The sequence below is a fragment of the Dysidea avara genome, chromosome 9 (genome assembly GCF_963678975.1).
Source record: "Dysidea avara chromosome 9, odDysAvar1.4, whole genome shotgun sequence".
NCBI classification, from domain to species: domain Eukaryota; kingdom Metazoa; phylum Porifera; class Demospongiae; order Dictyoceratida; family Dysideidae; genus Dysidea; species Dysidea avara.
The window spans coordinates 22,727,787-22,871,965 of NC_089280.1; the positions used below are offsets into that span (position 1 = coordinate 22,727,787).

A 144,179-nucleotide genomic window follows, 5' to 3' on the forward strand; every position below is an offset into this window, starting at 1 on the left:
TATTAGTTTTCATGCCTACCAGGCAAACCGCTTAGAGCAATGAGCTGAAAATCGGTATGTAGCTGGAATAATTATCATAGAATGTCCTTGCAGTAGTACAGAAGAATTGGATTACATACCACTGAGTTATGATTCCGTGTAGCATATGCGAGATCGAGATACTCTAATAGTATTAGAGTATCTCGATCTCGCATATGCTACACGTAGTTGGCTTTGGAATCATAACTCAGTGGTATGTAATCCGATTCTTCTGTACTACTGCAAGGACATTCTATGATAAGAGTATCTCGATCTCGCATATGCTACACGTAGTTGGCTTTGGAATCATAACTCAGTGGTATGTAATCCGATTCTTCTGTACTACTGCAAGGACATTCTATGATAATTATTCCAGCTACATACCGATTTTCAGCTCATTGCTCTAAGCGGTTTGCCTGGTAGGCATGAAAACTAATAGTTTTTTTATTCATAAAAATCGATCGCGTAATAGAACAGTCACCCTAATAGAGCATTCAGCTACGTTTATAACTTAGTCCATTATAGAATTATATTACATTGCAAGTTATTCTGTAGGGAGTTCAGCTACGACAGTTAATCTTATAGACAATTCACTACAAGCAAGTCACCCTGTAGAGTCCAGGGCCGGATTGGCCGGACCACTTTTCAGCTACTGGAATTTGTGAAAAAAGATCGAGATACTCTAATAGAGCAGTCATCATAATATACTCTAATAGAACAGTCATCGCAATACTCTAATACAGCATTATTCGGTATAGATAATAGTCACTGTTCTACTTAGTCTAAGCCATTACACCTATGCTAATTGTCCTCAAATCACTCAAACGTTCTAGTGAGTCATCTGCATTGCACTGCATTGGGCTAATTGATCACGCATTAGCAATTACAAACCCAATGGATTCTGTATCGCAAAGAACTAAGTTTTCACTGAAATTTTGAGAACTATGAAATTGAATTAATTGGTACTGTAGTACAAAATTACCAGGATATCAAGACACACGGTAGTGTGTCGTGCGGCCCAAGAAGCTGGCGCGCAACACCCGTAGTATATTGACAGGAAGGCAATTTTCGCACCTCCGTAGCTCTGTGCTGCCTTGATGAAACAAGACGTTTTTGCTGTGGACACTCCCTCTACCTTCAGCACTCCACATTCCAAATTAGAGCGAAATCGCTTCACGCGTTCCCGAGATATGCGACTTCAAAAATTGGCTTAGTTTCTTCGTGTTTTTTTTTTCTTCTTATTTTTCTTCCTCTTTTCGCACACTTACAAAAACTGCTATAAAACGCGAACGCCATATCCGATTGCCTTGAAATTTGGCACACAGAAGGGGGGGAGGGGGGGTATAAAGGCGCATCTCTGTACCAACTTTGGCTAGGATACGATAAACAGGAAAAGAGTTATGATCGATTATTCACGAAAAATAACACCAATACGTTGTCACGCCTACAGGGTAAACCGCGTATGGGAAGACGCTGAAAATCGGTGGGTAATTAGGTTAACTATTGAACCTCAAACCTTTTGTGGTTTGAAAGAAATCGAGCTAAAATCCAGGAAGATACAACGAAAAAACCAACAGTGTGTAACAATTACGCAATCGAGATTAGCTAATAAAAAACGATTACTTGCCACGCCTACCAGATAAACCGCTAAGGGGAATGCTTTGAAAATCGCTGTATAGATGGAGTAATCATCTTAGAAAGGCTCTTCAATGGTGTAGAAGAATCAGACTTAAAGCCACGGAGTTATAACACGAAATCCAACTTGGTGCAGCAAGTGCGAGATCGAGATACTCTAATAGAGCAGTCATCCTAATAGAGCAGTCACCCTGAAGAGAATTCAAGAGATCAGCTAGAAACAAGCAACCTGTATAGAGATCAGCTAGAAACAAGTCACCCTGTAGAGAGATCAGCTACAAACAATTCACCCTGTAGAGAGATCAGCTAGAAAAAGTTACTTTATAGGGAGTTCATGCAACTATGGAAAGAGATAGTTCAGCTAGAAGAAATCACCTTGTAGAGTTCAACTACAAAGAAACTACCATGTAGAGAGTTCAACTACAAACACATCGCCCTGTAGAGAGATCAATAGAAGAAGTTACCTTGTAGAGAGTTCAGCTACAAAGAAACCATCATGTAGAGAGTTTAGCTGCAAACAAATCACCTGTAGAGAGTTCAGCTACAAACAAATCTCCCTGTAGAGAGATTAGCCAGAAGAAGTTTCCTTGTAGAGAGTTCAGCTACAACCAAATCACCCTGTAGAGAGATCAGCTAGAAGAAGTCACCTTGCAGAGAGTTCAGTTACAAAGAAACCATCATGTAGAAAGTTCAGCTACAAACTAGTGACCTTGTAGAGACATCAGCTAAAAGAAGTTACCTTATAGAGAGTTCAGCTACAGAGAACCTATCATGTAGAGAGTTCAGCTACAAGCAAATCTCCCTGTAGAGAGATCAGCTACAAACAAATCACCATGTAGAAAGATCAGCTAGAAGAAATTACCTTGTAGAGAGTTCAACTACAAAGAAACCATCATGTAGAGAGTTCAGCTGCAAACAAAACACCTGTAGAGAGTTCAGCTACAAGCAAATTTCCCTGTAGAGAGATTAGCTAGAAGAAGTTTCCTTGTAGAGAGTTCAGCTACAAACAAATCACCCTGTAGAAAGATCAGCTAGAAGAAGTCACCTTGTAGAGAGTTCAGTTACAAAGAAACCATCATGTAGAGAATTCAGTTACAAACTAGTGACCTTGTAGAGACATCAGCTAAAAGAAATTACCTTGTAGAGAGTTCAGCTACAAAGAAACCACCATGTAGAGAGTTCAGCTGGAAACAAATCACCTGTAGAGAGTTCAGCTACAAACAAATCTCCCTGTAGAGAGATCAGCTAGAAGAAGTTTCCTTGTAGAGAGTTCAGCTACAAACAAATCACCCTGTGGAAAGATCAGCTAGAAGAAGTTACCTTGTGGAGAGTTCAGCTACAAAGAAACCATGTTGTAGAGAGTTCAGCTGCAAACAAATCACCTATAGAGAGTTTAGCTACAAACAAATCTCCCTGTAGAGAGATCAGCTAGAAGAAGTTATCTTGTAGAGAGTTCAGCTACAAAGAAACCATCATGTAGAGAGTTCAGCTGCAAACAAATCACCTGTAGAGAGTTCAGCTACAAACAAATCTCCCTGTTGAGAGATTAGTTAGAAGAAGTTTCCTTGTAGAAAGTTCAGCTACAAACAAATCACCCTGTAGAAAGATCAGCTAGAAGAAGTCACCTTGTAGAGAGTTCAGTTACAAAGAAACCACCATATAGAGAGTTCAGCTACAAACTAGTGACCTTGTAGAGACATCAGCTAAAATAAATTACCTTGTACAGAGTTCAGCTACAAAGAAACCATCATGCAGAGCCTCGCTCCAGGTATGTTCACAAGCCATCTTTGGCAGGTTTTAGTAAACCTACTTTTTGAAACCTGCCAACAATGGTTCAGGAACATACCTCTGTAGACAGTTCAGCTGCAAACAAATCACCTGTAGAGAGTTCAGCTACAAACAAATCTCCCTGTAGAGAGATTAGTTAGAAGAAGTTTCCTTGTAGAGAGTTCAGCTACAAACAAATCACCCTGTAGAAAGATCAGCTAGAAGAAGTCACCTTGTAGAGAGTTCGGTTACAAAGAAACCACCATATAGAGAGTTCAGCTACAAACTAGTGACCTTGTAGAGACATCAGTTACCTTGTAGAGAGTTCTGCTACAAAGAAACCATCATGTAGACAGTTCAGCTGCAAACAAATCACCTGTAGAGAGTTCAGCTACAAACAAATCTCCCTGTAGAGAGATCAGCTAGAAGAAGTTTCTTTGTAGAGGGTTCAGCTACAAACAAATCACCCTGTAGAAAGATCAGCTATAAGGAGTCACCTTGTAGAGAGTTCAGCTACAAACTAGTGACCTTGTAGAGACATCAGCTAAAAGAAATTACCTTGTAGAGAGTTCAGCTACAAAGAAACCATCATGTAGAGAGTTCAGCTGCAAACAAATCACCTGTAGAGAGTTCAGCTACAAACAAATCTCCCTGTAGAGAGATCAGCTAGAAGAAGTTTCCTTGTAGAGAATTCAGCTACAAACAAATCACCCTGTAGAAAGATCAGCTAGAAGAAGTCACCTTGTAGAGAGTTCAGTTACAAAGAAACCATCATGTTGAGAGTTCAGCTGCAAACAAATCTCCCTGTAGAGAGATCAGCTAGAAGAAGTCACCTTGTAGAGAGTTCAGTTACAAAGAAACCATCATGTTGAGAGTTCAACTGCAAACAAATCTCCCTGTAGAAAGATCAGCTAGAAGAAGTCACCTTGTAGAGAGTTCAGCTACAAAGAACCATCATGTAGAGAGTTCAGCTGCAAACAAATCACCTGTAGAGAGTTCAGCTACAAACAAATCTCCCTGTAGAGAGATCAGCTAGAAGAAGTTTCTTTGTAGAGGGTTCAGCTACAAACAAATCACCCTGTAGAAAGATCAGCTATAAGGAGTCACCTTGTAGAGAGTTCAGTTACAAAGAAATCATAATGCAGAGAGTTCAGCTACAAACAAATCTCCCTGTAGAGAGATCAGCTAGAAGAAGTTTCTTTGTAGAGGGTTCAGCTACAAACAAATCACCCTGTAGAAAGATAAGCTAGAAGGAGTCACCTTGTAGAGAGTTCAGTTACAAAGAAATCATAATGTAGAGAGATCAGCTAGAAGAAGTTTCTTTGTAGAGGGTTCAGCTGCAAACAAATCTCCCTGTAGAAAGATCAGCTAGAAGAAGTCACCTTGTAGAGAGTTCAGCTACAAAGAACTATCATGTAGAGAGTTCAGCTGCAAACAAATCACCTGTAGAGAGTTCAGCTACAAACAAATCTCCCTGTAGAAAGATCAGCTAGAAGAAGTTACCTTGTAGAGAGTTCAGCTTCAAAGAAATCACCCTGTAGAAAATTCAGCCACAAACAAATTGCCCTGTAGAAAGATTAGTTAGAAGAAGTTACCTTGTAGAGAGTTCAGCTACAAAGAAACCATTCTGTAAAGAGCTCAGCTGCAAACAAATCACCTGCACAGAATTCAGCTACAAACAAACCACCCTGTAGAGAGATCAGCTAGAAGCAGTTACCTTGTAGATAGTTCATCTACAAACAAATCACCCTATAGAGAGATCAGCTAGAAGAAGTTACCTTGTAGATTATTCAGCTACTAACAATTCACCCTGTAGAGAGGGCATCAAGAAGAAGTCACCTTGTAGAGTGTTCAGTTACAAAGAAACCACCATGGAGAGTTCTGTAATAAATATATGTATTATATATATAATTTGTACATTTACTGATAAAATCAGAAATATTTAAAGTACATCTGCTTCATCTTTTCTTCTTCCTGTGGTAAAGAAAAAAAAGACAGGTTAAAAAAGTCCCAAAGCCGGCCGGTGGTATACAAATACAAAAAGAAATGAAATCTAATCCAAAACAGCCAAGCTGTAAAAAAAACAGTGCAGCCCTCAAAAAGGCTATGGTGAAAAAAGATGTGAAATCCAAGGTGGCGGCCAAGAAATGGCTGTGATGGTAGGTTAATGGTAAAAATTTTAATAACGGCAATTTAGGTGAATTTTTTGCTAAGACCAAGTCTTAGCAACCAAATTAACTCCAGTTGTAAGCATTTCTCACCGAGCTACAATCATTCCTTCATGGGTTAAGACCGCTTCATAGGCATTTCTTGCTAGGCCATTTGTGAATACAGCTATCGTAAGTGCTGCGAGTTATATATTTAATAGTTATACCACAGCTGTGAGGGATTTGCTGATATATACACCCAAAGCCCGAGGGCTAAAGGTGTATAATATCAGCAAATCCCAAGCAGCTATGGTATAAGTGATATATATCACTTGGGGCACACTCACCTATAGTATGTTCACGTTGAGCTGAATCCTCAAAAACATTTAATAACTCATGGATGCAATTACACACGATCTTGAAATTTGGTAGTACTGCTTGACCCACTAAAATTATTTCAAAATCTTGTTCCAATGTTTGCCATAATATTTACAGCCAATCAAAATTTTCACAATACATTTCCTATGGGGAAGCCATATAAGTACAGTGTCGATTACAGCCCTTTCCCAAACTTTTAATGGGGCAAAACCGTACGTGTCTGTTGTTAACACCTTTGCTGTTATCAATAATCATCTGGTTGGCTAAAATGTTAACTCTGTTGAGAAAAAATCCACTTTTAATTTTTAGCTGTTTTTCTTCTTTTTTTCAGGATTCAGCTCATCGTGAACATACTATAATAGGTGAAAGAACCACCGAGAACTCATTCCATTTGTTTTATACAGTAGCATCTGAAGATCGATCGTAGTTTTAACAGCATGGGCTAATTATTATTTTTTCAGTAGTCACATATTACTATTGATATGCATACAAATAATGACATAATAATTAGTCATGTAATGGGGAAAGCCCGGTCTCTGCTTATACCAACAAGGTGGGTTAATAGCCATCAAAACATTATCCATACATTAAAACGTCATTAATACGTTACTATGCTTCAACATGCAATGTTAGAAATCTTGCGATTGTGGGATGGAGTTCATATTGTTATCATTTTTTGTACCAAGTTGAGCCAACTAACTTCGTTATTGGAACAGTAAGTAAGTTATTAAGTTAAGTACTTAGGACTGTAAGTTACTAATCTATTTCAACGTAGTAGTGTTCCGTGGTCTGTTCAAAGGCTGATATGCGGTGGGTAGAAATACCTATCCACGATCTCCCAAACAATTATTTTGTGCTTTCGTTATCCTTTAGTAACAACTAACTATTCTATCTTAGCAAATATAATCAGCTTAGCAACCACTACAAAAATGAGTCCCACAATACAAAGCTCTATGTCGCTCATTATAACGAGTCAAAGCACATCGTTTCTTTGAACTGGCTGGGTATCAAATTCATGGGCAAACCGCTTTCCCATGATATTGCTCGGGCAATATCTTGATATTACCTGGCCAATATGCGAGTTAAACACTGAGCGGTGCCTTTGAATGCCCATGCTAAAGTGGTTATATATATTATGAACTCTTGGTAAAGTGTGTGTGTGTGTGTGGTGTGGTGTGGTGTGGTGTGGTGTGGTGTGGTGTGGTGTGGTGTGGTGTGTGGGTGGGTGGGTGGGTGGGTGGGTGGGTGCGTGTGTGTACCTGGAAACAATCACCAAACCAAGTTGGCACATGTCAGTTAACTCCATTAGATTTCCTTCTAATCAAATCAACTCCAGAATAAATTGTTTCTGACTTTCTACACCAGGTTTTCAAAAGAATGAAGTATGTACATGCATAATGGCCACAGAAAAAGTCAAAAGTCCCTCAATAACACCTCTTAACCCTTTAAATAACTTATAACATACCCAAACACTCGTGTGTTCTGGTATATTGAAATTAAATGAACACTTGTCAGATCAGTTTTACAATGGTGACTAACTTTCTGGAATCAGCTACATCATCATCATTCAGTAGCACTTGCAATTGTATTATTACATTTTAATATATCAAACTTCAAAAATACTTTCTGGAGTCTCTGTGGATATTTAAGTTACCTGCTTTTGTTAATGGTACAAGTCAAGCTTCTTTAGATTGGTACCTAGTAAATAGTTCAGTTTAATCCTACAAAGTTGTTATGTTACAAACCAGCACTGTTGTATTGATAATAGCCTGACACCTCTCAACTCTGTCATCCACCACAAATTTAGTTTTTAGGGTTGTATAGCTAAACACATTATAATTAGTTATGACCTCTATTGTAATCTAACAGGCAGCATTTTAATAATCACAGAATGTAAATTTTAAGCAATCAAAGCTTTCAAAGAATTATAAAATATTGACTATTTTGAAAATTTTAAAATAATTCATGTTAAGCAATGTGGTACTCTTACAATGAACTGTATAATGCTGAGATCACTATATATTTAGTGCCATCATGTTTTATAACTTGTACAATTGCTACAGTGCTTACTATAGTGCTATAGTGGAATAATTATTATTCTTAGGCTCTCAAGTCTCTCTTAATTAGCTTATCTTCTCCAATTAATGGTACAGATATTTACTGTGATGCTACATATGTGTTTATCTCCAGCTTTTCATTCTGAAATTATTTGTTGGAAAAAAATTCAACATTGATAACATGCTAACCAATGAGATTAAGTTCACAGTGTCTTCCACTAAGGTTTGGACATCTCCCATCAGCAACTGTACACCTATAATATATATATTGATGTGTTATTTCACCATTATTTACTAATTGTTTAGCTGCTCCCAGGATACACATAGCAGCTTCATACCTCATGTAATGGGTGGTGTTCAGGTGAGCCTACAACATCACCCATCGACATGGTACAGCCTCCTGCATACATGGTACCAGTCCTTCCCCTGGGAAAGATTTGAATCATAGTACCCCACAGGTAACTCATTCAGTGGCAAAGAGTGGTACACATGTAGTGATCGAGCGTGGTATGCAATGATACAGAGTGGTACACAATGACACAGAGTGGTACACAGTGATATGGAGTGGTACAGAATGGAATGGTACACAGTGATACAGTTACATTGTACACAGTGATATGTTAAAGTGGTATGTACACGGTAATACTTACAGTGTAGTATAGTGGTCAGTAACACACACACACACACACACACACACACACACACACACACACACACACACACACACACACACACACACACACACACACACACACACACACACACACACACACACAAGAAACACACACACAACATACACACACACACACACACACCAGTGATATACAGTGACACGTGGTACACAGTGACACACCAGTGACATAGAATGGTTAGTGAAATATACAAAGTGGTACACTGTGATGTGTACACACTCAAAGACCTTGTTTTTGTATTTGCACATTAAGAAAAAGCCATGTAGTCCTATACAACTATACAACATTAGTTTCTATGCAATCAATGGCAGTACAAACATTAGCTGGGGCACAGGCCCTTGCTACCCAGAAATTCTATACTTGATCAATGCACGTGTCTAAATTTTCCTTCTACTTGTAAATTGCATTTGAAGTTTACATGGTGCTCATACAACTAAAGTCCTGTGACAACACTACACTAGAGTATAATCCAGATTCTATACATATTGGGAGAGGTATTGCTATCCCCTAGTAAAAAATATACAAATTGTAAATCAATTCAGCTGCAGCTAGTTTCCACACTGTTAACTGTGGATTATATACATCTTACAACCAGACTGCTGTGCCCTCTGAATATAGCTTTAAAGTTGTATTACCACTGCTGGAGACTGATGATTTTGTGAAGTGTCCCACAATATATATCTATACATAGTCTTATTCAATAAAGTTCAGTTGAAATTGTTACAAAATTCAATCTCAGAAAATAAAGTTTCCTATTTAATTACTGTGTAAGACAGCCATATGGCTGATACAACACAGGGGGTACAGCTGCACAAATATACACAATACATTGGTGGAGGTATGGAGCATGTTACACAAGCTCAGCATGCTTCATTCACTCATCCAGTTCTTAGTTCCAGTAAGCACCTCCTCATATGAAATCCTGGATCTGCCCTGATTGTTCCTGTTAGAAAAACCCCCTTGGCCACACTCCACAGTGTAATCTACATAGACAATAGTAGGGCTGGGGCTATAGTATGGACAAGCTGCACGAGCCCTGAGAAAACAACTGAAAAGATAAACAAATCTTTTTTTCTCAAGAGAAATAACATTTCAGCCAACCACATATGATTAGTGGTGACAGTAAAGGTGTCAAGAGGTTATTCTGTTCTGTTTTGTGAATGCTATATGTGTCATTTGGCCCCATTACAAGTTCAGGAAAGGGACATAACAGACTGTGTATTGTCATGATTTCTCCATAGAAAATGTATGGTAAAATTTTGATTGGTCATAAATATTGTGTCAGACATTTGAATGAAATATTTTAGCTGGTCAAGCAGTACTTACAAATGAGCCAAATTTCAAAAACTTGTGCAGTTCCATCCTTGAGTTATATAAATGTTTTTGAGGGTTCAGCTCAGCATATATTGGAGAAAATGTGCCTTTTGTATAGCTTTTCCTGGTTTACTTTACTCAAAGATTTTCTCTTAGGTTCCTAGGCTAAGGGTAAACACGCTTATAAGGGCTGGTAAACATGCTTACAGGCTCTGCCTTCTACGTTCGCCTTCCAGTTCCTAACTGGTAAAGTTGATAATAAATACATTAACATTTCTTTAAGTGAATAATACTCACTTAAGGGAATTGTAGCTATCCAGGTCCTGTTATTCTTAGCACCAGTAGTGTTTTAAAGTACTTCAACAAAAATTTTATTCATACAATCTATTGTGTCTATAGTACAATAAGATGTATTGTTAACTCTCACAGTTTCTTATTGAAAGATTGAAAGTGAGTATGCATAGCTATCCATGTTTGTAATTGTAATATATTGTTTTGGTTTCATAGTGCATAAACAACTAACATTAGTGATGCATTCCAGATGATATCCAGTGCACAGTAGCCAAAATGACAGTAGCAACTAAAGGACCACCTACAAACAGGAGTATTCTCCTCAGTGTGCTGCTCTCCAGAGCAAATCCAATCAAAGTTGTTGTCAAGCAGTAGAGGATGCCCCCAACAAGAAATGCCTTGACCAAGTTGGACACTGCTAGCCAAATATCAGTCACATCATAGTCACCATGTTTGGGTCTCAGTAGTAGTTCTATCAACAGCAACAAGCCAATCAATGAGACAGTACAAAACACTATTAGTGCATTTGCTATGAGCACACCAGTTGAAAGAAGTGGCCAGTAGACAAAGGCAATGAGGAAGAAGATGGTATGAAAGACAAGCAACTGCACCAACACAAAAACATTCCACAAGGCAAATCTTTGTACAAGTTTAGGCGAATTTCCAAATAGACATCCACCAGTAGAAAACCACATGCACTTTGGAATTCTAATATCATCTTTCAATGGCACAAAGAACACTGTCACTAACTCAACAATTGGCATCACTATCAGGTAGAATGTGGTTGCAGTAAATCCTGTTACACATGCTGGCAACACGACTACCATAAAGTTTATCAGGATGATGACCACATTAAGAGCAATGCTGGTCAGTGCCAGGCCCCATAGCACAGCATAGTATAGTGGTGAGGCTTGTATGCTATCATAAATGCAAGGGTACAATTTTCTGGCTGTGATTACAATAAGTGGAATAAAGAATAGTGTCCCAATAGTGTTTATAACATATATTGAGTATCTGATGACAAAATAAACTGCCAACAGTGGTTCCCGGTGCAAAGTTGATGATTCCCTGTTGTATTTAATATACGTGAATAATTTTTTGGTAGCATATCCTTTAAGCTCTGGCTGAGTAAAACTGTCATTCTTACCAGTGGCTAAAGCTTTAAGCTACACAAAAAGAAAGAAATACAAACCCTAACAGTAGTCAAGTGCATATACACTAATGTGTATTACATACCCTTGCTGTTAGCTTTAACAAATGATTGTAAGTCACGTTGTGGCATATGTCATCAACTTCTAAAGTAACTGTACTTGTTAGGTTAGTTCTGACTTGTGGGAACAACATGTTAACAGTGTATGCAAGTATTTGTAAATCTCTTGGACTGTACAGTACAAAGATGGCACAGTCTGTCCACATCCAGTGACAAAATGATGTGACATCATTGGATGATGGCTGATAACAGTGTTCTTCAAATTCATGAGCAAAATAGTACAACCTGGATTCAGCTATCTTACTGTAGGAACATACAACTGGTGTTCCCTGTGAACTGTAATAAAAATAGTTGACAATTGCAAAATTTGTGCTTTTCCCATTGACAGGGAAGAAAACATCTTGCAACTTCTCAATGTTTTCTTCATTACTTAGAAACTTCTTTTCTATCTCTGTGTACTTTAATACACAGGCATCACCACACTGATAGTTCAAGCTTAGCAATACCACCACCAGCCCTAGTAGTAAAGTCATCACGCTACAGTTAATAATGTAAAATGTCTGTGATTGCAACTATGTATATATAATGTAAGAACAACTTGCAGTTGTGTATAGGTATTGAAGTTGAAAAGTAGAAACTAAATAGATTTGTTATAGTTCAATGTAACGGTGCATTCTATTATACTATGCATGATACTACAGTAGTGATTGCTTCTGGTATGGGGCACTGTATAGATTCATTATCTGCTTTAATGTTGGTATTTTGGACTTTTCAATTTCTTTCTTCTTTACCCTGAAATGCTTGTTTACATGTTGACAGTTGTGTGTTATATGTCTCAACATCTTACGATTCTTTGGATTCTTTTCTACTTCACTAGTTTCCACTGCCTGGTGTTTAACTGCCTGACTGGGAAAACCCTCTTCCTTCTGGTCTTGCAAGATTTCTTGAAGCACTTTTGGTTCTGCAGCCAACTCTATAGCATTTTTGCATATATCATGAGCAATACTAAGGATGACTAGATCACTGGCATCTATGGATAGACTGTTGGGAATCACAAAGTTACCTAGCGTATCTTTATTTTCATACAGCTGCAGTTTTCTTTGTAAAGGTAGACTAGCTAGCAGAGCTAAAAACGCTTGGCCATAGTGACTCTCTAGTGGAATGTAGGAGAGAGGAAGAGTAGCAATGTTGCTAGTTGTATCCATCCCATCTATGAGGATGAAATTACTAACAGAAGACAAAGGCATCACATAAGTAATGACACTACTTGTGGAATACTCAACTTCTCCAGTGACAGAGGCTGGGCTGGATGACCTGTCTGAAACACTTGTAATCACCAATGATTTACTCTTCCTCTTTGATTTCTTTTCATCTGTTGGCAGCTCTTCTAGATCAGTCAGTTCCAAGATCTTCTGCTTGATGGCATGTTTGGTTGAAGGCTCACAGGAAGGAGGTACCATTACAGCAATATTGATGTGAGTATTGGGGAGTGCATCGTCCTCATTTTTTCCTTGTAAGTATCTTACCAGTTCTTTGTTTGGTAGCTGGTCCACATCACTGCATGGATACAGGAGGAGTTTGCGTACTGACTGGTTCACTGTACTCATCTTTATCATATTAAAGAGATTATCTTCCTTTGGATTCCATGTGCACACTGACAAATTCAAGTTCTTGAAGAGATGCTGCCAGAAAGTGTACTCCAGATCTTTCATTGCTTTTGTCACCATAATGACATCTGCATTGGGGTAAAATATGTTGTTCAGAGGTGCTACACACACAGTGTTGAAATTGTACTCAATCAACTTCTTTCTAAAGTACAAAGATGCTTGCCATATGCATTGATCAAATACTTCTGCTTCCTTCTCCATTTTTATTGCCAAATGTATGGTCAATGTTTCTTTAGGTTTAATTTCCTTCACTTCTACTCTAAAGCTATCTTTCTGTGTGTGATTGAAATCAATAGAATATGGGACACCGTCTGTATCCCAGACTGGAGTGGCTGGCAAAAGGCGAGCATCAAGATGGAGACTTAGCTCAACAGTAACTTTACCATCACTGCCGTAGATGCGGTTGGAAACATTTTTAATTGTGATCTCAAAGACACCAAGTTCTCCTGGCAACAAAGTAGGTGGTGATTTAAGCTCCATCAGTTTTATTGGGTACTCCACCTGCATCTTCTGCTGCATTGTAAAAAGCTTCTTCTTGGCACTATTGGGTAGGAAGATCACTGGAGAAAAATCAGCTTCTGAGCTAAATGGACCTGGTTCATTTGGTGTGGGATGATCAAAAATACGTCCATATAGCCTATCAGGAACTTCGTAGGTACCTCCAGCTTCAAGAGCAGGCAAAGAAAGGGAGATATTTTCAAATCTCACCAGTGGATTGGAAGAAATAGATAAAGTTATTCCAGATGGCAATGGCTCTTCTCCAGCATTTTTTATGTTTATGTTAAAAACTTCTATGCATTCATTTGGTTTAAATACACCATCAACATCCCAACCCACTATTTTCATACTGGTCAACTTCAACTTGTAATCTTCAGGATTCCCACTACTATCAGTAGCAGTTAGGGCATCACCACTGGGTGATTCCTCTTGAGGAAAAGGTGACGGTGTCCTAATTTCTGTCATGCTGGTCTTAGCTACATGATCAATGTAGAAAACCTTTTGTGAAGCAGAGTCCCAGAGTGCTTGGTAACCGGACTTGTAACCAATTTCCAAGCCATAGCCGATGCTGATTGGAGTAAACACTGGAGGGCCATGTGGAGGTAGGTAGGTGTCATTCCATGGTCTCCTCACATCTTTGTCAAAGCTATTAAAATCCTCCGTGTCTAACACTTCACCACTTGCATACCTGATGATTGCTTCAGGGAGGGTCATTCCTTCAGGTAGGTAATATTCTGGTGGTAGCTTAGAAAGGAATTCATGATAGGTTGGTGGTTTTTCAAGAATCAATCTTTTTGCAACTATTTCTTCTTCTGGTTGCAAGGAAATTGTATCGAAAGACTTATACCTGGCAAGCAGTTGTTCTTTGGGATTGTAAGAGTTGTAATACAAGTTAGGCATTGATGGCGAATCTATGATGTCTCCCAGTGTTCGATCATCAGCCAGCAGGTCAGTTGATGATGAAGTAGCTCCTCCCAGAGCTGCCATAAACTTACGCATGTCAGCTATATTGTTAGCTCGGTATGTGGTTATCCTCTTCCTGTTTTTTGCATTCAAAATGTGAAATGCAAAAAAGTTGTTACTTTTGGGGTTCTTGCTAACTGGAACTACCAGGATATCAGCATTGTTCCTTGAAAATGTGTGCTTCACTGTGGTTTTGCCATCTGAGTTCACCTTCACGAATTCTATTCTTTCATTTCTGAGGACAATCTTGTAGTAGGTCAGTTTATGCCACAGGTGCAGTATGTTGGACGAACGCTGCAGGTAACCCTCACAAGACATCTTTAGTTTCTATACAAATGAATGCAAACATATAAATAAGCATGGTGGCATGTAAAAGTAACTGATTTACCTTACTGCAATATGGTTGGTTGTTAGATGGTGGTTCATAAATTGTGCAACCTATAAGGGATCAACAAAAAGTATCAGTAGCAGAGTGATCTAGCTAAATATGCCAAGATGTTTTTTAGGGATGCATAACAACATTATAGACTGTCAGCTAAACACTTACAAAGTAGAAGCTAAGGATCCAAGTTTGATTGATTGATTGATTGATTTATTATTATCCTATTGGTAATTGGCACGAGCCGTTCTTCCTTACCAGAGCTAAAACACATACATACAGCACAAATAGATGCAAAAACAAAACTATACACACATAGCACTAATTACTAACACACATCGTTACTTAAATACATAGATTTAACACATTCAACAAGTTCAGGATTAGTCATTCAGGTCGAGCATAATATACTGGATTTTTGAACACTGCTCAAAATTATAATAGGCTATTTTCAAAGCATAATTGGCTCAAGCCTAATTGCAGGAGGAAATGGTATCTTACAAGTAACATTATTCCACCAAGTGCTAGCACTAGATCATATACTTCATAGTGCTTGCTTGATAGATGATAATTAGATAGGTTGGCAAAGTGGTCACTACAATGTGTAGAGTATGAGTGCTGGCGGCCAAAGTTATGACATTGTTAAAAACTTTTGCCCTCATATGTGTAGAATTCAGTTTGTAAACACTTTATCATGTCATACATTTGTGTAACAGATTCCTCAAAATGCTAGCCAATATGCATGAGTAATGTTGTGCAAACTGCTAGGAATTTCAAGAAAACAAATATTCAAATAATAATACTTTGAACTAAGTGCTGCTTACTAAAACTTCTGGGTATCACATGTATGCAAACTTGAAAGTATGAAATGTATCAATCTGCATGTCTGAAGGTTTTGTTGTGGTGCATTTTAATCACAACATGGCTTCCTACAAAGTATTTTGATTGAGTCACATGATATCTTGTAAACAGTTTCAGTTTCAACACTGAATTCTATTAAGTATAATAGCAACAAATTCAGTAGCTATATAGAGTGGTTGGAACCTGTTAATCAGGACACTTGAAAAAGAAGATACCTGTACACGTGGTATAAAACTATGCTTCGATACATGAAGCGTGACCTTGACAATCAGGACACCTTGATGATCATGACATCTTGGATAATCAGGACACTTTTGGTTGGTCCCATAATACACATGTAGCTGCAGGTTCCAATATACGTAGTCATATACCAAGTAAAATGTGCCAGGCTATAGCTATATAGCAAGCAGATATATTCATCAAAGGGTAGTTACTCAGTATAGCTATATATCTGTTAAATTTGAAAGATGGCTCTGAAGTTCTATTCTAACAATGTGTGGCTTGGTAGTTACATTAATAACGCACTATACATTCTTGTAAATTTTACAATCATCAACCTACACTTATTACTTATGTCGTGCTATAATCTGTAGATGTTCCATGTTACCTTTTTCCTGTCCCGACAAAAAAGGAAAAAAGTGACCTGGGATCGAGACTAATAGCTACTAGATATTTATCAATGCACGTCAAACAGATCAGATTAGATTATCAATTTCTGTTAGTGGGAAAAGCTAAGGGTTACACAAAAGGCAACCATGCTTCCCCCTTACTGTGACATAGAATGGACATATAGTTAGTAAGTCACAAACAATCACCCATAGGCATAGCTAAATATCCATACAACATGCAGAAATATGACAACAACAAGTTAACTACAAGAAATTATATAACTGTAGCTAGTGATAATCTACGTAGCTACATCCGGCACAAAGCAAGGTACTCGGAAAAAACTGACCATGTCCAAGTCAGTCACAATAGCTAAACAGAAAACGGTGAAGTATACCAACCAAAAAGCTTAGCTACGTATTTGTAGGATTTCTAAAGATACACAGAGCTTCAAAGAAAGGAAGTATTTATGAAAATGAATATTGATCTGCAATGATCCAGATACACTCTATGCTGTCTAAAAGTGAGCTAGCTACGTACGTATTCACACCAATCAATGACGCGTTTCTATGCCCAGGCCAGTTGTTCTCGAAGTCCTTTTGCCCAGTTCTCAATTGTGTAGTGAATCAGATATACACGTCGTCTTTCTGCGGAGCATCTTCCACGCGTTCACGTTCACCACTGAGTCTCTTCATGAATGTGTGATCACGTGCCCAGCATATAGTTATATAGTCGTGCCTAGTCTCGTGCCCAGCATATAGCTAGATAGTCGGGCTCGCGCTAATGCGCAAAACACCCACATCAATGCGCGAGCCCGGCTGGGCACGAGCTAGATGCATAAGGCCATCATTATTAAATTTCTTGTTTCCTGTCACCGCCCGCATCAATTTCTAGGTAGCCACACCAAGTTTTAATTATTTGATTATATACGTAGATCACGTGAATGCACTATTTCATGATAAGTACTAATAAGAAAAGAAAAAGAAGGAGGGCACCGAGTAACTAAGCTTTATGATAAATGCATTAGCTGTGCATATAAACATAGTAGAAGGATAGAAGTCCCTTCACTTTTGTTCCACAGGCTGCATAGGTGTACAAACCTGGTAGCCTTCATGATCCAGATACTCTAATAGAGCAGTCAGAAACTGAAAGAACAAGAGTCAAGTGTAAAATTAATAATCGCATCAGTTTTTGTTCCATTGGGTGACGGGAAACAAGCAATATAATAATAATAGCCTAATGCATGCATTAAGCACAAAAATTGTGCTTGCATGCGAGATCCTCTAAATTCTATACTTTAATGGAGCCAAGATCTAGGATTTCCCAAGTGGGGTGCTAAGCTAGCTAGTGGCATCTATAGTGGGGGCAAAAAATGTGACAACTGGTTGATACAGCTAGTATAGTGCAGTGTGAGAAGTACACTCAGTGAGACACTCACTGACACCTTATTTATTTTAAATAAGTAAACTAGTAGGGGGTCAGGGGCATGCCCTTGATTTAGCTTTCTGAGATTGAATTCGGCAATAATATTGACTGAACCTTATTGAATAAGCACTGTGAGCCACTTTAACTAAGTGTCATTTCTACAGTGGTAACGTTATCTCTGCAGTGATAACTAGCTTTCATATAAAGGGACAGCGCAAATTCTGCAGTATGGTTCAAACTTGAAGTTCAATTGGTCTAGGAGTTTATGTTTCTTCTTTATAGTTTAAAGAATTTTAATGATGGGTGTTCTATTAGAGTTAGTTGACTGTTTTATTGGAGTATTTCAATGTTTAGTAGGTTTTTAGCAGTTTTACCCCTTTGATCCCCTCTTGTTAATCCCTAGAAGAGATTAGCTCACTTTTTCCATGTTTTCATTGTCCATATATGCTTTAGATGTATTGTTCATGGTCTATAAAAAGAAAACACTCTACAATATAAGTAGTGGATACTGTTAAAATAGTTGAATGTCACTGCTGACAGCTGCTAAAATGTACAATTATGTTCAGTATTTGCCACAGTATTCATTACTTATTTTTTACAGTGAACAGATTTTGTATGAGACATACTGTGCTACAGAAGATTCTAAGACACTGTGAGTAAAAGAAAAGATACTGTGCATGTAGAGTATAGAGAATTATGAATATGATTGTAGTGATTAATAGCCACGCACATCCATAATTAGCTAAGTCACCATCATACACAAGTTTTCATTTATTTAATTTCAAGCTCAAGTATTTACCTCATCTGCATGTAGCTAACTGCAAAATTAGACATGCTTATGTGCACTTCACTGCGTGCTTTGTGTGTGTGTGTGTGTGTGTGTGTGTGTGTGTGTGTGTGTGTGTGTGTGTGTGTGTGTGTGTGTGTGTGTGTGTGTGTGTGTGTGTGTGTGTGTGTGTGTGTGTGTGTGTGAGTGACTGGCTCTGGGAAAACTGGTCTTATTTCCCATGAAAGCAGATTTGATTTTCACCAAGAGCACAAAGCTACGTGAATAAACTATCAAACTAATTTCATTACCAAAATCACTAGACTTGAATGATCTGCTTTTACTGGCTGCCTTTCCCAAGCACAGCGGTGATGTGTACAAGCATTCTAGGGCTCTAATGGAGCCTAGGGATGGCTGTATGTGGCTGTACAGCCCTGTGGTGTTGTGCTGTAAAAAAAGTCCTTTCATTTTAGCCAGTTCTGATACCTGAATGGCCCATAACTTGGCTTAATTCATCTCTATGCCTTCCTCTTTAATTTTTTTAAACAGTCTCTTGCCCTCCTCCAGCTCCCGCTTTTAACCCCTTTTAGAACTCACCTGATAGCTTTAAAACTATCTGAAATGGTGGGAAAATTAGCTGTTGGCTACTTGTACAGGGGATTCTCTGGAAGGGAAAAACTGGTGTAAAGCGTGTGAATATTTGGTACACATAGCTTCAACCATTGGTGAGCTACAACACACTGGATACTATAAACTAGCAGTGATACTTTTAAATAGGCGATCACTGGTTTTCCCAGACTATGTCAGATATAAATATATATATTATATGCGAAGTTACTACATGGTATATGGGGTAGCAGTTACATGTTGCTGTATGTGTGAGAATGTGATAGCTATAGGTAAGAAATTTAATAATTTTACCAAAATGATAGCAAATCTGCAAGGTGTTCATGATTGACAATGTCATTATCAACATAGCCTGGTTGCATGCGCACTATTTTGTAACTTCCACAAGTAAACAGTTTTCTCTGAGACATTTTTACCTTAAGGGTAGCATCAAGAGTTTCATTCAACATCTTCAGGTGGTCTTGTGAATGATAAAGATAAATATGGAGTGTCAGTAGATTAGGAGAGTTCATTACAAGTACAGCAACACTTTCACTGGTCACTGATGCTACACACAACAGTACATGTACCAGTCCACCATGAACTGATATTGTATTCATAAAATTTCCTGAAAGTTCAGCATTGATAAACTGTATACACAGCTGTTGTAAATGACAACTACTTGCTGACAATAGATCTAAAGATTTCTCATTAACATGGAAAGTAGTAATAAAATATCTAAGTTTCTTGCAACTAGAAAATATGTTCTGCATAAAAGTCATGGAGTGATTGTGAGCATTAATTATCAAATGTTGAAGTGAAGGTAAATGAGACAACAGTAACATACTGTTGTCAACGTAACGTGATGAGCATTTGTGACAGCAAGCCATTGTTTCTAGTGCTTGTAGATTAACACATTTCTGAAACAAACTTATCAACTTTAACCTTTTCTTGTTGCTTTTTGTAGATGGTAACAAAATACAGAGATCTAATGCTAGATGGGTTAACTTAATATCACTCAATATTTCCCACAATTGCATCTGATCCTCCACATCTTTCAAACATATATTCATCAAGTTTAGTCCATGTAGGTAATGACAGGAATTAGCAATAACATGCAGACCATGTAGACTTTTAAGACTACCACTGTACTGCAAATTAAGTCGTTGAAGGTTTGGACATACAATAGAGAAATGCTCCAAATGGTCTGAATATAACTGACAGAATGTAAAATCAAGTTCAACTACAGAATTAAGGTTTGTAACATTGCAATTTAAGTATTTGTAATCAATATCATATGGAAATTTTATAGATGAAACACCTCGGTATTCTATTTTACTACCATGGAGACCATCAAGTAATAGTAATAAGTCCTCGTGATCATTATTTGCCATAATTGGCTGTGCTAAAGTACTAGCACTAACATAAGGAAGACAAGAAGTTTGACCAAATTCTAATTGAAATACTGGAAAAGTAGGAACAAGATTCATCGGCATTCTAAAATGGTTATAAATTTTGAGATACCCAGTGTGACCAGCAGGAGAATCAGAGTTGCACTTTTTCCATTCTCTGTAAAGTGAATTTTCTAAACTGTGGTCGCCCATTGTGTGTGATCCCATTTTCACAATGTTTATTCTTTGAGGAACAAACTGTTTCAACGCAGACCAGTAATGTAGCCACGAATATAGATTCCATGAGCCTATAACTGAGTTACCTGAAACAGAATTCTGTAATCTGATTGTCAGTTCCTTTAAGGTGACATGCACACCAATTTTTATGAGCAGTTGCATGATATCTAAACTACCCCATTTAAGATCCAATTTCTGCAAATGTTTCATGTTTTTCATTATGAATCCTACATGATTAGGTAATAACTTGGTTGTTGGCAAGCTAAGCTCTACCACATTACTACAATACGGTGCTAAATTTACTAGGTATGGCATCACGTGATGTGGAAAAGCTAGTCGCATGATATGTTCACCACACGCCTTCAACACATTAGTCACACAGCCTTCGTCAGAAGTGTGGTAGTAAGGCCACACAAACTCCCTCCACAGTGACGGTGTTTCGATGACACTTCGTAGTCTCCTTGAAACGCATCTCAACTTTGCTCTATCACGAGTTGTCGATATAAACGATATTATATGGACCAATAATTCTGTTGGAAGAGCTAAAAGAGTAATCGGTTGTTCTTCATCTTGTTCTTCACTCCGGTACTCGTCTACGATGGAGGTTGGGCTTCGCTTCGGGATATGCAGCAATCCAAGAAATTCATACAAGCGTGCACACACGTAATCCATAGAGTGAGTCTAAGTCTAGCTAGCAGATTTCGTGGCCCATACTCCCATCAAATCCTCCCTCGAGTTCTCTGCCGTAAGCGCTTGCGCCATAACTTGTGCTTCATAAGCGCCTGCATAATAATGGACAGCTCATTCCTATATTCCCCGAATATCATAAACATATTTGCGTGAAAAACCATAGCTACATTTTGGCACATTGAATAATACCCTTTCTACAATAAAGCACTGCTACCTTACTTTGTGTCAAAATTTTGTTCTGTGATATAGCTAGCCGGCTGCTATAGGGCTAGAGAAAGCAATTCAAAAGGGGTCAGGCTAAGGGGTAGGCAGTGAAATTCTGAGCATTTGTTGTGTGACTGCTAGGGGCATGCTCCCCCAAAAAAATTTCCAAATTGCATGAAATCTGAGACTATTTTCAGCTGTAAATTACTAACACTTGTGTTAGCATGTAGTTAGGCCTACATCATATACTCACTTAGTTTCTTACATTATACAGTTGTGACACATGTAAATACAGTATTGTTCCCTTTTGTTATAGCCATACACATGCAGCATGAGTCTAACATTTGAAACTGATAGCTATAGCCAGCTATATAACTTGCTTCGTTATATCATTAAAATTGAATTGTTATATAGCTAGCTATCAGGAGTCCCAGTGTTGGTTCACTGAGTAGGCATGACTGTGCTAGCATGGCAGCTGAAGGCTTTGCTTTTGTGCTCTGTGTGTGTGCGTGTGTTTGTGTGTGTGAAAAGGGTGACTTGTGATATAGCTCCTGTGGAACAAAGTGACTTGTCTGTAGCTTACTTGGTGAGCGGTAAAGTGGTAATGTAGCTGAATTCACTATTAGTAGCTAGATTTATACTGTAGCTGAACTCTTTACAGAGAGACTTGTAATGTACGTAGCTGAACTCTCTATAAATAACTTTTTTGTAGCTAAACTCCTCTAGAGGTTTCAGGACTTATTATGTCTACAACTTTCTACACTCTTTACCTCTTAGTGGTGTTGGTCATACTGTAACTTTGGATTCCTTGGCCTCACTTCATGAGACCTGTACAGCCCTCCTGTAGGTTACTAGCCACTCCCTAGGTTACTAGCCACTCCCTAGGTTACTAGCTACTCCCTAGGTTACTAGCCACTCCCTAGGAGGATTTGCCTGCACAAGACTCGAGTGGTTGAGTGGTGCACAGGCATCCCAGTGCTGGTTCATTGAAGGACGATAGCTATGTTTCACATGGAATTGCTTTTGTGTGTGTGTATGTATATAATATTATGTGTGTACGTGTATAGTAGCACAAGACAGAGCTACTGATAAGCCATCAGAACAGATTGTCATATCTAGATCCCAATATTATCCAAGGCTTTTTCACCCTGTTCCACCCAGCCTAAATTCATAACTTTTAACTGGTTACTCAGCATCCTTTAGCTAGATAGTTTGGCAGCTTCTATGGGAGTTGGGGTGATCTTTGGACAGGCAAGCCTATGATTCTACAGCATACACTGTATCATTTGTCTGTACCCATTATTAGGCTATATGAGCACTTTTGGTTCCATTTACCCACCACTGAATTGTGGGTAGGGATGGAAATAAACTGGGAGAGGGTCATGTAGTGGTAAAAATTTTTGGGGAGGGCTACATATGGGCAGTAAAATTAATGGGGGTGGGCCATTAATCTGACATGATGGGTTAATGATTGCAGGTAAACCCTAAGGAAGGTTATGTTACAGCCATCTTCCCCCGGAGCAATGGAGAAGAAAGCTACAGGATAAAGGTAGATGCTGCCAAGCAAAAAGCTATCTCAGACAAGTAAACATGATGTATTATGATGCAATGATCATGTGGTCCATATAAGACAGCAATGGAAAAGATGCAGAAGGAATAGGCTCAGAATCCATCACTGGGTAATTCCAAACAGATACAGCAGTCATTAGAATAGAATCATGCAAAGCTGGATGTCTTGAATACTGAGCTTCACAAGTTTAAGGTGTGTGTAGAGGGGGTTTAAATGAGGCATGTTGGTGATTATGATAGCAAATGGTGAAATCCTTAACTCCGTTTTGATTAGAGCATTTCTGGAATGGTAATAGTTATCTGGTGTCCAGGAAGGTGGTAAGGACCTCACCAGGCAAACATTTAAAAGTGAAATGACTTCAAAAAAGCTCTTGACATAAAAGCATTAGGGCTCAAACGAATAGCCGATTATTCGTATTAATATTCGTTGGCATAGTATTCGAATAATAAAATTAACCCCCGAATATTCGCACATGATTGTTATACAATGGCACGTGATTAGCTGTAAGCAATTAAGGAAGCGGAGACTATGCCATTGAATGGAAAGAATGGTGTTGAAGAAGCGAACAGTAGAAATAGCATTAGGCAGCCACTAATTGGTGAAGATGTACTAATGCTGTGGCAGATCGCCGTAAGCACAAGACTTCATATGGATTCATGGTTTACTCCAGATACTTCTACTTTGTTATAAACACTTTCCATCACAATATCGCTGCGGTAATCCTTTCAGAAAGGGCACTATGCTACCCTTTTCTTCTCAGTAGAGCAGCTCAGGTATTTCCGGCCACCATGTGTTATCGGACGCGATATTTCCTAGATGGGTGATGAAGATTAATTGTTTATAACAGCATTATGATGGTCTATCACTATAAACTCCATTCTGAAAATATAAGAGCATTTGGTTATATTGCATAGTTGTAGTGACCTTCGAAAGACAGTGTCCCAAAACATCAATACTCGGATGATCGCATGAGCGTTCGGACGGCCTGTCTCCACAGCTTTTCAAGCACTTCACAAACTAATGTGTGATGGTGGTTAGTAGAGCATACCTTCAGCTGTCCAACACTACAAGCATATTGCAATTACTCCTGTTAGAATTAGAGAAATAGCCTGACTTCCTGACTTGGTAACGTGATCAAACGTCGGACTCCCACGCGGAAGTTTGTTTTCGGACGCATGCGCAATTCACCTAACAATCGAAATTCAGGAAAGGTGTACCTATGTTGTTCGCCGACAGAGTGCACAGAGCGAAGAACAAGGCCGTATCATCAACAGAAGGAGTCGTTTCGACGGGTGGGGACACCAGAAAACGCCCTGTTTACAAACAGTGGACCGAAGCGCAGATGAGTCAAGCTTTACATGCAGTAATTACATCCGAGATGAGTATTAGGAGTGCTTCACTACAATTTTCAGTTCCCAAATCAACTCTGGGTGACAGAGTCAGTGGGATTGTACAGCCTGGAGCTGTGAGTGGTCCTCCAACGTAGCTATTTGTCGTTAGCCGAAGAACACGAGCTCGTGACATTCCTGCTACGTTCTTCATATGCCCGGTTCAGATTAGAGATTATTGCTTTGGTTCAGCGAATAGTAGACAGCAAAGGAATGGACCGCACCATTACCCACGGGTGGTGGGACTCGTTCAGGAAACGGCATCCACAAGTTGTGCTGCGTGCACCAGTGTCTGTATCCCATGTAAGGAGCAAAGCGACGGATCCTGAAGTTATCATGAGATACTTCGACTTGTTAGAGGTACTTTTATTATTTTGCTTACACAGATTTATCCTTGTTTTTTTGGTCTTAGGAGACCATAAAGGAAAACAAACTGTGTGGTAAGCCTGGAAAGATATTTAACATGGACGAGTCTGGGATGCCACTGGATCCTAAGCCCCCTAAGCTTGCTTGTGAAAAGGGTGGTCGTGCTTGTGCTATCAGTTCTGGAGATAAATCACAAATTACAGTTGTAGCCTGTGTGAGTGCAGCAGGCTTTTCTTTACCACCAATGGTAATATGGGATCGTAAATCGTTATCTCCTGACCTTGTAGTTGGAGAAGTTCCTGGTACTATCTATGGTCTGTCATCTAAAGGATGGATTGATCATGAATTATTTGATGTTTGGTTCAATAACCATTTTTTACGATACGCACCGTCTGTAAGACCACTTCTGCTGATGCTGGATGGCCACTCCTCTCATTATTGTCCAGAGACAATAAAACTAGCCGGGCAGCAAAGGAGAAAATTATCCTTTTTGCTTTGCCTCCCAATACAACCCACTTGTCACAGCCCTTAGATAAGGGATGTTTTAGTTCATTAAAAGAGTCGTGGAAAGTAGTCTGTCATGAGTTTATGATTGGTAATCCAGGAAGAGTCGTAACGCGATACCAGTTTTCTCAACTGTTCAGTAAGGCATGGATGCGAAGCATGACTATTTCTAATGTTGTATCAGGCTTTCGGATGACAGGGATATATCCTACAGATCGGCAGGCGTTGCTGAAATTAATTCCTGATTCGTCTGATACACTAGAGGAAAGTGGGCTGGCTTTTGTTCCTTTGATTTGTCCATCGCCAAGATGTCGTGCCTGCAAGTCATTGGAAAGTACAGAGAGTGTAAGACCGGAAAGCCAACAAATATTTGAAGAACAGGAAGAAAAGCTCTTTCAGAAATGGTATGAAGCCAACTCTAATGTTACAGAGAATGAAAGATATAATGCCTGACTTGAAAAATATCATCCTGAGTATGTGTGGATGAAACCACTTTGTTCTACTGGAGTTCAGCAATTTCTGTCTGTTCCTGAGGCACCTCATAAGATCCCTACAGTTAACCCTAAGAGTTGTGGAAGAGTGCTGACCAGCCAAGAGAATATGGACATGCTAACAAAAAAGGCCGAGGAAAAAAGAGACAGAAATCGAGAAGCAAAGAAGAAAACAAGAAAGAGAAGCCAAGTGATTAGAAAAGCAAGCCGAGAAGGAGGGTATGTACATTTATCAAAGTATCCACTGTAATCACACATATATAAAGCTTGCACAAGTTTGTTTAGTTGTATGCATGCCTCATTATATATACATTGCATGGAGCACATACTGTGCAAATCATCTTCGTGGATTATTTTTTGTAGCTAAAGAGTGTGGTAAAGTAACTAGTGGAGTTAAGACTAAGAAAACACCAGTTACACAATCAGGTACATACTGTGGTTCATGTTGTAAACTTTCTCTAAAGAGGAATTCTACTTATGTAGCCTCTCATAATGAATTAGAAAATTGTAAGTTTACTAGAACTGAGGTAGCCTTGTATAAAAGACGTCTTGAGGAAGGATACGATTTTAAAACTGATGACAAATACAATGCTTGGCTTAAGCTTCAAGGTATATACATTAAGAGTGTGTTTGTAGTTGTTTAAAAGGTGTAGTATACATGTAAGCATGCTTTATTGTACTTGTCATCAAACTAGGTCCTAATCTAGAAAATCAAGAACCTCAAAAGAAACGTGCAAAGGAAGCTGGGTGCAGGAGCACTAGTTCCTCCATACAGAGAAGCATGACAGTCCAGCAAAAGAGGTATGGGTCAATATTATACATTTATATATAGCATACAGTGAAAGCTTACTTAGCAGTCACTACTTAACAAGACCACTTGTTATAGTGGCCACCTCTAACACAATAAGGCCACTTCATTATTAAGGACAACAATTTTGTTCTCATACATAAGTGACTCTATATCACTGTGAGATTTTAGTGTAATTGTAAACTGAGAATGTAACATACTGAACTTGCATTTACTGATACTGTGTATATTGTCATGTAGCAAGACTGGATTGCCATTGCCTAAAAGTCCTGTTGGAGCCAAATATTGCCTTTGCAAAAAAGTGAGTTACATTGTTGTTGACAAAATACCACTGTTAGTCTAAATTCATGTAGTGCAGTACAGTGAATGGACACACCTGGTGAATGCATGGATATGCCCAGTATAATTGAATTTTATGCCTGTTTACAAACTTGAAAGGAATGTACCATATAGGTAGTACCAATGGTTGTGTATAGTCTAACCAGACTACAAGGCACCAGGTGTGGTTAACTAGGTATGTTAATAGCTTACTTGATTGTTACAGTAGGGCCACCTCTTTAATAAGACCAATGACCTCAGATCCTATGTATTAAATTTACTAACTGTATAGTTTTCTGTTGCTTAAGATTGCATATCAAGAAATTTGCGGACATTTGCTATACTTTTGTTCATGGCAAAAAATGTCAGTTGGAACAGGAATGTCCAATACATTTTGATTGAAAACCATGAAAAATTAAATTAATTATTGTGTACCGCCTACATTGAGTCTGTTTAGTAACTTTCCAAATTTGACAGGTGTAGAGCAACTCTCTGTGAGTACAATGATGCCAGAACAAGTCCAATTCTGGCTTGTCAAAATGGCCTAAACCATTTTAACAAGCCAGAAATTAGGTGTAGCAAATTTTCCCATACATTTTGTATTGGGAGTTTTGGGGGCATGTAATAAAAAGTGTAATAACCCACAACACGTGATAGATACTTCAGATTCCAAAGCAGATTTGGAAAGAGCAGTGAATAGCGATTAAGATGAGCTATAGCAGAAGGAAAGCAGTGGAAATTTAAGCTTGTCATTTTAAGGTTGAAAATCACTTATTGTATGGCGAATTGAATGGTGGATATTTGGAAAGGAATGCTCTGAGCTATTTCGATGTCTTGAGACAGCCATTAACCTTCACTACATATTGTAATAAGTGTTACAATGAAACAAATTTTAAAGCATTGTGAATTAGTTCTGCAGGTTAGTTTGTGAAAATTCCAATGTTCCTTGATTAAGCAAAATAATGTCTATGCTATGTAGCAAACTTCTTCATATGTTTACCTGTGCATTTTAAATAAGATAATTGCAAGCACTGGTACAGCAGGCTAGCACTATTATGTTGAATTATTTTGCTCCATTATTATGCACGCATTAATTTTGCCTTCATATATTTTATAGGAATCATTTGGCAGGATGATTGCTTGTGATAATCAACATGTAAGTATGCAGTGAACCTCATGCAGAGTCTATAATAAGGTCCCCCTCTCTAAATTGGTCAGGCTAAAGAGTGGTAGAGTAGTGCAGTACCGCTCTATTTCGCTTAAAATTACTTTGACATAGTAAAAGGAATGTGTAAATCAACAAACTGATTTTGATATGATATAAATTAACAGCGTTGTCGCTCACTCTATTTTGCTGGGGAGAAAACTGTTGGTTGCCATAAAATCTGGGATTTACACCATATGATATTTGTGACCTAATTTTAGAAAACCGTCGATATCAGCACATTTTTCAAAAATTGTTTTATTGGTGTCTTTGTTGTCTATAGTGACAGGAATGGATTGGCAAAGTTTCAGCTTCATAAGTTGAGTAGTGGGGGAAATATAGCTCTAGACAGTGAGATGAGCAAATAAATTGGTACATACAGAAGCCATCAAGAAAATAATCTACAGGCTTACATAAACCACCATAACTTACTGATACAACGGCATGCAGAGTTGATTCTTGGCTCATTGTGTTCACCATGTATTTGTGAATCCACCAGGGTATAGGTTTTGCCCAAGGTGTAGGCTTCTGCGTTTGAGAAGGAGGGTGCATTCACTCAAGAAAGATTGTCAGTAAATTCTTTCATCACAACAACGTAAACAAGCATCTGTAACTCAGAACCCCATCGGTGTATGGAGATGAAATAAGGATTTTCGAACCCCCTATTAACATGATGATGCCCAGGATTTATCCACTGGTGTGTTAATTCACTGACCAGTGAGGTAATAAAAACTTGCATTTTTTTCTGAAGCTTGCATTTTACCCATTGTTTTTAATGCATTTTGCTTCAAAAGTACTGTGCGTAGATCGATGGTTTTTCGAAATTCAGTCACATTTTTGTATGAAATTGTCATGAAGTATTAGCCCCAAAGTTGTCCAAAATAAACAGTTAGGCGTTTAACTATCATGGTTATGTGTAATGTCATTGCTTTGTGTCCTGTGTAGTGTTCCACTGAGTGGTACCATTTCAAGTGTGTGGGACTGACTGCAAAACCAAAAGGACAATGGTAACCAGCTCATAAATGTATGTGTGTCCATTTACTAATGAGTTGATTTAGGTATTGTCCTTCGTGTCGATTGCCTGGAAAGTAATAGCTACTGGAAACAGTCACCTTGTTATGATTTAGTATATGTGTTAAATTAACATGCTGTCTTTTGTGCATGTATAGCTATGTAATCAGTCATTCTCTAAGAAAATATTCAACCTGACTTTGTGTCAAGTATATATATAGCTAACTTAATTGTATTTACAAGTGCGGCAAGATGGCTTCTTTCGCGCGCATCCGAAAATACCTTTAAGCGTGGGAGTCCGACTTTTGATCACGTTACCGAGCGAGGAAATTATGTCATATTTCCGTTCTAGTGTGTACAATAACGATACACTTCTAGTGTGGGGTAGCTGAAGGTTAGCTCTGCTAGCCGCCATCACGCATTAGTTTGTGAAGTGCTTGGCAAGCTGTGGAGACAGGCCGTCCGAACGCTCATGCGATCATCCGAGTATTGATGTTTTTGGACACCGTCTTTCGAAGGTCACTGCAACCACGTAATATAACCAAATCCCCTCATATTTTCAGAATGGAGTTTATAGTGATAGGCCATCATAATGCTGTTATAAACAATTGATCCTCATCGCCCATCTAGGAAATATCGCGTCCGATAATACATGGTGGTCGGAAATACCTGAGCTGCTCTAAGTTATTCATACGAAGCCACAAACTTGTTTGTGGTTCTTTATAGGTTTCTTGGTAGTGGCCACCTTAATTACTGGATTGCATTCATAGCAATGAAACCTTACACCGAATATTCGAGTATTCGGACAATAGTTGAGTAAATATTCGAATACAGAAAGCTACTATTCGTTTGAGCCTTAAAAAGCATATATACTGTGATGGCCACACATTTAGTTAACACACATATACTTCCACACTTTACAGTACTAAATTTTGAGTTGTTTTGTGTAGAGAGATTCAGTTTTGTTTTAGTTTATAAACCAGAACTTCAGACTACAAAATTAATCATCATCAATTTTACTTTTTCTTAGGTTTAGAAAAATTAAAAGTACATCCGGAATGCTTCGTGAGTGCTTTTGATCTCTAACGTCACATGAAAATCCCTTGTTGTTCCAGATGTGTACATTAACATACAGTGGATCCTCAGTTATCCAAACACCTTCGGACCAGGAGTCTGAAAAGTCCATTTCTCTGAAATTGTGTATAAATAATCTTAAAATAGCATGAAGAACATTGAACATTGGTTATTATTCAACTACCCTAATAGAACAGTCACTAAGAAGTCATTTTTATAGTTGGTTAAGAGAGGTCCAGAAAACTGAAGTCCCACTGTATGTAAAGTATCAGCTGCCACATTTTTTAGGCTAGAGAAAGTGAAAGTCTAGTTGCTGAATGAATGGTGTAGTTGTTGGTGACATGTTTTTTGTACTCTTGGTTATAGGAAAGAACTTACCTTGTTAGCCATGTTTTAACAAAGGGTTAACTACTAGTTTACAATGATAACTAATGCAGTGAAGTCTCTACATTTAAATGGAAACTTTAAGACCATAAATTTATTGGCCATTATTGCTGGTTTTTTTCATTCATAGGTAAAATGCATCAAGCCAGACCATTTTTCTTTTTATGGGGGTTTCTTTGTCTCAATTTTGAAAGTTTAGTACTGCAATGCTAAACAGCACAAACAGAAAACACACCTCAATTTGTAGATGTCTATCCAGAAAACAAACTACATGTGCTAAATAAAATGTAATGACTTATCTAATGTATTTGTCTACTGAATTGATACTTAGTTTCATGCAATGGCAAGTCTGTCAAATGTAAATTTGTCCTATGTCCTCTTGTGTATATTGGGAGAAGAATATTTTGGGATGATGGAAACAGGCCCACATAATGCACATACGTAATATACCTTCCGGACTAGAGGAAGGAATATTGAGTTGAAGTTAATGGATCATCATGTAAATATACTGGTGGGCAATCATGAAATCAATCACTAGCAAAAATGGCATGATGTAGGATAAATATAAGAGAGTTTGCTCAGTATCTCTACCGAAGGCCGGAGTGGGTAGTTGAAGAGGGGTGATTTCAACTCAAAATCTCATCCAGATGGCCGCCAGGTGATGTATAGTTGTTATATTGTATAAAATTCAATCAATGAGTATAAGTTGTACAGCTTCCTGCTGTGGAAATACCAGCCAAGATGCCAGCCCTTTGCTCAGTAAAAAGAAGCCAAGAGTGACAAGCCAAGAAATGCTGGTGATTATTTCATGAAGACTGGATTGTTATTAAGGGTGCTGATTTAGAACCAAAGAAGGCACCTGCCATACGCATGATAATTCCCACAATGCAACTAACAGCATGCATGATGTAGATCCCACAATCATTACTTACTGTACAAAATGATGCAAATGCTATACTGTGCAGTGCTGTAAGATAATTGTCAGTACTGTACATGTAGTTTTGTGCTTTACTCTACTTTGAACCTATAGGTAACTCATTTTATGAACTCCTTATGAAAGTAATATAGTTTGAGCCGACCAGCCAGCTCCAGATTATTGGTCTGGCTCAGGCCTGACCAACTGAACTGTCTCCTCTGGCCCTGACCTTAGTTAGGCTGTCGGGTGTTTGTTTGCTGAAATCATAATAGGAACTTACAAACATGATATCCAGGTTTCCTACCTTATTTTTGGTGCAGTTGGTTGCCAAACAAGGTTGGTCATGTCACATCAAACATCTTATGACCTCAAAGAAATCAACCTTATTCAACCCTTACATCTCAGTATCAATACCAATGTATGAATTAGCTATTGATATCCTAGAACCTTTATACAATAACTTATTCAGCTATCCCAGACATGATATTGTAATTTGCTTTTTTTTCTGTTGTAAAATAATTTTCGTATGCAAAACTCTTATTCTTGCATGAAAATTTTTATAAAAGATCGAACTACTTTAATAGAACAGTCATTTACGAAAACCATACGAAAATATTTTTACAACGAAAATTTTTATCACGAAAATTTTTTGCACGAAAATAAAGCTAATTATGGTACATTACTTTCAAACCACACTTAAAGAGCAAACACTGCATTATACTTTAGTGAACATTGCAAAAGGATACACAAACATAATTACCAGGTGTCACGTTTGGTACACATGCTTTTACATCAAAGGAATGTAATGTGTCCCACCTCCCTCTTGGTGGTGTGATGTATCTTTCTGTCCACTACCTAGGAGAGGACTGTGACATCATTTCTTGTCATTGTCACATGTACACAATATGAGGTGGAACTTGCACAACACCTGCTGTTATTACTCAGTTGTCATGGTGATGTTTATATTTTTGTAGACCTGGTTGCATGAAGTAGAAGAGAAACCTCCTCCAAAGGCACCTACTCGCTACCTCCAAGTTCCTGGTATATGTAGCACCTCAGTAACCAGCATGGGCGCCACTAGCAACGCTCGCTTGAGGTGGAATGCTAAGAATTCTCCCATGCCTGTGAAGAAAGCACCTAATAAACCACAAGCCAGTGTTTTATATGATTTTTATAGTTTGTTGTTTGTGTTGGGTCTCTAAAGCCATAGTCAGGTCATGAACAACAGCTTGTGATATGAGATTGGGTTACTACAATGGAACCTCAGTTATCTGAACCCCCTGGGACCAGGGGTGGTCCATAAGTTAAAAGTCCATATCTCTGAAACTGTGCATAAATAACCTTAAACAACGTTGGTTATTATTCAACTACCCTAACAGAACAGTCACTACTTTAATAGAGCAGTTATTTCGTAGTAGGATAACTGTGGTTCTACTATAGTTGGAATTACAAATCTGTTTGATTTATTAGCCCAGCAAAGTTAGTTTATAATATTTTTTCAGCATTATTATTATACTGGCGTATTTTGTTAATTCAGCTCAGAATGCTGAAGAACTATTAGTGATCGCTGATGAGATTGTTGTGGTAATAGAGGACCTTGACGATTATGGGGTGCCGTTTGTACCAAAATTGTACAAAAATGCCTTATTTATAAACTATAAGCATACTTTATAAATCAATGCACTACTTTATAAATCATGAACATATACTTTATAAATCATATGCATGATTTATAAACCATATACCTGATTTATAAACCATATACCTGATTTATAAATCATTGACATACTTTATAAACTATAACATTGATTTATATAAATTATACATGTGATTTGTAAACTATAACACTTATTTGTAAAGTATAAACACTGATTTATAAATTATAATATTAATTTATATATCAATGTACTACTTTATAAATCATGTGTATAGTTTATAAATCATGTGTATAGTTTATAAATCATACACATGATTTATAAATCAATAACATACTTTATGAACCATACATGCATAATTTATAAATCATCATTATGATTTATAAATTGCACATGTCAGATTAATAAATCATAAGTATATTTTACAAACCATCATCACGAGTGACTTAGTTTGGTTATTGTTGTATTTTATAAATCATTGTCCTACTTTATAAATTTAACACATACTTTACAAATCACATGCACAATTTACTTTTGTAAACTAATACATGATATATAAATCAATAGTGTAATTTAGTAGCCATATGTTGTTGTTTAGTATCGATAGTTAGAATTCATATCTATATTGCTTAGATGTGCATCAAATGGAAAGCATTTGTGGCATGTGATCCAGCACAGGATTTAGCATACTTAGTAGCTACAAGCTTTGGAAGCTGTTGTGAGCACTTGCACTAATGAGAGCAACCCGGCAAAGTGGAGTATCACCATTACCAATGCCCCTGTCATCGTCGTGGGTAACTCCCCTGCCAGTAATTCCACTAATTATGCCACTCTTGCTGGCTACTCTTACATGGTGTAGGATTTGGGCTCAAGCTGGTCAGTGACAACAGTGGCATAATTGGTGACAACAGTGGCATAGTTGGTGGAACCACTGGCAGGGGCATTGGTAATGGTAATATACTCCACTTTGCTGGGTTACTCTCATTAGTGCAAGTGCTCACAACAGCTTCCAAAGCTTGTAGCTACTAAGTATGCTGAATCCTGTGCTGGATCACATGCCACAAATGCCTTACATTTGATACACATCTAAGCAATATTGATATGAATTCTAACTATCGATACTAAACAACAACATACACCTGTATGGCTACTAAATTACACTATTGATTTATATATCATAGTATTAGTTTACAATAGTAAATTGTACATGTGATTTGTAAAGTATGTGTTAAATTTATAAAGTAGGACAATGATTTATAAAATACAACAATAACCAAACTAAGTCACTCGTGATGATGGTTTGTAAAATATACTTATGATTTATTAATCTGACATATGCAATTTATAAATCATAATGATGATTTATAAATTATGCATGTATGGTTCATAAAGTATGTTATTGATTTATAAATCATGTGTATGATTTATAAACTATACACATGATTTATAAACTATACACATGATTTATAAAGTAGTACATTGATATATAAATTAATATTATAATTTATAAATCAGTGTTTATACTTTACAAATAAGTGTTATAGTTTACAAATCACATGTATAATTTATATAAATCAATGTTATAGTTTATAAAGTATGTCAATGATTTATAAATCAGGTATATGGTTTATAAATCAGGTATATGGTTTATAAATCAGGTATATGGTTTATAAATCATGCATATGATTTATAAAGTATATGTTCATGATTTATAAAGTAGTGCATTGATTTATAAAGTATGCTTATAGTTTATAAATAAGGCATTTTTGTACAATTTTGGTACAAACGGCACCCCATAGACGATGGATGGTTGAAAGTGAAGTGAGGGGATCAGGCTGGATACATACCATTTTCATATGTGCAACATTTATAATGGCACTAACATTCTATATATAGAACAACTGATTTGTACAACTTTAGAAACATGTTTTGTTCATTTTTTTGCTAGGGAAAAATGATTTTGTGATGTGTTGTCATAGTATGTAGTTACCATACGGTCTCCAGTATTTCTGCATCCCCAGCTAAGATTTCAATTCAAATATAATAGTCAGTGGCGTAGCCAGGAAAAATTTTTCCCGAGGCAAAGTTTATACGTTGACCAAATTGAGGGTCTGCTTCTGACTCAACTGATTCACAAATACTTTTCAAGTATGGGTGGTACAGAATTTGCAGGTTGACTATCTAGTTGGATGGAGGAAACTGTTTCAGAAGACTCTGAACATTTTTCTACATGTCATAAGTAATGCTCCAGCATAGTTAATGCTACAGTATACCATGCTTCAATTATGACTAGTTTAATTACGTACACGCAACACGATTTACTCCAGAGATATTTTGAGTAGTCAGGCCATCCATGGACTGCAATGGGGGTCATAGTCATGCATACTACTTTTTATTGATCTGATGTGATGCTTAAGTCAGAGATAATTATCTCTTTCATGTGATGTTCAACTGCATGTGCTAAGTATGTCAAGCTAGGGAGTCTGGGAGAATGCTCCCCCTCAGGGAAAATTTTACTTTGAAATGGAATGTGGAGTGAGCTATTTTTTGATTGTAACAGCTAATGCATGATCAATTAGCTCAATGTAATGCCATGCAGTTGACTCATTGGAACTTTTGAAAAATAATGTAAAGATAATTGACATAAATGTAAATGATCAAGCAGTGTAATGAGAACAGTGGCTATAATCTGTATTGAATGCTCTATTGGAGTATATTACGATGGCTGCTTTATTAGAGTATCTCGATCTTTTACAAATTCAAGCCACGCAAAAGAATCTATGGCTGTAGTACGTACTAAGCAGGCCGGCTGGAGCCTATGATAATTGATGGTGCTGGACCACTTTTCAGCTACTGGGATACAGCAATGCTGTCTAGCAACGTTTGAGTAGAAAATCCAGAGTGCCAAAACTAAGGGCAGGCCTGCTCAGCCTGTTGTTGAGCATTTTTACCGTAGCTACGCCACTGATAGTTACTGTCAGTGTATCTACATATGGAAATCAAATATTTGATTCTTTATTAGGCCACTCCAAATAAATTCTCTGTTTCCCGTCCACCGCCCGCATATGGTTACTGCCAGCTCTAAATATTCCATTATTCCGTATTCTCCCATTATTTTCTGGTTATTCTTGCATACTGATAGGCTCAGTTAAAGCTATCTTGAAACAGTGTTAGCAGTGCTATCAAGTCAGCACGAACTTTACGTTTGAGCCGTTATTTTTGCAACTTACAAAGGAAGGAACAAGCTTAAGCATGCTTTTATGCAGCCTTTTTGGCTGTGCCAGGCAAATAATGGCTTGAAAAGCTTATAATGAAATAATGGAAATGGACCGCCCGCCCGCATGAAAATATGCCTGAGTCCAGGGCGGGAAACAGAGAATTTATTTGGAGTGGCCTTATCTGATTTGTCAAAGATAGGGAAAAGGCTTGAGGGCCTGCATTGGGGTGCTTCCCAGATTACAGAGTCAAACCACTGAGACATGGGGAATAGATACAGCAATAAAGGATGCAGTTCTAAAGGAACACCAAAATCTACCAAAAGGTGCATGGCTTTTAGTAGGTAAATATTACATAAAATAGAGATTCTGGTCATTTACATTGACCATACACTTGCCAAAGACAGTTTAAAGTTTGTTCAATTATATTGCATGGTCAACTGAGAATTTAGGCCTTGTCTAAGCAGGCATACTAACCCACAGTATCGAGAGCTTTCTGTACAGCCAGCAACATTCAAAGTAGCTACAAGCAGCTTTCTGAAGTTCACTCTTTCGTACTGCTTGAAAGCCCCTCCCCTATTTTTTTTAAGGGAAGACTGACAATAGACAGGTTGCCTATTTAGGGCGTGTCCCTTGTGTAACGCGAGAAAATGCGACTTTCCGTTTTACGCATGATTAGAAGTCAACAAAAACCCATTTTTTAAAATAGTTTGACAAACGTTTTTGGCTCTTCAAATGTACAAGATGAGTTAAAATCATCCAGTCTATCATTCTAAGTAGTAGCAAAGTCTTACAAAGAATGTTTTCAGCGAGTTTTATCGCTTTCCAAAAACCCGAGATTGAGAGAAAATCATCTTCTCGTTCAGCCTTCACCTTACACGCTGGATATGTTATAGCTCAAACCTTTCTCTATAACATACTTTCTGTTCTGAAGGCTGGCTAACTCTTGCTTGCTAAAGTTAACCGAAACGTTCATTTTCTCCAATAGCTGTAATACATTTTTTACTTAGCGAACTCGGAAAGTATGTGGAAAATTTACGGTAAAACGACCACGCCTTAAAAAGGCAACCCGTCTATACCACATTAAAAATGAAATATTGCTTTTCAGCAGTGCCATCAGTTTAGTAGCTTTTATATTCACTCACAAAATAACCCTGCCAACCGTAGACCTAGCTACATTATAGTTTTATTTTATTTATTTATTAGGCCACTCCAAATAAATTCTCTGTTTCCCGTCCTGGACTCAAGCATATTTGCATGCGGGCGGGCGGTCCATTTCCATTATTTCATTATAAGATTGGCTAGCTTTTCAAGCCATTATTTGTCTGGCACAGCCAAAAAAGCTGCATAAAAGCATGCTTAAGCTTGTTCCTTCCTTTGTAAGTTGCAAAAATAACACAAACGTGAAGTTTGTGGTGACTTGATAGCACTGCTGACACGTGAGCTGACGCTGTTTCAAGATAGCTTTTACTGAGCATATCAGTATGCAAGAATAACCGGGAAATAATGGAAGAATACGGAATAATGGAGCTAGCAGTAACCAGATGCGGGCGGTGGACGGGAAACAGAGAATTTATTTGGAGTGGCCTTAAGGCTTTACAGCACAAGTGCATGCTGAAGGTCTGTAGGACACCTGGTCCTACAGCCTGCAGTGCTCAAAGACTTTAGCTACTTAAGATGTGTTTGAAAAGTTGGAGAAAGGAGAAAAAATCCATGACTGGACCTATAGGTGGCCTCGAACCTGCAGCCATCCGATTTACGCTCGAACGCTTACAGGAGTCTACCAGATGGTCAGGATGTTTTCTCCTTTGTAATTATATCCATAGGAATTCTAGAGAGTAACTCATCATCTTTAAGTATCCCAAGTAGAACCAAATGGACATTAGTTTATTTATCAATGCTTTACAGCACAAGTGCTGAAGGTCTGTAGGACACCTGGTCCTACAGCCTGCTCAAAGACTTTAGCTACTTAAGATAGACCTGCGTCAAATAGCTATGCCAGCATAATAAAAAACATAGTAGACTGGCCATGGAGTGCTATGCCAGCATAATGCTAGCATATTATCAAATATTATGAACCATATATGAAAATAGATCGAAAGTCCAGTAACTTTGTAGTGAATGACTCTAATAGAACACTCACATGTTTCAAGATAATTGTAAGAAATGTTGCTAACCTAGAAGCATAATGGGAACACTGAAGAACATAATAGGTGAAAAGTTTGGGAAATTTCTAGGCTAAATTTTGACTCAGGCCTAATTATATGCTATAGCCCTGCAATTTCAGCGAAGTATCTGATTCTCCATCCATCGCTAGTTGCTACAGTGTGTAGTTGTAGTATACACGGCAACTAGCTACTGGCTGCAGCTGATAGCTATGATTAATATAAATTACAGGACAGTTAACAACTACCCACTTGGTTTGTGTAACCTCTTTATAGATTTGTTTTGTTACTCATGGGTTTTACCAAACTTGTCACTGCCGTGTCTTAATATAAGAGTATTTTCAGTTTTAGCTACATGAGTCCCTTGTGCAGCTAATAAAACATTAATAGCTGCTTTAAAGTGGCAAGGCTACAGTGCCTAGTTAGGGGCACAGACCCTTTGCTACCAGAAACTTGATCAATACAAGCATGTATCTAAATTTTCCTTCTACTTGTATATTCCTTTTGAAGTTTATAATATGGTGTTCATACAACTAAAGTACTGTGACAACAGCGCATGCTCTAGAGTATAATTGATTTAGACCAGAATTCTCTACATAAAATAAAAATTAATGATTCTATTAGGGCCGTTCCCCTAGTAAAATATATAATTATACAATTTGTAATTATTTAAATTCAGAGCAGTTAGTTTCTACACTAGTACTGCTGACCGTGGTTGCATTCTTTAATCAACAAATACAATTATGAGCATCTTACAGCCATATTGCTGCACCCTCTGAATATACGATGGGGTGGGGACAGTGACTGATAAAGTGATAATTTTGTGAAGTGATCCACAATATATATCTAAACATATTATATTAATACACTTATTCAATAAAGTTCAGTTGGCATTGTCATGAAATTTCAGAAGACAAAAATTTCAGGCAAAGCAAGTTTATGATCAGCATGCCGCATGCATACAGTGTAGTTGTACTAAACACTTCTTAGTTCCTCCTCATGTAAAATCCTGGATCTGTCCCTGCTAGAAAAATCCCTTTGACCACGCCCCTCAGTGTATTCTACATCAACAAAAGCAGGATTGCATGTGGCTATAGTATGTACAAATTGAGCTGCATGAGTTCTGAGAAAACATCTAAAATAGAAAAACGAATTTTTTCTCTCTCAAGAGAATACATTTCAGCCAAATATATATGAACAATATGATTAGTGGTGAAAGTAAAGGTGTCAAGGGGATGTTCTGTTCTGTGAATGTTATGTGTTATTTGGCCCCATTATAGTTCAGAAAAGGGACATAACAGACTATCTCACTCAGTGTACTTTTGATAACTACTTACATAATATTGTATAATTGCATACATTATTAACAATAGCGTACGTGGCTTTACTATTAGTGTTGCTGGTGGAATTACTTATAAGTGTGAACAACTTGCAATTGAGTATTGAAGCTGAAAAATAAAACTATTATTTTTATATGTAATTGAATGTTACAGAGCATTCACATAGCTACACATATTCATATACTACACATGATACTAGAGAAGTGTTTTCTTATGGTATGGGGCACTGTATAGATTCATTATCTGCTTTAATGTTGGTACTTTGAACCTTTCAATCTCCTTCTTCTTTCCCCTGAAATGCTTGCTTGCATGTTGACAGCTGTGTGATATATGTTCCAATATCTTACGATTCTTTGGATTCTTTTCTACTTCACTACTTTCCACTGCCTGGTGTTTAACTGCCTTGCTAAACCGGTACAACTTGGCAGAGCCCTCTTCCTTCTTGTCTTGCAAGATTTCTTGAAGCACTTTTGGTTCTGCAGCCAACTCTACAGCAATTTTACAAATATCATGAGCAATACTAAGGATGACTAGATCACTGGCATCTATAGATAGACTGTTAGGCATCCCAAAGCTGCCTTGTGTATTGTTGTTTTCATACGATTGTAATTTCCTTTGTAAAGGTAGACTAGCTAGCAGAGCTAAAAACGCTTGGCCATATTGGCTCTCTAGTGGAATGTCAGAGAGTGGAAGAGTAGAAATATTGCTGGTTGCGTCCATCCCATCTATGAGGATGAATTTACTAACAGAAGACAAAGGCATCACATAAGTAATGACACTACTTGTGGAATACTGAATTTCTCCAGTGACAGAGGCTGGGCTGGGTGACCTGTCTGGAACACTTGTAATCACCAATGATTTACTCTTCCTCTTTGATTTCTTGTCATCTGTTGGAAGTTCTTCTAGCTCAGTCAGTTCCAAGATCTTCTGTTTGATGGCATGTTTGGTGGAGGGCTCGCAGGAAGGAGGTACCATTACAGCAATATTAATGTGAGTGTTGGGGAGTGCATCGTCCTCATTTTTCCCTTGCAAGTATCCTACCAGTTCTTTGTTTGGTAGCTGGTCCACATCACTGCATGGATACAGGAGGAGTTTGCTTGCTGACTGGTTCACTGTACTCATCTTTATCGTATTAAAGAGATTCCCTTCCTTTGGATTCCATGTACAAACTGACAGATTCAAACTCTTGTTGAAGAGATGCTGCCAGAAAATGTACTCTAGATCCTTCATTGCTTTCGTTACCATAACAACATCTGCATTGGGGTCAAATGTGTTGTTCAGAGGTGCTACACGCACAGTATTGAAGTTGTACTCAATCAACTTCTTTCTAAAGTACAAGGATGCTTGCCATATGCATTGATCAAATACTTCTGCTTCCTTCTCCATTTTTATTGCCAAATGTATGGTCAATGTCTCTTTAGGTTTAATCTCCTTCACTTCTACTCTAAAGCTATCTTTCTGGTTATGATTGAAATCAACAGAATATGGGACACCATCAGTATCCCAGACTGGAGTGGCCGGCAAAAGGCGAGCATCAAGATGGAGACTTAGCTCAACAGTACCTTTACCATCACTGCCGTAGATGCGGTTGGAAACATTTTTAATTGTGACCTCAAAGACACCAAGTTCTCCTGGCAACAAAGTAGGTGGTGATTTAAGCTCCACCAGTTTTATTGGGTATTCTACCTGCATCTTCTGCTGCATTGTAAAAAGCTTCTTCTTTGCACCATTTGGTAGGAAGATCACTGGAGAAAAATCAGCTTCTGAGCTAAATGGACCTGATTCATTTGGTGTGGGATGATCAAAAATACGTCCATACAACTTTTCTGGGACTTCATAGGTACCTCCAGCTTCAAGAGCAGGCAAAGAAAGGGAGATATTTTCAAATCTCACCAGTGGATTGGAAGAAATGGATAAAGTTATTCCAGATGGCAATGGCTCTTCTCCAGCATTCTTTATGTTTATGTTAAAAACTTCTATGCATTCATTTGGTTTAAATACTCCATCAACATCCCAACCCACTATTTTCATACTGGTCAATTTCAACTTGTAATCTTCAGGGTTCCCACTACTATCAGTAGCAGTTAGGGAATCACCACTGGGTGATTCTTCTTGAGGAAATGGTGACCGTGTCCTGATTTCTGTCATGCTGGTCTTTGCTACATGATCAATGTAGAAAACCTTTTGTGAAGCAGGGTCCCAGAGAGCTTGATAACCTGACTTGTAACCAATTTCAAAGCCATAGCCGATGCTAACTGGAGTAAATACTGGAGGGCCATGTGGTGGAAGGTAGGTGTCATTCCATAGTCTCCTAACATCTTTGTCAAAGCTGTTGAAATCCTCTGTGTCTAGTACTTCACTGCTTGCATACCTGATGATTGGTTCTGGGAGGGTCATTCCTTCTGGGAGGTAATACTCTGGTGGTAGCTTAGAAAGAACTTCATGATAGGTTGGTGGTCTTTCAAGAATCAATCTGTTTGCAACTATTTCTTCTTCTGGTTGCAAGGAAATTGTTTCGAAAGACTTGTACCTGGCAAGCAGTTGTTCTTTGGGATTGTAAGAACTGTAATAAAGGTTAGGCATTGATGGTGAATCTATGATGTCTCCCAGTGTTCGATCATCAGCCAGCAGGTCAGTTGATGATGAAGTAGCTCCTCCCAGAGCTGCCATAAACTTACGCATGTCAGCTATATTGTTAGCTCGGTATGTGGCTATCCTCTTCCTGTTTTTTGCATTCAAAATGTGAAACGCAAGAAAATTATTGCTTTTGGGGTTCTTGCTAACCGGAACTACCAGGATATCAGCATTGTTCCTTGAAAATGTGTGCTTTACTGTGGTTTTGCCATCTGAGTTCACCTTCACAAATTCTGTTCTCTCATTTCCGAGGATGATTTTGTAGTAGGTCAGCTTGTGCCACTGGTGCAGTGTGTTGGATGACCGCTGCAGGTAACCCTCACAAGACATCTTCCTGTAGAAAATCAAAGCAGCAATAATTTTAAAAAGCAGAGCGTACAGCAATACTCCCTTATTGTGATTCTCAACACTGATGCTATTTAAAGAATCAATAGAGGAAGCCATTGTGTAGCTATTGTACCAACCTACTTTAGGAATGTGTACAAAAATGGATTCAGAAGTCAAATCACTGCTTTTTATAACATTCCATACCAACAAAATTCCAGCCCCACCATACTCCTTAGCTGAGAAGTATAAATTTGGCTAGATGGAATTTACTCACATATAGCCCGACTGTAAATATAACCTTCTAAACTTCTGCATCACTGAAAATTGGCTTACAATGCAAACACTCAAGGCTCCTTTCTACTGTATGATTATTGTGAACATATACCCACATCTCTGCATAATATCATCGATATCTCTACAGTAAACTAGAGCCTCTGGTAGCCATTTGCTAATTCATACTAAATACATATATTTCAACTGAAAGTAACTCACTTGTGATGTTGAAGAACGACTGCAAAAAGACAAACACCTAATGGTTAGCAACAGTTCAGGAGTACAACTAGTTATTGCCAGCCATGTGTACTTATATAGCTGAGCACATGTAGAAGACTGTAAAGCTACACATGCAGGCTTCTTGTGATTAATTAGAAACCCTTAACTTGTGTGTTTACTGCATAGTTTAAGTGTTGATTGATCACTATGTGTTTTGTACAATAAAATTACATAATAATTTATTAGTTTATTGGAGGGTCAAGTCTGTTCTCCCACGTGATAACAAGTCCTGGCCACTTTGTATGGAGGCAATTTAGTAGCGTTACGTCTGATGACATGCCAACGTCTTCTCCTTCCAATACTGCTGCATTTCCTTTAACAAATTTGACCTACAACGGAATGTTTAATTTACTGAGTGAAGGAACTTAAGTAACATGCAACACACCTTTCCAGAATTTGATGACTGCATGAGGCCATTGTAATGATAAATAATGAATGCCTTTGGTGGAAAATGTGGCTCGGACTGAGGAAAAAATTCATTCAGAAAGCTATTTAGTAAAATGATTCCTAAATCATCAGGATCTAATTTCTTCTTGATAAAGTTTATACTACAAAGACCAAAACTAAAACCTGTCGAGTGACATCTCAAACAGGTCTTACTAGTCTGGATCAGTTTCCATGTCTAGTGACTGCATTAATTCCAGTAAACTGTCAGTTGCTATGAAGTCATCACCTAGCAAGAAACAATGTCAACAATGATGAGATGAAAGGTCTTCTCTCCTTCTAGAGTTACACTTAACTACCTTCCTTGTCAAACTTCCTGAAGGCCCTCTTAGCAACTGCTTCAGCAGATTCCACAGCAGTCAGATTCCTTTCCTGGCAGTGCAATGTGTCAATACATGATGTTCACTATGGCACACACTAACTGTGGAGAACGTCACTGTCAAGTGAGTCTCACTGCCCACCACCCAGACTGGATACTGTGGTGTCTTTAAGAATGAGCCTACCTGAAATATGTAGATAAATTATGTATGTACCATTTCATCATAAAGTAAAAACAACAAAAGTTTGTACTTCCCTATCAAATAATATCAACCTGGCCACCTCACCTACGTATCTTTGTAATATAATCAAACATATACCACTTTAGCATGGGCGTTCAAAGGCACCACTTAGACATATTGCCCGGGCACTACATGGGAATGCAGTTTGTTCATGGCTGTGATGCCCAACCAGTTCAAAGATGCGATACACTTTGACTCATTATATTGAGTGATGCGGAATGTTAAATTGTGAGTTTGGGTTTATAGGTTAGGCTAGTAGTTGCTAAGTTTTGACTAGTTGACAGTTACTAAACAGTGAATCGGTAAAATGATCATTTAGCAATGCGTGGATATGTATTACAAAATTTTGAAAATCTACATTAGCAAAACCACTGATGTCTTTAAACAAATACAATAACTTTCGCTATGGGCTATTTGATGTCACTTGAGTGCCATCAACAACAGCAGCAATAATGTACTTACCCGTGTCCTCCTTTTTGTCCCATTCCAGCACAAGGTAAGCATAAGGTTTACAATATGTGAGGCTATTTTTGAATTATAACACCTGAAACCATTGACTCACTACCGAGAATTGAGGGTATGTGCTGCCCATTACACAACCCTACTGTAGGGTTGTGTAATGGGCAGTACATACCCAGCCCACTTTGCTTTATAGTAATTAGTATAGGGGAGTGCATTTTGTTATGACACTTGTACATCTGGTGCCTCTGATACAGTCACATTGCAGTGTCATAGAAGTTAATGGTGCCGTGTGCCCCAGCTATCAAATATCGTCTGAAAAGTGAAGTATCCATTACGCTTCTTGTAAACTATGTTCAACCCATTACATAGCAATACAAATCAAGAACTGTTTGCTGTTATCAAGTTATGCTTGTCTGAAGGCTAATATTAGTCAGTCAGTCACTCAGTCAGTATAAATTTCCGTTTAATAATTAAAAAAAAAATCCGTAGCAACTTGTTGAAAGCGTTTCGGGTCAATCTTAAAGCTTGTTTGGGCTTAGTTTTACCTAACCAATACTTCCTCCTCATCATCGTCACGGAAACTGATTTTTGGGTGATTTTTCTTGTGGGTCACACCTACACTTTTGTGGTCCCTACTATATAGTACTATGGTGAACACAAAACAAAGATTTTCTTATATAGTACTATGGTGAATACAAAACAAAGATTTTCTTACTCCCATGAACAGGCGAATCTGATGATGCATAGGTTTTAATGATTTGAGCTTTGTTTCAGTGTATACCAAAGCGATTTAACATGCATAATTTTTAAAGTACAGTAGCTCACAATTTTTCACTTTTAATGCACAATAGAATTTTGCAAAAGTGGTCAGTTTTTGCTCAGTGGGTCACATATATAAATAGGAATACATTGTTGCCTTCATCCATAATACCTTCCATTTACAGTAGAACCTCTCTTAAAGGATCCTCCATGCAAAGGACACTGTACATTTAACCTCCTTATAAAGGATAGTTTCTGAGGTCTCTGTAGACCATTACCGATACTCTTTAAAAAAGAACAACAGTCGGCCCCAAAGTGTCATTATAATAATTATAGAGGTTCCACTGTTTTCCATTAGTCTTATTGTGTTTTTAGCACTGCAAACTCACTTTGCAGTATCGTAATGCTTCCAAGATGGTGAGAAACCCAACCACGGGCTGCTGAGATATTCCTTTTAACTCTACACCAACAAAAAAACATTAAATTTCAATTTTTATTTCACTAGTGATACTTACTAAGACCTGTGACTTCTTGGTCCATGTCAAACACATTTATGACAGCTCTACCAGTTAACAGCAGATTCACCAAACTCTGACTATACAGCAAGATATACACATAAGATAAGTAACTAGAGTTGTTTGTTAACTACATGAATTGGTAACCTATAGCATGCTGTAAGTCATCTACCATGCCAAACTATGGTGAACTATGCATTTAAAGCATTGCCTTGCTCCATGCTTTTTGAAAATTAAAGCACTTGGCGCTTGGCCTCGATGCTAATAAAGCACTTGGCTTTGCATCGTACTTTACTAGCATCTCGGCAGTGCGCCTCGTGCTTTATTTTTCATATAGCACTCGTGGCAATGCTTTAACATATACATAAAGTTTTTTTTTAAACTTTTATCCTCCGGCCCTAATGGCACTCCCTTCCACCCACATGTCTCTATGGAAAACAAGCTAGAAGAAAAACATAAAAAGGGAAAAAGAAAGAATTTATCTACAGAAAAGACACCTAAAAGAAACTACAAAAGCCCAGGGAATGTTAGTGAACTGGTAGATGCCCCTCTGCAACGGCAAGATCTATTGCTAGGGGCACACCAACACGCTTAGAGTGTGATCGAGAACCACGGATACACATGATGGAGGAGTGAAGCAAGGAGAACCCCAAACTGCAACGGAGCCAGCCCATCACTACTGAATATGGGGAACTCCACTTCTCACTAAGTAATTGAGCCAAATGCTTATAAGTGGTAGTGACTGCTTTCCCCATTCCACCGGAGGAAGAAAAAACTAATGGGATAAAGCTGCCATGCTCTACTTCACGTATACGCTCCTCATAATTCTCAGTCTCATGCCTATGAAAAGTGGCAGCCAAGGTGGTGGACCGATTGGAAGCTGCAAAAGAATTAAAAACACGAACATCAAAAAAGGTGCGATGATGTAAGCACCTCCAAAAACCAGATGCTCTGATATCCACATATACATAAAGTACACCTTAAACCTGCTTGACATGAGGTGGTTTTCTTAATCAGGTCATGAAGCACACTTTAGGGACCTACTCGACATGGCTACTATAATGAGGTGGTCCTATTGCTGAGGTCTTAAAACACAACTGAAGCTATGTTTAGGACCTACTTGATATGGCCAATCCACTGGGTGACATTTTATTGTATTGAATAAAGTTGATGGGTTTACATTCCTGATGAAATAAAGCACTTCTTGGCCTTGTGATAATCAAATATAGCCAGAAAGGTGGTATCTTTTAATTTGGTGTAATTCACATCTACGCAGCAGCCAAACTTGAACGAAAACTCAAGAGTATTCCTGGCACAAGGAGACAGCTACACTACTTCTTACATCTAATTATCAGGTTTTACACAAAGAAAGAAAAACACAATTGTTGTATTGTTAATTGGAATTACTGTAGTAACTAGTAAGTGCTACGTGTCTAATTTAGACTAGGAAACTTACCAAACAATCTTTACCAATAAATCACACACTGTACATGTATTAAGTAGATGAAACATGACTTAGATACCCAAAAGATTTTGTATAGATAATAGTATATTTGAAATATGAATTCTGAAATTCCATAGGGACAGAGGGTTCTGGTTCTAATAATACACAGTAAACCCTCGTTAATAGGGCAACCTATTGAACAAAAGTTTTACCCTTGACAAGGTGGCCAATGAATCCATACACTATATCTGAGGTAAGGACCTACTAAACATAGTCATAGTGGTATGCGATATCAGGATTTTTATTTCGATACGATAATGGGATAAATATCGAAATTTTGATTCGATTTTTCGATAATTATTAATTGTGTGGGTGGTGTAATTGCGTGGGCGACCGATATTTATAAATATGCTTGAAATACAATTTACACACAAACTATTGCATAGAACTAATAAGCCTAGAAAACTGGTAGAAAAGCTTTTAAAGTGGCTAGATAGTACAGAACCAACCTTCATTTCTAGTGTGGTTGTGCAATCACACACTAAATGCTATAGATTTATCGAAATATTCTTCAATATTTCGATAATTATCAAAATCTGCCAAAGCAGTATCGAAAATCGATATCGACAAAATTATCGCGATATCAATATTTTTTCGATATATCGCACATCACTACATGGTCACTATAATGAGGTGGTCTTTTTTAAAACGGCTGCTGGTCTCACTGGGACTTTCATACCTTCCATGTCCATATTTCTCATCAATCAGTGGTTCAGTGGTGTCCTGCATTTCTTCCAACAAGTTAGCAACTCCCTACAGCATGAAATGTGTGTTCATCAGTATACAGTTGCGTCTACTGAGTACTTAGTAAAACACTTGGCCGTCTATGCATTACTCAGATGGTACGAACCTCGTGCAGGAAGGATCAGTACCCCCCACAGGAGGAACTACCATGTCTCAAGTGTTTTTGAACATTTGGCATTCACTTTCCATGGCTAAAACAGCTGGGTAGACTCGAACAATGCAAGTAAAGGTAATGCAAAAACTGAGACAAAAAAAACTAAGCATTGAATTATCAAAATGTTCTAAGTCACCTGAATACTACCACCACACACACACACACACACACACACACACACACACACACACACACACACACACACACACACACACACACACACACACACACACACACACACACACCACACACACACCCACACACACACAATGCACGCATGTATACATGACAGACATACCGACACACACACATGCACAATTCTAGAAAAACTCACTTTAGTAAGCACAACAGAGTAAAGGAATAAGATAACACCAAAAGATCCTTGATAGTCACTAAAATTATTTTTCAACACTTCCATTATACTACTATGATCTCCACACTGAATAATCCTGCAGTAAACAATATGTACAAACACTAACAAAACAAATCCTCCTTACTTAATATTAGAGTGCAGTTTATCATGTATATCTTGGGGGAAAGTAGTTTGTTGCAATGTTACTGTTTCACATGACTCAAGCCGTGGCTTCTTTTCACCCGGCAAGCCCACAATAGCATCCTTATCAGATTGAGAATTAGGTTCCTTGGTGACTTCTGATACTGGTTTATCACTAGCAATTCTTAACGACTGATTTACATTTTGTAACGCAGTGGAGAGCATTCCTAGAGTGATTTGTGTCACATGGCTACTTCCACTGGGAACTGTGTTTGCAGCACCGGACGTTTCAACATGGCCACTTGTCTCTGACACAACACTGACATCTGCTGACGGAAAAAAATCCATTTGTCCTTGACTTGTTGACTGATTAATTACACTTGACGATAAGTCTGTATCATCGTCATCATCTATAGTAATAACTTCTGCTTTTGGAGGTTGATTAGAGCGAGCTGTGTTAGATTGTTCAGTCAGTAGTTGCTCCTTCTTCAACACAGCCACATATATTGTGTTGGAAGATGCTGAGTGTATCAGTATATCTGACAGAGACTGTAGCAACAGCATAAAAACTGTATCCTCTGTAACAGAAGTAAGAATATTGTAAGAAACACGATTCAGCACAGTGTTAGAAATAAGGGTCTGACTGTGGTCTACTTTTGGAAGACTGAAACAGTTTTGTATAAGTTTCTGTTGAAAATTTACTATAATGTGTTCAACCAAAATGAAGTTCAGTTGGTTGGAAAATGACCAAAGACCAACTGCTATATTGTAGTAGAACAGCTGGAACATGTTTAGGATATTAGGTTAGTGTGGACTCACAAAATCATAGGTACTGTGTTGTACCAAAGAAATGGATACAATGGATGATGTTAATAAAGAAGCTGTCGGTCTTACCTAATATGCTCACAGTAGATGTAAATGATGTGCGTGTGCCACACAAATACAACACCTACAAGTAAACTTACGTGGACATGTTCTCCAAGCATCAGAATCATACTCAATCACAGTGCCTGAATCAAACAAATGTCTCTGGATCATAAACGCCTGTATATGTAGTCTGGTATTAGTAATTGTGGGATTTAGTTTAGAGTCAAACCTGTACGGGTGCTAGTACCGCACATGGGCCACCGCTCTGTTGAACAAGCGCCAGTGGCTCGTCACAGCTAAACTGAAACCCTAAAACAAAAATAATTGTAGTGTCTAATTAAAGCGCACCAACTACACCAACCTTGCACCCAACGCGAGAAGACTTCTTGTTTGATTTTCTTGCCCCATATTATCTCTAATACATCTCCATCCATCAATGGCGCTGGTCTTCAACAGGCCAGCTAGCTATTACACGTGTATGTCACGTGGGTGTTCACTAAAGTGGGCGTCATCTAGATAGCTTGGTTACGCGTGACGCTGAACTTTAAAACGGACTCCATCCGTCAACAACATCAGTAGACCTCTTATTGTTTTGTTAAGGAGAGAATTTGTGAATCCTACAACCCGAACTTCGATAACAATTTCTATACTTTTGTTTGTGTCAGTAAATTTAGAGTTTATTTTCTGTGAAGGTGAGAAACTTTGGTGTTATTGACGGTTTCAATGTGACGTGTTGATGTGGGTGATAAGTGTCGATATGTGGTTTATGTACACACGTATTACACTAGTGTAGAGTTGTGTTTGTACTCGAGGAATCGTAGAGACTACCTCTGACCTTTGTACTTCTGATTTACCCCGAGTTTTGGGATTATACGTAAAAACAGTTGGTTGAGTATCATATATATATATAGTTTTTCATCTGCTGTGTACTTCAAAGCCTAATACCGCCTTGGTAGTTTGTGTTGTGGTTAAATATTTAAGTGCTCGTTAAATAGAAACTACAATTTGTAATAAATTTATGAGACTGATTCTTTTCATTCTATAGATGGGGGATGAAATTCCAGCAGGTGATCCAGCTAAGGGAGCTAAGATCTTCAAACAACGTTGTGCTCAATGCCATACAACAGAAGCAGTAAGTAGTCTTACATAGCCAGACTGCTGATTTGTGGTTATGTGCATGCAATACGACAAGTTCTTGATAAGGTTTTGTTTTTCAGGGTGGTAAGCATAAGACTGGGCCCAATCTGAGTGGCCTTATTGGTCGCAAGACTGGACAGATGGCAGGATTTACCTACACTTCTGCCAACAAAGATAAAGGTAATGGTACAAAGTAAACAAGTGCCTCATGCTTTTATTTTTAAATTTTATCTTTCAAGGAATCACGTGGGGTCCAGACACGTTGTTCATTTACTTAGAGAACCCAAAGAAGTATATCCCTGGGACGAAAATGGTGTTTGCTGGTCTTAAAAAGAAGCAGGAGAGAGCTGGTAAGAGGATATCACAGGTGTTTTGTAGAAAATTTATCCCTTAATCCTCCCATCAGATCTAATTGCGTATTTGCAAGAAGCAACTAAAAAATAAACACCACTGATGATGATATAGGAGTAATACCAGAGATAACTATTATTATTATTGTAGCATATGGGTTGTTTTCACTTGTACATTGTAATTATTTATTATGGCCCCCCATTGCTTGCTGTGAAATTGTATGAAGGATAGAGATATGTATGTTAGGGAGTCTGCATGCTTTCAATTTTTAGTGATAAGTTAGTGGATGGTGGCATTTGTAAGGGGGCTGTGTGAGTACAGGGTACTTCCTGATGTTTAAACATCATAACTTGTTAGTGATATTATCCCTACAAAGAATGCATTCTAACTCTGGTGTACTAGAAATTGAAAACTGATGTATGATGAGTGGGAGACATTTGATAATACCCACAAAGCAGTCATATATAATACAGTTACTAGGTTTTGATAGCTGATGTAATTAGTAAGTGTCATGATGTAATCACTACTATTGTCAGTGATGTAACCTTGCGTAGTTTGAAAAAAGCTAATCAGCTGTAATGATGTAACGATATTATAACTAAATTGCATTACAACAATTATTTTAAAATAATTTGAAGTAGGATTTTAGCCTTAATTGAAATGCGCTTGTTTTGTAGCAGGTCACATAGCTAAGGTATCATAGTGGGAAAATTTTGAGGGATGAAACTTTCGCAAAACAGTTATTTTCGCTTTTTTTCAAATTCACGAAAGTGTAGAAAAATATGTTGACACTACATAGTTGTGGCAGTTGTCGGTTGCCCATAGAGAAAGTTTGTCTGCAGACCTGACACCAGTCCACCCGTTGTTGCTGCTAAAACAGACATGGTAAGGTAATAGCTATGTGTATAAACCTGAAACATTTCACAGTTACGTTTTCACGAAGCTAGCATTACTTGCAAAATTCACAAAAGTTTCATCCCTCGAAAATTTCCCGCTACTTCATTATTAAGAGCTCATTATGTAAAGTAGGTCCCAAGGTGTTCCTCATGACCTCTGTAATAAGACCACCTCATCATTGAGGTCATATTATTGTTCTCTCTGATCTATGTGTTTTAGTTATCACACAAATTAGAGTTGTTGCCAGTTTAGCAATTAGCATTATTAAAAAATGAAGGTCGGATAAATGGTATAGGTTAGATTTGAATATGTAATGAATTCTGAATAAAATAGACGATTCGTAAAAATGCAATTATTGATCAAATTTTGAAGGATAAAATCACTTTGGTGGTCAACTAAAGAAATATACAGACTTCATCACCTCCTTTAAATCAAAATCACCTGTAAGAAAAGACCAAATATAATTTGCAGTAACAGGTTAGTGTCCACCCCATACAGATACAGTGTAGCCCTACATCATCATAATTGCCTCATTTAGTAAGTCCCAACAAGCTAAGGTGTACTCATTATGACCTCATTAATCATTATTGTGGCCATATTTTTTTAGCTCTATAGACGGCTCCATTCATAAGATTTCGCTGTGCTATAGATACATTTTTATTCAACACAACAGGACAGTTTGGTATGAGGAAATCATGGCGAATTTGGAAAATCTCTGGTGAAATTGTTGGCTATAAAATAATCATGTGAAGGGTTTTAGTTTGGCAAAAAATGCTACTCATCCACCAAACGTTCCTACTATCAAACGTAATTGCTGCAATAGTGCACAATCACCTTTTCCAGGTAAACTGTCCTTGAATGAACACTGAAGGACACCAGGATGTCCTGTAGGAGATTTCTTGCTGGACTCTTCCTTGTATCTATGTGGGTTACACAACACAGTGCAAACACTACACACATGCTCACACACATACTTCTTGCTTGTCTGGAGGCCATCATCTCCACCCCAACCCTCCATGGAAGGTATACACTCACCCAGCCAGGGAACGCTGAATAACCAATTAACAGGCTGCTGAATTTAGGCTAGGGGAGAGAACTCACCTAGCCGGGGACACTGGATGATCTATTAAGTTATTGAAATTTAGGCCAGGTGAGAGGAGGGTGGATAGGCCATAGACAATCGCAGGGAACTGAGTCAGAGACTTGGTTCGCGTCGCACAAAGCATGGTGTATGCATTATGTAAAACCCTCTTGTTGGTTTGCAAGGCCAACGCAAGTAAGTCCCCTGACTCTGCACACATACACATGCACAGACTACTCGTGTACACTGTACATTGTTGTAACGTGAACGTACGTTAAGTGTCCAAAATTTTCTTCAAATTCTTCAGCCAAATTCTCAAGAATGGGTGAGCTGTGTAGCGCCACAAACTGTTCTCTACAGAACTGAACAACAATGCTAACAATATATGTGCATCCTGAGATAACAGCCAAAAAAACAAACTGGATTTCATTCTCAATAGAAATGTTCAACCACTTAAATGTTCAGTGGTGTCCAGTATAGGTGTGGTGTGTTCCACCACAAATTCAGATCAGGGACTTTATAGGAAATGCATGGTGAAAGCTTTGATAGGTCAGAAATATATAGTGTCAAACATTTGCTTTCAAAATATTTTTAGCTGGTTAAGCAGTACTGCAAATAAGCCAAATTTCATGTGACTCCATTCATGAGCTATTAACTGTTTTTGAGGACTCAGCTCAACGCGTAGCCGAGCACATACTACAGAGTCTATATAACATATCAATCTAGCACACCTATTGGGTATCTCAAATTAGGTGAAAATCTTTTGGATGTGTGACTTCAAATTGCTTGCCATATTTTTACAATATACCAAAAAATAACTACTTAGCAACAACTCTACAGCACATACACTCACAACATAACAAACAACACAACATAACACACACTCACTTTATTCATTTCATCAACACTACAAGCATGAGTCCAAAAACAATCGTGAACAGCAACAAAAGATATGCCACTCCTATGACAAAACAATACTATTGTAACATACAGGGTTTAAACAAATACTGCAAAAACCACAAAATTTATATTTTTAAGTTATTAAAATTTGTACTGGACTTTATAAATGTGAGTAATTTGTTGCCAGCTTACACAATTTAACTGTCATCAAAAGAACAAAAACAATGAAGGCAATGGGGCTTGACTAGTGATATTTACTATGTAAGAAATGCTCACACAAACACTTACGTGTGTGCATGCGTGCATGCTTGTATGCATTGTCGCTCTGCATGCTGTTTATTGACAGACAGAGAACACAATCACAATGACAGCTAGTATTCACAAGCACTACTCAAGCACTGAACATATACTTAAATGGTGTTTCATACATACCTCTGACAGTTTAAAGCAGTAAGCATCATGTGTGTTGAGTCAATCGAGTGCACAAAATTTGGTGGCATAGCCATCTTTTGTCGACGGACACTAGGGGGGCTGTATAAAGAACATGTCAGTGAACTGGTTGAGGATATCTGTAGTAGTTACATACTTGGTTATCTCAATTTCACTCCTGTATATTAACTGCAACTTAGTTTTCACCTACGTAACAGCAATAAATCGTGTATTAAATGTCACAGTATTAATGGGCTATCTATTTTACCACTATAACAACACTAAGTCTACAGTGTGTAGTACACCTCAATGTGACCTCTATAACAATGTGACCTCTATAACAATGTGGCCTCTATAACAAGGTGGACACAAAATTTAATATTATCAACTCTGGTTCACAGGATATATAAATGACTTCTCCTACATTGAAAATGTAAAGTAGGTTATCTTGAGATTACTGTAGTGTATTTATTACTAGCACTGTAAGCCATGTGCCTATAGATGCACAAAAGCAAATCCTACAGCTGGTGTTATCTCTCCTACCCAGTGAAACATTGTACCACCTGTGCACTACTCAGGTGTTATGAGTCAATGCAGTCAAAGTCTCCTGGGAAAGGATTAGTACCCTGCTGTAGACTGTACCATGTCTCACAGTGGGTAACCATTAGTGAGACAAGGACAGTTGTCATTTGCTACCCCCAGTAAATGCACATAAACAAGCTGGGTACACTGGGTAAGTAAAGATTTTTGATTAAGGAAAAACATAATATTATTACAACACACACACACACAATGTGGTACATACATATTTCTGCTTGTCCTTGTGGTATGGCTGTATTACTGGTAATCCCATAGGAGTGGTCCATTGGACTGGATGACCAGCTTTCGCTATCTTCCGGGCACTTTCTGATAGCCAGTCCTAAACCAATTAGTCAGTAACTCACTACATACACAAACAATATGTAACATATAAATCATGTACTACCAAACTTTAAGTTGGCAAACATTTATTCACTCGAACTCTTTGTGCCAGTTTGTATGTACCCAATCACATACATACAATAACTGTTAACTTAGTCCTTTACTCCACAATCAGTGCTAACAAATAGATTTACTCTTTGAACCACTAAGCCTTTTCCATTCATCATTTTTATTCCTGCTCACCCACACACCCACACACCCACACAGGAATATGTATATAACATTGGTTTGAAATGGTGGAGACTGCTATGTAGGATATAATGTAAGTTGTTGAATTCTATGGCCCTACATTGTGGGCACCCTTGAAAATTAAGTACTATTGAAGAATGTGCGAAAATTCAGCCCCATATCAGTAAGTGAACTATAAAAATAATATTTAAATTGGTATTTCTCAGCACTGATCATTAGGAATATTAATAATTACAAAGTTGAAAAGTTCTCTCACACCACAATCCAAACCCATATTTCAGAGAAATTAGATCAAATTTGGACAAATCATGTCCAGAAAACTTTCACTACAAACAGTTCTTACTGTACACACATATGTCCAGGTGTAACCAAGTTACAGATACATGACAGTTTGTTAGTCTATTTTGATACTTGCTGTGTGCTTGCACTGGCTACATGACACACTAGTTACTGTGTGTCTTATTTACTTACAAACATACTTGAATCTGACGAGCATTCTTGAAAGCTGTAGCCAAACTATCAAAAACTAGTCCAACAAGATAACTGGAACAGTCATACACATCTTCATCAGGGATGGTCCCCTTCAATTGTCGCTATGGATATATAAAATAGAACTTGTATGAAGTGCAAAACACCACAAACGATATACTCATAAACCTTAAGCCTGCCCTTTATAAAGAGGTAAATGCTCAGTTCCCTTTTTTAAAGAGTTCCATTGTAGTACACAATATAACACACTTACCCCTATCTGTTCTCTTCCCCCTACCCACGTCACACCATATACCACCGTCATCACTGTCTGCTTCACTACCTAGAGGAGCTAGTTGTAGTGTGAAGTGTAATGGTGAGACTTGCTGACCTTTCTGTGTATCTTTCCTTCCAGAATTTGAGCTTCTACCTTACCCTTAGCAGCGTCCTTAGCTCTTCTTTTATCAACCTGAATACAAGAGGAAATTGTGCAAATGAATTGTCATAGTATTGAATTACAAACAGTTTAAAGATAAATCTACTGTGTAAATGTAATGAGCCTTATCTGCAATTACGTCACAACGCGAAAATAATGCAAAAATGGCAAAAAGTGTGGGGGCCAAGTGGGATACTTTGTATGGAAGGGATAACATTTCGAGATGTTCCACGTGAAGAAAGCATGAGAAAACTCTGGTGAGGCTTATTAACTATCTTACTATGTAGGGGCACGCATTTTCGTACTTCTCGAGTAGTCCTACGGTCTGCTTTTGGTTTCTTCCCAATGGCTCTCTGTACAAAAGGCCCCACACTTTTTGCCATTTTTGCGTTGTGACATAATTGTGGATAAGGCTCATACAGTAAATTTTTTTTCTCTATTTGGCCATACTTTTCTGACCTTATTAACACTACACAAGGAAGGTCACTTTGCACACAATTTGTGACAGTACACAGTACAGGTTACCATTTTAGCCACAGTTGAGTACAGATCTGCTGGAATGTCCTGTGGTGTTAGGTTAACCTGTTTGAAATTACACAAATGTATCTGAATACAGGATAAGCAGGATTAACCTGTTCTGCTCCAAGAGAGTCACGTCCTAATGCTGCGTAGTGCTGGAGTCCATTACAACTACCATCCTGTGTAGAGACACACCTTGACAAACATGATCAAATGTCTGACACTTGTTTTTGTAGGGATGAAATAAGGGGGCCAGCTAAATTCTGAACCTTTCAAAGTTTAAATCACCCTTATTTGTGCTAAATCTCTTTTCAGGATACACGTGGGACATCCGTTATCCAAACCTTCAGATGTGTAACTGAAGTCCATAACTCTGAAATTGTGTGTAAAATCACCTTACAACAAACAGTCTATTATGTGCAAACAGTATTTTCAACTACTCTAATAGAACACTAGAGCTGTGCAATGTACTATCAATACTACCCAGTATCATGATACCAAGTGGCAATACTCTACTCCAAGATTTGGTATCACAGGTATTGATTTTGCAATATAACTAGATAGTTGATAATATTGGGTCACATTTTAATTGGTTTGAGTCCCTATTAATATGATATATAGTTTGCGTCTTCATGCACCAAATTACGAAAAGGCCAAATTTTATGTGCACATTAGCTTGGTAATCTCAAGTAGGTCATAACAGGTGTAGTGCTAAAGTATATTGTCATACCCTAAATATGGTATGGTGATATGCAAACTTAAGGTGGTATGTGTCCAGTTAACCAAATTACTGGTGTTCATTTCCACTGTATTGCATCCTACGATAATGATACAGGAAGAACTGGTTTGGCCAGTACTGCTAACCTGATGAACAGGTTGATGTGACACAAAACTGGCAGGATCACCAGAGCGTATGGCATTGACAATTTCCATACAACAGGCTAACATCTGCCATGGCTCATCACTAGTTTGCCACCATTTGTTACCCTAGCAACAAGAAAACAATTTCTCAAAACACAATGGGAAGTCCCCTCATACTGTAAGTGGCTTTTCTGCTGAATCAAATACTTCAGAAAGCATCTCATTGGCAAACTCCAACCTTCCTTGCAGTGACAACCTACAAAAATGATAAGACAAGTGAAATTAATAAATAGCAAAACCAATGGGACCAAAGCTGAAGTATGATCTTATCATGAACAGCTGAGCGGGACCTACTGGTTCTAAAGTACTTCAAACTTGACATGGCCTCAAAACAAGAGTCAACCATACACCATATAGACATAAATTAATTCTTTTACTTCTTCTTCTCTCCATGTAAATTCACCATGTGAATCTTCAGCCAGTCCAGTCCCTTGTCACCAAGTGGCTTACCAACAGCAAACAACAACAGAGCTCGATTAGAGTCACTGGCTGTGAAATGAAATACACCTTATTACATACCTCAATAATAGAGACCTTGGGACCACGTCCTTAATAGTGAGGTGGCCTGATTTTAGGGGTCTAAATGTGTGTACACTACTAACATCAATAAAAATGTGACCATGAAAACGTGTGCCCTGATTATCAAGGTCTCTGCAGTTCAGGGTGTCATTTTAAATGTAGTTGCTCCATACAATATATCATGTTTACAGACACATTAACTAACACAGGTGAGAGATGTGTGGAGGCATGGCATAAGCACGTCCTCTGAAGTCAATATCATGTGGCAGCCAGAAGATATCATGACGTAACTAAAAGGATAAAAACAGATAAAGTGTTTACAATGTGTTTACAGGATAGCAACTAACATGATTTGCTAACGATAGTTTATAAAGCTTATCCATCCACAGGGAGTGAGCTTCCCTTTGTTTCTTCTGCAATTGCTGTCTCTCATTAGTAACCTTATATCGTTCTTCTACACTGGCATCCCTGAATGATGAACAAATTATTAATAGAGGACTGTGATTAAAATAGAGACTGGGATCAACAAAATAGGTTCAGAAGTTTAAAAGTTTGAAGTTCAGATGTTTTAAGAAGGGGAAACAAGACATTTTTACTCTATATCAATGCTGCAGAAACAAAAACAGCTTGAAGTCAAACATTAATGTTTTACGTATATGCTACCAGGAGCACGTCAAATCCTATGGATCCTATGGACCATAGGATTCGGTGTGTTCCTGATGCTACACATGATTTCAAGCTATTTTAATAACTCCCGGGATTAAAAGAAGGCTGAAGCATGTATAGCTGGGCATCAGAACATCAATTGACATTAAATTTATTTCATAAACTACTGTAAAACACACAGTGTACCTTGGTACATCAGGTAGTGGGTCATTGATTTCATAGGGAATTTCAAGATCCTCATAATTGTCTTTGCTGTTGAATAGCTTAAGTTGTAAATCAAGTATCTGTGAAGGGACAATGTACAGCTAGTATACAACATGGTGAGAGTGTCACCTTTTCATTGATCTTCCAAGGACACGAGCCTAAGTAATTGAGAGCATCCAACAACGGATTTGGATTTTTAGTTTCTTGAAGTAATAGTTGATGCTGGTATACATCTTTGTCAGCTCTCATCACATTATCTGTACAAATACAAGGAAAAATAGGAGTTAGCAGGTTGTACAATAGGGATCATCACCTGAAGGACCTACTTTAGGTTTATCGCTATTTATGTCGTGATTAAATTTACATGTCAGGTGATGTTCTCCTTGGCATAAACACTTTCTATAGTTCATCATTAGTAAACTGCTATACCAAATGAAAGAACGGCACTAGACAACGAGCTCTATACTAATTACTACAGTAGTTAGCAAAGTAGTCACTTCATTCAGTTCTTGGTTATATTCTGCATGACCCTAAGTATGGAGAACATTATTTGTCTAGAATCAATCCGCTTACTTGGATTGATGATGGTTTATACTACATGTGACTCCACAATACCACAAGTCATTGTGAATAAAAGGTGAGGTTGATTTTTTTTGGTTGTAATCTTTAGCAAGAATTGCAAGCCTTCACGGTCCATACTAACACAGTATTGTATGATAATGTGTACGTGTGTTTGTGAGTGTAGAGTGTGCACAGGATTGAAGGTACTACAGTGAGGAAGATATGTACAATTCAGTGTACCACACCTGGGGTGCCAAGGTAACAGCCATCTTTCACAGTCACCCAGGGTCGAGGGGGTACAAACATTGGCAAACTCTCAGTGTCCATCTTGATTGACTCTTTCTACACAATTAAAAACACATCCAGCAACAATAAAATCTGCTTGTCACTGTTTGCTATAAGTAAGTCTAAAGTTATTCCTTCAAGTTGTATCACATACACACATACATACTGCTATTTAACAAACCCACATTTTTCTTTGTAGACTTCCTAATAAGGTTGACCAGGTTTATGTTAGGCTACAAGAGCATTGATAATCAACCATTTACACACTGACCACAAACTACCTTTATAACTCCTTTGATCTTGCAGGTATCAACTGTTTCATAAACATGCTGAAAAGCTGCATTACTATGTAAACATATGCATTAAAAACAAACAACTTGAAAAAATCTAGCTAACTTTTCTTGCAGGTATAATAAGTTGACAACATAGTACAAGAGGGTCCCAAACACCTAACACATAACATAACACAGATGGATAACACTTCATGTACACTGCACTCTTGTTCTCTCAGCTTACATTGTGTGCTACTTTGGCGGTCCAAACTGGAACATCAACTGACTGCAATGAAAGAAAATGTTTGTTTGTGTGTGTGTGTGTGTGTGTGTGTGTGTGTGTGTGTGTGTGTGTGTGTGTGTGTGTGTGTGTGTGTGTGTGTGTGCGTATGTGACGTGCACGCATGCGTGTGCATACAGTAGTTCAAAGTGACTTACCAAAGAGCCACTAAGGATGTGAGAACTAGCACAGTTGGACCAGAAATCTCTGGACATTGTGTATGATGTCTCCTCACTGTTGAGAAACTTTATGTATTCCAAATACATCAAACTGATCTGAAGTGCAAATGAACAAAACACGTAAAAAAATCATACACATGGCATGTCAGTAAATTAAGATATGTGTTTTACAACAGGTGTGCAGATGAATTAGCACTTCAGCTAAGAGGTGGAGTGAAAAGCCATGTCTCCATTTATCCCTCTGCATTCTGATTAAATTCACACGATTGTCTTACTGTATACATGTATTGAAATAATTTTGGTGCCTGACAAACTAAACGCTCACCATTAACCATAGTACTATATAGTTCACAAAAAAGCTAAAGAACATGCTAAGCAAACAATACACAACTACTCTGTCAACTTGGTCAGGAAAACAGTAAATCAAGAGCTTGACATATGCAACTACTTCCTTTTATCCTTCCCCTTCCCCAACTACGTACATACCATAAATTTAACAACATAAACAAAGACATCATTTTTAATACACGTAAAATGGTTTTATTGGCACCAACCTTGTCAATGGTTCCTGTTTCAATCTTTCTAGCAATTGCATATTTCTTCCATGCCAGGTTCTGCATCTTATAACACAAGTACTGGACACTGATGCCATCAGGCTGCTGCATCAGTGGTACTAACTGTGGACAAGAAGTGAGCAAGAGTTATATAATAATATTGTGTAGAAAAATGGATTTCAGTGAGGACTTAAATTTAGCAAAAAGGGCAAATCTCAAGCCATTCAATGCTGTGAATATAGTATATATGAAAAGTCAGTTGCCACCTCTACTCTATATATAATTTTTAACCTAAAATTTTCTTCAAACAGAGCATTATAAATATGTACTGTAATAGTCTCATGAAAAGCAACTATCAAACAGTACGATAGTACTGTTTAAGTAGGGATCCGGGTGGATTTGGTGCGCGCCTCAAATTTCGATCCCTCAAAAATCATCCTAGAAATATCTCACACAGCAAATAAACCTTTTACTAAAGAGTCTTCAAGTTTCTAACTTTATTTCTAGCGTTATATATATATCAGGAAACGACTAGAAAAGTGCTGGAATTTTATTTCTAAAAAATCGCTAAAACAGAAATTTTCGTCTGCCTGCCAGCCTACCTGCCTGCCTGACCACATTCGCAAGGCTACAGGCCAAACGAAGCAGCGAAGGATCACCATTCTTTGCCACAATATTTAACTCGCTGCTGGGATGTGCCTTTTCGGGTTCCGACGAGTGTCTGCCTTCTGCGCTTTGCCTTTCCTTTTATCTTCAATTACGGATCGTCTTCTTCTTTTCCAGTCACGGAGGCATTAATAATTCGTATCGACACTTTCCTTAGAGCAGCCGTATTCGGACGCCACAAAACTAATAACGGATTCCGTACTGTAAGGGCAAGTAGATGCCTGTATAGCAACACTTGCAAAGCGATCAAACAGCCTAGTGAAGTAAGAACACACTGCCACGCCCTTATCAATCAGAGCGCGCGCTCGTACTTAACGATCAGTGGACCACGCCCATTATTAATGGTCTAGCTGTAACTAATTGTAGAAAACAGGAGATAGAAACCCTGCATGCCTTTCAATTTAGTAAATGAGCAGCTTGCATAAAGCAAGCAGCAAGATCGAGATACTCTAATAGAGCAGTCAGTGCCAAAGATCAATAATAGCTATATACCTATACCAAAAAAAGTTAACAAACTAGTGAATTTAAAAATTGTTAATTTAGAAATGGAAGTAGGGATCAAGCGATAAAAACTACTGAAACAAGTGATTTGAATGATGGCAACTATTACAACATAGCTTTGTGGGGAAATCCCTACTTTGGCATTGAACATATATGGTGACGTGGTGAGATACCAATGTAAGGATTTCCCCACAAAGCTATGTTGTAATAGTTGCCATCATTCAAATCACTTGTTTCAGTAGTTTTTATCGCTTGATCCCTACTTCCATTTCTAAATTAACAATTTTTAAATTCACTAGTTAATATTACATTTGGAGAGGAGTATGTGCTATTCCCACATGCTGTATCCTTGTAGAATTACACACGCATGCACACACGCACGCACGCACGCACGCACACACATACACTCACTTCATCTAGAACAATAGTAGCCCATTCTTCTGGAGGCAACAAGGCAAGAAATGGTAAGTGTTTTGGAATTATTCTCACATGGTAGAGACCTTCACAACAGGGAGCCATCATTCATTAAACAGAGACAACATTTACAACTCACAGCTATGATGAGCTTTATTCGAAGTGATCTTAGAAATTTTTGTCCAATATGATGCTACCTCATTTTCAATCTTCTCAACTAAAACCTTCTTCCATTCAGACTGTAATTCTTCAATTGTTCTCTGCAAACAATCATGAAACATTTCAGTAAAGTTTAACTCCTTTTAGACATGCACAGAAAGATGTTCATGTGCCATTAAACATTTCATGTTTGAAGAATACTTGGTATTGATACCAAACTGTCAGGGTTGGATGGGTGTAACTTATTTTCCAAGGTGTGAATTGTAAACTTACAACATGTAACTCAGCTACAGCACTCTTTCAACCACCTCAATAAATTTTGAGGATGACCTAACTAAGAAGCAAGTGCTAGGTTGCTTGTGAATATGACAGAAGCATATATCAAACTATTGGTATCAACTTCATAGACTATGTTCAGTTAGTTGTACATTACACATACATATGTATCAACCTAATATGGCTATTAGATAAGTAATACAATTTGAGTCTCGAGTGTCTGTGTCCTAATTTCAGGGGTCTTAACAAATGGGACAAGTATACTGATTATCAAAGTGTCTAAAATTTTGCATTTAATTTTAAGGGGTTCCACTGTAACACAAGCAAGTTACAACTAAAGGACCTAGACCCTCAGTTATCCAAACCCCACGGTTCCTAGGCAATAGTAAAAAGTGCTTGGATAAGTGAATTGCATGAATAAGTGAATTGCATGAATAACTAAATTGCTCATATGTATTCACTCCAGGTTTCTCGTAACTTCACTGCAACTTCTAATTCGCCTTAGCAACAACTCATTATTAGGGACTATTGCATGCGCACGCACATAACATCACCCCCATTACATACATACATACATACACGCAATATAATACAATAAATAGTGTTCTTATAACTGTTAAATAACACACTTACATTTATGTACAGAGCTCTGTTGAAATACTCTAATAGAACATACACCTGTACTCAAAATACTCTAATAGAACAGTTGTTTCCAATTTTGGATGAACGAGGGTATGGGTTGGAAAACTGAGGGTCTACAGTACCACAAGTCCTCACAGATATACACTGTATACTTACATTGGCACTATCATCTTCTGATTCATCAACTGTGGCTATATTCTCAATGTATACTCCTCCCTAATAATTTCACGTACTCATACAGCTCTTAGCCATATAAAATACAAACCTCCTTTTCCATTTTCAGCTGTCTATCTAATAATTCACCAAGTTTCTTCTCAGAAAACAAACTTTTTCCATCATTCTAAAGTGCAAGACAGGGATTTTTTTTTAGCCCATTTCATGAAATAGATATTTTAGATGTAATTCACTGGTGTGCATAGCAACAATGATATACAGTGAAAGAGCACTTACAAAACAAAACTATGGTCTGAATAATGAGGTGGTCTGCAATGAGTACAGTGGAACCTCAGTTATCTGAACCCCTTGGGACCAGGGGTGGTCCATAAGTCTGAATCTATGAAACTGTGTATTAATAGTTCTAAAATACATAAAGAATTTTTTTTTTTAATATTAGTACTTTCAACTACCCTAATAGAACAGTTGCTACTCAAACAGATTGGTCATTTCTGTAGTTCAGTTAACCAAGAATCCGAATAATTGGGGTCTGGATAACTGAGGTTCCACTGTACATTGTACATCAAGGGACATTAATATCACAGATTTCATGGTTACATGGCTGTCTACAAAACTTTCCCGTATAAATAACAAATCCAGGATCACCTCTACGCTAACATGACTGATCCTAGAAAATAAAAGTAGAAATATTTGTTTATCTATGACAATTAAAAAAATTATACATATACAGCACACTACACAGTACACTAGCTGAAGGTGGGACCTACCACTACCAAGAGAGGTGGTCACTGAGTGAGGTTTTACAGTACTACCTATACATTCAGTGTATATAATATATGCATGCATAAACACACATCCGTACCTTGATGGCATCGGATTTTCTAACACGCTCTCCATAAAACTCTCTCACTAAAGGAGGATAAGACAATTGATCCATTTCTGGTGGCTTAACTGGTACAAAATTCTTTCCCATAACTTGAAGTAACATCTACCATGATAATAAGGTGAGTTAAAATAGTGGAACAACGGACTAACCTCATAGATACATTCAGTTTGGTCTGCTGTAAGGCTAGCTTGATAGAACAGATGTTCGATCTTGAAGTCCTGAAACGTAATGAACATAAAAGTGGATGACTGTTTACCGTTATGAGAGAATGTATGTATACACAGACATACAGACTCTTATATACACACACACCACACAACTGAATATACAGTCAACAATTGTGAACAGATTTGTGCAAAAAGACAAATCCAACACAGCAGCAAAAACGTGTTATATTACTTGATTCTTTGTACTGATCAAGTTTCTCTTTATATCAAAAAGTAGCCAAATACTGTGCCTTTACTCATAGAAACTTTTACATAAAATTTATAAGGTCCAATTTTGTATGTGCCTTTTTGCATCACATTTATTATAAGTAGATCAGAATAAGTAGATAATTATGTAGTTTTAAGTGATCTTGGGGCATAGCAAAGAATTTAGACAGGATTCAGTATTGATGGATGGAGCAACAATCCAAATGTGATTGGGTGTTATAGAAGTACGTCTCAACAAACTGTTTGTAGAACACAGTATATAAACTCTTTACATTAATTCTGGTGTTTAATGTACTGAGATAAAATTACTCTAATAGAACGTACAGTTCCTAACGAAATACTCTAATTGAACAGTCACCCTCAAAATGAGTACTGAAAACCAGGCATACCTTCTTCTCCATGTCCTTCAGTATCTTCTTGAACATTTTGATAGAGTTGTTCTTGCTGTACAGCCACAGCATACCTGCATATGTCTGTGCATCAACCTCAACTCCATCAGTAGACAGTCCACTATACAAGTTCTCTGCTTGCCACTGGTGATTCTAACAAAATATGAATAAAGTGTATTGTTGAAGCTTTTCCAACATTCAAATATCAGCTTTTAGTCACTGCCAATGCTATGATGCATAACACTTTCAATATTAGAATTTGTTAAAAGTGCATAAAATAGTCACACTCAATGATTATGATGTAAATACAAGAAAACGCCTGTACACACAATTATAGGGGTACGTTTCACATGGAGATAAAAGTCCCAACAATTAGCAGTCTTTGACTAATAGACAGAGAGATACATACCGTTGTCACCCATCCAAATAATAGTCTGTTATAGACGCTGATATCAAATTGGTGTCCTTCGCGTCTGTAGGAATTGAACACAACTGACGCCAAAACAACCTATAGAACACAGGGTATGTGGCTATATTATCATTGATACTATACTAATAACACAAGATTAGAAGCTCTGTTTTGTGTGCTGGCAGTCTTCATTTTAAATATCTCGGTTGTTATGTTCTATATATAACAAGATGGTAATTGTCATGTATCCAGTAGCTGGTTCAACCACATGAAGCCAAGATTTGTAAGTGCTACACTGAGCCACTCCAGATTCACTTAGTTTCAACACAATTATAGCAGTCGTCAGGAGGATACTTAGAAATTTCCAAAACAGGAACACAATTTATGTGACTTCAGCCTGGTAACCACTGGATAAGCTACAGAGAAAGCTACAGAGAAAGCTACAGAGAAAGCTACAGAGAAAGCTACAGAGAGGTTGTTAAACTGTACATTTGGAAATAAAGTTGGCATCTAAACAACCAGACTTAAAAAACTTTTGAGCCCTTCACCAACTGAAAGGCAAATCTGCAAAACTATGAGAAGTATTGAGTCCTTTCAATCCTGTGTTATTACTATCCACACAAAAACAGCTAAGCTGTGAAAAAGGGTGTAGAAAAAAGTTACAATATCAAAGGTAGCAGCCAAGAAATGGCTGCAATGATGTTAATAAATTACAATACACTGCACCTTTTTCACAGCTTGGCTGTATTTGTGTTGGTTTCATTTCATTTTGTACTCCATATGGCCTCAAAGCCAGCCAGATTTATTTTCCCCCACAATTCTTCCTATCTACATGTACATAAACAATGATGATTATTGAAGACAGAAGTTATAATTGTACTGTATTTGTTAATAATAGAGCAGACAATTTTTGAGTACCGCTAATAGAATGCACAAAGAATGTCCTAGAAGTTTCATTGGTAACTAGATCTATAAGTGTTTGCTTCAAGTGTGCGAAAATAATAATCTAAGTTCCATAGACCCATAAAAAAAAGAAAGAAGAAAAAAAAAAAACTTTGGCAGCCCATATCTCATGAATGGCTGGAGCGAATTCAATTGAATTGGCTACCCTACCTGGCAGATAGCTATGGAGAAGGAACAGTAAAGCTACAAGGTACGCATGTATGAAAATTGCGTTTCTTTTTTTCCAGTGCAGTGTGGTGCAACAGCTTTCTTGGCTGTACGACACACTACTGCCTGTCTTGATAGTATCTATGTGTGCAATTATATGCACAGGAATTACTCACCTGATTTTGCCTTATGAATGCATCCAACAGAGCAATGATGTAATATTCGTCTGGTAATGACCTCAGCTTGTGACAACGTGTCCGACTGAATCCTGGCACTCTTCTCAAAGGAGTACTATATGTTGATACTGGATCATTGTCTGGAAAGGACAGGAATATACTGTATATCTGTTAGTGAAATATAGTCTATATATAAGGAGACATCACTAAGAGATCATTTATGTAATTATAGGGACTAGTTCAAGTAGATTCCAAACATAACTAAGTTGTACTTCATTTTTTATTTCCAGACTAGATAAAATTTCCTTGCCCACTATCCCCAGCACAAGAGGCAACTGTGCTGGACACGACTGAAACAATAAATGATTAAGGGACAACTAAAAGTCCCTACAGCCACTTATAAAAAATCAAATTAAGGTACAAGTCCACGGAAGCATCAGATGATCTGTGATGACTGTGAGAGCGATGGATCAGCATCTCCGGATGAACATTGTAGCTAATTATAATAAAGAATATGGCAGTGTGCAGCAAAGCCTCACAACAGTACTGCTATAGGTCATGGCATTACATTCGGAAAACGGTTCTGCCAGTGTAATCACCATACTACCTCTTCTTCTGTAGCTCATGACGTCTATATACAGAGATGGAATAGTATAGCTCTATGAATTTTGGTGAAATACCCTTCATATATCATAAAGGCATAATGTACCTATTAATGTCATGCCCCACCCCTCGGATAGGGTGGGGGATTTGACAAAGTCTAGTGTCAAATTCCCCAGTACTGGGGCTAAGAAGCTTGTCAAAACCTCACTATGCCCCACCTCAAGAGGCATTTTTATAGGGGATTTGATTTCTCTACTAGAATAATTTTTAGTTAAGCAAACTGCCACCATCGAGTAGGGCAAGATGTAGATGTCAAATCCCCAGTAGGTGTATGGGGATCCCCCCCGGGGGTGGGGCTTGACAATGACAGGTGCATAATTCCATAATACGTAATAGCTATATACCACCTCATTATGCGGAGACATTTCTGCCCCAACATATTACTATGTATCACAAGTTGCACCCTTAAACTGGTCTTGTTCTACCAATATTATCTATGGTTCTACAGACCATAGATTTATGTGCAGACCCTTTCGGCTTTGCTCAGAGGCGCTTATCGACTTACAAGCGCCCCTTTGGAGAAACTACATTACCAGCTAATTGTAGTCTATACAGATGACTTACGTTTTATTTGAAGCACTTCACTGTTGTATCTTCTACCAATACGTGGAACTATCCATGATTTGCCTGCCACGCGGTTCAGAAGACGTGTGGTGCGCATCACTAAGAGCCATGTATTCTAATTGTTTCGCGCGTATGGCAGCTGAAGGGCGTTTGTAGCGATGTCATTCCCCCCGGGGCATCCAACCGGAATGGACGGCGATGATAAAAGCAAATGTAAGAGTGTGAGTTAGTTTACTTTGTATGATGACTTTCCTTTAGTGAAAGAAGCAATCGACATTGTTTCGGAGAAAATAGGTACTGACTGGAAAGAATTAGCGCGGAAACTGGGTCTAGAGAGGACGGACATCGATTCTATTAGTTATGAGAACCCGTTCAACTTACGGGAGTGCATTCACGGCCTCTTCAGTCTGTGGCAACAGCGGGAAGGCAGTCGTGTTTCTGTAGGAAAACTTGTGAATGGTCTTTTAGATGCAAAGCTTGGCGTCATTGCAAATGAAGTTTCTACGAAATTTCTAGGTAAAGTCTGTTGTGTTAGTAAGTTTGTTGTAAGTTATGGTGTCACCCTGGTTGAATTAAAAGTGTAAGGAAACTTGTAGTGACATCTCACATTCTATGCAATCATGTACGGTATGTGGGCTCAATGCTCATATTTAGCTACATATAAAGGTAAAGAAATGTCAAAGGCTGTTCATTAGTTCACTAGTAAAGGATGGAAAAGTACAAAGTTTTAAATATTTAGAAAACCTGACATTAGCTCAAATGACCAAAGTTTTATTCACTTGTGTCCAAACTTTTATATTGCGTGGCACCGATACCTTGTGATATGGGTACAAAAGGACTTCAAGTTGGATTAATATACCCTTGCCACCATCCCTAGCAGATAAGTGACATGGCATATACTGGCAATTGTTTTGATTCCCCTTGGATTGTCAAATTCAATGTATATTGTTTATATGGCTTTATTAATTATGCTGATTATGTAGGTAATTTCACATCATTTGCCTGGCAGCACATGTTGTAGAACTTTGGATATTGTTCTGTTCATGTGGCACAATGTTGTGGGAACTACCTAAGCTAACAGTGTACAAACCATTGTATTATATGGAAACCCCCTACTATTAATACGAACCTCTATAAGGGCATATGTGTTAATCTGTTTTAGGACCAGTCAATAGACCTTATTACAGGGACAGATTCAGGAACTGGCAAGGGGAGGGGCATAAACAGATTCTCTTGTCAGTTGCTGTGTATTTGAAGCAGCAAAATATAATCACCTGTAGCAGTTTTAAAGGCTATGTCTTAATTAAGCACCATCAACATGATAATTATTTTAGAGGCTCTTAGTGTGCACGAATGTGCTGGGTGACAGTTTGGCAGTTGTTAAACCAGGCGCACGCCCACAGCCGGCCTTCGGTTTACTGAAATTGTTTTCATAAAAGTGTGTGTGTGTACCTATCTATCTACCTATGTTTGTCCGTACGCACCCACGTGAGCAAAATCGTTTAATAACGGTAAAAACAGCTTTTATGTAAGAAGTAAAGTGAAATGAAGTCTGTATTAAACTTCTGCACAGGTGAACTTTGCTCTGAGGTGGTTTCTTTTCGGCGGACTGAAATACGGGTGTGGTGACTTTCCTCAGACTACCTTCCCCTTGAGGTTTTCAGGCATTTAGCAACTGAAAAACAACGGTGCAGGCCTCGTACACTGCCAGGAATAGCCTATCGCTTCGAGTTGAAAGGGGGCGTATCCCTTACGTACGCGAACGAAAATGAAGAGCAGCTTTGAGGCTTTGTCGAGAGAATTTGTGGGAAAAAACACGTTAGTCACACTATAAAACAGTTTAGAAGATAGTTTTGTGCGTAATATGTTGGTAAAAGCGGTTTATTTAACAAACGCTTCCTTAGCACTGCATAGCAACGTAATTGAACGAATTACGAATATTTCATGAATTACAAAATACGAGAAATAGCTAATTATATTATTGCACAACCCAAACTACCCTATTGTAAAGTAGTAATACATAGTTGGTTAATTCATAGTAGTATATACTGTCTATAGTTATTCCAGATGAGTTAGCTAGCTGTGTGGCGCCTGGTTTTTAGAAGTAGCACAACATCAACTTGTTTTTACTTTGGTTTCAGGTGAGTTTGCAATAAATGGCATTTAGTATATCTTGATTTTGGCCTGAAAAGCTTAGTATTTTAATCAAAAGAAGTGTGCATGACTCTTCCACAGAGGAGGGGGCGTTTGTCCCAAATGCCTCATCCTGCATCCACCATTGTAATATTACCACTGATATGGTGATAATGGTGTACGAGAGACTTTTGTAAAGTGTGTTGTCTGAGCAAAAGTTAAATTACATAGTCCACCAAAACAATTTTAAAATTGAGAACAATTTTAAAATTGTTTTGTAAATAAAGTGCAGGTTTACTGCAAGTGACCATTCCTATTGAATATCATTGATTCAAAACGATTTCTTACATATTAACAGCTTGAAACTGATAGTGTGCACTTTAAAATTTATAGTGAATAAACGTTTATGTACATAGGAATTTATCATGCACATCTGCCAATGTATAGAGGCTTACCAGCTAACATGATAGTGAAGTTTAACCACCCTTACTACACTGTAGGAATCTCATTGATGACTGCTCTATTAGAGTAGCCTATATTCTATATCAATTAAATTTGGCAGTAAACTAAATTTGGCGAATTGTCACTAAACCGCCAAATTTTAATTTCGCTAATATTATTTTTGTAACACTAGTACTGCAACCCAAACCTTGATCTTAGACGTCCCTTGTTGGTAACTCAGTCCAAATTTACCTCCAATCAGAATGCCCCCTGTACATAGCTTCTAATACTTTCAAACGTGAAATAACATGTGTTTGCTTGTGCAAAATGGCGATGCTAAAATATGTGAAAAGAGAAGCGCACCCAAGCCTGTCGATTTTGTCCCGAGAGACATCGAAGATGCTCAGAAGTCAATTTCTGATGCTGTCAGCATGGCAGCAGAGAAGTCCCAGCACTGCAGACAGTATAATTCACCATTTTTTATGCTGTTCCAAAATCTCCTCTTTTAGCTTCTTCAAACACTTTTCCTTGCTGTAGACCTTGTTTATTTCAATTCCCCAAACTGCGGTATAGTGTTTTGCTGCATTGGTGGCACCATTCTCTGCAGCATACTTCCCAATCATAGCTCGCTGCTCTTTTTGAGTACAAGTCACTGAAAGTAAAGCGAGTTCTGATGGTGAAGACCATAAGGAGGAACCTATCGTTAGTACTGAACTGAAAGCCAAGCCTAGAGGTAGGCCAGTACTCCTGGGAGAACAGCGAAGTTCATAAATAACCTTAGAGCAGCTAATGGAGTGGTCAATACAACTATTGTGATGGGGGCTGCAGAAAGAATCATTTCCTACCGCTAAGCTTTCTTCACATGGTGGACACATCAACATCACAAAGAGCTGTTCACAGTCATTGCTGCGATGTATGGGATTTGTTAAAAGGAAATGCTCAACGTCAGGAAAAATTTCAGTGGCACGATTTGATGAGTGCAAAGAGATCTTATCTTCTTGGCTGATGTAGCAGCAGAAGTACTAATAAATGAAATCCCAGAGAGTCTCATAATAAACTGGGACCAGACTGGCTTGTCCATTGTTCCAAGTGGAGACTGGACAATGGAAAAAGAGGGTGCAAAAACTGTCCCAATTGTTCATAGTGATGGCAAGAGACAGCTGACTGCAGTTTTAGCCATAACAGCAGCTGGTGAATACTTACCTCCACAGTTGCTCTACCAAGGGAAGACACCTAAGTGACCCACAAGTTGTATTTCCGGATCACTGGGATGTGTGGCACTCCAAGAATCACTGGTCCAATGAGATCACAGTGAAACAATACATTGATAAGGTTATCGTGCCCTTTGTCAGTGAGAAACGACTGAAGTTGGAACTGGATTTGACGTTTCCTGTAACAGCCATTTTTGATAACTTCCGAAGGCAAACAACTGATGTGATTTTGTCACTTTTAAGAAGCCATAATATTGTGCCAATCCAGTTGCCAGCAAATTGCACAGAAAAGTTGCAACCTTTGGATATTTTTGTGAACAAATTAATGAAAGACCATCTTAAAAGTAAATCCCAACAGTGGTATGCCCAGGAAGTAAAGAAGCAGCTAGAAACTATCCCACTTTGCCAAGTCAAAGTAGATGTTGGATTACAGGTCATCAAAATCCCCAGTGCTAATTGGATAATCTCTGGTGGAGAAAAGACCTACAGTCGCTGTCAACGGATTTTAAAAAGCAGGAATCTTAGATGCCATAAACTTAGTAGTTTAAAGTTATTATGATTGATAATTCATAATATTACGTAATGAATAAGTTAAAAGAATTTACACATAACAATAATAACATTAAGCACACAGGGGAATACAGTGAAATTCAAGTCTCCAGTACACTCTAAATGCTGCCTCATCTTTGATTGGTCATAATTTTCTGGTAGGCACTTTTCAGCCAAGCAAATGCAACTGGCAATAGCAAATAGGCCACAGTCCTCAGCACCAACTTGCTTTCTGTCATTGTTTACTATCACCTCTACTTTGGGTCCAAACAATTGCTTCAAAATACCAGTAGTGTTAGCATCTACAGGAAATCGTACACAGTAACTTTTGGATGGCTGAGTATAGTGGATGCTACAATCCAGTGGTTTGTTCTGCAATGCATAATTTGCAGAAAGTTTTTGGTACGTCTCACTGGAACCCTGTATAGAGTCAGTGTCAATTTCAGACTATAGACATTCTTGTACTTGTTACCCACCAACTTTTGGGCACATTTAATGTGTTTATCAGTCAATTGCTCACCTGCACAGACATGTATTCATAAATTACACTTAGGATAGCATTTTAAAATGATGTCTTTGTCAACTGTTGTGAGGGTGGGTGGATCTATCAAAACTTACCCATGGATCTTCCTTTGCAACACCACGGACAGATAGGTTGGGCTGGTCTAAACCAATCATTGGAGTGTCCTGTTTCTGTTTCCACTTTTTCACTGGGGGCTCGTCCTTTGCTGTAGGCAGCTATTGAACTCTTCGTTTGGGTACCGCTTTTTTCAATTCAAAATCAATTGGTGGAATTGATCTTACAAGTTTCTTGATTTTTGACATCAAATCTGCATCATCACACTTAAATTCAAGCTTGCAGGGTATCTGTAAACCACCCTGTGGCAAATCTGAGGATAACTGACGACGGGAATCAGTAATTATACAGATGAGAGTACCACCTCTCTGTAGAAAAAGGGAGCACACTGCAGATATTTTACAAGGAATGTGTCGGTAGGACATATTCCACGGAATGGAATTTAACAAAAGCCACAGAACTTTTGAGGTATAAACTACGGAACGGAATGGTGGTCATAGTATGATAGAATAGACCTTTCCTGCTCTGGTATGGATCCGAAGAACGGTTTATGTTAGTCTAGCTACCTAGAGGGTAAACAATAAATCACCAATCAACCAAAGTAGCTATAGTCACTAGCTCCATCGCCAGCCACCCTGCTGAAACTGAGTTTAGCTAGTTAGCTGACTTAGCTAAGCGTCTGCAGTCATTCTATCAATAGATTATTTTCGGCTAAATGGTTTGTTTTAGTAGGCTCTTATGAATGAAACTGCAAAGTTATGTGGCTACACATTAAATAGCTAATATGATTATCAAACATGAAATCACCAGTAACACAGCTTATAGTAATTAGTTTTACCCATTAGCTACACCAGTTAATGGTTACATTACTTAATCACAGTGTATTATGATCAATCAGTTAGTAGTGGACAAGCACTGGGGACAACTCCAATTGACACCTCTAGAAAAGTACTGTTCATCTACTGCAACACAGATGTTTGCGTGATACCAGACTTTGCATATTGAGCATTCTATCAACCTTATCCCAGGGACACTTGGTAAACGGTATAAACAGTGTACCTCTACTTGCTGCATGTTTTTCACTTTGTGCTTTCTTCTTCTCTCCTTAGTAAATGGAAACGTTAACATATTCTGGTTCCGTAAATAGTTCCAAAGATGTCTCCTCTTTGATCGCTGCTCAAAAAGGTACTGACCAGGGTTAAAATCGTGCACCAAAACAGTTGCAAAAGATATCATAAAGGCAAATAGCCCACAGTCGTATGTACCTGCTTGCATTTGCACATCCACAAAATTCAGAGTGATGTGGCTTGACAGCGTGGCTAATAAAGTGGAAATTTGGCATTGTACACACTCTGATGCTTTAGAGTATAGGCTGTCATACACAATTACTTCTGAGGGTTTGCAGCTGATCGTACTAATAGTTACCCAGTGGCCTGAATTGCAGTGCAGTATTTGTACAAATTCTGTTTCTAATATTTGAAATTGCATGGTCAATCCTACTGCCACTGATTGAAATCCACTGAAACAGTTACAAGGTAATGCTTTCAACAACTGTTGGGCTGCATCAATCACTGTGCATGTTAGCCATGCTGTTTCATTAAGTAAAATATTTGATATTTCCTGCCATGTTTTCTTGAACTACATGAGACTTTTTGACATCAGTAGAGATGCTGCCATGTCAGAAAAGATCAGAGTACAACAAATGCCATCAGTGAAGGAGACGTAAGCTAGGGTGAATAAAGCTGCACAACAAGCAATGTTTAAATTAAGGCAACTACATGTAGAGGAACAAGCTACCCTAAATGTGATTAATGTTGAAGAAGATGACTCTGACCAGTTATGACACTTTGATGATTCATATATCACTGTGGTTTGTGGAGAGACAGATGGCTTGCTCCCAACTTCTTCCATACTAAATTTAGCAGGTGAATGGTGTAGATCCATGGGTAGACCTGCAATAAACAATTCTTTCATGCTTGTACCTACATTACAGCATTAAAAAAAAATTTGATCCTATTGCTTTAATCACACATAATGCAGAATTGCTCATGCTAGCTCACCATTGGCAATCTCAGACTGGGCCCAATCACACAATTCATCGATGCTTGAAGGGGGAAAATTAGTTACCAATTCACAATTAAACCACTCAACCGATAAGATTGGAATTCCTTTTGCTTTCATAAACTTTAATAGCAGGGGACAGCTTGGCATGGGACATTCTGGATAATGTGAACTGTGTATGAGTTCTCGGAATTCTTCATAATTCTTTCTATCTTCACTGGTTGCAATAAGATAATCATTGTCTCTTCTTAAAGAAGGCATGTTTAGTGATTTTCGGTATAGCAACCACAGGTACATATCGATGGTAAAAAAACATCAAGATTTCTTTTCATTTCTGTACATTCTAGTTATATCACGGTATGAGTATGATATCGTAGTTACTACACGAGTCCAAGGCGAAGCCGAGGATGAGTGTTAATAACACGAGTAAACGTGATATAACTGGCTTGTACCATGACTCACCACACTGGCAGACTGGACTCACGGGTTGTGCTGAAAATAGCTTCTTAAACCCATTCTCTCTTGTATTACTGCTGCTACTCCTCTTCCTTACAAGTCACAAGTCGTGCATGCACTAATTTATTACAGTAAAGTTACGTAAACATGTGTACTAGTCTACCCGGTACTAGTAGTGCGCTGTAGCAATAGAAGCTATGGTTGAAGCATAGATTCATTCCTTTGCTCCTGCAGTACTTAGCACAAAGCCAACTATATTTGTTTACCTGGCGCTGTGTCATTGACACCTCACTTTGACTCTTGTTCAAACTGCCAGCTAAGCATGGCCTAACTAACAACCAGTGGTGTATCTTAGTTATACCATGGCGGCACACTTTGATCTGCCACGCACCATGATACAAATAAAACATATATTATAAACATAAACACCAAAATTAATAAATAGTGACAAACCTCTATGTACTTATAAGTTTCATCTTCTCTATCCACTTTATGGGAAGGTGAAGACATCCTCCATAGATAAATCATTTCGCCATCAGAGATTTCATTAAAACCTGGTAACAAGTATGTGTATATTGCTATAATAATGTAAACATTTGTTTGCTTTACATGCATGGCATTAAAATGCACATAAATACTTATACTATCTTTACTTACTGTTGCTACGCTGTACTACTGCAGGGTTAGGTGATGGCACATCATTGCTAAGTTTATCAAAAGAGCAGCCTTTAGCATTACCGTCACCACCTGTATAACAATTATACGGATGGAATAATTTCTGAGTAACCAGCTTCAGATTTCAACTGCTTTACAGCATCTGGAGCAGGAATAACATCACAGTCTCCTGGACATGGACGCTTTCTACCAGATGTCTTGCTGTTCTTAGGTCGTGAGTTTTTACAAAGTTGTGTAAGACTCAATGTGTGCCTTGTAACATCTTCTTGCTTACCAATTGCCATCTTGGCTGCTGAAATGCAGTAACACTCTGTGGTAGAGGGACAAAAACATGTCTCTTTCAGATGAAGAGTGACAACATGAGGACAAGTTGACCCCATGATGGTAAAAATGTGTAGTTTGGAGTCAAAACTGATCTTATTTCACACGCTTAGCTTGTTCTTTTTGAGATAAGGAAGTCAAATTAGTGACAATTGCTTCACTAGAAACATCTGCATCATTAGGTGAAACTGTATGTTGGGAAATGCTGTCTGGGTTGCAAAAGGTATTTTCCTTGATTCGTGAAACAATTTCTTCAGGTGAATAATCTGACAAAAACAAGGGCATGGCTAAACAGCTTGAAAATTCTGAACGAAGGTGATAATTTCCCAGACTCTGCTGACCTCGGGATATTTCAGATGTGTAGTACCCTTGCAAGTAATGTAGTGCCAGGACCATACAGTCTAGCACAGCTTCTTTCCATTTCTGTAATTGCTTCAAAACAAAATTTATACCCTCTGCAGTGATACCACTAAAAGGACAGTGTATATACCATATGGCTCAATTGCCCAACGAGTCAAGGATTCAATATCTGGATGTATGTTGTTGTTGAAATAATCGAAGAATGGGGCACTCCATTTTCCAGACATGCTGCTGAGCCGTTTGGTGTATTCTTCTTTGCTGTGTAGGTGAAGCAGTTCTTTCAAATCGCTTCAATACACATCCACATCATCACCTTTAGCGCAATGTTTATGTAACCATCTTTCAGCAGCTTGAACAAAATGGTCCCAGCACCTTAAATGGGGTGCATCTGGCATACATTTACTGATTGCCTTAACATAAGCCTGCTCCTCATCTGTTACTATTGGCTTTTGGGTAGTCTTCAGTGCAGGTATCAGCTTGCAGCACACATTAAAGAACTCAATGTGATATGAAGCATGTTTCCTTTCATGTAGAAGAAATGCAACAGGAATCACTTGGTCTTCTTGAAATATAGTACGGCGAAAAGACAAAAACAGATACATAAAAGTCTCCCAGCTGGAATGTTAGAAAGCACTAGTGCAAAGCATTTAGCCAGTGCCGTAGCCAGAAAATTGTAGAAGACGAGGTTTAACCTGACTTAAAGGTGACTGTTCTATTAGAGTATCTCGATCTTTTGCAGAACAAGCAGGTTCTCTATTCAATTCAGTTCTGTAATTTATACCGATTGAAACAACTTCCTCAGTTATATGGTTTATCAGTATGTAAACCTCCCCGGCCTTTGATTTAGCAGGCGGAATTGCTGTTGTACCCTCATCCGGAACATTTTGTAGAAGTGACACTACTTCACATGTACTGAAAGCTTCCACGCGTACACAATGCGGTCTCATTCCCTCAGCCGCTCATTCCACATGGCTTATCCAGGTGTTACCGAACTGAACATGTGCTACTGTACGAAAATAAACTCATTTTATAACCTGTTAGACCTGTTTATCGTAGGTCATGCGACAACCATTCCGTGATCCGTTCCGTGAATTATACCTCAAGAGTTCCGTAAATTTTGTTCCATTCTGTTCCGTTCCGTGGAATATACCACACCGAATGTGTCCAATCACGTCTGCTCTTTTCTTAACAGCTACTGTGTACGGATTGGACTCATTCCTGTCTTCCTCTTGACAACATGGAAGGTGCTCTCCTGTACTTGGCGTCCAAACGTCCTGGTACACGTACACAGCTTTCTACCATGTGTAACTCCGTTGTTTTAGTACGAATTAAATTTTGTGGTGCAAAAAAATGGAATTTCCATGGTAACTATATAGTACTACTACTATTGGCTAGTCTTGCACGCCTTTATCAGTGGGTGGGCTGGCACACATACAGTTGCATTCCGTATCAGTGCCGCCAGATAAATTTATCAGGCCGTACAGGAAGTATGGTGCGGCATGCTTCATTGTTCCGTGAGATACAACATCGTGCCGCTCCAACTTCGTGTGCCACAGCGCAACACCAATCTCGACACCAATAATATTTATAAAACAGTAAGCATTTCGCCAAATTAAAATTTTGCCAACTGCAATTTTTTGCTAATCGCCAAATATTAGTTTCTCCAATATACGATATATGATAAATTATTTTGTGTCATGATTCATTTTGGTCTGTTAGTAAGGGATGTTTATATATGCCCTACTTAGTATACTAAGCAAGGTGGAGGCCTTATAACATAGTGACAAATATAGCCTCAAGTCCAGAGAGTAGACCATAGCTGTATATTTGACATGGTGAGGTGGTCTTATTAATAATTAATAAGGGCATAAAGTACACCTTGCTATGCTTGGGACCTACTTGACATGGTCACATGAAGTCATGAAATACAGCTTAGCCACTGTTTTTTGAGGGATAAAAACCTCATGATTTTTGCAGATTACTGAGTAGCAAATTGCTACTCAGTCAAAATGGTGTTGTTTGAGTATTGCATCCTGAAGACCCCCTTGAAATTTTGGATGGTGGTAATCCACAAATGTTTTCCACCTTGAAAAAATCCTGCTATATGGTGTGTTTGGGACCTAGTTGACATGGTCACTTTAATGAGGTGTTATTATTAATGAGGTCATAAGTACACCTTGGCTATGTTTGGGACTTACTTGACATGGTCACTGTGACGAGGTGGTCTTATTAAAGTGGCATCTATTAAATAAAGTTTCACTATGAACATGCACATTATCCTGCAGGTCGTCCAGTCTCAACACGTCATCTTCAAGGACTGGCATCAGCTGCTCCCACTGTCAGTTCTTCATCTCCACTACCCTCAGATGTGGTGAAGGATAGAACAGTTGGTACTGCCAAAAGTACAGTCACTGCATCTCCTACAGCTACCACCGCAACTGCCTCGTCTACTTCTTCCAGTCCAAGGTCTCCTTCACAGCATTTTGAGGAAGGAGACATGATTCGTATCAAAGGGGTGGAGCTGGATAAAGGAGGAGGTGTGGTTAAATGGGTTGGTACCTTGCCTGGTATGGATATACCTGTGGCTGGACTTGAAATGGTATGTAGATACCATTAGTTACATGTCATAATAGTCTCTCTGTGTGTAGTCATATAAGGTGTTTATGTGTTCTCTGTTTTAGGACAATGATTGGCCAGGGGGGAATGATGGAAGCTGGGAGGAGAAAAGGTACTTCAATTGTGCCACGGGACATGGCATATTTATGCCATTTTCTAAACTCATGAAAGACCCACTCTACTCACCAGACAGTGGTGATGAGCCCACTGCAGTCTACAATAACTTATCATCATCCATTGGAAGCTCTAATCTTGGCTATAGGAAATCTACCAGTGTACCTGGTCATTCTGCATCAACTGTTCCCCTTTTCCATCACTCTAGTAGTGATCCTCACAATGATGTCTCTAAAACTCCACCTAGGAAAGGATCTGCTACTGATAATAGTAGTACACCGTTTCGTCCAGAAAAAATTGGCACTGCTTCAAATTCTCAGCTGCTTTCAGAACAGTTGTTAAGCCACTTTCACCCACTTTCTGAACTTTTATCAGAGCTGTCTACTGGTGACAAGACTACTTCCGACACAACTAATGGTATAGTGTGAATAGTGTATGTAAATATCTGTGTAGCCTAAATTATCTGTGTTCATGTTGTGTGTGTATGTGTGCGTGCGTGCATGTGTATGTGAGCGCGTGTGTGTGTGCATGTGTGTGTATATACGTGTGTGTGTGTGCATGTGTGTGTGTGCATGTGTGTGTATATACGTGTGTGTGTGTATATACGTGTGTGTGTGTGTGTAGTGTATTTATGTATGTTGCATGTGCATATGTGTGAAATTTTATGCAACTTGATTTGTTCAGTTTCTAGCGATGATGACAGGATTTTGAAGGTCACCTTTCCTGGAGATCGTACTGGCCTGATAATTGGTAATGAAGGAAACACTATAATTGAAATTCAAAATGAAAGTCACACTACCATAAAAGTACACCACAATCGAAGTGAACCTGCAGCCAATGGAGTTGCATGGATAATGGGGAGCAAAAAGAACTGCGAGGATGCTTTGATGTTGATGTGTAAAAAACTGAATGAAAAGATCTGTCGTTTACATGCTATTAAAGAAACTATTATGATCCCTGACAGTAGTGTAGGAAGAGTTATTGGAACTGAAGGCAGTGTCAAGAAAGCCATCGAAAAGCTATCAGGAGTGAAAATGAAGGTTGAGCAAGAGAAAGATATGATGTTACGCTTGTTTACAAGTGAGGCTAAAGTCATTGTTCAAGGATCAGAGGAGCAAATCGAGAGAGCTAAACAATTAATAGAGATGGCTCTACAAGGCGAGAACATTGTTATGCTACAAAATGTGTTGACTGAAGTATTGAAAGTTATGAATGCAATGGGATTTGAACTATCGTAGAACACTTTTAATTTTTATATAACAATTTGTGTTTTTATTGTACATGTCTTTAATATCTACAGTTTTAGTTTATTACGGGAGATGTGAAGCAAAGATGCTATCAGGGTGGCTGTTAACATAACTTGTTAGCTGCTGAGGGTTGTGTAATAACTTCCACTTTGCTCTCCTAGCTTTATATCACAATGTCAAAGTATCTCCAGTATTCTTGGCAATACTGTATGTGTAGCTATAGTGTTGATCCCAAGACACATAAATACCACCATGTAAGGTCATTTGTGTGCTATATATAATAACAGTTTCTTGTACATATAGTAGGGTGCATATAACCCTTTTTTTTTGTCCAGCACTTTACCATAATAAACATGCGTGGCAGACCACATGTGCATTATACACAAAGCTGAGCATAGCTATGTATGCATATCTATCTAATGCAAAATCTGTGCTTCTGTGGGATTTTATACCATGGCTAGCTGCTCTGACCATGCATGATGACATAGATAGGTACAGGGCCACCCAGAGAAATTAGGGGGCCCAGGGCAAAGTTAAAGTGGGGCCCCAGGGGCAAGGAGGTTTCCATTCTGAATCACAAATTCTCCCAAGCTGTAAGTTGAAGACCAAAAAAAAAAGTAATTACATACTGACAATGACAATAGCTACCCCTCACCAACCATATATCTCCTTATTTATAAGCTTGCTACACTGTTCCCACTGCTTGAAGGTTCTTAGATTACTAATTTATTAAGCTGCTTTACTGTAGTTGTACCCAGTTATACTGAAAGTAAAATGTCAGTAACTTTAAGTATATGGAACATGATTGTTTTACTAAGTTTTAAACTCTCAGTAAAACATCAGTGAATGCAGGCTTACTGAAAAACTACTAAAATAACAAACAATTAACTGTTTCATATACTGGGGATATCAAGCAGTGTCCTCTGAAGAATATTGTGACTGCTCTATTAGAGTATCTGGATCTGACTGCTCTATTAGGGTATATCGATCTTTTAAACAAGTATTCAGGGGGCCCTTCGTGGGGCCTCTTTCAGGCTGGGGCCCGGGGCAGTTGCCCCCCCTCCCCCCTGTGGGTGGCCCTGGATAGGTAGCCTGCTACATTGGGTAGAGAATCTATCATGATCAGTGGGAAGGTAATTTCAGTATGGTTACATATATATATTATATATAGGCATTCCAGCCTGATTTTTAAATTTGGAAATATGGGCTTTTGATATTCTCAATAGATAGAGTATCGATTGCCGATCTCAGAAATATATAGTTTGTTGGGTTGGAATTAGCTACTTTGGCAAGCACAGTGCTTAAAAACTGAAAAAAGGTACATTTTTTCTCCAGGGCTCCCCATACATTTCAAAGGGAAAAATGGCACAATTGAATCAGGAAGCCATCTAGCAATCAGGACTATCTTGAAACTGCAGTTGCTTTTAGCTGCAAGTTTGTACATGTAATGAGAGTAACTTCAGATCATATCAGATCCCAGCGATCTTTGTATGCTTAGTGGTGAGCAAACATGTTTCATCCACTGCACACTTCTCAATACAATGGTGTATACCCATAGGCAACTGGCTATCTCAAGTAAGTAAAAACATCAAGTTAACAACTTATAAAGGTAAACAACTACAGTGGAGGTACCACAGTGATGCAACAATACCTAACGTGGAGTTGTGGTTTCAATTATGGCATTGTTATGCTGACTTTGAAGTGGTATATACTTTTGAGCTGATGACACAGCTATCAGAAAATTGCTCTGGAGCTGAAAATCGGTAACCAGAGCGAAGTACCTACGCACTTTAAAGTAAGCACCAGTGACTACTTTCCACCCAACAGTACGTTTTTAAAAGTTTTTTAAGTATTCTACATACATTGCATGGCTTGAAAAGATCACAAAACAACACAAAACTTACTTATATGTAACGCGCACGATAAAACTAAGATTTTCATGATGATCAACGTGTGGACAAACCCCACAGCGATTTTCATCCTCATTGGAGCTCGGACGATGGAGCAATCCCAAGTTAAACACGAGTTGCTATTTTGTGCCAGGGTTCTATTGGGGAATATACGGAGAATTTTTTAATTAAAAAATCTCGGATACTGGAATGCCTATTATATATATATATATATATAGCTACGGCGGGAGGCGCCGGACTCCAAATATAGCTATAGCAATTTTGCTAGAAAAAATACAGATTGAAGAAACTTTTATGAGAATTCAGTCGCGAAATTTATTAGTAGCATAATTATGATTCTGTAATTATTAAGCGCGGTGCACGTGATCATTGGAAGGAGACCACTGGAATACACAACAAAGTAGAGAATGTCCAGAACTATACCTCAGGAAAGTAAGACTTAAAATTAATAGTGTTTGTTTGGATTCGTGTTTAGAACACTTCATTTGCGTCCAGCTATTTGACGCCAGATCACTCTGTAAGGGAGGTAGCTAGTCTGTCGGCGCCCGCCCCTTCGCATAGAGTAAGGGTCTGGTATACTTAGTATAGTGGAGTTGTACCGGATTACCAAAAACTGGTGCAACCAATCAGAACGCTCCACGTTTAATCAGCGCATTTTTGTTTATGTTACGTCAGAAGAATGAATCAAATGTCCTAACAGTGCTGAAAGAAACAAAAGGAGTTAGCTAATAAAGAACAAAGAGAAGAAAGTGTTTTTTCGGGAAGGGCTTTTCGCCTTGTTTGATACGCGAAAAACCCGGGTTACGCTCTGATTTCCTAGGTAGGGAGACATGTCTATTCTATAAAAGTAGACCAATCCACTTTCACCTGTGTTAAGGTGAAGGAAGTTCAATATCACTGCCACAATTTTGAGTGAGGCACTTCCGTTAAGACCATTTTCGTTACGTCATTACATTCAAATTAAATTCCTCCAGAGCAACTCGGTGATACTAAGCAAACCAGACCCTTACTCCATGCGAAGGGGCGGGCGCCGCCAGACTAGGAGGTAGCCTCGTGTCCAGACCGCTATTTTCCCGAGTATCTAGTTGTTGCCACCCAAGTTGATAGTTGTTGCCACCCAAGTTGATAGTTGTTGCCACCCAAGTTGATGAATCATACTTGATACACTGCTAGTACGATAAAAATTGTTTGTAACAAACCTTGCAGCTCTTCGATTAATTTTATTTATTTATTATTTATTAATGCTTTACCTGGTCCTACAGCCTGCTCAAAGACTTTAACTACAGAAAGTGTGTTTGAAAAGTTGGAGAAAGGAGAAAAAATCCATGACTGGACCTAGGTGGCCTCGAACCTGCAGCCATCCGATTTACGCTCAAACGCTTGCAGGAGTCTACCAGATTGTCAGGATGTTTTCTCCTTGTTATTTTCATGTAATTATATCCAAATCTTCTCTATGTCTCTTCTTTGCCATGGTGACCAAATAATATTTGCATATTCTAATTGTGGTCGGACTAAGGAAAAATAGGCAGTTTCTTTAAGGTGTTGATTATTTGATTAAGATTTCTTCTTAGGAAGGACAAGGTATGGCTGGCTTTAACAGTAATATTGTGTATATGTTTGGACCACTTAAGTTCTGATTGTATAGTAACGCCCAAGTACTTACAATTCTCAACTATTTGTAATGGAGTGTCGTGCAGGTAATAGTCAGATATTATCTTGTGTTACCTATGTTATGGTTTGACCTGTGAGTTCGAGACAAATATTTATACATGTACGTGTGTGGGATTTATACTTATCGATTGTGGGTAGCCAAAAATGTATATATATATATATATATATATATATATTAATTCTCTTCGCCCACGTACATGTTTTTCAAGCACTTATCCGTCATTCTTGGTCAGATTCCAATCGGATCGGTACCATTCAATTCTAGAATTTGAGACAAATCTTTTGATCCAGGATTGGTGGCGATTCGTTAAACTATGGGAAATATCCTTTAAAACACCGTAACTACCTGAGGAAGACACGAATCCGTCCACAACTTTCTGGAGACACTTATCGTGTTACCAGCCTTTCCCATCCCAGACGTTTCTCTCCCCTGTGGACGACAGAACAAGAAACGTAAAAATCGAGGCCATAAAAGTTTCAAACACAACCTCCTCCCAGGTTTTTCCCCCGACTAGCTTCAAACTCGCTAGACCAACCACCCGTCCAGATCAATGTGTCATAAGGTGGTTTTCGTATCTATCATTATGTCGGTTGCGAGATACTTATCACTGTCAAAGGCCATTATAAGTTTATGATATGCGTATACGGTGTTCCGGTATACACACGCTGCTAATAGAAATTAGATGACGTCATGGTTAAAATTTAATATCTGAAAGCTTACAGTGAGATAGGATCAATCACTTTTTCATGATTTAACCAATCACATCAGCGAATTTGATCATGTGATCTGGTGTATACGCTATCATCTGGCAAACACATCCACCAGTATAAAAGGACAGTTCCGTAGTGGATGTGGCAAGTCTACGAGCAATGATCATTCTTATCAGGCTACTTAACAGAGACTACAGACTCGCCGGCAATACACACTCTGTACCCTGCTGCGCTGTTCACTACAAGGATAGACGTCCTGAGACCTACACCACTATTCTTTCTTATTCTTATCCTCTTTACCAGTTAGGCACTGGAGGGCATACACAGAAGGCAGAGCCTGTACGAAGTGTTTACTGCTGTGCACTATAGACGAAGTATATATAGCTACTGTAGCACGGAAACGGAGGATTACCAGCAACATCGCTGCAAGGGAGAAGGAAACAGTCAAAAAAGGAGAGTTTCATAGTGGGTGTGGCAAGTTAGAGAGCGATGATCACTCCAATCAGGCTGCCTAACAGACTACACAAGGAAGACTCGACTAAAGATGGCTTTATTGTGAGCAAGGAACTGAACTGAAGATACCATTTCAACTACTCTAATAGAACATACATCTACCTTACCAGGTGATGAACCGTGAACAAGATCATGAAGTTGCTATTGCAGTCTTCAATGTGTAGGGAGACACATTTTCACTCCTTTGGTTAACTCTACAGGGACAGCTGAAACTTCCAGAAGCTCTATTAGTTTAACTACCCTAAAAGACATCCAATGCAACAAACAATTTTTTTAAATGACAAAATAGCTTTTACAGTGTACCCTAATAGAACACACACAACCTCTAATTGGGCAACCACTCTTCTTATGAAGGATTCACCTGATATCTTAATTCTGAGAGCAACTATAATAAGCAACTCTATCCAAATGCACATGCTGGTGTTGACCTTCTTGCTCAGTAATTAACTTGAATACCCATACTCAATACTGCACTGCATACACACTTTGTCATGTAATAACACAATATTATCACTAGGATGTAGAAATGGGACTCCAATTCAGTTACTCTAACAACACAATCTAACTAAATATGAACCACTGTATGTAAAACGCAAGTTGAATTGGTCATTGTGGTGATGCAGCAACTATTGATCCTCATACAACACTCAGACACTGTTAGTTCATGCAACATCATCCAAATGAAGTAGAATACATCCCAATTGTAGCATTTGTCTGCCACTCAAAAGCTAATCTCTTTTGTGTATGTGCATGGTTAATGGGACACATTTTGATACTCCACCTTCATGAGGACTGTGCACACATGCATCTTGATAAGCCATCTGCATGAGTACTGCACAGATGTGCAGAAATTGCAGTGCACAAGGCCAACCTACATTACATAAACTATGACATCAGTCACTCTTTGTTGATGCACACACAATTGAAGAAATTATGTGTGCACATTAGTAGCTATGCGTAATCATGTCTTTGCTGGTATGTGATGATGTGCACATAATTATTGTCTTAGCATCACGCACATTTTGCGCGTGTACACCTAGTTTATATATTAATTCTCTTTGTCCATGCACGTGTTTTTCGAGCACTGTTCCGTCATTCTTGGTTGGATTCCAATCGGATTGGTACCATTCAAATCTAAAATTTAAGACGCAACTTTTGATCTAGGATTGGTGGCGATTCATTAAACTAAAGAAAATACCCTTTAAACCACCATAACTACATAAGGAAGACACAAATTAGTCCAAAACTTTCTGGAGACTCTTATTGTGTTACCAGCCTTCCCCATCCCAGTTTACACTAGACATTTCTCTCTCCTGTGGACGACAGAACGAGAAACGTAAAAATCAAGGCCATAAAAATTTCAAACACAAACTCCTCCCAGGTTTTTCCCCCGATTAGCTTCAGACTTGCTAGAACAACTACCCGTCCAAATCAATGTGTCATAAGGTAGTTTTCGTGTCTATCATTACGTGGTTGCAAGATACTTATCACTGTCAATGGCCATTATACGCGTATATGGCGTTTCGGTATACACGCGTTGCCAATAGAAATCAGATGACATCATGGTTTAACTATCTAAAAGCTTATAATGAAATAGGATCAATCAGTTTTTCATGATTTAACCAATCACATCAGCGGATTTGATCATGTGATCTGGTGTGTACACTATCATCCGGCAAACACAGCCACCAGTATAAAAAGAGAGTTTCGTAGTGGGTGTGGCCAGTCTACGACTACTTGACAGAGATCACACACCGGGAATGCACACTCTGCACCCTGCTCGCTCATTACAAGGATAGATGTCCTGAGGCCTACACCGCTGTGCGCTAGACCAAGTATAGCTACTGCGACACGAAGTCTATGAGCGATGATTATTTCTATCGGGCTACTTGACAGAGACTATACAAGGAAGACTCGCCAGAAATACACAATCTGCACCCTGCTGTGCTGTCCACTACAAGGATAAACGTCCTGAGGCCTATCCCACTGTGCGCTACACGAAGTATAGCTACTGTGACAAGAAGACAAGCAGGTCAGGGACTATAGACAGACCTAAAACGGAGGATGTTGCAAGTTAATGTGTAGTGGGTGTTGCAAGTTAATGTGTGATGATCACTCCGGCCACAAGCTGCCTACAATGACACACTCTGCACCCTGCAGGATGACACCTTTGTGAGCGAGGAAGAACGGAAAATTACGTTCAACTACTCTAATAGAACATACATCTACCTTACCAGGCGACGAATCGTGGGGACAAGATCATTTAGTTGCTATTGCAGTCTTCAATGTGTAGGGACACACACACATTTTCACTCCTCGGTAACTACACTACAGGGACAGCTGAAACTTCAGAAGCTCTAGTAGTTTAACTATGAACATACATCGCGATATCTACCCTAATAGAACACACATGACCTCTAATTGATCAACCACTCTTCGTATGAAGGATTCACCTGGGCTATGTTGATACCTTAATTCTGAAAACAAATACAACTCTTCCCTATCCAAATACACATGCTGGTGTTGACCTTATTGCTCAGTACAGCCGATTAACTTGAATACCCATACTCAATACTTTAACTGCATACACACTTTTGTCATGCAATAAATAAACAACACAACAATACCTTGACTAGGATGTAGAAATGGAACTCCAATTCAGTTACTCAAAGTGACAACACAATCTAAATATATACCACTATATGTAACAAATGCAAGTTGAATTAGAATATAGCTCATTGTGGTGATGCACCAACTATTGGTAAACTGATCCTCATACCACATTCAGACGCTATGTTAGTTCATGTAACATCATCCAAATGAAGTAGAGTACATCCCAATTGTGGCATTTGTCTGCCATTCAAAACTAATTCTTTTATGTATGTGCATGGTTGTAATGGGACCTGCATGAGTACTGCACAGATGCGCAGAATTCTTTGTTCATGAATCCACCAACATTATAGCTAGATGTAAGTGCCACACACAATTGAAGAAATTATGCGTGCACATCAGTAGCTATGCATAATCATGACTTTGTTGGTATGTAATGATGTGATTACTCCTTGATCATTAGTTATGTTCGAATTTAAGTGTATTCACACAATAGCACTTAACAATTGTCATGCGCATTTTGTGCAGGTACACCTAGTATATATGATTATCAATTGTGGGTTTCGAATTTTCTTCCTTGACGGTTGACTTAACCATTGATTTTTTGTTCTTACATTCCTGTGTGTTTACCCTTGATTTTATTATCAGTTTTTGACCAGCTACAAACAAATAGCCAAATTCACACCATTCTTTCTCATCCCTTGCCTCATCTGTGCCACAAGAAGGGTATAGTCATCTATACCGTAAAAGCCTCCTTGCACTATAGTCTTAAAACTGGTTATGTTTTACAAAATATTACATGGACATGTTGACATTACAATTACCCTATAACGTCCCTTACATCATCTACCCGTGGACGTAACCAACAGTTCACTACTCCATTTGCCAGAACTGATACATATTTAAATTGTTTCCTCCCTTCTATTATGTATAATTATCTGAGTTCTACACAGTAAATAACAATAACAATAGTCTGACATGGCTGACCCTGATTAAGCACCCCAAAAAGGTCTGCATAAAGTACTGTTACCGAAAACAGGTGCATCCAATCAAATCCACCGTATTACAAATTAAGTACACGGGACTACAGGGTTGGAACGTAAATGATGTGAGTTCTTTTTTATCAGAGTGCGGGTCGATTTTCTATTTAGCCTTCTATAATAGCTAGACGCCTTCCCTGTGGGGAAATAGAAATACTGTTTCCTCAGCCTCGACTTGAGCCTAAACATCAATTCAGTGCCTATAGAAAGTGAGTGAAATTGCCAGTACTTGTGATCTTATTATGGTTGTTAACGTGAGCCACAGTGCAATTACATGTACGTATTTCTATGCACAAGTCCTGAAGCAGTTCAGACCAATACAGAAAAATACCTACCAATCCGATACCTAAGCCAAAGGAGCTGTGCTGTAGTTATAAACCAATAAAATATACTGATATCTGCTCTATAATTTTGTACCATGGCTTTGACTATATTATAGTGTCTGTATTTATTTGCAATAGTGTGTTATAACACCCTTCAAGTTAGGTATGCACAACTATCTTCTATTTTGCAGTGACTGTTCTATTAGAGCATCTCGATTTTTCATGCAAAATATGATGCGTTGCAGGTGCTCAACTTTTAGCAAAGCAAATCTTGTGCCTAGAATACAATTTCCAGTCTGTTGTCACAAGTATTATGATGATGATGATGATGATTGGTGCAAGTGGGCTTAATTGTAATGTACTACAAATGCCGATTAATACCAAAATGGCTGACTTCAATTCAATGGAACACTAGAGAAGTTACAATAGTATTGTATTGCAGAATTTATTGATTAATTTTGCTAATAGAACATACATTTTTTGAGGATTTCTAATAGAACACACATAGAACAATCTAGATTTTCCATTGGTAGATCTATGAAAGTATAAACTTTTACTACTGAATATATTTTAGCTACATGCTTTTTTACCCCTCAGTGACTGTTCTAATAGAGTATTTCAACCCCACAATTTATGGTTTTTGCCTTGTAATAGTCAATGCAATTTCTAAGCTATATGTATGAATTTTAAGTTATTTCCATAATTAGTTTACCCTGTAGGTAGACAAAAATTAATATTAGGGCTTATATATATAAAACTGAAAAGCCATCTGTCTGCATTCCATTTGAGTTCACTCATTCCTCTTGCCAGTTGCTGCACACATCAAAGCAGTTTTGGCACCAAACAATAACCTCATCATCTAGTAAGCTAGCATTTAAATGAAGCTTCTAGCTGCTATCTTTTGTTGTTTACAGTGCATTTAGTGCAAGGGTGTAGAGCAAAAACTTGCTTGAATTCTTTCTGTAAACCGCAAGTAAACACCTATGCCAGTCAACTTATGTATACCTTTATAAGATGGTTTTTAAAGTTAGCTTTTAATGTTAGACAATTGGCTTAGTAGTAGGGTACGCACTTTATAACTGCGAAGTTGCAAGTTTGAATCCAATTAGTGGCAATTTTCTTTCTTTCTTTTTTTTTTTTTGCTCTGGGTACCTTTTTAGTACAATATTTTTTTTGTGCTACAAGATATTCATATATACAATTTTTTTCTCCAAATTTGAACCTTATTGTACAACATTCTATTCTGAATGTGTGCCATTTTATTTTAACTCTCATGCTGTAAAAAAATGAAGTGTGCTTTGTACAGAAAAACAGTGTCATGGGGCACACTTAGGTGTCACAGGCACACTGCACAAAGCACACTTCATTTTTTGGGTACAGACATCAACTTATAATGCTTTTGTATAGAAAAAAGGATAATTGTAATGAGTTATTGCTGGAATATGTGAGACTATAATGTCTATAGAGTAGACTTTGTTTCAATATTGAATGAGTATCCTTTCCACTGTCACTAACTGCAGTAGTGTAAATATAGGCAATGAAATCCTGCACCTATAGGGTAGGCCTAATTGACTGATAGGTACATGATGTAGTACTGTTGGAGTGTAGGTGTACTTATTGTACTTGCAGTACATTACACAACTTTGGTAATGTACAGTTGGATGTGTTGCATGTTGTGTTTAGCTAAATAGTACGACAAATATTGCTTTAAAATGAATGAGTATTAGCTAACGTTTAGTTTTTTCCAGCACTAATTTAGTTACACTATACGTGTATACGTGTTACAGTACTGAAGTGTAGTGTAGTGTTTCCATGCACGGCAATAAAGTCCTATACTAGTAGGGCAGGGCTATAGACTTTGTTTCAGCATTATACTTATATCCTACTAATTGGAAGTAGTGTAACTATGGGACAATGAAGTCCTGCACATACAGGACAATACTAATTAACTGTTGTGGTACTGCAGGAGGGTAGGTGTGTTTATAGTAAATTACATCACTTCAGGTTGCAGTGGATATCGTAATTATTATGCTGCATGTGTCTAAATAGCCAGCACAAAAAAACATTGCTTCAAATTTATCCCATTTAGTTCTTTACTCCACTGCATGGACAGTAAGTTACATGTATAACTATACTGGAATATAGTGTAATCAAGTGCTAGTTGCAATTTTACACTTGTTTAGATTTGCTTTATAACTGTCCATTGTTTTTCAACCAGTCAAAAGGCACTGCTACGGTGATCAGCCTATGTACACCTAGTTATTGCCATTCTTGATTTACCCTGAATCTGTGACAAAAGTTTGATCTTTCCTACGGGAATAAAGATCATAACTCCATGAATACTCCATGAATATTTATCAGATTCATTGCAAACTTAGTACATTAATTCACCTTTATGCACTCTTTATTTGTACTGAAGTTCAAGGCAAACAAGTTATTTTATAACAATTTTTGTAAAGCTTGTGAAAAGAATTTGCCCCTTATAGACCTCCTATGGCTATAGACCCCCTATGGCTTAAGAAGACTAATAAAATGAAAAAAATTGTATTTTTTGAACATCCATATCTTGCAATTGCAGGTGCAAACTTAATCAAATTTTCTGTGTAGCCCACCCTACCTAGTGGACAGCTATAATGCAAATTGCAAAAATGCTGTGCTTTGGCCTTTGGAGAAGGAATTCATGGAGCTATGCATGTGTGAATTATTGTTTTCTGTCTTCCTGTCAATAAGACTCAATATACCCTTGATGTGGCACACCACTTGCCTTGACACATTACCATTTGTCTTGCTATATATATATTCTGGTGAATGTGTATCATGTAAAGTCTCATTATGATGTGACATTACGACAGGATCTGGAAGACCTGCCCGCAAGTATTTGAAGAATGTCAAATCATTATTTGCCAAGAACTGGTATGATGTTGGTTTGGAATTATTAGAGCCAGAAGATGAAAGTAAATTAGATGAAATACAAACTGACAAGGGTGGAAATGTTAACGAATGCTGTGGTGTTATGCTATATTTGTGGCTTCAAAAACAACCCTATGCAACCTGGAACCAGTTAATAGATGCTTTGAGGTCACCTGGTGTTGAACTGTTTGATGTGGCTTCCAAGATTGAAGAAATGTTAAATGGTATGAGACACCGTTATGTTATGTATATCATTATTGCGACTATAAAATCTATGTGACCAGATTATCACTACTCAAGCATTTTTAACAAGTGTCTAAAATGTACAATTATGCCAAAAACTATTATGAATTTTTAACTAAAAGTTCTTAGTACTTTATTCAGCAGGAAAAATGGTTGTCACTTTATTTATGGTGGGAATGACAAGCATAAATTCCTTAATCTGGAAGTGATGTTTTATTTTAAGAAGCAAAGCGCTGCTGTTATTTAAGGACAGCTACTATATCCTAATATTGTTAATTTAAAAATGAAGTAGGGATCCAAGCAATGAGACAATACATACAGTGTATATGAATGATGGTATTACAGCATAGCTCGGTGCTAAAATCCCTACATTGTTTTATTTTTATATATTTATTTATTAAGGCTTTACATTTACAGCACAAGTGCTGAAGGTCTGTAGGACACCTGGTCTACTGCCTGTCTTACAGCTTTTTACATTGGCATGTTATTCAATGACAAAGTAGGGATTTTGCCACTGAGCTATGCTGCAATACCATCGTTCATCTCTTTTTTATCACTTGGATCCCTACTTCATTTAAAACTTTTTAATATATTAGTTTGTGCTTTTTTGTTATAGCATACAGCTATACACGTGTGACAGGGTGACTGCTGTATTAGAGTATCTCTTCAGGGAGCGTATCACTATTTCATATTTTTACTGTGGAATAATAGTAAGGGGGTATGGTCATCGTGATGGAGCAAATGAGGTGTGATCTCAGTGCTTGATTGTTATTAATTAACCAAAATCATTAATGGCCGTGGTCTTTAACCTATCATGAAGTTACAGGTATCTACCTAGTGTATGCTTTAAGTACATTTGGCATCTAAATATGCTGCTCAAGGAAAGTGTTGATAGGGAAAGTTAATGCCTCGATATTGTTTCGTTGCATGAAGAAGATGACAACCAGCCTGATTGAAAATAAAAGGAAGACAAGGCACAGAGGGCACACACTCATCGGAACCCCAAAAGGCACATGCCTCTAGTTTGTTATTGTGGCATAAAATGCTGGCCTTGTGCTACTTTCTCCAGCCATGCAACTGTGGTAAGGTAGGCTGGTAGACAGGCTGGCAGACGAAAATCAATTTAAAAAAAAATTATATCCAGCCACATATGTAAAGTGTTTTCTTGTTTTTAATGCTATATTTGATGTAAGATGCTAGCTAATATTATTTTTGTAAAGGTAATTTCATCAGGTAAGATGTCTCTAGGATGATTTTACAAGGTAGCATTTTAGGTGGCACAATCATGTCATTTTGGGGGGATACCTACTTAATGGTACTACTGTACTGACTGATTAAAGGCACAACTACTGTAATTTAATATATTTTAAAATGGAGTAGGGATCCAAGTGATAAATAAGAGATGAATGATGGTATCACAGCATAGCTGTGTGAGAAAATCCCTACATTGGCATTGCATGTTATAACAATAAGCTTGTTAAATGCCAAAGTAGGGATTTTCCTACCGAGCTATGCTGTGATACCATCATTCATTTCTTGTTTCACTACTTTTTATCACTTGGATCCCTAAAATGTAGACTAGTTTGTTCAGTTTTTTGTATGCACATGTGACTGTTCTATTAGGGTGAATGCTGTATTAGAGTATCTCAAGTCAGCCTCTAGCCTACCAAGACTGAGACATGGTCACTACTATTCCTTGTTGTCACTGTGCTATTATTATAAATACAGCCAACCAATAAGGGGTGTGGTCATCGTGTTTGAGTAAATAGATTGTTAAGAGGTGTGGTCTCTATGCTTGATTATTAATCAGGATTGTTAGTGGGCATGATCTAAATATATCGTAAAGTTACAGACATCTACCTAGTGTCCAGTATCTGTTACAGTAGCGTAAATGCTTTAAATAATTTTGTGACATCTAAATTATGCTGCTCAAGGAACGTGTTATACAGACCTGGATGTGGTTTTGTAGCATGAAGAGGATGACAACCAGCCTGATTGAAGGTAAAAGGAAAGACAGGGCATAGAGAGCATGCACTCATCATGCAGAACCCCAAAAGACACAGTGAGTTTGTTATTGTGGCGCAAAATGGTGGCTGTATGTTGCTTCATTTTACCTTAAGCTTTGTGACCATGGTCAGACAGACGGGTAGGCAGACGGAGTTTGGGCAATCAAAAAAATATGTATATCCAGCTGTCTGTTAGTGTTTTCTTGTTTTTAATATATTCCATAAAGGTGATTTTCGTCGTGTAAGATGTTTCTATTTAAAGGTGGAATTGTAGGTGACACATGTCATTTTAGGAGGATTCCTACTTAAACAGTACTGTTGTACTGTTTGATATATCTGATTATAATGTATACACTAGCTAAAACAATGTACTTACACTGGAAAACATTTGCTGATGTCTGTTTATTCTGTTTTGTTATGTTCTACACAATAGAGCCACCCCCCACCCAAGAAGGTTCACAACAACCTCTACAATCACCTCCTCCAATCCCTGTTAGTTTTTCCATAAATGAAAATATTCAAACAGCATTTACTAGGCTCTCAGCAGCAGTAACTACAGGCATTACAAATGCTAATTTCTCTACTTTACAAAGAGCAGCTTTTGAAACAGCACGATCTCCATATATGGCTCTTAAATCTCATGACATTATTCCCATTCTGAAGGGAGCTCAATCATTTGATAATCTCTGCACTTCATTAGCTGATAGTCCTTACTGGAACTTCCTGGACACTAGAATCTTGGAGGCAATGGCAGCTGCTTCTATGATACCTGCTGCACAAGAGTCTATTGAGAACTTTAAGAAAACATTTTTTGGCATGACTTTGAGTGAGGCAGCTCCTTATTTTCCAGTGCGTGTACGTCCTAAACTAGATCACACCATAATGAGAGAAGTTCTTCACAAGGATCCTAATCAAATGACAATTGGAGACTTACACAAACATAGATTCTTTATAGAGATGGAAATAACTAAGAAACCAGATTCATGTACAATTTCCTGGATTGTAATTGGGTCAGTAATAATTGAATGGCAGATTCATGTTGATCTTGTATATCAAGTTTATTCTGCATCAAAGAGCAAACTTGCACTGCAATCAGTCACTCACTTATCCATCCCTGCAGTGATACGATGGGCAGAGCTACCTATCCTTTGGCGTGGACAAGAGGTTACACACATTGGACCATTCAAGGACTTTACAAACCGACTATCAAACCCCTTGCCTGAAGGACTAGAATGGACTACTCTGAGTACTGACGATATTGATGAAATCGTGGAATTGTTTGACCATACCTATAATGGAGTCATCAACAAAAATGCCATTCAGTGGAACTTTAGTCATCCTAACTATATGAGTGAGTTTGTGTTTGGAGTAAGAGAGTCTTCTAGTAAGAAACTAGTGTGAGCTCACTGGTGTATACCACATCACATAAGTATCAAAGGCCAATTACTACCAGTAGTGGAACTAGAAGCAGCAGTATACTATGGTGCACCTGATGAATTGTTCAATGTGGTTACCAGAGAAGCTATGAGACGTGTTAACAAGTTTGGAATATCACAATCGGTGTTAATTTTATCAACCCAAATCATTAGACCCACAATTACTCTTTCTCTTTGGATGTATAATTTCTTATGTTCATCACATCCTCTTCCATATAACTCCCCCAGAATAGCTGGTTTGAGGAAAATGACGTTGAAAGATGTTCCTAGTACAATGGCTCTCTTTAACCAGGAAATGTCTCATTTTGAGATTGGGCATGTATTCCAAACTGAGAAAGAGTTTATACATTACTTTCTTGGTCCATCAATTCCAGGATATATAATTACGTATGTTGTTGAGGACCCAGTTAATGGAAATATTACTGACATGTTTGCATTTAGGCTTCCTTCATTCAATAATGTGAATGACAAGATGGGTAAATGTGCAACAGTTTCTGTTATAGTAAACACCACAACTCCAACAAGGCAACTCATTACTGACTTACTAGTGTGTGCAAAACAAGAACAAGTTGATATACTCAGCACTCATCAGTATGGACTTGCAAGGTGCAATTTTGAGAACTTGTTAGTACGTCATTATCTGAGTGTGCACTGGCACATTTTTAACTACAGTTACCCTGAAGTGGATGAGGAAAGCTGCTGTGTGTTTTGTTCCGCTTTTGTAATGGGGATAGATAAACGTGTATTTGAACCTGGTTTTGTCTCTGAAACCAAGGTAATGAATCAACAATTTAAAGAGGTGGCTCAGGAGCAGAGGAAAGGTGAGACATAGTAAGTGTATTTAGTTACTAGTATTTGTATGGCAGCATGCAAGTAATGGAAAGGCTTTATCTGGAACAAAAGAATGGTTCCTGGTTTGATGGATGAGGCAGGTGTGTTATTAAGATGTAAGGTTCACAATTAACTCTCCAAACTGAGCATTGTGTAACTTGGCAAGGCAGTGGCTATCAACGATTCTTGTCCTGTCTTGTCCAGTCCTGTCCTGTCCACTTAGCTATATTGATTCAAAGTAAAAATTTAGTAAAAATTATAGGATTATATGTACATCGGTGATACTTAGCACATTTTTAAGTGAGGTATATGTAGTAGGTATTTAGTATAGTAGTACTGTATAGCACTGTAGGATCCCTTCAAAATATAGGGTGCCTGCTATAGTACTACCACAAAAGAGCATCATACCACTTCTTTTACACAATGAAAAGCACTTTTATGGGAGAATCTATAAGGCCAGAGGCTAAACGATGCATCATACAGCCACCATTGTTATGCCACAATGACAAACTCACAAGTTTTGGTGTTCCAACGAGTGACTGCCTTTTTGTGCCTACCAAACCTTCACCTGAACGTAAAAATCTGGGGAACATGGCATGCATAACTAGTGCAGCCAGTTGAAAAAAAAATGATCATGATTAATCACAATGAAGAATCTGTTTAAATCTGTTTACATCATGCAGTCAGTACAAGCACATTCATATTGAAATTAAAGTGCTTCTTCAGTTCTTATAACTTAGCGCCTAAAGGGTAAACATTAATGCAAAAATACATGGATGTCACTGTTTTCAAGTGACTGTTCTATTAGACTATATTGTTAGTGTTGTATATTTATGTATCCATATGACTTCTTCATTTTGCTAGTACAGAGAGGTTAAGGCCTAAATGAAAACTAGTAGGGTTGAGGTTGTGGCCTTTCTTTTTAACAGTCTGTTGACTAGAGTACACTTGTATTGCATGTCTACTATTATCTCGTAGGTCATCCAGTTTCAGCATGTAATCTTCAAGGGGTAGAATCAGCTGGTCCCACTGTCAGTTCTTCATCACCACTACCTTCAGATATGGTGAAGGATAAAGCAGTTGGTACTACTAAAAGCACAGTCACTGCACCCATTTCACCTGATGCTGGCACTATCTCTGCTTCATCTAGTGATCCTAGTCCGAGTTTGCAGCATTTTGAAGAAGAAGACATGATTTGTATCAAAGGGGCAGAGGATAAAGGAAAAGGTGTAATCAGATGGGTTGGAACCTTACCTGGTGTAGATGGACCTGTGGCTGGAATTGAAATGGTATTGCTACATGTAATTGAATATATTTGGCAAGCGTTTTTGCATGTACAGTGCTCCCTTGATCATCCGACCCCCTTGGGACCAAGACAAGTTCATATAATCAAAGCCCATTCATTTATATTAGGAGCACATCGAATCCTGGTCTATGTGATTCGATGAACTCCTGTTTATATACAAAGCCCTGTTCAAATACTCTTTTGGAACATACATCTTTGACAAAATACTCTAACAGAGCTACTGTTCAAATAACCAAGTATTCGGATGATAGAGATCGAGGGAACACTGTACTTGGATATTTACTATGAAAAAGAAAGCTTGATCACTTTAATACTTGTTTGTCAGCTACAAAAACCATTTTAAAAGATTGAGATGTAAGCATACTGAGCATTTTAATATTAATAAGTCTCTCTTGAAATAATGCTATTCCTGTGCTGCATATGTAAAATTCTACTAAATAAAGTGCTTGTTGGCATGTATATTGTGTCTGAGTGTATTTGACCATAATATTGCAACAATGCATTTAGATATAATTATTCTTTGTTGTTTATAGAACAGGACTTGGCCAGGAGGTAACAATGGGACCTGGGAGAAGAAGAATTACTTCAAATGTACAATGGGTCATGGCATATTTATGCCATTTTCTAAAATCATGAAAGACCCTCTCTGTAACTACTCACCAAAAGACAGTGGCTATGAGTACGAAGATCTTGATAATAAAAATACTAATGAACAACTTCTTCATGGACTTCTTTCAACTGCAGACATATCTTCTGAACCCACTAATAGTATGTGTGTGCGTCTGTGCATGCGTGTGTGCATGAGGCAGCATAGCCAAGTGGTTAGGGCGTCTTCCTGGTGATCAAAAGGTCCCAGGTTCAATTCCCGGTGATGCCACTTTGGTGTTGTTGTTTCCTTGAGCCAAAAACTTTACTCACATTGCTCCTCCAGTCTACCCAGCTGTTAGTGGGGACCTGGTGGCCTGGTGTCAACTGGAGAAGCAGCCCACCCAGCTATAACATCAATGGGTACCTGGCATTAACTGGGGAAGGAAATGCCCAACTGTCCTTGTCTCACTTAACGGTGTTAAGGTCGTTGTGGAACCTTGGGTTCCGCGACCTCTCTGTGAGACCTGGACAGTCCTCCTGCAGGTTACTAGCCCTGGATTTGCCTGCACAAGGCTCAAGCGCCTGAGTGGTGCACAGGCATCCCAGTGCTGGTTCGCTGGATGGCAATAGCTGTGCTTCATATAGCTGCCGTGGGCTTTGCTTTGCGTATGTGCGTGCACGCTGTGTGTGCGTGTGTGTATGTGCGTGTCATTGTGTATTGTGTAGTTTGCATGTGTGTGGTGTATAATGCTAGACACAGTTTCACTGGGATTGACTGAAACAGTTGGAAGTACAAATTTGTCACGAAGTCACAGATTAAAATGCTGGAAATGGCTCTGAGCTACAGAACTGGTCAAGACTTGAATTGAACGCAGATCTACCTGCAGCACATGCCTACACGACACCGTGTATTCAGACTGTCACCATTTTATGTCATCTATAGTCACTAGTCAATAGGCCTCAAAAAATTATGCTCAATATATATATTTTTAATTAAGAGCATAATTCCACTAAGAATTTAAAATTATCACCTAGGAAATGCAATCTAGAAGCACACTTAGTCTAATTTCAGTTGGATATATTAGCCTTTGTACGGTAGTGTACTGCATATTATGGATCATGGAGGTTCGCACTTTCTCACAAAAATGTTGACCAAAAACCAGCCTCACAATACCATCCTGGTGCCTTGGCAGTATTGGTTAGGTATGACCAAGCCTAAAAGTGCCTTCAGTACCATCCTAAACAGAATTTTCTAGTGGCTGGCTGATGCCTTCAGCCAGCATATAGGGCTGATTGGGCTACGTAGGGCATATAGCAAGGTGTACTTCATGCTCTCATTAATAAGACCCTGTCACCATGTCACATATAGCTATGGTCTACTTCCTGGCCTTGAGGCTATATTTGTTACTACGTTATAAGGCCTCAACCTTGCTTAGTACTAAGTAGGGAATATAAGGCATCAGCCATATATATATGTATATATATATCTAATCCAAAACAGCCAAGCTGTAAAAAAAGAGTGCGGCCCTGAGAAAGGCTATGGTGAAAAAAGATGTGAAATCCAAGGTGGCGGCCAAGAAATGGCTGTGATGGTAGGTTAATGGTAAAAATTTTAATAACAACAATTCAGTGAATTTGGTGCCACTTGGTCTTGGCACAAAATTCACTTGAATTGTCGTTATTAAAATTTTTACCATTAACCTACCATCACAGCCATTTCTTGGCCGCCACCTTGGATTTCACATCTTTTTTCACCATAGCCTTTCTCAGGGCCGCACTCTTTTTTTACAGCTTGGCTGTTTTGGATTAGATTTCACTTCTTTTTGCATTTGTATACCCCAAAGCCGGCCTATGGCCGGCTTTAGGGCTTTTTAACCTGTCATTTTTTTCTTTACTACAGGAAGAAGAAAAGATGAAGCAGGGTGATTTCTTTGTAGCTGACCTCTCTGCAAGGTGAACCATCTAGCTGATCCCTCTACCGGATGACTTGTTTGTAGCTGAACTCTCTACAGGGTGATTTGTTTGTAGCTGAACTCTCTACAAGGTAACTTCTTCTAGCTGATCTTTCTACAGGGTGATTTGTTTGTAGCTGAATTCTCTACAGGGCGATTTGTTTGCAGCTAAACTGCTGAACTCTCTACAACGTAACTTCTTCTAGCTGACCTTTCTATAGGGTGATTTGTTTGTAGCTGAATTCTCTACATGGTAGTTTCTTTGTAGCTGAACTCTCTACAATGTAACTTCTTCTAGCTGAACTCTCTACAGGATGACTTGTTTCTAGCTGATCTCTCTACAGGGTGACTTGTTTGTAGCTGAACTCTCTACAGGGTGATTTGTTTGTAGCTGAACTCTCTACAAGGTAACTTCTTCTAGCTGAACTCTCTACGTGGTGACTTGTTTGTAGCTGAACTCTCTACAATGTAACTTCTTCTAGCTGAACTCTCTACGGGTGGCTTGTTTCTAGCTGATCTCTCCACAGGGTGACTTGTTTCTAGCTGAACTCTCAACAGGGTGATTTGTTTGTAGCTGAACTCTCTACAAGGTAACTTCTTCTAGCTGACCTTTCTACAGGGTGATTTGTTTGTAGCTGAATTCTCTACATGGTAGTTTCTTTGTAGCTGAACTCTCTACAATGTAACTTCTTTAAGCTGAACTCTCTACAGGATGACTTGTTTCTAGCTGATCTCTCTACAGGATGACTTGTTTGTAGCTGAACTCTCTACTGGGTGATTTGTTTGTAGCTGAACTCTCTACAAGGTAACTTCTTCTAGCTGAACTCTCTACAGGATGACTTGTTTCTAGCTGATCTCTCTACAGGGTGACTTGTTTGTAGCTGAACTCTCTACAGGGTGATTTGTTTGTAGCTGAACTCTCTACAAGGTAACTTCTTCTAGCTGACCTTTCTACAGGGTGATTTGTTTGTAGCTGAATTCTCTACAGGGCAATTTGTTTGCAGCTGAACTCTCTACATGGTAGCTTCTTTGTAGCTGAACTCTCTACAATGTAACTTCTTCTAGCTGAACTCTCGACGGGTGGCTTGTTTCTAGCTGATCTCTCTACAGGGTGATTTGTTTGTAGCTGAACTCTCTACGGGGTGATTTGTTTGTAGCTGAACTCTCTACAAGGTTACTTCTTCTAGCTGACCTTTCTACAGGGTAATATTATTGTTTGTAGCTGAATTCTCTACAGGGCGATTTGTTTGCAGCTGAACTCTCTATATGGTAGTTTCTTTGTAGCTGAACTCTCTACAGGGTGATTTGTTTGTAGCTGAACTCTCTACAAGGTAACGTCTTCTAGCTGATCTTTCTACAGGGTGATTTGTTTGTAGCTGAATTCTCTACAGGGTGATTTATTTGCAGCTGAACTATCTACATGGTAGTTTCTTTGTAGCTGAACTCTCTACAACGTAACTTCTTCTAGCTGAACTCTCTACAGTATGACTTGTTTCTAGCTGATCTCTCTACAGGGTGACTTGTTTGTAGCTGAACTTTCTACAGGGTGATTTGTTTGTAGCTGAATTCTCTACAGGGCGATTTGTTTGCAGCTGAACTCTCTACATGGTAGTTTCTTTGTAGCTGAACTCTCTACAATGTAACTTTTTCTAGCTGAACTCTCGACGGGTGGCTTGTTTCTAGCTGATCTCTCTACAGGGTGATTTGTTTGTAGCTGAACTCTCTACGGGGTGATTTGTTTGTAGCTGAACTCTCTACAAGGTTACTTCTTCTAGCTGACCTTTCTACAGGGTAATATTATTGTTTGTAGCTGAATTCTCTACAGGGCGATTTGTTTGCAGCTGAACTCTCTATATGGTAGTTTCTTTGTAGCTGAACTCTCTACAGGGTGATTTGTTTGTAGCTGAACTCTCTACAATGCAACTTCTTCTAGCTGAACTCTCTACAGGATGACTTGTTTCTAGCTGATCTCTCTACAGGGTGACTTGTTTGTAGCTGAACTCTCTACAGGGTGATTTGTTTGTAGCTGAACTCTCTACAAGGTAACTTCTTCTAGCTGATCTTTCTACAGGGTGATTTGTTTGTAGCTGAATTCTCTACAGGCGATTTGTTTGCAGCAGAACTCTCTACATGGTAGTTTCTTTGTAGCCGAACTCTCTACAGTGTAACTTATTCTAGCTGAACTCTCTACGGGTGGCTTGTTTCTAGCTGATCTCTCTACAGAGTGTCTTGTTTCTAGCTGAACTCTCTACAGGGTGATTTGTTTGTAGCTGAATTCTCTACAGGGTGATTTGTTTGCAGCTGAACTCTCTACATGGTAGTTTCTTTTTAGCTGAACTCTCTACAATGTAACTTCTTCTAGCTGAACTCTCTACATGGTGACTTGTTTGTAGCTGAACTCTCTACAGGGTGATTTGTTTGTAGCTGAACTCTCTACAAGGTAACTTCTTCTAGCTGATCTACTTTTCTACAGGGTGATTTGTTTGTAGCTGAATTCTCTACAGGGCGATTTGTTTGCAGCTGAACTCTCTATATAGTAGTTTCTTTGTAGCTGAACTCTCTACAGGGTGATTTGTTTGTAGCTGAACTCTCTACAAGGTAACTTCTTCTAGCTGATCTTTCTACAGGGTGATTTGTTTGTAGCTGAATTCTCTACAGGGCGATTTATTTGCAGCTGAACTCTCTACATGGTAGTTTCTTTGTAGCTGAACTCTGTACAATGTAACTTCTTCTAGCTGAACTCTCTACAGGATGACTTGTTTCTAGCTGATCTCTCTACAGGGTGACTTGTTTGTAGCTGAACTTTCTACAGGGTGATTTGTTTGTAGCTGAACTCTCTACAAGGTAACTTCTTCTAGCTGATCTTTCTACAGGGTGATTTGTTTGTAGTTGAATTCTCTACAGGTGATTTGTTTGCAGTTGAACTCTTTTACATGGTGGTTTCTTTGTAGCTGAACTCTCTACAAAGTGAGTTCTTCTAGCTGATCTATCTACAGGATGACTTGTTTCTAACTGAACTCTCTACAGTGTGATCTGTTAATAGCGGAACTTTCTACTGGGTGATTTGTTTGCAGCTAAACTCTTTGCATGATTGTTTCTTTGTAACTGAACTCTCTACAAGGTGACTTCTTCTAGCTGATCTCTCTACAGGATGACTTGTTTCTAACTGAACTCTCTACAGTGTGATCTGTTCATAGCGGAACTTTTTACTGGGTGATTTGTTTGCAGCTAAACTCTTTGCATGATTGTTTCTTTGTAACTGAACTCTCTACAAGGTAACTTCTTCTAGCTGATCTCTCTACAGGGCAATTTGTTTGTAGCTGAATTCTCTACAAGGTGATTTATTTGAGCTGAACTCTCTACATGATGGCTTATTTGTAGCTGAACTCTCTATTAGGTACCTTCTTCTAGCTGATCTGACTACAGGGTGACTTGTTTGTAGCTGAATTCCCTACAGAATAACTTACAATGTAATATAACTGAGTAAATTATAAATGCAGCTGAATGCTTTATTAGGGTGACTGTTCTATTAGAGTATCTCGATCTCGCATTTGCTGCACCTAGTTGCCTTTCGAATCATAACTCAGTGATTTGTAATCCAATTCTTCTGTACTACTGCAAGGACTTTCTATGATGATTATTCCAGCTACATACTGATTTTCAGCTCGTTGCTCTAAGCGGTTTGCCTGGTAGATACGAAAACTAATAGTTTTTTTATTCATAAAAATCGATCGCGTAATTTTGACACAGGTTGGGTTTCGTGTCATATCTCCATGGTCTTTATCCCGATTCCTTTCAAACCACAAAAAGGCACTCCTACGATGGTTGCTCCATCTACATATCAATTTTCAACTGATTCCTCCAAGGAGTTTACCCTGTAGGCGTGACAGACCTTCGACCTTATTTTACGCAAATAATCGGTCATAACTCCGTGAATGTTCATCGGATTCCTACCAAAGTTGGTACGGAGATCCGCCTTAATGCGCCCTTTAAGTGTGCCAAATTTCAGCCAAATCCGAGCACGCATTCGTGTTTTATGGCGAATTTTGCGAAGTGTGCGAAATGAAGAAGATGAAGAAGAAGAAGAAGAAAAAAACGAAGAAATTAAAACGAAATTTTGTTCGCTCGTATCTCGGAAATGGCTGGAGCGATTTTCTTCAAATTTGGTGTGTAGACTCCCCTAACTGGGCGGCACGTCTCCAGCAAATTTGGTTCCAATCGGATAACGGATCACAGAGCTACATAGGTGTGAAAATTGCGTTTTCTTTCTTCCTGTTAATATACTCACGGTGTGGCGCGCCGGCTTCTTGGGCCGCACGACACACTATCGTGTGTCTTGATATATACATATGGATGAGGGCATGAAGTACACCTTGCTATGGTAGGGACCTACTTGACATAGTCACTAATGAAGTCATGAAATACAGCTTAGCTACTGTTTTTAAAAGGATTAAAACCTCACAATTTTTTGCGGATTACTGAAATTGCTACTCAGTCATAATGGTGTTTGAGTATTGTATCCTGAAAACCCCCTCGAAATTTTGGATGGCGGTAATCCACTAACGTTTTCCACTTCAAAAAACCCTGCTATATGGTGTGTTTGGACCTAGTTGACGTGGTCACTTTGGTGAGGTAGTCTATTAATGAGGTCATAAGTACACCTTTGCTATGTTTGGGACTTACTTGACATGGTCACTGTGACGAGATGGTCTTTTAAAGTGGTATCTATTAAATAAGGTTTCACTATGAACATGCACATTATCCTGCAGGTCATCTGGTCTCAACACATCATCTTCAAGGACTAGCATCAGCTGCTCCTACTGTCAGTTCTTCATCTCCACTACCTTCAGTTGTGGTGAAGGATAGAACAGTTGTTACTGCCAAAAGTACAGTCACTGCATCTCCTACAACTACCACCACAACTGCCTCGTCTACTTCTTCCAGTCCAAAGTCTCCCTCACAACATTTTGAAGAAGGAGACATGATTCGTATCAAAGGGGTGGAAGATAAAGGAGGAGGTGTGGTTAAATGGGTTGGTACTTTGCCTGATATGGATATACTTGTACCTGTGGCTGGACTTGAAATGGTATGTAGATACCATTGGTCACATGTCATAAGTCTGTGTGAATGTGTAGTTGTATAACAGTTTATAAACTGTTTATGTGTTCTCTGTTTTAGGACAATGATTGGCCAGGGGGGAATGATGGATGCTGGAAGGAGAAAAGGTACTTCAAGTGTGCAATGGGACATGGCATATTTATGCCATTTTCTAAACTCATGAAAGACTCTTTCTACTTATCAGACAGTGGTGATGAGCCCATTGCGGTCTTCAATAATAGGAAATCTACTAGTATACCTGGTGATAGTAGTACACCCTTTCGTCCAGAAAAGGTAGGCTCTGCTTCAAATTCTCAGCCACTTTCAGAACAGTTGTTAAGCCACTTTCACCCACTTTCTGAACTTTTATCAGAGCTGTCTACTGGTGACAATACTACTGACACAACTAATGGTATAGTATGAATAATGTATGTAAATGTGTAGCCGTATGTTGAGTGTAATTTTTCCAGTAGTGTGTCTGTGTGTGTGCGTGTCTCTGCGTGTGTGCGTCTCTGTGTGTGTGCGTCTGTGTGTGTGTGTGTGTGTGTGTCTCTTTCTCTGTGTCTCTGTGTGTGTGCGTGTGTCTGTGTGTTTGTCTGTCTGTGTGTGTCTCTCTGTCTCTGTGTGTGTGTCTCTGTCTGCCTGTCTGTGTGTGTGTGTGTGTGTCTCTGTGTGTGTGTGTGTCTGTGTGTCTGTATGTGTGTGTGTGTGTGTGTGTGTGTGTGTATGTGTGTCTGTGTGTCTCTGTGTGTGATGCTGTGCTGGTGTGTCTCTGTGATGCTGTGTGTGTATGTATGTGTGTGTGTGGTGCTCTGTGTGTGTGTATTGTGTGTGGTGTGTCTGTCTGTAATGTGTAATATGTCTATGTATGTGAGAAGTTTTATGCAACTTAATTTGTTCAGTTACTAGTGATGATGACGGAATTTTGAAGGTCACCTTTCCTGGAGATCGTACTGGCCTTATAATTGATAATGAAGGAAACACCATAATTGAAATTCAAAATGAAAGTCACACTGCCATAAAAGTACACCACAATCGAAGTGAACCTGCAGCTAATGGAGTTGCATGGATATTGGGGAGCAAAAAGAACTGCGAGGATGCTTTGATGTTGATGTGTAAAAAACTGAATGAAAAGATCTGTCGTTTACATGCTATTAAAGAAACTATTATGATCCCTGACAGTAGTGTAGGAAGAGTTATTGGAACCGAAGGCAGTGTAAAGAAAGCCATCGAAAAGCTATCAGGAGTGGAAATGAAGGTTGAACAAGAGAAAGATATGATGTTACGCTTGCTTACAAGTGAGGCTAAAGTCATTATTCAAGGATCTGAGGAGCAAATCGAGAGAGCTAAACAATTAATAGAGCTGGCTCTACAAGGCGAGAACATTGTTATGCTACAAAATGTGTTGACTGAAGTATTGAAAGTTATGAATGCAATGGGATTTGAACTATTGTAGAACACTTTTAATTTTTATATAACAATTTGTGTTTTTATTGTACATGTCTTTAATATCTACAGTTTTAGTTTATTACGGGAGATGTGAAGCAAGGATGCTATCATGGTGTTAGTTGCTAAGGGTTGGGTAATAACTTCCACTTTGCTCTTCTAGCTTTACAATCTTTATATCACAATGTCAAAGTATCCCCAGTATTCTTGGCGTTACTGTATGTGTAGCTATAGTGTTGATCTCAAAACACATAAATAACACCATGTAAGGTCATTTGTATACCACAAGTGTATATATAAAATGTATGTATCTTATGGTGTCCTACTAGTATGTAATAACAGCTCCTTGTACATATAGTAGGGTGCATATAACCCTTTTGTCCAGCACTTTACCATAAACATGCATGGCAGACCACATGTGCATTATACACAAAGCTGAGCATAGCTATGCATGCATATCTATCTATCTAATGCAAAATCTGTGATTTTATACCATGGCTAACTGCTTCGACCATGCATGATGGCATAGATGGGTAGTCTCGTGTAGCCAGACCACTACTTCTCTTTTTTGTGGGGGTGGGAAAAGTACATTGGGTAGAGAATCTATGATGATCAGTGGAAGGTTTCATGTTTAATCTCAGTAGTGGTATATAGCTACGGCAGGAGGCGCCGGAAAAGTAGCTATAGCAGTTTTGCTAGCTAGAAAAATACAGATTGGATAAACTTTTATGGCCTTACTAGGAATGCACTCGCAAAATTTATTAGTAAGCATAATTATGATTCTGCAATTATTAAGCGCGGTGCATGTGATCATTGCAAGGAGGCCATTGAAGTAGAGACGAGTAGAGAATGTCCAAAACTATACCTCAGGAAAGTAAGACTTAATATTAATGTTATGAACCGTACGCGTATTTTGCCCCGTACGCGTATGGGGCATCCCATACGCGTATGGGACAGCTCTCCTCTCTATTTTAGGCCTATGAAATTTGATTAGCAGTTTCGCGTCATCGCCCGCATGCCTTTGATACACCCGCATGGAATTTCATTATTGGTATTTCAGATTGAAATACTCTAATAGAGCAATCACTTTTACTCTAATAGAGCAGTCAGCTATACTCTAATGGAAAAATCACTTGTTATAGATTAGTAACATACTTTAGCTATTTAATGCAAGAGTAATCAATGTAGATCTCACTGTTTTTTGGCAGAAATCTTCATGTTTGGGATGTGTGTTGTGCTTTTGGAAAATAATGAATAATGAATAATAACCGCCCGCCCGCATCAAATTTTCAAAAATCTGAGCGAGAAACTGGTGATCAAGTTTCATTGGCCTTAGCTACCTGGGCTTGATGGACTGCCATCCCCAGCTCGCATAGGCGGCGGAAAGGGAGGGGGTAAGGGGGCTGAAGCCCCCCTCGGTCTGCTAAGGGGGGGCTTAGCCCCCCTCAGAATGATATCACACCGAAATTATCCTTCTTGGAGTGGGGCTGAAAACCGTGATAAAGATCGAGATACTCTCTAATAGAGCATGCAGTCGCTCTAATAAAGCAATGAGTATGTAGCGAGCTACGTAAGGATTTTTATGTAGTTTATCAGCTATAAATGAGTAGCTGGTGAAGTGGAAAGCTATTGTCAGTTGGTTGACCTTTTTTTTTTTGGTCTCACCTTACCAAACCAGAGATAAGTCTGGGTCAGCCCAGCCCCCCCTCATATCAACTACTTCCTCTGCCCCTGCCAGCTCACCCCAGCCACATGTGATTTAAAGATGGCACGTGTATACAGTATTAGTTATACTGACCCTGTCAGGGGCGATTGTGAGGTTTCCAGAAACTGAAATATTAATTGTTGCAAAAAAAATTGAGATGCCTTAAAACTAAAATAGATGTTGCAAACTCAGTGGCTGATCTAGGATTTTTGTAAGGGGTTTCTGAAATAATAATGGAAACAAATAAAAGTTCTGAGGAAACCCAGCTAGAAAATTGTGATAGTTAGAAAGTTTTGAGATTCTAAAAGATTTTAGGCTACCTTAACTACTGAGCACTTAACTAATCTGTGGCAATGGCTCAAATCTTACTTAAAGTACCAATCTCAGTGTGTCAAAATGCTGTGCAATGTTCTCCCAGGAGTACCACAAGGTAGTATCCGAGGGGCCACCATTATTATCAATGATTTTTCAGAGAGTATTCACTCTTCAATCCCTTTTCTGTTTGCTGATGATACTAAATGACTGCAGATTATCAATTCATATAAACTAAGGACTTAACATCATCTCACTCTGGAGCTGCAACACTAATATTCTTTACAATGAAGCTGAGTTTAGCTATTCACGTACAATTCTAGGCCAAGAGCTTCAACTCTCCAAACAAAACATTGCACAAAGAAGACCTCAGTATTACTTTTACTGACAATCTGCAATGGTCAGGGCACTATAGCTATGAAATCATTGCAGGAAAAGTCTAACAACCTTGGGACTTCTCCATCGTACTTTTAGGGACAAACACTATCCTAGTGAAAAACAATTATATGTTTTCTTAGTCAGATCTCAGTTGCTCTATTGTTCTCAACTACATGGAGTCCACAGTTAATTAAGGACATATACTCACATTGGAATGCATTCAATGCAAGGCAATGAAATTCATATTAAATCTTTTATCTATGATTTTAAAAACTCGACTTGAGCAGCTACAATTGCTACCACTAATGTACACATACTACACATTATGAACTCAATGACTAATATTTCAGTAAAGTTCCCTAAACAGCTATCTGATCATTAACATTCATTAGTAGTAAGCTAATGAAAATAGCTGTAAGGTACAGGTATACAAGATCTGGAAATTCTTGCAAGTTACTGTAGTTCTTCCAATTCACCTTCCATACATCAGCACTTCTATTTCAGCGGAATTGTCAGACTGTGGAACCATCTCAGGGTAGATCTAGGATTTTTTGAAAGGGGGGGAGGGCTAAGCCAGTCAGGGACAGCCAGACATTAGATGATACCAAGCCTTCTCACAGGGATAGCACTTATATATATATAAGGGGTATTTTAATGCAGAGACCAAGTGATAAGATTCATCTAGTATCCATATAGCTGTTTGAAATAATGGCTGAATTTAAGGCAGTCAGTATACTAGTAGCTATTAGTCATCCTTAGCAAGGTGTATACAGCTATACTTGCATTTATGATGATGAACTTTCTGAATTAATTTGCTGTTGTGATTATGAGTCAACTAGATCTGCCAGGTTATGAAGACTGATCTAGCTACGTAGCTACAAATGCCAGCACCATGCATAATCCACAGCATGGGGTCATATCAGAAAGTAACTGAATCAGATACAAATTTAACATTCGTAGACAGAAGTGAGTGAATATGCTATAGCTATAGCTACCTTATCAGACTGTCAATTACCAAGACTACAGTTTTGCTAAATGGCTGAGTTGGGAGCTATATACTGACTATAACCAGTTAAACCAACTAACACTTTGAATCAAACCATACTTTATCACCTCTTATAGCCATAGAAGAAAATACTGGTTAAAACAAAACCCACAATTTAAACTTCTGTAACTATAGCGATGCAACCCACAACCAAAACCTTTTCCTGAGGAACTCTTGAGGAAAAAGAAGCTGCGTATACTCTCCTGGAACAGACTTGAACAATAGGTATAATTACATAGACATCATTTGTGTTGATAGTGATGTACATAGTTCCTCAAATAAGCTTGCTTTTGATACACTAGGAGGATTTAGGGTTTTATTGGCCAAGTACGACTAACTTAAAAAGGAAAGGGCTACCCCCTCCCTAAATCTGGCCCTGTCATCTACCTGTAATCAACACATCTCTTTAGTACATCAACAATAAGCAACATTTATAAACTATCTCCAGGAAGAATTCTTAATCTTGCAACTTTCATACTGTGTATTCCTGTTATTGATGATCAGCCATTCCAGTTTTAACTAATTTCCACACTTTTAACACAATTAACTCTGATCAGTGACTCTACAATTTACTTGTAATTCACTCTTGCAAACACTGTGTGCAAAGCTGCAATTTGTTTTCAGGCTACAGGACCGTCGAGTCCTGTAGACCTCCAGCTTTTATGCTGTGAAGTTTTAATAACTGTAAAATAAACCAACTGCATGTAGGGCGAGAGTTGTACTAAGTTGTAGCCTGACTGTTCTATTAGAGTATCTCGATCACTTAATAGCTATAAAATCAAAAGTAAAGTTAAACCTGCCACTGCATGATACTGTCAGGACTTGAAAAGCCGCTAGTTAGCTAGCCTAGGCTAGCTAGTTGGTCAACCAGAAGGTTTTAAAATGAATTTTTATCACCTCCTTGGATGGAAGATTTAGCTAATAGATCGATTTAAGCTAGTGACCCATGCGCGTACGGGATACCCCATACGCGTACAGGAAGCCCGTATAGGTATACTCGTATGGGATATCCCATACGCGTATAGGACAAATACGCGTATGGGTCACAACATTAATAGTGTTGTTTTGCGTTTGTTTGGACTCGTGTCTTGAACACTTCCTTTGCGTCCAGCTATTGGGCGCTAGATCACTCTGTAATGCACCCATCAATGTCACGCCCCACCTACCCCAGGTCCGGGAAGCGGGTGGGGACTTGTAGGGGATTCATCACCCAAACTCGTTATATTCTTTGCACCGAAGTTCAAGGCAACCAAGTTACACGTTTGCATATTATAACAATTTTTGTAAAACGTGTGAAAAGAATTTGCCCCTTATAGACCTCCTACAGCTATAGACCCCCTATGGCTTAAGAAGACTAATAAAACAAAGAAAAATCTAAATTTTTGAACATTCATATCTTGCAAATGGCAGGTGCAAATTTAATCAAATTTTCTGTGCAGCCTACCCTACTTGGCGGACAGCTATAATGCAAAAATGGTGTGCTTTGGAGAAGTAATCATGGAGCTATGCATGTGTGAAATTACCATTTTCTGTCTTCCTGTCAATATACCCATGATGTGGCACACCGCTTCCTTGGCTGTATGACACACTTATATATATTCTGGTGAATGTGTATCATGTGAAGTCTCATTATGATGTGACATTACTACATTACCTATAATTATGACAGGATCTGGAAGACCTGCCCGCAAGTATTTAAAGAATGTCAAATCATTATTTGCCGATAAATGGTACGACATTGGTTTGGAACTGTTTGACCCAGAAGATGAAAGCAAATTAGATGAAATACAATCTAACAAAGGTGGAAATGTTGGTGATTGTTGTGGTGAGATGCTGCGTGTGTGGCTTCAAAAACAACCCTATGCAACCTGGAACCAGTTAATAGATGCTTTGAGGTCACCTGGTGTTGAACTGTTTGTTGTGGCTTCCAAGATTGAAGAAATGTTAAATGGTATGAGACACCGTTATGTTATGTATATGAAGCATTATTGAGACTATACAATCCACATGGCCAGATTATCATTACTAGAGCATTGTTGATTGTCAAAAGTTAAATGTACAATTATGCCAAAAACTATTTTGAATTTTTGACTAAAAGTTCTTAGTACTATTTCAGCTTTTTTATTCATGGCTAAAAGCTGTAACCACCAGGAAAAATAGTTGTCACTATATTTAAGGTGGGAAAAATTCCTTAAGGTGGAGGTGATTATTTGTTGTTTTTTTGAAGCAAAACACTGCTGTTATTTAAGGGCAACTACTATATACTAGTACAGTGAAACCTGTCTAAAGCGGTCACTTTCAGGCCAGAAATATTTGGCCTTTATAGAGAGGTGGCTGCCTAACTCAATATGCTCCATAAAGCAACCATAGGCCATAAACTGAGGTTTGGCCTTTATACAAGGTTCCAGGGACTTATATACTCAGGTGTAGCTATAAAAATGCATTTAGCTACACTCCAGTACATCGTTTATACTTACATAGCATACAAATTAGCAGAAAAGAGCCTGAAGCTACTCTGAGTTTGGAGACAGCAATTGAGCTGATTATGATCCCTGGCTACAAAGTCTGTGAGTAAAAACAGGGACTTCCTTAAAGATGGTGAACTGTTAACTACACAATTGCAAATCCAAGAATCAAGATAGTAAGGTGAGCTTTAATTAGAATCACATGAAGAGGCAAAGCCATGGAGTGGCCATGAGCTTTTCTATACTGTGAGTTTATAACTTTTCCGTATTATAGAAGTATAAAGTAGTGCAGCTAGTTTACTCACCATAATGGCTGTAGCTGGTCGCTTTGTGAGAGGCCTTTTGTGTAGCGAAGTGCTGTTTGGGACTGCTAAAGCTGGCTGTTATACGTGTTATAGAGGTGACCACTTAATGCAAATTATATTTCTGTACAAACTGATTGGGAATTGGTCGGGACCATAGTCACGTGGCTGCTATGTTGAGGTGACCGCCCAACTCAGGTGACCGTTAAGGAAGGTTCCACTGTATATTAAAAATTAAAAAATGAAGTAGGACTCTCTAGTTTATGATCGAGTACTCACAAATACCAGCTACGGTACCACTCAAACGCAACATCATCTCGCAAGAGTGCGAGTGATGAATACACTTGCTAATGTTTTGCTCATGACTATCCTTCTCATTTCGTTTGAGATAAATACTCGTGAGCAAAACAGGTGTCACATCCTTTAATTAGCTAGTTTTTAATCACTCACACTCTCATAAGGCAACATTGTGTTTGAGCGGTGCCGTACTTGTAGTCATATTTTTGTGTCACGTTTTACCGTGTAGCTTAAGCAGTTGACAAGTAACAACAGTGATACACACACTATATTAAACTACTGTTGTTAGTGATTCCTGTTAAACAACACGCATAAAATTACAGTGGAACCTTCCTTAACGGTCACCTGAGTTGGGCGGTCACCTCAACATAGCAGCCACGTGACTACGGTCCCGAATCAGTTTGTACAGAAATAGTTTGCATTAAGCGGTCACCTCTATAACACGTATAACAGCCAGCTTTAGCAGTCCCAAACAGCACTTCGCTACACAAAAGGCCTCTCACAAAACGGCCAGCTACGTCCGCCATTACGGTGAGTAAACTAGCTGCACTACTTTATACTTCTATAATACGGAAAAGTTATAAACTCACAGTATAGAAAAGCTCATAGCCACTCCATGGCTTTGCCTCTTCGTGTGATTCTAATTAAAACTCACCTTACTATCTTGATTCTTGGATTTGCAATTGTGTAGTTAACAGTTCACCATCTTTAAGGAAGTCCCTGTTTTTACTCACAGACTTTGTGGCCAGGGATCATAATCAGCTCAATTGCTGTCTCCAAACTCAGAGTAGCGTCAGGCTCTTTTCTGCTAATTTGTATGCTGTAAGTAAGTGATGTACTGGAGTGTAGCTAAATGTATTTTTATAGCTAAACCTGAGTTTATAAGTCCCTGGAACCTTTGTATAAAGGCCAAACCTCAGTTTATGGCCTATGGTTGCTTTATGGAGCATATTGAGTTAGGCAGCCACCTCTCTATAAAGGCCAAATATTTCTGGCCTGAAGGTGACCGCTTTAGACAGGTCCCACTGTATATCAATTAACATCATTACAGCCTTCATGATGTCATTCCTGATGACAAATACATAATGGCAGCTGATCTTAACGAGTACTCAAGTACTAATTTTACTATCCAAGTACACAGTGCCTAGCCAGTACTCATTTTAGTCTTAATTGTGTTTAGAAAGCAGCATGAATAATTCTCTTTGATGTTGACACAGTTAATGAGGTTATTAATACCACTTAGAGACCTGAGGTTAGGGCTCTAAGTTTCATTTAGAGACCTGTTGTCACGTGATACTGTTATGGTAAATTCAACAACACTTCAAAGAGTTTTCTGTGTCACTGATTTAATTAGTGGTTGTATGGTTAGTTGAGATTTGGGTTTTTACCTTCATCAGCCATACCAGCATATTCCACATTCACAACTAGCTAGCCATCAGTGAAACTACTGTTGTTGCCGAGTTTACAGTAAGCATATTTGCAGCAAGCATATTTGCGTTCATCTGCTTGTCAGCACTGTTGCCATTAGACCATCAACACACTTCAGCTGTGCTATTGCACCTGTTTGTAACTTTTGTCGCTTTGTGGCCAGTTGTAATACAGCTTGTCGCTTTGTGGCCAGTTGTTATAAAGTTTGTCGCTTCGTGGCCAGTTGTAATAAAGCTTGTCGCTTTGTGGCCAGTTGTAATAAAGCTTGTCGCTTCGTGGCCAGTTGTAATAAAGCTTGTCGCTTTGTGGCCAGTTGTAATAAAGCTTGTCACTTCGTGGCCAATTGTAATAAAGCTTGTCGCTTTGTGGCCAGTTGGAATAAAGCTTGACTTGTCGCTTCATGGCCAGTTGTAATAAAGCTTGTCGCTTCATGGCCAGTTGTAATAAAGCTTGTCGCTTCGTGGCCAGTTGGAATAAAGCTTTTCACTTCGTGGCCAGCTTGTATTAGCTAGTAAACAAGCCTTGGAACTAAACAGCTGCTAAAACAACACTAAGCTGGTGGCACACGCAAACACATGTAAAGGACCTTACCTCTATGCTTCTTTTATTAGTGCTGGTAACGAGCTGCTTTCTAAATAGGTTAGATACCCACTGTCGTTTTATAGTAGGTTGAAACCCTCGTGCTTGGTTTGGCACCTCGGCGGGCAACTAATTAATGCCATGCCTCGGTGACCAAATCGCGCCCTCGAGTTGCCAACCCTACTAAAAAACCTCCAGTGGGTATTTAGCATACACTAAAGGCACTTATCTCAAACAGAAGTGCTGGGGCAGAAGTTTGAAATAGCATAAGAAGTAATAGATTGATAAAGTGATTGTGTTTTTGAGAAATTTGAAACAGCTCCCCATTGAAGTGATGTTATGCTCTTCCAAATACCTTGGAGCCTTTTAAGTCCCTCCTTATGATGGGATAATTGAAACAAAGGGTAGTCACTACCCATAGAGCTATTTGCAACCAGGATCAAAATTGAATCAATTGATCAAGAGGTTGATTTACACTGCTCAAGACATCCTGAAAACAGACAACAAAATGCCTGAGTAAATAGATTGTTAAGAGGTGTGTCTTGAACCTATTGTGAGTGACCTAGCATAAGTGCTGGTCTTCATCATTCTTCATGCAATGAAACCATATTAAAGTGTTAATTAACACTTTTCTTGAGTAGCATATTTAGATGTCAAATTTATTTAAAGCCTGATTGAAAGTAAGAAAGACAAGTTGATGTTATGCTACAATACTTCTAAAAACCAGGCGCCCATGCAGTTAATACTATCCCATTCTAATATTCATGCTATTGTTTTCAACTACATAATTAGATTTTTAATACTGTAATTTAGCATATTTCAGAATTATTTTTAATTCAGTAATTACATTGCTATGCACTGCTAAGGAAGCGTAACTATAATAAACCATGTTAAATTGTGAACAGAAATATCTTCTCAACTGTTTTATAGTGTGTCTATCATTTCGTGTGCGAATTGTTTAGAGAAAGCCTCGAGGCTGCCTTTCATTTTTGTTCGCGTAAGTACGGATAATGCCCTCCTTTTAAGTCGAAGGATACGCTACCTCTAGTAGCCTAAGGGAAGACCGTTCAAGAAGTATATGAAGAGTCACCATACCTGTTTTTCAGACCTCCACCTCAGAGCAAAGTGGAAACTTAATACAGATTTAATTCAATTTTTACATCCTGGCTGCTTCTTACCATTTTTTAATGTTATTGCTCGTGCGTGCGTACGGACAAACAAACATAGGTAGGTTGGTACACACAAACACGTTTTTACGAAAACAATTCCAGTAAACCAGGTGAGCACCCACAGCCAGCCTTCTGCCGGCTGTGGGTATGCGCCTGGTTTAACAAGGCACAGAGGGCACACACTTGTCACAACCCCAAAAGACACATGCCACTACTGTAGTGTTGCACCGATATGAGATTTTGCCAATATTCCGATAACCTATATTGGTTAATATTTTCAAGCCGATAAATGTAGCCAATCCGATGTAACACAGCATTTTGTAGCTGAAATTTGATTGTGAAGGACCAATTTAGCTTGTTTACAGTGTCAGTATTACTACAACAGCTGACAGTACACTGAAGCAGTAATAACAACATTATTGTACAGGAAAATGCAACTCAATGCATTTGTAAACGTCATTTGGTGTACATGAGCATGTATTTCTAAATATGTACATATATCTGTATCTGTTACTTTTTTTCATCTTGGTGCTGATTCAATACCAATATGCAAAAAACACAGCCGATATATAGTTTTTCCGATAACCGATCCAATTATTGGTGCAACACTAGAGTTTGTTATTGTGGTGTAAAATGGTGGCTGTGCACTGCTTTGTTTGGCTTCCAGCCTTGTGACTGTGGTCAGGTAGGCAGGCTGGCTGCTGGCAAAAATCGAGTTTCGGTAATTAAAAAAATATATATATCCGGCCACAGGTGTGTTTTCTTGTTTTTAGTGCTGTATTTGATGTTAAAGGTGATGTTTTAGACATTGTACATCACTTTGGGGGGATCCCTACTTAAATGGTACTATCGTACTGTTTAAAGGTGCAACTACAGTAAAATAATATATTTAAACAATTTAAAACTGGGAGTAGGGATGCAAGTCATAAACAAGAGATCAATGCTGGTATTACAGCATAGCTCTGTGAGAAAACATACATTGGCATTGCATGTTATAATGATTTGTTGAATGCCAAAGTAGGGATTTTCCCACCAAGCTATGCTGTACAAATAATACTATTATTCATCTCTTGTTTCACTACTTTTCATCGCTTGGATCCTTACTTCATTTTAAGTTAGTTCAGTTTTTTTTGTTATAGCATACAGCTATTCACGTGTACTGTTCTATTAGGGTGACTGCTGCATGTATTAGAGTGTCTCAAGTCAGTCTCAACTGAGGCATGGCCACTATTCCTTATTGTCACTGTGCTATTATTATTAATACAGCTAAACCAATAGAGGTGTGGTCATTGTCTTTCAGTAAATAGATTGTTAAGAGGTGTGGTCTCCACATTTGATTGTTAACCAAGATCATTAATGAACCAAGATCATTAATGGGCATGGTCTCAAACCTATTGTGAAGTTACAGGCATCTCCAGTATCTTTTACAGTTGTGTAAGTGCTTTAAATATTTTTGTGGCATCTAAATATGCTGCTCAAGGAAAGTGTTAATACAGAAAATTAACACGGAGATGTGGCTTCATAGCATGAAGATGACGACCAGCCGGATTGATGATAGACAGGAGTTTTTTAAAATTAAACGCTACCCCACAAGGACCTGTGAGAAGGCTAATTCTATATCTGGCCACCGTTAAGTGTTTTCTTGTTTTAAATGCTGTATTTGATGTTAGATGTTATTCCATAAAGGATGATTTTTGTAGTGTAAGATGTTTCTAGGATGATCTTTACTATAAAGGCAGAATTTTAGGTGGTGCACATATTTTAGGGGATCCCTATTTAAACAGTGCTACTGTACTGTTTGATATGTGTATCACAAGCTAAAACAATGTATGCTATATGAAAACTATGTCTGTTTGTTTTGTTATGTTCTACACAATAGAGCCATCCCCCACCCAAGAAGTTTCACAACAACCTCTACAATCACCTCCTCCAATCCCTGTTAGTTTTTCCATAAACGAAAATATTCAAACAGCATTTACTAGGCTCTCAGCAGCAGTAACTACAGGCATTACAAATGCTAATTTCTTTACAAAGAGCAGCTTTTGAAACAGCACGATCTCCATATATGGCTCTTAAATCTCACGACATTATTCCCATTCTGAAGGGAGCTCAATCATTTGATAATCTCTGCACTTCATTAGCTGATAGTCCTTACTGGAACTTCCTGGACACTAGAATCTTGGAGGCAATGGCAGCTGCTTCTATGATACCTGCTGCACAAGAGTCTATTGAGAACTTTAAGAAAACATTTTTGGCATAACTTTGAGTGAGGCAGCTCCTTATTTTCCAGTGAGTGTACGTCCTAAACCAGATCATACCATAATGAGAGAAATTCTTGACAAAGATCCTAATCAAATGACAATCGGAGACTTACACAGACATAGATTCTTTATAGAGGTGGAAATAACTAAGAAACCAGATTCATGTACGATTTCCTGGATTGTGATTGGGTCGGTAATAATTGAGTGGCAAATTCATGTTGATCTTGTATATCAAGTTTATTCTACCTCAGAGAGCAAACTATCTCAGCTTGCACTACAGTCTGTCACTCACTTATATATCCCTGAAGTAATACGTTGGGCAGAGCTGCCTATCCTTTGGCGTGGACAAGAAGTTACACACATTGGACCATTTGAGGACTTTACAAAGCAACCATCGCACTCCTTGCCTGAAGGACTGGAATGGACTACACTGAGTACTGACAACATTGATGAAATCATGGAATTGTATGACAGTATATATGATGGAGTTGTCTACAAAAATGCCATTTAGTGGAACTTTAGTCATCCTAACTATAAGAGTGAGTTTGTGTTTGGTGTCAGAGAGTCTTCCAGTAAGAAACTAGTGTGGGCAATCTGGTGTGTACCATATCACATAAGTATCAAAGGCCAATCACTACCAGTAGTGGAACTACAACAAGCAATATACTATGGTGCACCTTATAAACAGGATGAATTGTTCAATGTGGTTACCAGAGAAGCTATGAGACGTGTTAACAAGTTTGGAATATCACAATCGGTATTAATCAAGACACACGATAGTGTGTCGTGCGGCCCAAGAAGCCGGCGCGCCACACCGTGAGTATATTGACAGGAAGAAAGAAAACGTCATTTTCACACATTTGTGTCTCGGTGATACCTCATCCGATTGGAACCAAATTTGCTGCAGAGTTGCCCGCCAGCTAGGGGAGTCTACATTCCAAATTTGAAGGAAATCACTCAAGCCATTTCCGAGATATGAGCGGCCAAAGTTTCGTTTTTTTTTCTTCGTTTTTTTCTTCTTCGTCTTTTCGCACACTTGCAAAAATTGCTATAAAACGCAAACGCGTGCTCCGATCGCCTTGCAATTTGGCACACAGAAAGGGAGTCCAAAGGCGCATCCTAGCATCACATTTGGTGCAAATCCGATGAATGGTTCAGGCGTTATGACCGATTATTCGCGTAAAACAAGATCGATTTGTTGTCACGCCTACAGGGTAAACCGCTTCATGGAATGAGCTGAAAATTGCTATGTAGATGGAGTAACCATCGTAGGAGTGCCTTTTGGTGGTTTGAAAAGAATCGAGATTAAGACCACGGAGATATGACACAAAACCCAACCTGTGTCACAATTACGCGATCGATTTTTAGTAATAAAAAAGTATTAGTTTTTACGCCTACTAGGCAAACCGCTAAGAGCAATGAGCTGAAAATCGGTGTATAGCTGGAATAATCTTCATAGAAAGTCCTTGCAGTAGTATAGAAGAATTGGATTACAAACCACTGAGTTATGATTCGAAAGCCAACTCTGTGTAGCAAATGCGAGATCGAGATACTCTAATAGAACAGTCACCCTAATAGAGCATTCAGCTAATTTATTTACTCCATTATAGAATTCTATTACATTACAAGTTATTCTGTAGGGACTTCAGCTGCAAACAGTTAATCTTATAGACAGTTCAGCAAGAAGCAAGTCACCCTGTGGAGAATTAAGCTACAATTATATCACTGTAGAGATTCAGAACATTACAAGTCACACTGAAGAGAGTTCAGCTATAAACAAGTCATGCACCCTGTAGAGAGTTCACCTACAATTAAATCACTCTCTAGAGAATTCAGCTACACACAAATCACTGTGCAGAGAGTTCAGCTACAAACAAATTATCCTGTAGAGAGATCAGCTGCAAACAAAACACTTTGCAGAGAGTTCAGCTACAAACAAATCAATCTTTAGAGTGATCAGCAACAAACAAATCAACTTGTAGAGAGATCAGCTAGAAACAAATCAACCTGCAGAGAGATCAGCTAGAAACAAATCAGCTTGTAGAGAGATCAGTTACACACAAATCAACCTGTAGAGAGATAAGCTAGAAACAAATCACCCTGTAGAGAGTTCAGCTAAAACAAATCAACCTGCAGAGAGATCAGCTACAAACATATCACCTTATAGACAGTTCAGCTACAAACAAATTACCCTGTAGAGAGATCGACTACAAACAAATCAACTTGCAGAGAGATCAGCTACACACAGATCAACTTGTAGAGAGATCAGCTAGAAACAAATCACCCTGTAGAGAGTTCAGCTAAAACAAATCAACCTGCAGAGAGATCAGCTACAAACATATCACCTTATAGACAGTTCAGCTACAAACAAATTACCCTTTACAGAGATCGACTACAAACAAATCAACTTGCAGAGAGATCAGCTACACACAAATCAACTTGTAGAGAGATCAGCTAGAAACAAATCACCCTGTAGAGAGTTCAGCTACAAACAAATCAATGTGCAGAGAGATCAACTACAAACAAATCACCCTGTAGAGAGATCATCTAGGAACTAGACACAATGTATTAAGGAGTTCAGCTACAAGCAATACACCCTGTTGAGATTTCAGCTACAAACAAATCACCCTGAAGAGAGGTCAGCTACAAAAAATCACCCTGTAGAGAGATCAGCTAGAAACAAATCACCCTGTAAAGACTTCAGCTACAAACAAATCAACCTGCAGAGAGATCAGCTACAAACAAATCACCCTGTAGAGAGTTCAGCTAAACCAAATCAACCTGCAGAAAGATCAGCTACAAACAAATCACCTTATAGACAGTTCAGCTACAAACAGATTACCCTGTAGAGAGATCGACTACAAACAAATCAACTTGCAGAGAGATCAGCTACAAAAAATCACCCTGTAGAGAGATCAGCTAGAAACAAATCACCCTGTAGAGACTTCAGCTACAAATAAATCAACCTGCAGAGAGATCAGCTACAAACAAATCACCCTGTAGAGAGATCAGCTAGAGACTAGATACAATGTAAGGAGTTCAGCTACAAGCAAATCACCCTTTAGAGAGTTCAGCTACAAACAAATCAACCTGCAGAGAGATCAAATCACCTTATAGAGAGTTCAGCTACAAACAAATTGCCCTGTAGAGAGATCAGTTACAAACAAATCAACCTGCAGAGAGATCAGGTACACACAAATCAACTTGTAGAGAGATCAGCTACAAGCAAATCACACTGTGGAGATCAGCTAGAAACTAGACACAATGTAAGGAGTTCAGCTATAGAAGAGGTCACCTTATAGAGAGTTCAGCTACAAAGAAACCATCATGTAGAGAGTTCAGCTGCAAACAAATTACTCTGTATAGAGTTCAGCTAGAAAAAGTCACCTTGTAGAGAGTTCAGCTACAAAGAAACTGCCATGTAGAGAGTTCAGCCTCAAACAAATTACCGTGTAGAGAATTCAACAACAAACAAATCACCCTGTACAGGGATCAGCTAGAAGAAGTTACCTTGTAGAGAGTTCAGCTACAAAGAAACCATCATGTAGAAAGTTCAGCTACAAAGAAAGCACCATGTAGAGAGTTTAGCTGCAAACAAATAACCTGTAGAGAGTTCAGCTAGAAACAAATCACCCTGTAGAGAAATCAGCTAGAAGAGGTCACCTTGTAGTGAGTTCAGCTACAAAGAAACCATCATGTAGAGAGTTCAGCTACAAAGAAAGCACCATGTAGAGAGTTCAGCTACAAAGAAACCATCGGGTGGAGAGTTCAGCTACAAAGAAATCACCCTGTAGAGAGTTCAGCTAGAAGAAGTTACCTTGTAGAGAGTTCAGCTACAAAGAAACCATCATGTAGAGAGTTCAGCTACAAAGAAACCACCATGGATGTAGAGAGTTTAGCTGCAAACAAATCACCTGTAGAGAGTTCAGCTAGAAGAAGTCACTTTGTAGAGAGTTCAGCTACAAAGAAACCATCATGTAGAGAGTTCAGCTACAAAGAAAGCACCATGTAGAGAGTTTAGCTGCAAACAAATCACCTTTAGAGAGTTCAGCTAGAAACAAATCACCCTGTAGAGAGATCAGCTAGAAGAGGTCACCTTGTAGAGAGTTCAGCTACAAAGAAACCATCATGTGGAGAGTTCAGCTACAAACAAATCACCCTGTAGAGAGTTCAGCTAGAAGAAGTCACCTTGTAGAGAGTTCAGCTACAAAGAAACCATCATGTAGAGAGTTCAGCTACAAAGAAACCACCATGGATGTAGAAAGTTTAGCTGCAAGCAAATCACCTGTAGAGAGTTCAGCTAGAAACAAATCATCCTGTAGAGAAATCAGCTAGAAGAATTTATCTTGTAGAGAGTTCAGCTACAAAGAAACCATCCTGTATATAGTTCAGCTATATTTTAAGTCACCCAGTAGAGAGATCAGCTGCTTAAAAATATCCTGTGGGGAATAATGGGCATGTAATAAATATATGTATATAATTTGTATAATTACTAATAAAATCAAAAATAATTGAAGTATTAAAAATCTTCTATAAGTTCTTTTCTTCTTCCTGTGGTAAATAAAAAAAACACATGGGTTAAAAAAGCCCCAAAGGCTGGCTTTGCAGTATACAAATACAAAAAGAAGTGATATCTAATTAAAAACAGCCAAGCTGTAAAAAAAGGTGCGGCCCCCAAAAAGGCCATGGTGAAAAAAGATGTGAAATCCAAGGTGGCGGCCAAGAAATGGCTGTGATGGTAGGTTAATGGTAAAAATTTTAATAACGACAATTCAGGTGAATTTTGTGCCACTTGGTCTTGGCATCAAATTCACCTGAATTGTCGTTATTAAAATTTTTACCATTAACCTACCATCACGGCCATTTCTTGGCCGCCACCTTGGATTTCACATCTTTTTTCACCATGGCCTTTTTGGGGGCCGCACCTTTTTTTACAGCTTGGCTGTTTTTGATTAGATTTTATCAACCCAAATCATTAGACCCACAATTACCCTTACTATTTGGATGTATAATTTCTTACGTTCATCACATCCTCTTCCATATAACTCCCCCAGAACAGCTGGTTTGAGGAAAATGATGTTGAAAGATGTTCCTAGTGCAATGGCTCTGTTTAACCAGGAAATGTCTCATTTTGAGATTGGACATGTATTCCAAACTGAGAAAGAGTTTAATCATTACTTCCTTTGTCCATCAATTCCAGGATATATAATTACGTACGTTGTTGAGGACTCAGTTAATGGAAATATTACTGACATGTTTGGATTTAGGTTTCCTTCATTCAATAATGTGAATGACAAGATGGGTAAATGTGCAACAGTTTCTGTTATAGTAAATACCAAGACTCCAACAAGACAACTCATTACTGACTTACTAGTGTGTGCAAAGCAAGAAAAAGTTGATGTACTCAGTACTCAACAGTATGGACTTCCTAGGTGCAATTTTGAGAACTTGTTAGTACATTATTATCAAAGTACGCACTGGCACATTTTTAACTACAGTTACCCTGAAGTGGATGAGGAAAGCTGCTGTGTGTTTTGTTCTACTTTCGTAATTGGAATAAATAAAAGTATTTTTGAACCTGGTTTTGTCACTAAAACAAAAGTAATGAATCAGCAATTTAAAGAGATGGCTAAGGGTCAGAAGAAAGGTGAGACATATTAAGTGTATTTAGTAACATTAAGAGTTCCTAGTATTTGTATGGGGTGTAGCATGCTAGTGAAAAAAGCAATTTAAACTTTATCTGGACCAAAAGAATGGTTCCTGGTTTTGGTGGATGAGCCAGGCATGTTATTAAGAAGTAAGGTTTACAATTAATTCTCCAACCTGAGCATTGTGTGACTTAGCAAGGCAGTGGCTATTAATGATTCTTGTCCTGTCCAAATGAAGGCAGTATACTGTTAGGTAATTGTAAATGTGAACATTTTTCTATTGCATCTAATTTAGTAATAAATTTTCTCAAGTTCTGATTATAATTGTTTATGTTGCATTTTATTTAGCATCAACTGGCTCTTCAAACAGATCTGTGCATGTAACTCAATCAGATGCAGAGCCAACAATATCACTAACAGATGGTGAGGTAGTATTATTATACTTATTAAATTATTTTTGCATTTCTTAAAGTACCAGAAATGGCTGATCTAACCAAGATTGTAATTCCAAAGATTCAAGCAGAATGGGAAGATGTTGCTTTTGTTTTACGTTATAAAGTTGAAACTGTGCAGGCTATACAAGCAAAACACAATGGTGATCCAAAAAGATGTTGTCGAGAACTATTGATAGATTGGTTAACAACAAAATTATGGTGCAGGCCCAAAGATTTGGTTAACACTGCTAGAAAAAATTAGACAACTTAGAGAGCTTGAAAAAGTTTCAGATGACATTTTAAAGGAACTGCACCTTGCTATTTAAGATACATCTATCTATCTATCTATAAATGTATATTTCAAACCTAGTTAGTTTTACCCACATGCACTTAGACAGCACACACAAACACAATTATATGTATACACCAGATTGCTTAGATATATTATTCCCCCATTCACTTCTTGAGTTCATATTATAGGGGTGGATCCCGGCTATTAAAAAAGGAAGTTCTACTCTGGAACATGGTAATTGTAGCTTCAGTCTAGCCACATGGTCAATAATCTCTCTCCAGTAATGTTTCACTTGACTATTAGGAATGTAACTAAGTTATAAAGCTGCAGCTGCATGTTACTGGAATATGTTGTGCTCTGAGCATCAAAACACATCAAGTACCCAAGAGCATCAGAACAAAGGGAAACACCAAAACATGCTAGTGTGGCTGCTTCATCTTGACCACACCCCTTACAGTACTTGCATTTTCATTATTTTAGCACTTATTTTGTGGTGATTTTTGTTTTATATGCCGACCATTACATTACAGTGGTATCAGTATACAATGTTAGAGGTATCACAATACCATACTTAAGGCTTGTGGAAATTATGCTGGAATAATTTTGATGACGTTCTGGAATAATTGAGAATAATGAAACACAACTGCAAGTATCCACAAGGCTTGCAAGAATATCAAGACACACTATAGTGTGTCGTGCGGCCCAAGAAGCCGGCGCGCCACACCGTGAGTATATTTACAGGAAGAAAGAAAACGTCATTTTCACACTTTTGTATCTCGGTGATAGCTTATCCGATTGAAACCAAATTTGCTGCAGAGTTGCCCGCCAGCTAGGGGAGTCTACATTCCAAATTTGAAGGAAATCACTCAAGCCATTTCCGAGATATGAGCGGCCAAAGTTTCGTTTTTTTTTCTTCGTATTTTCGCACACTTGCAAAAATTGCTATAAAACGCAAACGCGTGCTCCAATCGCCTTGAAATTTGGCACACAGAAAGGGAGTCCAAAGGCGCATCCTAGCATCACATTTGGTGCAAATCCGATGAATGGTTCTGGCGTTATGACCGATTATTCGCGTAAAACAAGATCGATTTGTTGTCACGCCTACAGGGTAAACCGCTTCATGGAATGAGCTGAAAATTGCTATGTAGATGGAGTAACCATCGTAGGAGTGCCTTTTGGTGGTTTGAAAGGAATCGAGATTAAGACCACGGAGATATGACACAAAACCCAACCTGTGTCACAATTACGCGATCGATTTTTAGTAATAAAAAAGTATTAGTTTTTACGCCTACTAGGCAAACCGCTAAGAGCAATGAGCTGAAAATCGGTGTATAGCTGGAATAATCTTCATAGAAAGTCCTTGCAGTAGTATAGAAGAATTGGATTACAAACCACTGAGTTATGATTCGAAAGCCAATTCTGTATAGCAAATGCGAGATCGAGATACTCTAATAGAACAGTCACCCTAATAGAGCATTCAGCTAATTTATTTACTCCATTATAGAATTCTATTACATTACAAGTTATTCTGTAGGGACTTCAGCTGCAAACAGTTAATCTTATAGACAGTTCAGCAAGAAGCAAGTCACCCTGTGGAGAATTAAGCTACAATTATATCACTGTAGAGATTCAGAACATTACAAGTCACACTGAAGAGAGTTCAGCTATAAACAAGTCATGCATCCTGTAGAGAGTTCACCTACAATTAAATCACTCTCTAGAGAATTCAGCTACACACAAATCACTGTGAAGAGAGTTCAGCTACAAACAAATTATCCTGTAGAGAGATCAGCTACAAACAAAACACTTTGCAGAGAGTTCAGCTACAAACAAATCAATCTTTAGGGTGATCAGCAACAAACAAATCAACTTGTAGAGAGTTCAGCTATAAACAAGTCATGCACCCTGTAGAGAGTTCACCTACAATTAAATCACTCTCTAGAGAATTCAGCTACACACAAATCACTGTGCAGAGAGTTCAGCTACAAACAAATAATCCTGTAGAGAGATCAGCTACAAACAAAACATTTTGCAGAGAGTTCAGCTACAAACAGATCAATCTTTAGAGTGATCAGCAACAAACAAATCAACTTGCAGAGAGATCAGCTACACACAGATCAACTTGTAGAGAGATCAGCTAGAAACAAATCACCCTGTAGAGACTTCAGCTAAAACAAACCAACCTGCAGAGAGATCAGCTACAAACATATCACCTTATAGACAGTTCAGCTACAAACAAATTACCCTGTAGAGAGATCGACTACAAACAAATCAACTTGCAGAGAGATCAGCTACACACAAATCAACTTGTAGAGAGATCAGCTAGAAACAAATCACCTTGTAGAGAGTTCAGCTACAAACAAATCAATGTGCAGAGAGATCAACTACAAACAAATCACCCTGTAGAGAGATCATCTAGGAACTAGACACAATGTAAGGAGTTCAACTACAAGCAAATCACCCTTTAGAGAGTTCAGCTACAAACAAATCAACCTGCAGAGAGATCAAATCACCTTATAGAGAGTTCAGCTACAAACAAATTGCCCTGTAGAGAGATCAGTTACAAACAAATCAACCTGCAGAGAGATCAGGTACACACAAATCAACTTGTAGAGAGATCAGCTACAAGCAAATCACACCGTGGAGATCAGCTAGAAACTAGACACAATGTAAGAAGTTCAGCAACAAGCAAATCACCCTGTAGAGATTTCAGCTGCAAACAAATCACCCTGTAGAGAGATCAGGTAGAAACTAGACACCATGTAAAGAGTTCAGCTATAGAAGAGGTCACCTTATAGAGAGTTCAGCTACAAAGAAACCATCATGTAGAGAGTTCAGCTGCAAACAAATTACTCTGTATAGAGTTCAGCTAGAAAAAGTCACCTTGTAGAGAGTTCAGCTACAAAGAAACCATCATGTAGAGAGTTCAGCTGCAAACAAATTACTCTGTATAGAGTTCAGCTAGAAAAAGTCACCTTGTAGAGAGTTCAGCTACAAAGAAACTGCCATGTAGAGAGTTCAGCCTCAAACAAATTACCGTGTAGAGAATTCAACAACAAGCAAATCGCCCTGTAGAGGGATCAGCTAGAAGAAGTTACCTTGTAGAGAGTTCAGCTACAAAGAAACCATCATGTAGAGAGTTCAGCTACAAAGAAAGCACCATGTAGAGAGTTTAGCTGCAAACAAATCACGCTGTAGAGAGATCAGCTAGAAGAGGTCACCTTGGAGAGAGTTCAACTACAAAGAAATCACCACCTAAAGAGTTCAGCTACAAAGAAACCATCATGTAGAGAGTTCAGCTACAAAGAAAGCACCATGTAGAGAGTTCAGCTAGAAGAAGTCACCTTGTAGAGAGTTCAGCTACAAAGAAACCATCATGTGGAGAGTTCAGCTACAAACAAATCACCCTGTAGAGAGTTCAGCTAGAAGAAGTCACCTTGTAGAGAGTTCAGCTACAAAGAAACCATCATGTAGAGAGTTCAGCTACAAAGAAAGCACCATGTAGAGAGTTTAGCTGCAAACAAATCACGTTGTAGAGAGATCAGCTAGAAGAGGTCACCTTGGAGAGAGTTCAACTACAAAGAAATCACCACCTAAAGAGTTCAGCTACAAAGAAACCATCATGTAGAGAGTTCAGCTACAAAGAAAGCACCATGTAGAGAGTTCAGCTAGAAGAAGTCACCTTGTAGAGAGTTCAGCTACAAAGAAACCATCATGTGGAGAGTTCAGCTACAAACAAATCACCCTGTAGAGAGTTCAGCTAGAAGAAGTCACCTTGTAGAGAGTTCAGCTACAAAGAAACCATCATGTGGAGAGTTCAGCTACAAACAAATCACCCTGTAGAGAGTTCAGCTAGAAGAAGTCACCTTGTAGAGAGTTCAGCTACAAAGAAACCACCATGGATGTAGAAAGTTTAGCTGCAAACAAATCACCTGTAGAGAGTTCAGCTAGAAACAAATCACCCTGTAGAGAAATCAGCTAGAAGAATTTATCTTGTAGAGAGTTCAGCTACAAAGAAACCATCCTGTATATAGTTCAGCTATATTTTAAGTCACCCAGTGGAGAGATCAGCTGCTAAAAAATATACTGTGGGGAATAATGGGCATGTAATAAATATATGTATATAATTTGTATAATTACTAATAAAATCAAAAATAATTGAAGTATTAAAAATCTTCTATAAGTTCTTTTCTTCTTCCTGTGGTAAATAAAAAAAACACATGGGTTAAAAAAACCCCAAAGGCTGGCTTTGCAGTATACAAATACAAAAAGAAGTGATATCTAATTAAAAACAGCCAAGCTGTAAAAAAAGGTGCGGCCCCCAAAAAGGCCATGGTGAAAAAAGATGTGAAATCCAAGGTGGCGGCCAAGAAATGGCTGTGATGGTAGGTTAATGGTAAAAATTTTAATAACGACAATTCAGGTGAATTTTGTGCCACTTGGTCTTGGCATCAAATTCACCTGAATTGTCGTTATTAAAATTTTTACCTTTAACCTACCATCACAGCCATTTCTTGGCCGCCACCTTGGATTTCACATCTTTTTTCACCATGGCCTTTTTGGGGGCCGCACCTTTTTTTACAGCTTGGCTGTTTTTGATTAGATAACACATTACACAATGACAGTTACACATCAGTAGAAACTGACACTGTAGGCAGGGATTAAATCCACACAGGACAATCTCAGTCAATCTTCAAACAACTGCAAGAGACAAGAATAAATTGTAATAGTTAATGTTCTAAACTAGTACACAAAGGAACTTGCTATTGAGCTAGTTTGGGACAGTATTGGAGGGGTTCTCACATAACCTCTACAACAAATTCCTATGGACAATTTTATTTTGATAGTTCCAACGGAGCTCAACATAATTTGCTGTATATGACCAATTAATGCCCTAGGACTCAAACATCCAACAATAACTCCAGTTATCGTATATATGCAATACACAAAATATGAATTCTATATCAAGATACACGGTAGTGTGTCGTGCGGCCCAAGAAGCTGGCGCGCCACACCGTGAGTATATTTACAGGAAGAAAGAAAACGTCATTTTCACTCCTTTGTATCTCGGTGATCCCTTATCTGATTGGAGCCAAATTTGCTACAGAGTTGCCCGCCAGCCAGGGAAGTCTACATTCCAAATTGGAAGGAAATCGCTCCAGCCGTTTCCGAGATACGAGCTACCGAAGTTTCGATTTTTTTTCTTGGTTTTTTTCTTTTTTTCTTCGTGTTTTCGCACACTTGCAAAAATTACTATAAAACGCAAACGTGTACTCCGATCGCCTTGAAATTTGGCACACAGAAAGGGAGTCCAAAGGCGAATCATAGCATTAAAGTTGGTGCAAATCCGATGAATGCTTCAGGAGTTATTACCGATTATTTGCGTAAAACAAGATCGATTTGTTGTCACGCCTACAGGGTAAACCGCTTCATGGAATGAGTTGAAAATTGCTATGTAGATGGAGTAACCATCGTAGGAGTGCCTTTTGGTGGTTTGAAAGGAATCGAGATAAAGACCACGGAGATATGACACAAAACCCAACCTGTGTCACAATTACGCGATCGATTTTTATGAATAAAAAGGATTAGTTTTCACGTCTACTAGGCAAACCGCTTAGAGTAATGAGCTGAAAATCGGTGTATATCTGGAATAATCTTCATAGAAAGTCCTTGCAGTAGTACAGAAGAATCGGGTTACAAACCACTGAGTTATGATTCGAAAGCCAACTCCGTGTAGCAAATGCGAGATCGAGATACTCTAATAGAACAGTCACCCTAATAGAGCATTCAGCTAATTTATTTACTCCATTATAGAATTCTATTACATTACAAGTTATTCTGTAGGGACTTCAGCTGCAAACAGTTAATCTTATAGACAGTTAAGCAAGAAGCAAGTCACCCTGTGGAGAGTTAAGCTACAAATATATCACTGTAGAGATTCAAAACATTACAAGTCACACTGAAGAGAGTTCAGCTATAAACAAGCCATGCACCCTGTAGAGAGTTCAGCTACAATTAAGTCACTCTCTAGAGACTTCAGCTACACACAAGTCACTGTGGAGAGAGTTCAGCTACAAACAAATTACCCTGTAGAGAGATCAGCTACAAACAAAACACTTTGCAGAGAATTCAGCAACAAACAAATCAACTTGTAGAGAGATCAGCTAGAAACAAATCAACCTGCAGAGAGATCAGCTACAAACAAAGCAGCTTATAGAGAGATCAGTTACACACAAATCAACCTGTAGAGAGATAAGCTAGAAACAAATAACCCTGTATAGAGTTCAGCTACAAAAAAACACCCTGTAGAGACATCAGCTAGAAACTAGACACAATGCAAGTTCAGCTACAAGCAATCACCCTGTAGAGAGTTCAGCTAAACAAATCAACCTGCAGAGAGATCAGCTACAAACAAATCACCTTATAGATGGTTCAGCTACAAACAGATTACCCTGTAGAGAGATCGGCTACAAATTAATCAACCTGCAGAGAGATCAGTTACACACAAATCAACCTGTAGAGAGATAAGCTAGAAACAAATAACCCTGTATAGAGTTCAGCTACAAAAAAACACCCTGTAGAGACATCAGCTAGAAACTAGACACAATGCAAGTTCAGCTACAAGCAATCACCCTGTAGAGAGTTCAGCTAAACAAATCAACCTGCAGAGAGATCAGCTACAAACAAATCACCTTATAGATGGTTCAGCTACAAACAGATTACCCTGTAGAGAGATCGGCTACAAATTAATCAACCTGCAGAGAGATCAGCTACACACAAATCAACTTGTAGAGAGATCAGCTACAAACAAATCACCCTGCAGTGAGATAAGCTAGAAACTAGACACAATGCAAGGAGTTCAGCTACAAGCAAATCACCCTTTAGTGAGTTCAGCTACAAACAAATCAACCTGCAGTGAGATCACCTACAAAAACTCACCTTGTACAGAGTTCAGTTACAAACAGATTACCCTGTAGAGAGATCAGGTAAAAGAATTCACCTTGTAGAGAGTTTGGCAACAAAGAAACCACCATGTAGAGAGTTCAACTGCAAACAAATCACCCAGTAGAAAGATCAGCTAGAAGAAGTTACCTTGTAGAGAGTTCAGCTACAAAGAAACCATCATGTAGAGAGTTCAGCTACAAAGAAATTACCCCGTAGAGAGTTCAGTTAGAAGAAGTCACCTTGTAAAGAGTTCAGCTACAAAGAAACTATCATGTAGAGAGTTCAGCTACAAAGAAACCACCATGTAGAGTGCTTAGCTGCAAAAAATCACCTGTAGAGAGTTCAGCTAGATACAAATCACCCTGTAGAGAGATCAGCTAGAAGAGGTCACCTTGTAGAGAGTTCAGCTACGAAGAAACCACCACATAAAGAGTTCAGCTGCAAATAAATCACTTGCAGAGAGTTCAGCTACAAACAAATCCTCCTGTAGAGGCATCAGCTAGAAGAAGTCACCTTGTAGGGAGTTTAGCTACAAAGAAACCATCATGTAGAGAGTTCAGCTACAAACAAATCACCCTGTAGAGAGATCAGCTAGAAGAAGTTACCTTGTAGATAGTTCAGCTACAAACAATTCACCCTGTAGAAAGATCAGCTAGAAGAAGTCACCTTGCAGAGGGTTCAGTTACAAAGAAACCATCATGTAGAGAGTTCAGCTGCAAACAAATCACCTGTAGAGAGTTCAGCTACAAAGAAACCGCTATGTAGAGAGTTCAGCCTCAAACATACCACTCTGTAAAGAATTCAACTACAACAAATCACCCTGTAGAGAAGAAATTACCTTGTAGAGAGTTCAGCTACAAAGAAACCATCATGTAGAGAGTTCAGCTACAAAGAAACCACCATGTAGAGAGTTTAGCTGCAAGCAAATCACCTGTATAGAGAGTTCAGCTAGAAACAAATCACACAGTAGAGAGATCAGCTGGAAGAAGTCACCTTGTAGAGAGTTCAGCTACAAAGAAACCATCATGTAGAGTCAGCTGCAAACAAATCACCATGTAGAGAGTTCAGCTACAATAAAATCACCCTGCAGAGAGTTCAGCTAGATGAAGTCACCTTATAGAGGGTTCAGCTACAAAGAAACCATCATGTAGAGAGTTCAGCTACAAAGAAACCACCGTGCAGAGAGTTTAGCTGCAAACAAATCACCTGTAGAGAGTTCAGCTAGAAACAAATCACCCTGTAGAGAGACCAGCTAGAAGAGGTCACCTTGTAGAGAATTCAGCTACAAAGAAACCATCCTGTATATAGTTCAGCTACATTTCAAGTCACCCAGTAGAGAGATCAGCTGCAAAAAAATATCCTGTGGGGAATAATGGGCATGTAATAAATATATGTATATAATTTGTATAATTACTAATAAAATCAAAAATAATTGAAGTATTAAAAATCTTCTTTAAGTTCTTTTCTTCTTCCTGTGGTAAAGAAAAAAACACATAGGGTTAAAAAAGCCCCAAAGCCAGCCTATAGTATACAAATACAAAAAGAAGTGATATCTAATCAAAAACAGCCAAGCTGTAAAAAAAAGGTGCGGCCCCCAAAAAGGCCATGGTGAAAAAAATGTGAAATCCAAGGTGGCGGCCAAGAAATGGCTGTGATGGTAGGTTAATGGTTAAATTTTAATAACGACAATTCAGGTGAATTTTGTGCCACTTGATCTTTTTTCACCATGGCCTTTTTGGGGGCCGCACCTTTTTTTACAGCTTGGCTGTTTTTGATTAGATAGTATTTACAACTCGGCCAACTTCTGACTAATGTACGTATTTACCTAACCTAAATCTTGAATTTATATAAAATGGCCACTGAAAAACTGCACCCATTTAGAGATGTGCATTACTACAGCAGTTTTATAATGTACTAACCAATCAACCTTGTGTATTTTAATGGTTGAAAGTGCATGGTGGACTTAAGCTAGAATCAGTTGGTTCACTGGGCACAACTTTATATCAATATGTTAGCATACAAAGGAATAATTTTATTACGATACAGCATACATACTACAATACATAATACCAGTTATCAGAAAATTCTTGTGGTAAATTTTCCTTTTAAGTATCATTACTATAATTTTTTTTCTTTTTGTCCAGTTAAAGCACATTCTTCACCAGTTTAAGTTTTTGTGCAGATTTAGTTTATCCAAAAAAATAGATTACCATTCACGATACCTTATGGGATGGAACTTTGGGTGGTCATGAAATTGACACAATTGCTACAAATTCGATTCACCACCAAAGTTTAGCACCCCCACAGGTTCAGAATATTTCTTAAACACAGATATGATGCTACGCTTGCTTGAGGCTAAAGTCATCATTCAAGGGTCAGAGGAGCAGATTGAGAGGGCAAAACAATTAATAGAGATGGTTCAACGTGGCGAGAACATTGTTATGCTGCAAAATGTGTTGACTGTAGTATTGAAAGTTATGAATGCAATGGGTTTTGAACTATTATAGAATTTAGATATTTAATCTTTAATGTAAAACTTGTGTTTTTATTTTCACTTATTGTATATTTGGTTTATTATGGGAGATGTGAAGCAATAATAGCATTGTTGAAGGTGGGCATTCAGTATAACAACAGAAGAGTATGTGAACTTCTAGGAACACCCTCAGGAAAGTTTATAATCTGGCTTCATGAAATTAAATCCATGGTCCATGGAATATCTTCACAATTTTGACCAGGTGTGTATTATGCATGGCTTAACACATTCATGATTCATGATAACAATATACGAGTTGCATACAATCACTGCACTGGACTAGTGGACTCAGGTTTCTTTTTTTTATTGCACATATTTGAACAACTGGTTGTAGCTATTGTTACATTGAATGTACTATATGCTGGTGAACCTGTCTACTTGGTACTGCCCGAATCATTTCATCTTAGGATTGTGTGCAATTTGCATAACAACTCTCTCTTTCATCTTATCATGAAGTATATGTCTTATCATGAAGTACAAACCATACAGTACATGTGTATGTAGTGTTGTAGTAACCATGTATCCTAAATACACATTATCAAGTCAGCTAAATTAAGTGGTCACAGTTAACTGTCTTGCTACCCCATAGCTGATATATAGCTGCAACTGGGAAGTCTGGGATGATCACATCTTTCTTTTGTTATGTATGTTGTGTGTGTGCTTTATATGTGTGGTAACTACATGAGACTAACAAACATACTTACAACCAGGTGCCCAAATATTTGGTCCAGTCCACTAGTTCAGTCTAGTGATTCAACCAACCAATTATACCATAAACTTTCTTGGGAAAGTACAAACAGTGGACTGGATCACTGGACTGAGCTACTGGTCCAGGAATAGACTACTGGAATGGTGTTTTTTGGCTTTAATTCTCCACCAAAACATATAGTTATAGCATGCCCTCAGTGTGTTTCAAAGTTGAATATGTATTATTGACAGTAAATATTAACGTCCATGTTTGATCCCCAAATGTAAGCAGTATTGAAGAGAGATATTCTGGATCAACTGCTACATTTGCACAAAGACACAGTGTAAAAAGTTTCAGGAGACTAGATGTTATATTACATGTATCAATTACTGTGATTACACCTGTACAAGTAGCTGCTATATATAGTCATAATCATACCAAGTAGTGAGTTGTAATACTATATTGGGTAAAATGCACATCTAATAAATGCCATGGCATTTAACCAACTACTACCTTGTTTAGGTATATGCATTGGCTTAGTAACATCATACATATGCGTGTACATAATTCTTATCTGCAAAATAGAATGATTTAGTTATTGTGAGAAGGCACCAAGGAGGCAGATCATGAAATTTCAGTAGGGAAACTAAATATATTGCCAACACTGCATAGCTAATGGGACATGCTAATACCATATCTTGGTCACACTCACAATCAAGCAGTTATGACTAAAATGTGGAAGAAAGTATAACAGCCAATGTGCCTAACAAAAGTGTTGAAAAATGCAATAGCCCCAGTCCAGCAGTCCAGTCCAGTGTTTGTACCTTACCAACTTTCTCAGCAAGAATTTTTAGAAGCTAGAGGTATCCTTACACATTGACTACCCATGCATCTACTAAAAGCATCTACTACATTGGTCTATAGATAAGACGAGTATGACAGACATCAGAATGTTATCAACATTTCCTCAATACAGCAACCGTGCACATTATTGCATTCCAGACTACTACATAATAATGTAAAATCTTGTGGCTGATTAGGTGGTCAAGTATTTTCATCAACAGCAAGCTGTTTCACAATAATATGTCAATTCTACCTTGATCGTGTAGTGACTGTCAGTGAAAACAACACAACTGCAGTGTTTCATACCAACATGTGCTGTAGCTATACGCATGCAGTTTAACAGGAGTTTGTAACACCAGCACTGCAGCCAATGCAGATCGATGACTCACTGAATTGCTTCAATTTTGGTGCCCGCCCCTACTCTTTAATTGAAAGTACACACTAAAAACCAACATCCACAATTACAATTAATCGTCAATACTCCATACCGAAAAATTGATTAGCGGTAGTGAAAGCCCAGTTGTGCTGACCTTAGAAGCCATAGGCACCCTTTATACTGTGACAATTGTTTGTGAGGCAACTTGCATTTAGACCACTCCAAGTCATACCTTAGTTTTTGGTCACTCCCTAGCCAACAAAAAGATACAGGTGGGTGGATGATCAGGACTTCAGGGATATAGACTCTTTCATATACACCAGTAATATTAGACTGTAATGACACACTCTATATTATAGTATAATTATTAATTTTGCTCAATTTACCCAATTCATATAAATTTTACAACCAAGCTTAACCAACGTTCTTATAGCATAAGTAGTTAATTATGCTTCTGCAAAAATGCACCAGGAAAATTGTTGATGGCTAAAGCTACACTGCTGAGCACAACAATGTGTGGCTAACACTATAGGAAAGGTCTGCTCATGTAGCTACTTTTGCTTTCCAAATGAAATGTCTCATTAGAAATTATTATTTATTAGCTAGCTAATATAATGATCCAAAATGAATATTTACACATCAGATACTCTTTCAAATGTGAAGTCTTGGCCTACCATGCATGTAGTGTTCCAGCCTTTTAACCAGTAAACCTTGAGTAAAGTAACTGTCAAAGTTTTGAGTCATTGAGTGTTCAAGGATAGTATTTTTCAGTGATCATGTGGGAAAATTAAATTAAATGTATTAACTAAGGGATGCCATGCACTTGGAAAAGTTGAAGTTTGAGCTCACCAATTGTTACCGGATATCTAGTCAGTATACCAGTGATCAGTGATAAGGAAGTCGAAGTTTAGATCCACTAGAAGAGTTACTAGACTAATCATTAGAGGAACACATTTGAATTGTTAGGAAAGTTAAAGCTATGGTCTATCTGATCATTATGGCTAGTAATTAATGCTACATAGTGACTGAAGTTACTTACTGGCAACAGAAACACTGATTAGCTATATAGCTAATCAAGGATTACCTTCAATCCTAGATATTTTCAGTGAGTTCATTGACTGCACGTATACGTAGTTGTATGCATGTACCAATTATGCTTTAAAAATAGCCTATAATTATGCTTTTGAGCAGTGCTCAAAAAATCCAGCCTGTTATGTTCAAAATTATTCTTTCAAAATCACGATTATGCTCTAGATTTGGCTGTTTTATTAGAGTATATCAGTCTTTCCTGACTGCTGTATTAGAGTAAGTGACTGCTCTATTATAGAGTAATCTTGATCCTTTTTCTGCAAAGTGTAAATAATCAGCCAAGAAACAATAAAAATAATAACATGGCATGATGAAATGCAGTATTGTGGCATAGTGTGTTCATGTTTTGCTGTATTTTTGGCACGCGCATTGCACATTTAATTTTAAATCTTGAAAATCGTCCTATTATGCTGGCATAATGCTTGATGCTTTTGCTAGCCTATTATGATGCCAGCATAATCAGTGCAAGCCTACATACATGTGCCTTCAGAGACTGTTTACGTTCTTCCTCAGCAAACCCAACACATCAACTTTTCTTACTGAAACATGTGAACAAGATGACAATACTAAACAACAGATCCATAGTATTTTATTATGCAGATATAATTAAGCTATCTTTTTACATATGCATGCATGCTTGGGAATTCATCAAAGCCATTAAAGAGAAAAAGATCTTTAGCTACTCCTATTCTCAAAGAAGTAGTCACCAGATGTAACATTGATGTCTGAGGCCTTTTCACAGCTAATCATCTTCACAAACTGACTGAACAAAAGCCTGAGTCTGTTATGAGTGATGTCTGCCTATATATAGTTAGGTAGGTATACAATTAGGTAAAGAAATTTAGTAACTTTTCAGTTACAGTACTATAGTGTAGGCAATTTCATGCAATAGTAAAGATTTTCCAACACCAGGCAACCCTTCAACTAACACACTCATGTCAGTCAGCTGTTTAGTTGTCTTACTCCGCATTGTCAGGGATTGATCGGATGGTGCCAGGTCTGGTCTGTGTGGAATAACGTCTCAGCTAATTGGATATATCAGGCCTGCATTTGCACTGAATGCAGCGGCTTGATTGAAAGTGTGTCAACCTTCTATAATGTAAAATCTTGTGGCTGATTAGGTGGTCAAGTATTTTCATCAACAGCAAGCTGTCTCACAATAATGTGCCAATTCTACTTTGACACATTATTGTGAGACAGCTTGCTGTTGATGAAAATACTTGACCACTGCAGTTGTGTTGTTTTCTGGTAAAAACAACACAACTGCAGCGTTTCATACCAACATGTGCCGTAGCTATACACAGTTTATCAGGAGTTTTAGCACCGGCACTGCAGCCAATGCAGATGACTCACTGAATTGCAGCAAAGTTCCATTTTGGCGCCCGCCCTCTACACTTTAATTGAAAGTACATACTAAATTGATTAGCGGTAGAATTGATTAGCGGTAGTGAAAGCCCAGCTGTGCTGACCTTAGAAGCCATAGGCATCCTTATACTGTGTGACGATTATTTGTGAGGCAACTTGTATTTATCACGGTGTTATTTGGCACGAGTGCACAGACAGTTCACTAAGATGTCTACGTATCTGAATTTGCGGGACTTTGGAAAGACGGTTACAACCACTTCAGTTGAGTGTCAGACGCTGATCAACCATGGATTATTACAACTGTTTGGGTATAACCACGAGGAAGCAATTCGTTGTTTTGAAAAAGCCCTCCACTTTGATAAAAACTGCGTAATGGCCCACTACTTCATCGCATACGGTAATGCTCCCAACTACAACAATCCAGATGGTTTAGATCTTGCTACTGGGTTTGAAGAATCGCGAAAGGCGATGGAGGAAGCTAAGAACGGCAGTGTGTGTGATTGGGAAATGGATCTGATTAAAGCTCAGCTGCAACGGTTTTGCTCACCTCCCGGCTCCCAACCATCAACAGAATTGGATAAAAATTACGTCAATGAAATGAGACAGGTGTACCAAAAATATGGCAAGGAAGATGCTGATATTGCTGCATTCTTTGCAGAGGCACTAATGCAGCTGGCACCGTGGAAGTTGTGGACTCCACCCCCGGATAGTAAACCAGCAATCCCCGAGACAGAAGAACTAATATTAGTATTAGAAACAGCTCTGAAAGTGTATCCTGATCACCCAGGACTGTGTCACTTTTACATTCATTCAATAGAGTTGTCATCTACACCAGAAAAGGCTCTACCTGCTGCCGATGCTCTTCGTAATGGGCTTGAGCATGGTCATCTTCTCCATATGCCAAGCCATATCGACATGTGGGTGGGACATTACAAAGAAGCCATCGAAGCAAATAAGATTGCAGTTGATGCAAATGAGTTGTATGTGGAAAAGACTGGACATGATAATGATTTTTATACGGATTATCGAGTGCACAATTACCTGTTTGTGGCATGGGCAGCAATGTTCAATGGACAGTATGCCACAGCCATGAAATATGCTATAGCACTTGAGAAACAGATTACTGTAGAGACTACTACTCTAGTGGTTGGATCTATTCAACTGGGTGTGATGTTTCTTGAGTCTTACGCATGTGTTCCCTGGCATGTCTTAATTCGTTTTGGAAAATGGCAGGAGATTCTCAATTACCCAATCAAAGAAGAAAAAGATGTGTATGTTTCCACCATTGCCACAGCACACTATGCCCGTGCAGTTGCCTATGCTGTTACTGGTCAATTGAAGGATGCAGAAGCAGAACGGAGCAAATTTTACAATTCCTTGAAGAATGAAACATTCAAGGATCGCTATATGCACAATAACCTTATGCATGATCCTAAGCATCACCGTGGTATTCTTGATGTAGCAGAAGCTGTGATGAATGGCGAAGTGGAATATCAAAAGGGAAATATTGAAGAAGGCTTCAAGCATCTTCGTCTAGCTGTGGAACGTGACACCAACTTGATGTACGATGAGCCATGGGGATGGATGATGCCTTCACGACATGTTCTTGGTGCCTTGCTACTTGAACAAGGCAGGGCAGCAGAAGCAGAAGTTGTATATCAAGAGGATCTGAATCAGTACAAGAACAACATGTGGTCATTGTTGGGCCTTTATCAAGCACTGAAGCAGCAAGGAAAAGTGGAAGAAGCTAAAGTCGCACAAGATTTATTCCAGAAAGCAAGTGTGCGTGCTGATGTAAATGTTCAAGCATCTTGTTTGTGTGCTACAAAAATATGTTGTCATTAAATTTTAAGTAGTATCTATAACAGGATTTTTCAGTCCGTTGTCCTATTATAATTATGCATGCACTAAAAAGTAACTGAAGGCCATTCACTGGCGATGTAGACTCCACTAACATTTATATCTATTATCTAATTCATTCCACAGATGTAGCTATTCCTTTATACACAGAATACAAGCAAACTCCTGATCTTACATGCTTGCTAACAAAGCCTTTATATTGCAAAGAACGACACATGGGACATGCTAATGAGGTATTGAACATGCACCAGACATGACTGGCTTGCAGAACACATGCACACTAATAAGGGGGTTGTATACAATCACTAGACTGGACTACTGGACTGAACTCCCCTGGCCTCTTACCAAATATTTGGGTAACTGGTTGTAAGTATGCTAGTCTCATGTAGTTATAACTCCCCTGCACAAAAAGAAACCCACACACACAAAAAGGTATGATCATGTCAGACTTGTCAACATTACCCAGCTGCAGCTAGATATGTATACATTCACATTATAACACGATCATTCTACTGTACATATAATTCGTTACACCAGGTTCGTTCCATATTCCATCTCTGTCACTGATTATTCTGTTACTATGTGCTTTAAACCATAAACCAACATTAAGGCACCTAGTGCAATACCAAAGTAAAGAACATAAGAATAATAATTATATAGCCATATATGTGGGACATGGAAATCGGTTCGCTATTTCCATTGTGTGCAAATTGAGATTTCAGGGCTGCTATCTGTTTTTCTTCTATATCTAATTGATACTTTAAGTCGTTGTTTCCCTTTCGATTCCTGCCAGTTCACCTTGCATATATATATCAGATATTTTAGACATTATGACATCTTGGTAATGAATGACAAGATCAAAATGATGTTGCAAGCTTGACACATTATGATTCACTTGATCCTTGCAAGCCATCACGGCAGTACATCCCATTTGTAAAACTTGCATTTCACTTGAGCAAGAGGACACACTTTCTCATTTGCCTTTAAATCTTTATGCAGAATCGTATCACTATTACAACCATTGGGACATGACAGTAGGGAAGATGGACATTTCATCAAATGTTGCCCGAAACATTGAAACTCTCCTCTGAACAGGTGGCAATATTTACACTATATGACATACACACTCATGCTTCATATGGTGAGGCAACTGTTGTCGCTGAATTATCATCTCACAATGATGGGGGTAGCAAATAGCCTGAAATTGACACTTTTCATCAAGGTGATTGCTAATGTAATTTATTTCACCCTTCCACTGACATCCTTTTTCCTTGTTCACACAGAATACATGCA

At 38.4% G+C, this 144,179-nt stretch overlaps 9 protein-coding genes and 1 pseudogene across 12 annotated transcripts; 6 read left to right on the forward strand and 4 right to left on the reverse strand.

The window, feature by feature from the left end:
• Positions 1–10,047: 10,047 nt before the first annotated feature.
• LOC136267166 (uncharacterized) lies at positions 10,048–17,163 on the reverse strand. Its single transcript, XM_066062257.1, has 4 exons — positions 17,024–17,163; positions 15,026–15,075; positions 11,536–14,964; positions 10,048–11,465 (listed from the first exon to the last, which is right to left on the reverse strand). The coding sequence occupies exon 3, from the start codon at positions 14,953–14,955 to the stop codon at positions 12,205–12,207; it is 2,751 nt and encodes a 916-aa protein (XP_065918329.1). The 5' UTR covers positions 14,956–14,964; positions 15,026–15,075; positions 17,024–17,163; the 3' UTR covers positions 10,048–11,465; positions 11,536–12,204.
• A 7,219-nt stretch (positions 17,164–24,382) lies between these two features.
• LOC136267597 (uncharacterized) lies at positions 24,383–29,654 on the forward strand (annotated as a pseudogene).
• Positions 29,655–40,313: 10,659 nt separating this feature from the next.
• LOC136267343 (uncharacterized) lies at positions 40,314–43,758 on the reverse strand. The gene is made up of 2 exons (XM_066062448.1): positions 43,665–43,758; positions 40,314–43,179 (listed from the first exon to the last, which is right to left on the reverse strand). Exon 2 carries the CDS (start codon positions 43,173–43,175, stop codon positions 40,407–40,409), a length of 2,769 nt encoding a protein of 922 aa, XP_065918520.1. The 5' UTR covers positions 43,176–43,179; positions 43,665–43,758; the 3' UTR covers positions 40,314–40,406.
• Positions 43,759–43,850: 92 nt separating this feature from the next.
• On the reverse strand, positions 43,851–50,751 carry LOC136267344 (ubiquitin carboxyl-terminal hydrolase MINDY-3-like). Its single transcript, XM_066062449.1, has 13 exons — positions 50,588–50,751; positions 50,456–50,535; positions 50,325–50,403; positions 49,364–49,937; positions 49,201–49,315; positions 48,648–48,721; positions 46,465–46,544; positions 46,339–46,409; positions 44,591–44,671; positions 44,468–44,540; positions 44,325–44,397; positions 44,110–44,272; positions 43,851–44,053 (listed from the first exon to the last, which is right to left on the reverse strand). Exons 1-13 carry the CDS (start codon positions 50,658–50,660, stop codon positions 43,907–43,909), a joined length of 1,683 nt encoding a protein of 560 aa, XP_065918521.1. The 5' UTR covers positions 50,661–50,751; the 3' UTR covers positions 43,851–43,906.
• On the forward strand, positions 50,719–51,930 carry LOC136267345 (cytochrome c-like). The gene is made up of 5 exons (XM_066062450.1): positions 50,719–50,918; positions 51,272–51,358; positions 51,444–51,543; positions 51,603–51,713; positions 51,770–51,930. Exons 2-5 carry the CDS (start codon positions 51,272–51,274, stop codon positions 51,805–51,807), a joined length of 336 nt encoding a protein of 111 aa, XP_065918522.1. The 5' UTR covers positions 50,719–50,918; the 3' UTR covers positions 51,808–51,930.
• Positions 51,931–52,907: 977 nt separating this feature from the next.
• On the reverse strand, positions 52,908–69,632 carry LOC136267346 (DNA-directed RNA polymerase, mitochondrial-like). Of its 4 annotated transcripts, none has more exons than XM_066062451.1 (36): positions 69,519–69,632; positions 68,292–68,431; positions 67,006–67,104; positions 66,597–66,749; positions 65,923–65,991; positions 65,750–65,875; positions 64,979–65,053; positions 64,870–64,929; positions 63,776–63,896; positions 63,634–63,722; positions 62,056–62,178; positions 61,481–61,597; positions 61,287–61,328; positions 61,167–61,219; positions 61,052–61,115; positions 60,956–61,003; positions 60,731–60,827; positions 60,054–60,181; positions 59,907–60,004; positions 59,402–59,522; positions 59,260–59,344; positions 58,913–59,024; positions 58,653–58,731; positions 58,479–58,601; positions 57,728–57,793; positions 57,621–57,677; positions 57,051–57,128; positions 56,934–57,002; positions 56,671–56,784; positions 55,827–55,940; positions 55,179–55,228; positions 55,025–55,123; positions 54,581–54,653; positions 53,966–54,054; positions 53,446–53,531; positions 52,908–53,052 (listed from the first exon to the last, which is right to left on the reverse strand). In XM_066062451.1, exons 1-36 carry the CDS (start codon positions 69,613–69,615, stop codon positions 53,003–53,005), a joined length of 3,264 nt encoding a protein of 1,087 aa, XP_065918523.1. In that variant the 5' UTR covers positions 69,616–69,632; the 3' UTR covers positions 52,908–53,002. The 4 variants fall into 4 exon arrangements, with proteins under 4 accessions (XP_065918523.1, XP_065918524.1, XP_065918526.1 ...); XM_066062452.1 differs by lacking the exon at positions 69,519–69,632 and adding an exon at positions 67,732–67,833 and having other exon boundaries at positions 68,292–68,421; XM_066062454.1 differs by lacking the exons at positions 65,750–65,875; positions 65,923–65,991; positions 66,597–66,749; ... (1 more) ...; positions 68,292–68,431; positions 69,519–69,632 and adding an exon at positions 65,164–65,659.
• On the forward strand, positions 69,594–82,350 carry LOC136267348 (uncharacterized). The gene is made up of 5 exons (XM_066062457.1): positions 69,594–69,731; positions 69,777–70,034; positions 80,588–80,901; positions 80,984–81,449; positions 81,717–82,350. Exons 1-5 carry the CDS (start codon positions 69,677–69,679, stop codon positions 82,268–82,270), a joined length of 1,647 nt encoding a protein of 548 aa, XP_065918529.1. The 5' UTR covers positions 69,594–69,676; the 3' UTR covers positions 82,271–82,350.
• A 2,200-nt stretch (positions 82,351–84,550) lies between these two features.
• On the forward strand, positions 84,551–97,620 carry LOC136267349 (uncharacterized). Its single transcript, XM_066062458.1, has 3 exons — positions 84,551–84,621; positions 93,910–94,191; positions 96,650–97,620. Exons 1-3 carry the CDS (start codon positions 84,597–84,599, stop codon positions 97,615–97,617), a joined length of 1,275 nt encoding a protein of 424 aa, XP_065918530.1. The 5' UTR covers positions 84,551–84,596; the 3' UTR covers positions 97,618–97,620.
• Positions 97,621–97,633: 13 nt separating this feature from the next.
• Positions 97,634–108,954, forward strand: LOC136267347 (uncharacterized). Its single transcript, XM_066062456.1, has 6 exons — positions 97,634–98,473; positions 99,462–99,772; positions 100,323–100,557; positions 107,099–107,415; positions 107,508–107,838; positions 108,329–108,954. Exons 1-6 carry the CDS (start codon positions 97,741–97,743, stop codon positions 108,880–108,882), a joined length of 2,481 nt encoding a protein of 826 aa, XP_065918528.1. The 5' UTR covers positions 97,634–97,740; the 3' UTR covers positions 108,883–108,954.
• A 32,279-nt stretch (positions 108,955–141,233) lies between these two features.
• Positions 141,234–142,871, forward strand: LOC136267598 (uncharacterized). The gene has a single exon (XM_066062757.1). The coding sequence runs from the start codon at positions 141,234–141,236 to the stop codon at positions 142,869–142,871; it is 1,638 nt and encodes a 545-aa protein (XP_065918829.1).
• The last annotated feature ends 1,308 nt before the right edge of the window (positions 142,872–144,179 follow it).

Excerpts from the sequence above, each read along its gene's own strand:
- LOC136267347 (XM_066062456.1), top strand. The coding sequence starts at position 97,741 with ATGAGACGTGTTAACAAGTTTGGAATATCACAATCGGTGTTAATTTTA. Across the intron at positions 99,773-100,322 it reads CTGTGGCTGGAATTGAAATG|AACAGGACTTGGCCAGGAGG; the intron begins GTATTGCTACAT and ends TGTTGTTTATAG. Across the intron at positions 100,558-107,098 it reads ATCTTCTGAACCCACTAATA|GTCATCTGGTCTCAACACAT; the intron begins GTATGTGTGTGC and ends ATTATCCTGCAG.
- LOC136267598 (XM_066062757.1), top strand. The coding sequence starts at position 141,234 with ATGTCTACGTATCTGAATTTGCGGGACTTTGGAAAGACGGTTACAACC.
- LOC136267344 (XM_066062449.1), bottom strand. The coding sequence starts at position 50,660 with ATGGATGGAGATGTATTAGAGATAATATGGGGCAAGAAAATCAAACAA. Across the intron at positions 50,536-50,587 it reads CTTCTCGCGTTGGGTGCAAG|GGTTTCAGTTTAGCTGTGAC; the intron begins GTTGGTGTAGTT and ends TTTTTGTTTTAG. Across the intron at positions 49,316-49,363 it reads AAACTGCACTCTAATATTAA|GATTATTCAGTGTGGAGATC; the intron begins GTAAGGAGGATT and ends TGTTTACTGCAG.
- LOC136267345 (XM_066062450.1), top strand. The coding sequence starts at position 51,272 with ATGGGGGATGAAATTCCAGCAGGTGATCCAGCTAAGGGAGCTAAGATC. Across the intron at positions 51,544-51,602 it reads TTCTGCCAACAAAGATAAAG|GAATCACGTGGGGTCCAGAC; the intron begins GTAATGGTACAA and ends TTATCTTTCAAG. Across the intron at positions 51,714-51,769 it reads AAAGAAGCAGGAGAGAGCTG|ATCTAATTGCGTATTTGCAA; the intron begins GTAAGAGGATAT and ends TCCTCCCATCAG.
- LOC136267166 (XM_066062257.1), bottom strand. The coding sequence starts at position 14,955 with ATGTCTTGTGAGGGTTACCTGCAGCGTTCGTCCAACATACTGCACCTG.
- LOC136267349 (XM_066062458.1), top strand. The coding sequence starts at position 84,597 with ATGTCCAGAACTATACCTCAGGAAA. Across the intron at positions 84,622-93,909 it reads CAGAACTATACCTCAGGAAA|GATCTGGAAGACCTGCCCGC; the intron begins GTAAGACTTAAA and ends ACATTACGACAG. Across the intron at positions 94,192-96,649 it reads GATTGAAGAAATGTTAAATG|AGCCACCCCCCACCCAAGAA; the intron begins GTATGAGACACC and ends TCTACACAATAG.
- LOC136267346 (XM_066062451.1), bottom strand. The coding sequence starts at position 69,615 with ATGCGCACCACACGTCTTCTGAACCGCGTGGCAGGCAAATCATGGATA. Across the intron at positions 58,602-58,652 it reads CAGCAGAAAAGCCACTTACA|GGTAACAAATGGTGGCAAAC; the intron begins GTATGAGGGGAC and ends TCTTGTTGCTAG. Across the intron at positions 53,532-53,965 it reads GAAAATTTTGGACACTTAAC|ATACAAGGAAGAGTCCAGCA; the intron begins GTACGTTCACGT and ends TAACCCACATAG.
- LOC136267343 (XM_066062448.1), bottom strand. The coding sequence starts at position 43,175 with ATGTCTTGTGAGGGTTACCTGCAGCGGTCATCCAACACACTGCACCAG.
- LOC136267348 (XM_066062457.1), top strand. The coding sequence starts at position 69,677 with ATGTCATTCCCCCCGGGGCATCCAACCGGAATGGACGGCGATGATAAA. Across the intron at positions 70,035-80,587 it reads AGTTTCTACGAAATTTCTAG|GTCGTCCAGTCTCAACACGT; the intron begins GTAAAGTCTGTT and ends ATTATCCTGCAG. Across the intron at positions 81,450-81,716 it reads TACTTCCGACACAACTAATG|TTTCTAGCGATGATGACAGG; the intron begins GTATAGTGTGAA and ends TGATTTGTTCAG.